Source organism: Oncorhynchus mykiss, chromosome 6, assembly GCF_057628025.1.
Source record: "Oncorhynchus mykiss isolate SJ-2025 chromosome 6, ASM5762802v1, whole genome shotgun sequence".
Lineage (NCBI taxonomy): Eukaryota > Metazoa > Chordata > Actinopteri > Salmoniformes > Salmonidae > Oncorhynchus > Oncorhynchus mykiss.
Genome location: NC_143027.1, coordinates 44,233,016 through 44,377,194, shown reverse-complemented (window position 1 = coordinate 44,377,194; position 144,179 = coordinate 44,233,016). Strand labels below are relative to the sequence as shown.

The 144,179-nt window shown below is 42.0% G+C and overlaps 1 protein-coding gene across 1 annotated transcript; it reads left to right on the top strand.

Annotated features, from left to right (window-relative positions):
• The first annotated feature begins 54,376 nt into the window (after positions 1 to 54,376).
• LOC110526006 (calcium-binding protein 7-like) lies at positions 54,377 to 102,673 on the top strand. Its single transcript, XM_036980163.2, has 5 exons — positions 54,377 to 55,510; positions 98,473 to 98,616; positions 98,769 to 98,881; positions 99,473 to 99,623; positions 99,937 to 102,673. The coding sequence occupies exons 1-5, from the start codon at positions 55,399 to 55,401 to the stop codon at positions 100,062 to 100,064; spliced, it is 648 nt and encodes a 215-aa protein (XP_036836058.1). The 5' UTR covers positions 54,377 to 55,398; the 3' UTR covers positions 100,065 to 102,673.
• Positions 102,674 to 144,179: the final 41,506 nt, after the last annotated feature.

The window sequence follows — 144,179 nt, the reverse complement described above, 5'->3', positions numbered from 1 at the left end:
GCCGTTGTAGCAGCAGCTGTATGACTCAGAGAGACTTCATTCAGACATGAGCTGCCAGAACCACCAGCTTCTAACAGCCTCCTGGGCTTCCACATATATTTCTAGGTCACTTTACATGCCAATGTAGCATTAAGACACAGAGAAAGCTAAGCAAACATGTACACACGCACACACCAGGCCTGCAGTGTCCAGTCTGGAGTGGGAAGTCACGAGCTCTGCTGGTTGGCTACTGCGTAGCAACCTATCCGTGCCAAAAGCCCTGGTCTGCCATAGAAAGCCTAGGTAAATTGCGATCGCCAGAACGGCCAGAATAATTTAGTTAGACGTCCGTTTTGAGCTCTAAAATGTATTTACTATTATCAAGTTCGATTCGCATGGTGAATTATTTTAATAAAGTTCGCTAAAAATTGAGATATATAATTAAATAGTAATCCATTCTGACAACTACATTTGTCGTCACACAGTCACACCACTTGCTGACACAGACCAATCCCGGGCCGGCAAGTTGTGGAAGCGCTCTCAGGAAGGATGAAAACTACTACATCAGCATGATCCTTTGCTAGTTAAGGCCACATTCACCATAATCCTTAGCGGTTTGTCTATAGCATTCAGTCACTTCAGCAATATGGCGCCTTTCAAATTCAAATACTTCCGGCTTCATGCGCCATCAGGAATTTTCCATAGGAATATGCTGGTGACACCAGAGCTATCACTATCTACTGGTTTTAATGTCTATTGCACACGCACACACACACAAATGTAGTTGTCAGAATACACAAGCACGCACACACACACACGCACACACGGAAGCTTTGAGCAAGCCATAAGCTTTGTATCCAGTTGGTGGTCCTATATGGCTGAGTGGAGAGCAGTCTGTAGACAGACTATTTAGACAGACTCTTTACTAACTTTAGCATGTGGCTTTCACACCTTTTACAGTGAGCTCCAAAAGAAAATGGGAAAGTGACAGATTTTTTGTTGTTTTGCCTCTGTACTCCAGCACTTTGGATTTGAAATGATACAATGACTACGAGGTTAAGCTTTAATTTGAGGCAGTGGAGGCTGCTGAGAACGGCTCATTATAATGGCCGGAACGGAGCAAAAGGAATTTCATCAAACACCTGAAAACCATTTGTTTGATGTATTTGAAACCATTCCACTGATTCCGCCCCAGTCATTACCACAAGCTCATTCTCCCCAATTAAGGTGCCACCAACCTCTTGTGATTTGAGGGTATTCTCCTCTATATCGGGTGAACCGTTTAGAAATCACACTTTGTGTACATAGTTCACACATTTCAAGGGACCAAAAGTATTGGATTAAAGTAGTCAGAAGTTTAGGATTTGATCATTTTCTGCCCAATGGAAATGAATGGTAAATAATGTATTGTCATTTTAGTGCCACTTTTAATGTAAATAAGAATACAATATGTTTGTAAACACCTCTACATTAATGTGGATGCTACCATGATTATGTGAATAATGATGAGTGAGAACGTTACAGACTCACAAATATCCCCCCCTTCCTCATGCTCATGATTAATTCAGGTTTATCCTTCACCTTTTTATTTTCACAACTGGCAGGAGATTAGGGGTGTGCAAATAGTTTAAAAGAAGAAGCATGAAAGCAAGCACCTAAATAGGAGAAATAGAGGATGGTGTAGTACAGATGGACATGCAAGGATGCATGCACAGACACACCCAAATGGAGGCAAACGCTTACACAAACGCACACAAGCATGCACACACACTCTCACACACACACACTTGTGCTCACACACACAAATGGATGTGCATACAGACAGACACATGCACACACACACTCATTCTAAGAAGTTGCCCCTCTGTGTATTGTGCATACTGTTATATGCACCCCTCCCTACAGAAGCTGTCCTTAAACAGTGGTGGGTCAGCTAGTCCTTTGCATTATTACACTTCTCTGTGAGAGAAACTTTGTGGGATTCTCATATCTGCTGTTCCAGACTTCTCAGAGAGACATATTTCCCCTGCGGAGTACAGTCATAGGAGACATGAGTGGAGGGGAGACTGGTAGGGGAGGCACTGGTGGAAGGCGTAGAAACAAATCGATCCAGTAGCCTCACTAAGCGTACAGTATGTTAAATCCACTCAGGGAACTGCCAGATCTCAAGATCTCAAGACAGCTGGGTATAATTGATTTCAGACAGGGGAAATGTGGATTTTCAGCTATTTCCATATATACTGAGTTTTCAAAACATTAGGAACATCTTCCTAATATTGAGTTGCACACCTTTTCGCCCTCAGAACATCCTCAATTTGTCTGGGTATGGACTCTACAAGGTGTCGAAAGCGTTCCACAGAGATGCTGGCACATAATGACTCAAATGCTTGCCAGCGGTTGGGTCAAGTTGGCTGGATGTCCTTTTGGTGGTGGACCATTCTTGTTACACATGGGAAACTGTTGATTGTGAAAAACCTAGCACTGTTGCAGTTCATGACACACTCAAACCGGCGCTCCTGGCATCTACTACCATACCCCATTCAAAGGGCACTTCAATATTTTGTCTTGCCCATTCACACACTAAAAATAAAAGTGTTCATATAACTCCTATAGAGTTGAATTCAACACTGTGTCAGATAATATTTGGTCCCAGTCTACATAATGTTAAAGGTACTCTCAGGTGGTGTCACATTTTCGGAGTTAATTTGACTCAAAATTGTGTTAAAATTCACACATTTTTTTTTTCATTCCACTGAATTGAGTTGAATTTACACTGCAGTAACTGCAAAATTTTACACTCTGATTTAATTTCGACACTAGTGCTCATTGACTCCTCATTATGTTGAAATACTCATCCTGGGTTAAAATGAGTCAACACTGTAATTTTTACACCCTTTTTTACTGTGCACCCTCTGAATGGCACAGATATACAATCCATGTCTAAATGGTCTCCTCCCCTCCATCTATACTAATTGAAATGTATTTAACAGGTGACATCAATCATAGCCTGGATTCACCTGGATTCACCTGGTCAGTCTATGTCATGGAAAGAGCAGGTGTTCCTAATGTTTTATACACTCAGTGTACAGTACAAGTACATAGTGAGGGCTTGACTCACCAATAATGTGTAAGAGACTGTGACACTTTGGAAAAGTTCTGGGAAGTTTATTTTACGTGAAGGGAATTTTTATATTGAAATGTTTATATTGACAGGGAAAGCAAGACAATGGAAAAGTGTTGAATTGTCTCAATGATGACTATTGCGGGCAAAGAGTGAATTTCAGTATAGTTGTGGCTTGATTTAAACTCACATCACGTCTTGCTAAACTTCGAGTTTTGCTGAACTTTTCAAAAGGGATAGTTTCCTCAATGATATCTCCTCACTGTTGCGTTTCTGGGCCTCACAGCCTGCAGACTCAGATGTTCTGATGTGTCATGGCTCCCCTCTAAAGGTGTGTGTAAACAAACTGTAGTTCACTGATGGAAGGGGAAAGATGACAGAGCCATCTTGCCCTGGTTCCCAGAACTTTGAAGTCAGACTGACAGAAACAATGCAAATTCTGGAAGGAGCCTTGCCGAGTATTCCTTTTTAAGATGCCTTGTGATACCAATTTTTGTGTTCTGTTTGTACTTTTCTATAAACCAGTTTCTGTTTTCATGCAAGTGACTGATTGAACGAATCGTCACTATCAGTATCTGCAATTTGGCAGTATGCCCAGAACCTTGTTTAGAGAAAGGGATATCTCGGTTTCAAGGTCTCAGAGAGAAGAAGCCTCATGAGGTATTGGTTGTCACATGAAAGAAGCAAACATGAATTATAAATAAGCTAAATCATGCAAATTCAACTTGTCAGTATATAAGGGAACTAACGGGACTGCCCCGTTAGAGCTCACTTCAGACCGGTACTTCATCTATATAAGTTTGACTGTGACCTCTCCAGCTTGCGGTCAATAAAGAATGATTCATATAAGATTGACTTGTGTAAGAATTTCCACAAAATGCCCAAAAACGCTGCAGAGATTAAGGGTAAATAAGCTCCATCAGGAAAAAACTTTTCTCTGGCCTCGAATCCTGAGGTCTATTTAGGTATTTGGAGTCTGTGTCTACCTACTGGGCACACATATCAGTTATCCACATTGATTCAACTTCATCACATTGATTTTTTTTAAATGATGTGGAAACAACATTGATTCAAACAGTTTTTGCCATGGCGAAAACATGCCATGCGATTGTTTGAGGACGGCGCCCCACATCAAAATATTTTTCCACCGGCACTGATTTCATACATTCACATATAACGATTAAATATTCACTTACTTTTTGAAAATCTTCCTCTGATTTGTCATCCAAGGGGTCACAGCTATAATATGTTGTTTTGTTAGATAAAATCCTTATTTATATCCCAAAAAGTCAGTTTAGTTGGTGGCATCGGTTTGAGTAATCCACTCGTTCAACTTGCAGAGAAAGAAATCTGAAAATCTACCCCGAAACTTTGTTTCAACAAGTCAAAATATGTTTTTATTTACTCCTCAGATACCCTAAAATGTAATCAAACTGTAAAATTTATTTCGGAAAGAAGTATGTTCAATAGGAAACCGATTTTAGCAGGTACATAATGTCTTCATGGCGCATGCAAACACGAATTCCGAAAACTGTGTCATTCTACTAAAACTGATATTTTGTATTCGTTTTTAAAGTTACAAGCCTGAATCCTTGAACATAGACTGCTGACACCCAGTGGAAACCATAGGAATTGCATCCAGGGAGCTAATTTTCAACATGACCTTTCTCTTGCATTTCTAAGAGGATGGTCTCTCTCAACAACAACATTTTGGTTGGTTTTTATTTGGATTTTCTCCTACCATATCTATTGTGTTATATTCTTATACATTATTTTAACATTTCTACAAACTTCAAAGTGTTTTCTTTCCAATGGTACCAATTATATGCATATCCTGGCTCCAGGGCCAGAGCTACAGGCAGTTTATTCAGACAGGAAGTGGAGAAAAAAGGGGCCTGTCCCTAAGAAGCTGAAGAAAGTCAAGACTATAGTAGGCTTTGAGGCGACTCCTAAGTTAGGTACACATATAGCTCATCTCTTGGCAGTAGTACTGTAGACTACTTTATCACTGACCTCAACCCAGAGTCTCTTAGAGCGTTCACAATCAGTCCACTGACACCCGTATCAGATCACAGCAAAATCACACTCTACTTGAACAGAGCTTTGCTCAATCATGAGGCATCAAAGGCCTGAAAAATATTAAGAAATGCAATAAACTACCGGTGTAGAGTATGCAAAGCTGTCATCAATGCAAAGGGTGGCTATTTGAAGAATCTCAAATATAAAATATATTTTGATTCGTTTAACACTCTTTTGGTTACTACATGATTCCATATGTGTTAGTTCATAGTTTTGAATGTCGTCACTATTATTCTACAATGTAGAAAATAGTAAAAATAAAGAAAAACCCTTGAATGAGTAGGTGTTATTACACTTTTGACTGGTATTGTAGAAGGAAGGAAAGTGGTGTGGAAATCTACCAAAAAAACAATTAAGCAACAACAAATTAAATCCCTTTCTAGACAATTTCCTGGACCAGATGTTTCACTGTAATAGTGAAGGTGTAAACTTGGCATTATAAATCCTAAACAGTATATTTGACCCCTCAGCTTCCCTAGCAAATCTAAAAATGTCAATCAGACAGCCTAAGAAAATGAAGAACAATGAAAAATGGTTTGATGAAGAATGCAAAAGTAGGAAATTGAGAAACCTATCCAACCAAAAAAATAGAGACCCAGAACACCTGAGCCTACACTTTCACTATGGTGAATCACAAAAATAATACAGAAATACACTACTGAAAAAGAAGGAACAGCACGTCAGAAATCAGTTCAATGTAATTGAGGAATCCATAGAATCTAACCACTTCTGGGAAAACTCTAAACAAACAACAACATGAAGTTAATGAATAGTGAATAGTTATCTATTCAAAACGGTTAAAATTGGCAAAAAAACACACATTTCTTTCCACAGTGCCGTGGGTGAGACAGGGATGCAGCTTAAGCCCCATCCTCTTCGGACAATTTATTTATTTATTTGTATTATTATATATATATATATATATATATATATATATATATATATATATTTTTTTTTTTGTTGTTGTTGTTGTTGTTCTTCTTCTTGGGCCTCTATAACAATATATATTGTTTTTATTTTTGTTGTTGTTGTGTGATTTGGATTGATTCCCTCTACCACACGGAACCCCACTAATCTACTGACGGAACGCAAGAGGTGGCTAATAACAGACCTCCATCCTATGCTAGCTTGCTACCGATGGCCTGGCTAGCTGTCTAAATCGTCGTGACCCCCAACCAACATCTCCACTCACCGGACCCTTTTGATCACTCGACTAAGCATGCCTCTCCTTAATGTCAATATGCCTTGTCCATTGCTGTTCTGGTTAATGTTTATTGGCTTATTTCACTGTAGAGCCTCTAGTCCTGCTCACTATACCTTATCCAACCTATTAGTTCCACCACCCACACATGCAATGACATCTCCTGGTTTCAATTATGTTTCTAGAGACAATATCTCTCTCTTCATCACTCAATACCTAGGTTTACCTCCACTGTATTCACATCCTACCATACCTTTGTCTGTACATTATACCTTCATGCTATTTTATCGCCCCCAGAAACCTCCTTTTACTCTCTGTTCCAGAAGTTCTAGACGACCAATTCTTATTGCTTTTAGCCACACCCTTATTCTACTCCTCCTCTGTTCCTCTGGCGATGTAGAGGTGAATCCAGGCCCTGCAGTGCCTAGCTCCACTCCTATTCCCCAGGCGCTCTCTTTTGACGACTTCTGTAACCGTAATAGCCTCGGTTTCATGCATGTTAACATTAGAAGCCTCCTCTCTAAGTTTGTTCTATTCACTGCTTTAGCACACTCTGCCAACCCGGATGTTCTAGCTGTGTCTGAACCCTGGCTTAGGAAGACCACCAAAAATTCTGAAATTTTAATTCCAAACTACAACATTTTCAGACAAGATAGAACTGCCAAAGGTGGCGGTGTTGCAATCTACTGCAAAGATAGCCTGCAGAGTTCTGTCCTACTATCCAGGTCTGTACCCAAACAATTTGAACTTCTACTTTTAAAAATCCACCTCTCTAAAAACAAGTCTCTCACTGTTGCCGCCTGCTATAGACCACCCTTCCCCCAGCTGTGCTCTGGACACCATATGTGAACTGATTGCCCCCCATCTATCTTCAGAGCTCGTGCTGCTAGGCGACCTAAACTGGAACATGCTTAACACCCCAGCCATTCTACAATCTAAACCTGATGCCCTCAATCTCACACAAATTATCAATGAACCTACCCGGTACCTCCCCAAAGCCTTAAACACGGGCACCCTCATAGATATCATCCTAACCAACTTGCCCTCTAAATACACCTCTGCTGTCTTCAACCAATATCGCAGCGATCACTGCCTCATTGCCTGCATCCGTAATGGGTCAGCGGTCAAACGACCTCCACTCATCACTGTAAAACGCTCCCTGAAACACTTCAGCGAGCAGGCCTTTCTAATAGACCTGGCCGGGGTATCCTGGAAGGATATTGATCTCATCCCGTCAGTAGAGGATGCCTGGATATTTTTTATAAATGCCTTCCTAACCATCTTAAATAAACATGCCTCATTCAAGAAATGTAGAACCAGGAACAGATATAGCCCTTGGTTCTCCCCAGACCTGACTGCCCTTAACCAACACAAAAACATCCTATGGCGTTCTGCATTAGCATCGAACAGCCCCTGTGATATGCAGCTGTTCAGGGAAGCTAGAAACCATTATACACAGGCAGTTAGAAAAGCCAAGGCTAGCTTTTTCAAGCAGAAATTTGCTTCCTGCAACACTAACTCAAAAAAGTTCTGGGACACTGTAAAGTCCATGGAGAATAAGAACACCTCCTCTCAGCTGCCCACTGCACTGAAGATAGGAAACACTGTCACCACTGATAAATCCACCATAATTGAGAATTTCAATAAGCATTTTTCTACAGCTGGCCATGCTTTCCACCTGGCTACTCCTACCCCGGTCAACAGCACTGCACCCCCCACAGCAACTCGCCCAAGCCTGCCCTATTTCTCCTTCTCCCAAATCCGTTCAGCTGATGTTCTGAATGAGTTGCAAAATCTGGACCCCTACAAATCAGCCGGGCTAGACAATCTGGACCCTTTCTTTCTAAAATTATCTGCCGAAATTGTTGCCACCCCTATTACTAGCCTGTTCAATCTCTCTTTCGTGTCGTCTGAGATTCCCAAAGATTGGAAAGCAGCTGCGGTCATCCCCCTCTTCAAGGGGGGGGGGACACTCTTGACCCAAACTGCTACAGACCTATATCTATTCTACCATGCCTTTCTAAGGTCTTCGAAAGCCAAGTCAACAAACAGATTACCGACCATTTCGAATCTCACCATACCTTCTCTGCTATGCAATCTGGTTTTAGAGCTGGTCATGGGTGCACCTCAGCCACGCTCAAGGTCCTAAACGATATCTTAACCGCCATCGATAAGAAACATTACTGTGCAGCCGTATTCATTGATCTGGCCAAGGCTTTCGACTCTGTCAATCACCACATCCTCATCGGCAGACTCAACAGCCTTGGTTTATCAAATGATTGCCTCGCCTGGTTCACCAACTACTTCTCTGATAGAGTTCAGTGTGTCAAATCGGAGGGTCTGCTGTGTGGACCTCTGGCAGTCTCTATGGGGGTGCCACAGGGTTCAATTCTTGGACCGACTCTCTTCTCTGTATACATCAATGAGGTCGCTCTTGCTGCTGGTGAGTCTCTGATCCACCTCTACGCAGACGACACCATTCTGTGTACTTCTGGCCCTTCTTTGGACACTGTGTTAACAACCCTCCAGGCAAGCTTCAATGCCATACAACTCTCCTTCCGTGGCCTCCAATTGCTCTTAAATACAAGTAAAACTATATGCATGCTCTTCAACCGATCGCTGCCTGCACCTGCCCGCCTGTCCAACATCACTACTCTGGACTCTACTCTGACTTAGAATACGTGGACAACTACAAATACTTAGGTGTCTGGTTAGACTGTAAACTCTCCTTCCAGACCCATATCAAACATCTCCAATCCAAAGATAAATCTAGAATTGGCTTCCTATTTCGCAACAAAGCATCCTTCACTCATGCTGCCAAACATACCCTTGTAAAACTGACCATCCTACCAATCCTCGACTTTGGCGATGTCATTTACAAAATAGCCTCCAATACCCTACTCAACAAATTGGATGCAGTCTATCACAGTGCCATCTGTTTTGTCACCAAAGCCCCATACACCACCCACCATTGCGACCTGTACGCTCTCGTTGGCTGGCCCTCGCTTCATACTCGTCGCCAAACCCACTGGCTCCATGTCATCTACAAGACCCTGCTAGGTAAAGTCCCCCCTTATCTCAGCTCGCTGGTCACCATAGCATCTCCCACCTGTAGCATACGCTCCAGCAGGTATATCTCTCTAGTCACCCCCAAAACCAATTATTTCTTTGGCCGCCTCTCCTTCCAGTTCTCTGCTGCCAATGATTGGAACGAACTACAAAAATCTCTGAAACTGGAAACACGTATCTCCCTCACTAGCTTTAAGCACCAACTGTCAGAGCAGCTCACAGATTACTGCACCTGTACATAGCCCACCTATAATTTAGCCCAAACAACTACCTCTTTCCCTACTGTATTTATTTTATTTAGCTCCTTTGCACCCCGTTATTTTTATTTCTACTTTGCACATTCTTCCATTGCAAATCTACCATTCCAGTGTTTTATTTGCTATATTGTATTTACTACTTTTTTTGCCTTCACCTCCCTTATCTCACCTCATTTGCTCACATCGTATATAGACTTGTTTATACTGTACTATTGACTGTATGTTTGTTTTATTCCATGTGTAACTCTGTGTCGTTGTATGTGTCGAACTGCTTTGCTTTATCTTGGCCAGGTCACAATTGTAAATGAGAACTTGTTCTCAACTTGCCTACCTGGTTAAATAAAGGTGAAATAAATAAAAATAAAATAAACATATATATCAATGAATTGGCTAGGGCACTAGAACAGTCTGCAGCACCCGGCCTCACTCTACTAGAATCTGAAGTCAAATGTCTACTGTTTGCTAATGATCTGGTGCTTCTGTCCCCAACAAAGGAGGGCCTAAAGCAGTACCTAGATCTTCTGCACAGATTCTGTCAGACCTGGGCCCTGACAATAAATCTCAGTAAGACAAATATTTTTTTTACTACTTCAGTACACATATAAGTGAATTTTGTCCCAATAACTTGGTCGCCTAAAATGAAGAGACCATGTACAAAAAGTGCTGGATTTATAAATGGTTCACCCGATATTTATGAAAATGTAAAAAATGTAAGCTGACAGTCTGCACTTTAACTTCATTGTCATTGTATTATTTCAGAGCCAAAACAACAACAAATGTGTCACTGTCCAACATCTGGAGGTGTGACTTTTTCAAACCAAAACCAACCACCATTGACCAGTCAAACAATACCAAGTTACAGTAAGTAACCTGATCACACAGGCCCAATCTTCATAGGATGTCATAGCATCTAAAGGTTTGTGTGGGGGATGAGACCAATGCAAATAATGGCAAATAAAAGAGGAAAAAAGTGATCCTTCCATACAGTGTCGTCAAAGTTCACTCTGTACAGATGAAAGTTACCACAGAGATTATACATTCATATAGATGGCATCAAAGTTCTCTTCTGAGAACAAGTCTCTGATACAGTGCATTCGGAAAGTATTCAGACACCTTGACTTTTCCACAATTTGTTACGTTACAGCCTTATTCTAAAGTGGATTAAATTGTTTGTTTCCTCATAACTTTTTTTTTTTTTACATTTTTGCAAATGTACTATACAATAAAAACCGGAAATATTACATTTACAAACGTTTTCAGGCTCTTTACTTAGTACTTTTACTTAGCACCTTTGGCAGCGATTACAGCCTTGGGTATGAGGCTACAAGCTTGGCACACCTGTATTTGGGAGTTTCTCCCATTCTTCTATGCAGATCCTCTCATTCTCTGTCAGGTTGGATGGGGAGCATCGCTGCATAGCTATTTTCAGGTCTCTCCTGAGATGTTCAATCAGGTTCAAGACTGAGCTCTGGCTGGACCACTCAAGGACATTGAGAGACTTGTTCCGAAGCCTCTCCTGCGTTGTTTTTGCTGTGTGCTTAGGGTTGCTGTCCTGTTGGAAGGTGAACCTTCACCCCAGCCTGAGGTCCTGAGCGCTCTGGGTCAGGGTTTCATTAAGGATCTCTCTGTACTTTGCTATGTTCATCTGTCCCTCGATCCTGTCTAGTCTCCCAGTTCCTGCAGCTGAAAAACATCCCCACAGCATGATGCTGCCACCACCGTGCTTCATCGTAGGGATGGTGCCAGGCTTCCTCCAGACGGGCATTCAAGCTAAAGAGTTCAATCTTAGTTTCATCAGACCAGAAAATCTTGTTTCTCATTTGGTCATCGACTCAATCCTGTCTCGGAGCGCTACGGATAATTCCTTTGACCTCATGTCTTGGATTTTGCTCTGACATGCACTGTCAACTGTGGGACCGTATATAGACAGGCGTGTGTCTTTCCAAACCATGTCCAAACAATTTACCACAGGTGTACTCCAATAAAGTTGTAGAAACATCTCAAGGATGATCAATGGAAACATCCTTGCACCTGAGCTCAATTTTGAGTCTCATAGCAAAGGTTTTGAATATTTATGTAAATAAGGTATTTCCTTTTTTTTAAATGTTATACATTTGCAAAAATGTCTAAAAACCTATTTTCGTTTTGTCATCATGTGGTATTGTGTATCGATTGATGAGGATTTGTAAAAATGTAATCTGTTTTAGAAGTCAAGGGGTCTGAATACTTTCCGAACCCACTGTAGATACCAGGCATGGATGCAACTGTGTTATTCTAACACATATTTAGGTAGTCAATTATCTGGATACCGTAATAGAGAGATACATTTTGGCCCCTCAAAGTGTGTGTGTGTGTGTGTGGGGGGGGGGGGGGGGGGGGTGTACTGGCCCTTAAATCATTGTCCTTTGCGTTTTGGGTCAATTCACCATGCAGCCCCAGGTGACAGAGAGCATGTAAGTTTGTGACAGGACCTACACCTGTATCCATTAAATTACCCCACTCAGACAATCAAAAGCAAACAAACACGTCTATGTCTTTGCAAATGCACACTACGCGGAGCTCTCTTCTACTTCCAGTATTGCCTTGAATATCTTCATAGTGTTTGAGAACTCCTGCAAGGCCTTGGTTTGTTTAGAGGCATCAGATCAAGAGTGTAGCACTTTTGATCTGTCACCAGGATTTTTCTTTTCTAAAAAGAAAAGGTTTGCTCAGCTCCTTTTCCACACATACCCCCAACCTCTACCCCTATTTTCTCCCCCCTTCCTCATCCAAGGCGGAAGCTTCCCAAGTAATGGAAGGGAACATCAAACAGGAGCTGGCGCGCCGTCCAAAAATCTTCAGCACCGTCCACCCATCTCAGGACTGCCCAGGGAGGCATAGGGAAGATGAGAGGAACAATTGGAGATAAGCACAAAGTCCCAGGAAGAGAATATGAAAGCCAGAGAAAAAAAAGAGTTCTCAATCTCAGAGTTGGAAACCATATCACCGAATGAACCCTTTCTGATTAATGTAGTATATGCTATTTCTGCTGCTGCAGCATTCAGAGAGAACAATTCAGCTCAGTTCTGCTCCTCTTTCCCTGGCAGCTCTCTTGTTTCTTTATAGACTTCAGAATGAACTGTAATTCAACCAAAACCCAGAACTGGCTACAGTGAGCATGCACACACAGTGGGTATGAGAGTTAAAGAGAATCGGAACCGGGGCTGGCTGTGCCACTCCTCACCAAATGAGAATGTTTGAAATTGTCATGTACTGTCATGTTGTCTTGTCTCTGTCCTTTCCCTTCACCCTGTCTCCCTCTGCTGGTCGTGTTTGGTTACCTTTTCTCCCCCGCTTTCCCCCAGCTGTCCCTTGTCTCCTCTAACTACCCATTCACCCCGTTCCCCACCTGTTCCCTTTTTTCCCTCTGATTAGGTCCCTATATCTCTCTCTGTTTCTGCTCCTGTCCTTGTCGGATTCTTGTTTGTTTGTGTCATTCATGCCTGAACCAGACTGTCGTCATGTTTGCTGTAACCTTGTCCTGTCCTGTCGGAATCTGCCGGTCCATCTGAGCCTACCTATGTTTGGTAATTAAAGAAGCTCTGTTTAAGTTGATTCGCTTTTGGGTCCTCATTCACTCACCCTAACAGAAGAATCCGACCAAGAATGGACCCAGCGACTTCGGATCCTCTCCACTCAGCCGTCGAGATCCAGGGAGCGATGCTAGGCAGACACAAGCAGGAATTGTCTGCTGCTCGACATGCCGTTGAGACCCTGGCCACCCAAGTCTCCAACCTCACAGAACAGGTTCACCATCTCCGCCTCGATCCACCGGCCACTTCCAGGGCTTTCGAATCTCCGGAGCCCAGAATCAATAACCCGCCGTGTTACTCTGGGGAGCCCACTGAATGCCGCTCGTTCCTCACCCAGTGTGATATTGTGTTTTCTCTCCAGCCCAACACTTACTCCAGGAGCACTGCTCGTGTCGCCTACGTCATATCTCTCCTTATTGGACGGGCTCGTGAGTGGGGCACGGCAATCTGGGAGGCAAGGGCTGAGTGTACTAACCAGTATCAAGACTTTAAGGAGGAGATGATACGGGTTTTTGATCGATCTGTTTTTGGGGAGGAGGCTTCCAGGGCCCTGTCTTCCCTATGTCAAGGCAATCGATCCATAACAGACTACTCTATTGAGTTTCGCACTCTTGCTGTCTCCAGTGGCTGGAACGAGCCGGCCTTGCTCGCTCGTCTTCTGGAGGGTTTCCGCGCAGAGGTAAAGGATGAGATTCTCTCCCGGGAGGTTCCTTCCAGCGTGGATTCCTTGATTGAACTCGCTATTCGCATTGAGCGACGGGTTGATCTTCGTCACCGAGCTCGTGGAAAGGAGCTCGCGCTCTCCGTCGCCTCCCTCTCCGCATCACTACCATCTTCCTCTGCCGGCTCGGGTGCTGAGCCCATGCAGCTGGGAGGTATCCGCATCTCGACTGAGGAGAGGGAACGGAGAATCACCAACCGCCTCTGTCTCTATTGCGGTTCCGCTGGTCATTTTGTCACTTCATGTCCAGTAAAAGGCCAGAGCTCGTCAGTAAGCGGAGGGCTACTGGTGAGCGCTACTACTCCTGTCTCTCCTTCAAGATCCTGCACTACCTTGTCGGTCCATCTACGCTGGACCGGTTCGTCAGCTTCCTGCAGTGCCTTAATAGACTCTGGGGCGGAGGGCTGTTTTATGGACGAGATCTGGGCTCGGGAACATGACATTCCTCTCAGACAGTTAAAGGAGCCCACGGCCTTGTTCGCCCTGGATGGTAGTCCTCTCCCCAGGATTCAGCGTGAGACGCTACCTTTAACCCTCACTGTTTCTGGTAATCATAGTGAAACCATTTCTTTTTTAATTTTTCGTTCACCTTTTACACCTGTTGTTTTGGGCCATCCCTGGCTAGTTTGTCATAATCCTTCCATTAATTGGTCTAGTAATTCTATCCTCTCCTGGAACGTCTCTTGTCATGTGAAATGTTTAATGTCTGCTATCCCTCCTGTTTCCTCTGTCTCTTCTTCACAGGAGGAGCCTGGTGATTTGACAGGGGTGCCGGAGGAATATCACGATCTGCGCACGGTGTTCAGTCGGTCCAGGGCCACCTCTCTTCCTCCACACCGGTCGTATGATTGTAGTATTGATCTCCTTCCGGGAACCACCCCCCCCCGGGGTAGACTATACTCTCTGTCGGCTCCCGAACGTAAGGCTCTCGAAGATTATTTGTCTGTAGCTCTTGACGCCGGTACCATAGTCCCCTCCTCCTCTCCCGCCGGAGCGGGGTTTTTTTTTGTCAAGAAGAAGGACGGGTCTCTGCGCCCCTGCATAGATTATCGAGGGCTGAATGACATAACAGTGAAGAATCGTTATCCGCTTCCTCTTATGTCTTCAGCCTTCGAGATCCTGCAGGGAGCCAGGTTTTTCACTAAGTTGGACCTTCGTAACGCTTACCATCTCGTGCGCATCAGGGAGGGGGACGAGTGGAAGACGGCGTTTAACACTCCGTTAGGGCACTTTGAATACCGGGTTCTTCCTTTCGGCCTCGCTAACGCTCCAGCTGTCTTTCAGGCATTAGTCAATGATGTCCTGAGAGACATGCTGAACATCTTTGTTTTCGTTTACCTTGACGATATCCTGATTTTTTCACCGTCACTCCAGATTCATGTTCAGCACGTTCGACGTGTCCTCCAGCGCCTTTTAGAGAATTGTCTTTTTGTGAAGGCTGAGAAGTGCACTTTTCATGCCTCCTCCGTCACATTTCTCGGTTCAGTTATTTCCGCTGAAGGCATTAAGATGGATCCCGCTAAGGTCCAAGCTGTCATTGATTGGCCCGTCCCTAAGTCACGCGTCGAGCTGCAGCGCTTTCTCGGCTTCGCGAACTTCTATCGTCGTTTCATCCGTAATTTCGGTCAGGTGGCAGCTCCTCTCACAGCCCTTACTTCTGTCAAGACGTGCTTTAAGTGGTCCGTTTCCGCCCAGGGAGCTTTTGATCTCCTCAAGAATCGTTTTACATCCGCTCCTATCCTTGTTACACCTGACGTCTCTAGACAGTTCGTTGTCGAGGTTGACGCGTCAGAGGTGGGAGTGGGAGCCATCCTTTCTCAGCGCTCCCTCTCTGACGACAAGGTCCACCCATGCGCGTATTTTTCTCATCGCCTGTCGCCGTCGGAACGTAACTATGATGTGGGTAACCGCGAACTGCTCGCCATCCGGTTAGCCCTAGGCGAATGGCGACAGTGGTTGGAGGGGGCGACCGTTCCTTTTGTCGTTTGGACTGACCATAGGAACCTTGAGTACATCCGTTCTGCCAAACGACTTAATGCGCGTCAGGCGCGTTGGGCGCTGTTTTTCGCTCGTTTCGAGTTCGTGATTTCTTATCGTCCGGGCTCTAAGAACACCAAGCCTGATGCTTTGTCTCGTCTCTTCAGTTCTTCAGTAGCCTCCACTGACCCCGAGGGGATTCTCCCTGAGGGGCGTGTTGTCGGGTTGACTGTCTGGGGAATTGAGAGGCAGGTAAAGCAAGCACTCACTCAAACTCCGTCGCCGCGCGCTTGTCCTAGGAACCTTCTTTTCGTTCCCGTTCCTACTCGTCTGGCCGTTCTTCAGTGGGCTCACTCTGCCAAGTTAGCCGGCCACCCTGGCGTTCGGGGTACGCTTGCTTCCATTCGCCAGCGTTTCTGGTGGCCCACCCGGGAGCATGACACGCGTCGTTTCGTGGCTGCTTGTTCGGTCTGCGCGCAGACTAAGTCCGGTAACTCTCCTCCTGCCGGCCGTCTCAGGCCGCTTCCTATTCCCTCTCGACCCTGGTCTCACATCGCCTTAGATTTTGTCACCGGACTGCCTTCGTCAGCGGGGAAGACTGTTATTCTTACGGTTGTCGATAGGTTCTCTAAGGCGGCTCATTTCATTCCCCTTGCTAAGCTTCCTTCTGCTAAAGAGACGGCACAAATCATCATCGAGAATGTTTTCAGAATTCATGGCCTTCCGTCAGACGTCGTTTCGGACAGAGGTCCGCAATTCACGTCTCAATTTTGGAGGGAGTTTTGCCGTTTGATTGGGGCTTCCGTCAGTCTCTCTTCCGGCTTTCACCCCCAGTCTAACGGTCAAGCAGAACGGGCCAATCAGACTATTGGTCGCATCTTACGCAGTCTTTCTTTTCGCAACCCTGCGTCTTGGTCAGAACAGCTCCCCTGGGCAGAATACGCCCACAACTCGCTTCCTTCGTCTGCGACCGGGCTATCTCCTTTTCAGAGTAGCCTCGGGTACCAGCCTCCGCTGTTCTCATCTCAGTTCGCCGAGTCCAGCGTCCCCTCCGCTCAGGCTTTTGTCCAACGTTGCGAGCGCACCTGGAAGAGGGTCAGGTCTGCACTTTGCCGTTATAGGGCGCAGACTGTGAGAGCTGCTAATAAGCGTAGAACTAAGAGCCCTAGATATTGTCGCGGTCAGAGAGTTTGGCTCTCCACTCAGAACCTTCCCCTTAAGACGGCTTCTCGCAAGTTGACCCCGCGGTTCATTGGTCCATTCCGTATCTCTCAGGTCATTAATCCTGTCGCAGTACGACTTCTTCTTCCGCGATATCTTCGTCGCGTCCACCCGGTCTTCCATGTCTCCTGTGTTAAGCCCGTTCTTCGCGCCCCCGCTCGTCTTCCCCCCCCCCCCCCCCCCATCCTTGTCGAGGGCGCACCTATCTACAGGGTCCGTAAAATCTTGGACATGCGTCCTCGGGGCCGTGGTCATCAGTACCTAGTTGACTGGGAGGGGTACGGTCCTGAGGAGAGGAGTTGGGTTCCCTCTCGGGACGTGCTGGACCGTGCGCTGATTGATGATTTCCTCCGTTGCCGCCAGGTTTCCTCCTCGAGTGCGCCAGGAGGCGCTCGGTGAGTGGGGGGGTACTGTCATGTACTGTCATGTTGTCTTGTCTCTGTCCTTTCCCTTCACCCTGTCTCCCTCTGCTGGTCGTGTTTGGTTACCTTTTCTCCCCCGCTTTCCCCCAGCTGTCCCTTGTCTCCTCTAACTACCCATTCACCCCGTTCCCCACCTGTTCCCTTTTTTCCCTCTGATTAGGTCCCTATATCTCTCTCTGTTTCTGCTCCTGTCCTTGTCGGATTCTTGTTTGTTTGTGTCATTCATGCCTGAACCAGACTGTCGTCATGTTTGCTGTAACCTTGTCCTGTCCTGTCGGAATCTGCCGGTCCATCTGAGCCTACCTATGTTTGGTAATTAAAGAAGCTCTGTTTAAGTTGATTCGCTTTTGGGTCCTCATTCACTCACCCTAACAGAAATGGGACATTCAATTGGAACAAAGCTCTGTCTGGGTCTGAGTCTGAGTGTGAGTACTGCATCACACAACATCAGTGCTTACACAAGCATACACCACTAAACAAAACTAGACTAATCCAATTTTCCCAAAGCAATGTGCTGAAGTGGCTAGCCGGTCATGAAGTTTGTGTGCTTCAGTCCCAAATACAGAGAAATCACCCGTTTTGCTTTTCCCTCTCCCACTTCCTTGTTTTTCAGCCCGCAGGTCCCTGTGGCTCCAGTCTGCAGTTTAAATGTCCTAAGTGGCACCCTATTCCCTATATATTAGGGAAAATCCGTCTGCAGCTGAATAGGATGCAATGTGGGCCGCTATTCACTCCATGTAGTTTCCTGCCTGCTCTGCAGCTCGCTCTGTATTGCCAGCAACACGGTCTGAATGGAGAGAATGATTGGTTCAGGGGCAGATATGACAGAAAGGGAAGGGTACTAGCCCCCCAGATTGACAGGCAGAAAAACAGATTTCCTCATCCCAAGATGGTGTCTGGGGGAGTGGATGGACATGGTAGTATAATCTGGAAATTTTTCAATAGAGGGTCCTGGAATGACACACACAATGTTCCACCAATTTTACTTTAGAATGTTTATGTCAGTCTGTCTGGTGGAGGGTTTGCTGCTGTATTAGTTTTTCTTTAAAAGCTCAATCTCCTCATTTAAATTTATGAAGAAAAAAATCTGTGTCACGCCTGCTCCAGCTCTTCCTCTCTGGCGCTCAAGGGCACCAGGCGGCCCATCATTAAGCACACCTGTCACCATCGTTACGCACATCAGCACTTCATGGTACTCACCTGGACTCTGTTACTTTATTGATTGTCTTCCCTATATCTGTCACTTCCTCAGTTTCTTCCACGTGTCTGCATTAATGTCTTAATGCCATTTTGTTCCCCCTGTCCAGACGGTGTTCTTGTTTTGTTAAATGTCCGTTTATCCATTAAATCTTCACTCCCTGTACTTGCTTCATGTCTCCCAGCATCTGTCCTCACAATCTGGTGACTGTACTTTGAAGGCTATGAGATGCAGCAATGTGCAGTCAGGGTAGGCAGTGCTTACCCTGTGATAATCTAATAAAATAAGCAGTTATGAAAAGCCTAGTAAAAATACAATTACATACAAATATTTATTTTCTTATCTAATGTTTTTTCTAATTGATTCTGGTGTTTTTTATGGTCAAGATCTCAACACTTGCTCAACAAATTGCATCAAAACCTCAGGAAAAGTGCCAGGATATGCATGCCTTTCTCCTCAATGTCCCCATCCATTCAATTAGTTGATGCCATTCCTGACTCCAAAGGCTGTTAATGGACAGAGTCAGCATAGGCCTCACTGCTTTTCCTAGCTGACATTTGTTTCATTGAGCGGATTAGATATTTTGTGAATGCGTATTGCCTAAAAATGTTGTGTGGGTGAGCTCTGCACATTTGGGAGTCTACATCATTTGGCGCACGCATCCCTTAAACTGAATGAAGCTAGCTAGCTAGCTAGCAAGCAAAAACAACCTGATAAAATGGACACTATACTGCGCCGCAAAAAAAATCCCAGTTGGACTGTAAAGGAAAACTTGGTATACAGTAATTCAGAGAGGGAGAAAAACACCTGCACTTCCTAAAGGAACAGAAAATCATCAGATTGTTTAAACAGGAGTGGTATGAATGAAAACAATGGCTGTGTGGTTGCGCTACCAGTAGACGTCTGTACTAGTTACGCTGCCTGCTCTTCTCAATCAGGGACAACGATTGCATAGCATGCGGCTTCTGCAACCTCAACAACCTGACCAATGCCCTCAACAAACATGACAAGTTGGCATCCCATATCCAACACCATATCACTCTAAAAACATTTGGGAACAGATGGATCAATCTGGCAATAAATTAGCAGAAAAAACAACCACAATAAAGGAAAACTGTAGGATTTCGAAGGACAATTAGAGCAACATCCTACCGAGGGTAACATGTGTTAGCATTACGCGGTAATAAGCTAGCTCATGTACTCGTGGCAACTATGTGAAGTTATTCTACACCTTTGCTGACAAAAATGTAAGGCTAGCTTGACACTTGGAGACTTCCACCGTGTTTCTGGGTACATCCAACAGAATACAGAATGATTTGATAGAAGCAGTCATTATGTATTGGGAGTGTTGGTGAAGTACAACTGTGCCATCCTTGGCCCTCATGTCAACTGGGACTGAGAAATGTTTAAAACTCAAAAGGAATAAAGAAGACTTCTACAATGGTGTCACTGAGAGGTTCATCCTGATGGACCTAATTTACAACATGGTTAGCCTTTTAAACTCTGAGTGGTTGATTGGGACCCGGTACCAGGCAAGGCGAGTTTTGGGGGTGCCCCACCAAAAAATATTGTTGACAGAAAATAGAAAGTGACAAATCATTTGAAAGCTACAGTCCTTGTCTTTTTGGAAATCAAACTCAAATCTTACTGCTGGTAATGTCATTACAATCCCCCCCCCCCCCCCACCAAAACTCTAACCTTAACCATAACCCTTACCTAACCCTAACCTTAACACTTACCTTAACCATTTGAAATTTCAACTTCAATACACGGGGTGGTTGTTTAGCAATTCAACCGACGTGTGCGCAACAATGGGCAAAATAGATAGGGTTGCCTTAGATTGACAACATGTAAACTAGGTTTCGTCTCCAATGTTTATTGAAAACATAAATAAAGTTGCACAATGAGCGCTTGTTGTCTCTCACATATATTGTTACTGTTGTTGGTTAGCTAGCTAGCAAATGTTTGACCATATTACCATATGCATGACAGCATTGGACGTCTACCGTGGATCGCTAAAATAATGATTAACGTGCACCTCCTAAATTTAAATATTATGTGGAAACCTATACATTTGGCAGCCAAGGACGAGATATCAGTGTAGACACATATTGTTGTCAATATATATATAAAAATATTTAAAAAAATAAAGAGTTCTTAACAGGGCGTGTTTTTTTTGATGTTGAAATATTTTCATGCCTAGAATAAAAACCTCCATGCTTCCGTCATGAGATTCAATTGGAAGAAAAATAAGGGTACGAGAGTGCGAGACGCTAGTTTTGATCAACTACAAATTTCCTCTGTTTCATCAACACTTTAAGTAAATTTATCATATTTTTTGTAATTTAGAAAAAGTGGTAGATATAAATCCAATAAAGTTAGATACATAATTTTATTTTATATACACATAGGGAAGCCTTAAAATAAATCATCCACTTGTTTAGAGAGGAAAATGTTGATGGTTTTGGAGTAGTAATATGCTAGGTTAGTACAGTGCCTTGCGAAAGTATTCGGCCCCCTTGAACTTTGCGACCTTTTGCCACATTTCAGGCTTCAAACATAAAGCTATAAAACTGTATTTTTTTGTGAAGAATCAACAACAAGTGGGACACAATCATGAAGTGGAACGACATTTATTGGATATTTCAAACGTTTTTTAACTGAAAAATTGGCCGTGCAAAATTATTCAGCTCCTTTACTTTCAGTGCAGCAAACTCTCTCCAGAAGTTCAGTGAGGATCTCTGAATGATCCAATGTTGACCTAAATGACTAATGATGATAAATACAATCCACCTGTGTGTAATCAAGTCTCCGTATAAATGCACCTGCACTGTGATAGTCTCAGAGGTCCGTTAAAAGCGCAGAGAGCATCATGAAGAACAAGGAACACACCAGGCAGGTCCGAGATACTGTTGTGAAGAAGTTTAAAGCCGGATTTGGATACAAAAATATTTCCCAAGCTTTAAACATCCCAAGGAGCACTGTGCAAGCGATAATATTGAAATGGAAGGAGTATCAGACCACTGCAAATCTACCAAGACCTGGCCGTCCCTCTAAACTTTCAGCTCATACAAGGAGAAGACTGATCAGAGATGCAGCCAAGAGGCCCATGATCACTCTGGATGAACTGCAGAGATCTACAGCTGAGGTGGGAGACTCTGTCCATAGGACAACAATCAGTCGTATATTGCACAAATCTGGCCTTTATGGAAGAGTGGCAAGAAGAAAGCCATTTCTTAAAGATATCCATAAAAAGTGTTGTTTAAAGTTTGCCACAAGCCACCTGGGAGACACACCAAACATGTGGAAGAAGGTGCTCTGGTCAGATGAAACCAAAATTGAACTTTTTGGCAACAATGCAAAACGTTATGTTTGGCGTAAAAGCAACACAGCTCATCACCCTAAACACACCATCCCCACTGTCAAACATGGTGGTGGCAGCATCATGGTTTGGGCCTGCTTTTCTTCAGCAGGGACAGGGAAGATGGTTAAAATTGATGGGAAGATGGATGGAGCCAAATACAGGACCATTCTGGAAGAAAACCTGATGGAGTCTGCAAAAGACCTGAGACTGGGACGGACATTTGTCTTCCAACAAGACAATGATCCAAAACATAAAGCAAAATCTACAATGGAATGGTTCAAAAATAAACATATCCAGGTGTTAGAATGGCCAAGTCAAAGTCCAGACCTGAATCCAATCGAGAATCTGTGGAAAGAACTGAAAACTGCTGTTCACAAATGCTCTCCATCCAACCTCACTGAGCTTGAGCTGTTTTGCAAGGAGGAATGGGAAAAAATGTCAGTCTCTCGATGTGCAAAACTGATAGAGACATACCCCAAGCGACTTACAGCTGTAATCGCAGCAAAAGGTGGCGCTACAAAGTATTAACTTAAGGGGGCTGAATAATTTTGCACGCCCAACTTTTCAGTTTTTGATTTGTTAAAAAAGTTTGAAATATCCAATAAATGTCGTTCCACTTCATGATTGTGTCCCACTTGTTGTTGATTCTTCACAAAAAAATAAAATACAGTTTTATATCTTTATGTTTGAAGCCTGAAATGTGGCAAAAGGTCGCAAAGTTCAAGGGGGCCGAATACTTTCGCAAGGCACTGTATATACACTGCTCAGAAAATAAAGGAAACACTAAAATAACACATACTAGATCTGAATGAATTAAATATTCTTATTAAATACTTTTTTCTTTAATGTGCTGACAACAAAATCATACAAAAATTATCAATGGAAATCAAATTTATCAACACATGGAGGTCTGGATTTGGAGTCACACTCAAAAATAAAGTGGAAAACCACACTACAGGCTGATCCAACTTTGATGTAATGTACTTAAAACAAGTCAAAATGAGGCTCAGTAGTGTGTGTGGCCTCCACGTGCCTGTATGACCTCCCTACAATGCCTGGGCATGCTCCTGATGAGGGGGGGGATGGTCTCCTGAGGGATCTCCTCCCAGACCTGGACTAAAGCATCCGCCAACTCCTGGACAGTCTGTGGTGCAACGTGGTGTTGGTGGATGGAGCGAGACATGATGTCCCAGATGTGCTCAATTGGATTCAGGTCTGGGGAACGGGCGGGCCAGTCCATAGCATCGATGCCTTCCTCTTGCAGGAACTGCTGACACACTCCAGCCACTTGAGGTCTAGCATTGTCTTGCATTAGGAGGAACCCAGGGCCAACCGCACCAGCATATGGTCTAACAAGGGGTCTGAGGATCTCATCTCGGTACCTAATGGCAGGCAGGCTACCTCTGGCGAGCACCCCACACCATGACTGACCCACCGCCAAACCGGTCATGCTGGAGGATGTTGCAGGCAGCAGAACGTTCTCCACAGCGTCTCCAGACTGTCACATCTGTCACATGTGCTCCGTGTGAACCTGCTTTCATCTGTGAAGAGCACATGGCGCCAGTGGCGAATTTGCCAATCTTGGTGTTCTCTGGCAAATGCCAAACGTCCTGCACGGTGTTCGGCTCTAAGCACAACCCCCACCTGTGGACGTCGTGCCCTCATACCATCCTCATGGAGTCTGTTCCTGATCGTTTGAGGAGACACATGCACATTTGTGGACTGCTGGAGGTCATTTTCTAGGGCTCTGGCAGTGCTCCTCCTGCTCCTCCTTGCACAAAGGCGGAGGTAGCGGTCCTGCTGCTGGGATGTTGCACTCCTACGGCCTCCTCCACGTCTCCTGATGTACTGGCCTGTCTCCTGGTAGCGCCTCCATGCTCTGGACACTAGTTACATTGTGTTGTTTAAGTGTTCCCTTTATTTTTGTGAGCAGTGTATATATATATATACTGTATATATATATATATATATATATATATATATATATATATGTATATATGTATATATACAGTGCCTTGCGAAAGTATTCGGCCCCCTTGAACTTTGCGACCTTTTGCCACATTTCAGGCTTCAAACATAAAGATATAAAACTGTATTTTTTTGTGAAGAATCAACAACAAGTGGGACACAATCATGAAGTGGAACGACATTTATTGGATATTTCAAACTTTTTTAACAAATCAAAAACTGAAAAGTTGGGCGTGCAAAATTATTCAGCCCCCTTAAGTTAATAATTTGTAGCGCCACCTTTTGCTGCGATTACAGCTGTAAGTCGCTTGGGGTATGTCTCTATCAGTTTTGCACATCGAGAGACTGACATTTTTTCCCATTCCTCCTTGCAAAACAGCTCGAGCTCAGTGAGGTTGGATGGAGAGCATTTGTGAACAGCAGTTTTCAGTTCTTTCCACAGATTCTCGATTGGATTCAGGTCTGGACTTTGACTTGGCCATTCTAACACCTGGATATGTTTATTTTTGAACCATTCCATTGTAGATTTTGCTTTATGTTTTGGATCATTGTCTTGTTGGAAGACAAATCTCCGTCCCAGTCTCAGGTCTTTTGCAGACTCCATCAGGTTTTCTTCCAGAATGGTCCTGTATTTGGCTCCATCCATCTTCCCATCAATTTTAACCATCTTCCCTGTCCCTGCTGAAGAAAAGCAGGCTCAAACCATGATGCTGCCACCACCATGTTTGACAGTGGGGATGGTGTGTTCAGCTTTGTTGCTTTTACGCCAAATATAACGTTTTGCATTGTTGCCAAAAAGTTCAATTTTGGTTTCATCTGACCAGAGCACCTTCTTCCACATGTTTGGTGTGTCTCCCAGGTGGCTTGTGGCAAACTTTAAACAACACTTTTTATGGATATCTTTAAGAAATGGCTTTCTTCTTGCCACTCTTCCATAAAGGCCAGATTTGTGCAATATACGACTGATTGTTGTCCTATGGACAGAGTCTCCCACCTCAGCTGTAGATCTCTGCAGTTCATCCAGAGTGATCATGGGCCTCTTGGCTGCATCTCTGATCAGTCTTCTCCTTGTATGAGCTGAAAGTTTAGAGGGACGGCCAGGTCTTGGTAGATTTGCAGTGGTCTGATACTCCTTCCATTTCAATATTATCGCTTGCACAGTGCTCCTTGGGATGTTTAAAGCTTGGGAAATATTTTTGTATCCAAATCCGGCTTTAAACTTCTTCACAACAGTATCTCGGACCTGCCTGGTGTGTTCCTTGTTCTTCATGATGCTCTCTGCGCTTTTAACGGACCTCTGAGACTATCACAGTGCAGGTGCATTTATACGGAGACTTGATTACACACAGGTGGATTGTATTTATCATCATTAGTCATTTAGGTCAACATTGGATCATTCAGAGATCCTCACTGAACTTCTGGAGAGAGTTTGCTGCACTGAAAGTAAAGGGGCTGAATAATTTTGCACGCCCAATTTTTCAGTTTTTGATTTGTTAAAAAAGTTTGAAATATCCAATAAATGTCGTTCCACTTCATGATTGTGTCCCACTTGTTGTTGATTCTTCACAAAAAAATACAGTTGTATATCTTTATGTTTGAAGCCTGAAATGTGGCAAAAGGTCGCAAAGTTCAAGGGGGCCGAATACTTTTGCATGGCACTGTATATATATATATATAGTACAGTACAGTAGGTTTGCTATTGTAAACAAGTATAATCTCGCATAATTAGCCCTTATCACCACTGCTCTCCCGCTGGGCACAGATGTCAGTTAAACATCTAGTTTTGATTGATGAGCTGTCAACTGACGTGAATTCATTGTGAAATCAACAAAAATGGTCAGCATGTCATTGAATTTAGATTTAAAGTTGGGTGAAAAAAAGATAATGTCCTTTTTGCAAATTCAATACATTTTTCATGTTGATTCAACATCATAATATAGATTTTTTGTTGTTGAAATGACGTGGAAACAACATTGATTCAACCAGTTTTTGCCCAGTGGGCTGTGTGTCACTCCTCTGTTGACGACTTGGGAGGGCAGTGTTGGGGTCACTTCCATCTCCCCTAATTTATATGTAATTACAGTCCATCAGAGACATAATGAATATAATTTTGAGAGTGAACACAACCACACACACACACGCACGCATGCACGCACGCACGCACGCACACACACACACACACACACACACACACACACACACACACACACACACACACACACACACACACACACACACACACACAGTGCCTTCAGAAAGTATTCATACCCCTTGACGTATTTCACATTTTGTTGTGTTACAGCCTGAATTCAAAATGTATTAAACATATGTTTTTTTTCAAATGTATTGAACATTAAATACAGATATTTCATTACATACATATTCACACCCCTGAGTCAATACTTTGTAGAAGCACTTTTGGCAGCAATTACATACCTGTTAATTGCCAAACACCATTTTCAGGTCTTGCCATAGATTTTCAAATAGATTTAAGTCAAAACTGTAACTTGGCCACTCAGCAAAATTCAATGTCTTCTTGGTAAGTAAGCAACTCTAATGTAGATTTGGCTTGCTGAAAGGTGAATTCATCTCCCAGTTTCTGGTGGATAGCAGACTGAATCAGGTTTTCCTCTAGGATGTTGCCTGTGTTTAGCTCCATTCCGTTTGTTTTTTTATCCTGAAAAACTCCCCAATCCTCAATGATTACAAGCATACTCATAACATGATGCGCCACCACAATGCTGGTACTCAGTAATGTGTTATATTGGATTTGCCCCAAACATAACACTTTGTATTCAGGAGGAAAAGTTATTTTGCTTTGCCAAATGTTTTGCAGTATTACTTTGGTGCCTTGTTGCAAACAGGATGCATGTTTTGGAATATTTGTATCCTGTATAGGTTTCCTTATTTTTACTCTGTTAGTTACGTTCGTATTGTGGAGTAACTACAATGTTGTTGATCCATCCTCAGTTTTCTTCTATCACAGCCATTAAACTTTGTAACTGTTTTAAGAAGGTAGAACAGCACTTTATTATGGACAGACTTCTCCCCATTTTAGCCACTGTTTTATCAATATGTTTTGACCATGACAGTTTATAATCCAGGGTTACTCCAAGCAGTTTAGTCACCTCAAATTGCTTATTTTCCACATGATTTATTACAAGATTTAGTTGAGGTTTAGGGTATAGTGAATGATTTGTTCCAAATACAATGCTTTTAGTTTCAGAAATATTTACGACTAACTTGTTCCTTTCCATCCACTCTGAAACTAACTGCAGCACTTTGTAAATGTTGCAGTCATTTCACTTGCTGTAGTAGCTGACGTGTATAAAGTTGATGCCACTGGCTTTACTTAAAGCCAGTGGCATGTCGTTAGTAACGATTGAAAAAATGAAGGGGATTATGTTGGAGAGACTTCCATTAAAGAACACCCTCTGTGTTCTGTTAGACAGGTAACTCTTTATCCACAATAGAGCAGGGGGTGTAATGCCATAACACATTCATTTTTCCAGCAGCAAACTATGATCGATAATGTCAAAAGCTGCACTAAAGTCTAACAAAACAGCCCCCACACTTTTTAATCATTAATTTATCTTAGCCAATCATCAGTCATTTGTGTAAGTGCTGTGCTTGTTGAATGTAATTCCCTATAAGCATGCTGAATGTCTGTTATCAATTTGTGTACTGTAAACTAGCATTGTATCTGGTCAAACTGTAAGGACCGATGCTGGGAGGGTGTGAGGGTGTGAACATTTCAACAAAGTAATGGAATCCTGATGAGTCCAAAGATGCACTGGTGCGCGTAACGATGGTGACAGGTGTGCATAATGATAGGCAGCCTGGCACCCTTGAGCACCAGGGAGCGGGATCAGGCATGACAGTACCCCCCCCCCCTCTCTAGGGGCGACACCCAATGTCCCACCTGGGCGAGCCTGACGGCCCGGCCGAGACAGATGAGCCAGCAGAGGCATGGGAGCCCGACAAGCAGGCTGAGACATGGGAGTCCGACGAGGCGGCTGAGGCTTGAGAGTCTGACAATCCCTCTGAGGAGTGGGAGAATGACGAGCTGGCTGAGGCCTGGAAGCCTGGTGAGCTGGCTGAGGCGTGGGAGCCTGACGAGCCGGGTGAGGTGTGAAAGCCTAGCGAGCTGGCTGAGTCGTGGGAGCCGGATAAGGCGGCTGAGGCGTGGAAGCCTGGCGAGATGGCTGAGTCGTGGGAGCCTGACGAGTCGGCTGAGGTGTGGGAGCCTGACGAGTCAGCTGAGGCACGACGTGGTGTGGGAGCATGGTCAAGAACTACAGGAAACGTATGATCTCTGTAATTGCAAACAAAGGTTTCTGTACCAAATATGAAGTTCTGCTTTTCTGATGTATCAAATACTTATGTCATGCAATAAAATGCAAATTAATTACTTAAAGATCATACAATGTGATTTTTGGGATTTTTGTTTTAGATTCCGTCGCTCACAGTTGAAGTGTACCTATGATAAAAATTACAGACCTCTACATGCTTTGTAAGTAGGAAAACCTGCAAAATCGGCAGTGTCTCAAATGGTTGTTCTCCCCACTGTATGTGTTGGTAATCCTGTCAAGCACAGCTTTTTTTAATGTATTGTGTAGTGGAGCTGCATAAGTGTTGCTCTCCACTTTCTGGAGGATCAAGTTTTGAAATCAGTGGAATTAGAGTATGATAGCTAAAGAGATGGAGAAAACACCTGTCTCCGGATTACATCTTCAAACTAGGGCAACCGTGGTATGGCATTCCTGACAGGGAGACATCATAATCATGCATGATGATGTATACAGGTACGATAGTCTAGCGTTAGCAGCTACATTTTCAGGTATTACACGTTTCTAATTTGGACAGAAAGTGTTTTCATTTCAAGCTAAAGGGTACTGTTAGCTAGCTAGCTAACGTTTGCTGGCTGGCTCCCTAGTTGACGTTATTATTTGTTTCCTAGAGCCGTTTGCTTTTCTAATTAGAGCCTAATGTTAGCTAGCTAACATTGGCCCTGGTTGATTAGCTCCCAGCACTGTGGTATTGTTGGCACGTTGTTCATTGTTGTTTAACTAGCTAACGTTAGCTGGCTGGCTCATTAGCTAACGTTACATGACGTGTATGATCTAAAATGTTGTTTACCTAGCCAGGTTCATTGTTTACCTAGTTAGCTAGCTGTATGTCTTAAGCTAAAGTGTATTGTTAGCTAGCTAATGTTAGTTGGCTGGCTCCCTAGCGGACGTTATTATTTGTTTCCCAGAGCTGTTTGTTTTCTAGGCCTAATGTTTGTTTTCTAGGCCTAATGTTAGGCATTGTTGGTACCTTGTTCATTGTTGCTTAACTAGCTAATGTTAGCTGGCTGGCTTGTTAGCTAATGTTCAGTGACATGTGTACAACACCCGTTGAATATTGTCGTTGTCAGTAAACGTCTGCAAAAAGCGTAATGAAATTGTTGCCAGCAGAGCTGGTTAGGCTGTTTTCATGTTGTCCAGAGGTAAACAAATCACCGGCCAGAGCATCAAGTGTGTATTCAGAGAGCGAAACGAGATGGGTGGGGATAAACTTAAAAGAGTGTGAACGATGCTGAATGGGTGTAGACAAAGAAGAACTTTTCACTTGATACCAAAACATTCAAAGGTGATTTTCTCAAAAGTGAGTTTACAAGTTTATCAACTTTCAAAGCAGAATTACTTTCCCATTGTTCATCAAATGCAGTGTATGATGAGTGCAGTGTATGAGTCTCTACTTTTATCCAATGTAAAAAACACAATTTCACATTTTGCTACGTAACACTGAATCCAGGTGGTGAGCCACATATGGCAAATAGGAGTGGCAATGTTGTCTGGTATTATCCTTAGTCATTTTCCATCCAAATTGTCAGACCACGGTGGCTTGTCATTGTTAGTAGACAACAATAATGTTTTCACCTCTTCCGCACTCACTTTACGGAATTGAAAATGTCAATGCTTGTCTTCCATAATTAGGTCAGATATACTTGGATGTGTAGTGTCAGCGTTTGTTGCTGACATGTCATGCCTATGTTTGCTAATCTTGCCAATGAAAAAATCATTGAAGTAATTGGCAATATCATTCGGTTTTATGATGATCTGATTCATAGAATGGTGGAGCTGAGTACTGGATACTGCTTTCAAGAACATTTCTGCGGCATTAGTAAAGATGGGATCAATACATGTTGATGATTTAAATCCTGTGCTGTTTGTAACTAGCCTGGTAGGTTGACTGATAACCTGAACCAGGTTGCAGGCACTGGTTACATTTTAAAGATTTTTCTTGAGTGGGTAGCTTGATGAAAGCCAGTAAATATTTAAATCACCCAGAAAATGTAACTCTGTTGATATCAAATACATTATCAAGCATTTCACACATGTTATCCAGATACTTACTGTTAGCACTTGGTGGTTTGTAGCAGTTTCCCACAAAAATGGGCATTAGGTGAGTCATATGAACCTGTAGCCATATTACTTCAACAGTATTTAACATGAGATCAAGCTTAACAAGAATCTGGTTCTGAATATAAACAGCAACACCTCCACCATTGGCATTTCTGTCTTTTCTGTAAATGTTCTAAACTTGTGTTGCTACCACTGTATCGTCAAAGGCATTATCTAAGTGAGTTTCAGAGATAGTCAGAATATGAATGTCATCTGTTACTAGCAATTTATTGATTTCATGAACCTTGTTCCTTAAGCTACATATGTTAACGTGGCCTATTTTAAGCATGTTTCTTCTGGAATGCTTACTTGTTTTCATTGCTTTACTGGGAAGTTTAGCAGAAGTAAATATGCTCATGTTATTTACAGTGGACTTCCTACTAGGGCACACTGCCTCAGTGCTAACAGTATAAATCTGGTTCATAGGCACATGATTACTGCATACAATAGCTATAGGATCAGCAGAGGCATTCAGGGCATTTATAGGGACATACATGAGGTTACTTACATTGTGTCTACCAACTCCCCTGGTACAATGTACATTTGCTGAAGCGTTATGGCAACTCAGCATCAGAATGGTAGGGATTAACTGAGCTGGGCTTGGGTCATTGATTAGTCAATGTCTCAATTCAGCCTTATAATGCTGTGAAATGATCCAGGAACCCAAATGATTTTGGTGGATCCCATCCTCCTTAAAAAACGTGTTACGTTTCCAAAAGTTATCGAAATTCTAAACAAGAGTTGCACACATTGAGCTTCAATAGTCACGTAGCCAGTTGTGAGGTGAAATAATCCAGCCAAAACTTTCAATGCCATGATTTAGAGAGAGCACAGGGCCAGATATGATGGGTTTTTTATTACTTTCTAGCAGAGTGTCAATCAGCTCTTTAAAATCCAGTTTCAACTGTTTAGAGGTGCCCTTTATAATGTCATTAAAACCCACATGGACTGCGATATAATCGATTTCCATGTCCTGAAGTAGTAAATTCAGGAGCAGCTTAGTAATGTGATATTCTCGAACTCCAGGATAGGACATTATTTTTGCACCAGGAACGGTCACATTTCTTACCATGGAGCTGCCCGAAATCATGGCTGGTGAGAAAGACGAGGAAATCCACCCATTCCCACACGTCACAGGATTCGGAAAACAGTTTATGGATGGGTGAGGCCCCCGACAGAGCGAGAAGCCCGGCTCGATCCAGAGCAGGGATGGAAGGTTGCCAACGTCGACTTCAAAATCGTAGGAGTAGACACTGCGGCCGGCAGGCACAGGTACAACCAGCGACGAAGGTGCAGGAAGATCAGGCTCCAGGATGACGAAACTATTTGTTGTTTGTATCCGCTTATTTCAAATCAAATCAAATTTTATTTGTCACATACACATGGTTAGCAGATGTTAATGCGAGTGTAGCGAAATGCTTGTGCTTCTAGTTCCGACAATGCAGTAATAACCAACAAGTAATCTAACTAACAATTCCAAAACGACTGTCTTGTACACAGAGTAAGGGGATAAAGAATATGTACATAAGGATATATGAATGAGTGATGGTACAGAGCAGCATAGGCAAGATACAGTAGATGGTATCGAGTACAGTATATACATATGAGATGAGTATGTAAACAAAGTGGCATAGTTAAAGTGGCTAGTGATACATGTATTACATAAGGATACAGTCGATGGTATAGAGTACAGTATATACGTATGCATATGAGATGAGTAATGTAAGGTAAGTAATATTATATAAGGTAGCATTGTTTAAAGTGGCTAGTGATATATTTACATCATTTCCCATCAATTCCCATTATTCAAGTGGCTGGAGTTGAGTCAGTGTCAGTGTGTTGGCAGCAGCCACTCAATGTTAGTGGTGGCTGTTTAACAGTCTGATGGCCTTGAGATAGAAGCTGTTTTTCAGTCTCTCGGTCCCAGCTTTGATGCACCTGTACTGACCTCGCCTTCTGGATGATAGCGGGGTGAACAGGCAGTGGCTCGGGTGGTTGATGTCCTTGATGATCTTTATGGCCTTCCTGTGACATCGGGTTGTGTAGGTGTCCTGGAGGGCAGGTAGTTTGCCCCCGGTGATGCGTTGTGCAGACCTCACTACCCTCTGGAGAGCCTTACGGTTGAGGGCGGAGCAGTTGCCGTACCAGGCGGTGATACAGCCCGCCAGGATGCTCTCGATTGTGCATCTGTAGAAGTTTGTGAGTGCTTTTGGTGACAAGCCGAATTTCTTCAGCCTCCTGAGGTTGAAGAGGCGCTGCTGCGCCTTCTTCACAATGCTGTCTGTGTGAGTGGACCAATTCAGTTTGTCTGTGATGTGTATGCCGAGGAACTTAAAACGTACTACCCTCTCCACTACTGTTCCATCGATGTGGATAGGGGGGTGTTCCCTCTGCTGTTTCCTGAAGTCCACAATCATCTCCTTAGTTTTGTTGACGTTGAGTGTGAGGTTATTTTCCTGACACCACACTCCGAGGGCCCTCACCTCCTCCCTGTAGGCCGTCTCGTCGTTGTTGGTAATCAAGCCTACCACTGTTGTGTCGTCCGCAAACTTGATGATTGAGTTGGAGGCGTGCGTGGCCACGCAGTCGTGGGTGAACAGGGAGTACAGGAGAGGGCTCAGAACGCACCCTTGTGGGGCCCCAGTGTTGAGGATCAGCGGGGAGGAGATGTTGTTGCCTACCCTCACCACCTGGGGGCGGCCCGTCAGGAAGTCCAGTACCCAGTTGCACAGGGCGGGGTCGAGACCCAGGGTCTCGAGCTTGATGACGAGCTTGGAGGGTACTATGGTGTTGAATGCCGAGCTGTAGTCAATGAACAGCATTCTCACATAGGTATTCCTCTTGTCCAAATGGGTTAGGGCAGTGTGCAGTGTGGTTGAGATTGCATCGTCTGTGGACCTATTTGGGCGGTAAGCAAATTGGAGTGGGTCTAGGGTGTCAGGTAGGGTGGAGGTGATATGGTCCTTGACTAGTCTCTCAAAGCACTTCATGATGACGGAAGTGAGTGCTACGGGGCGGTAGTCGTTTAGCTCAGTTACCTTAGCTTTCTTGGGAACAGGAACAATGGTGGCCCTCTTGAAGCATGTGGGAACAGCAGACTGGTATAGGGATTGATTGAATATGTCCGTAAACACACCGGCCAGCTGGTCTGCGCATGCTCTGAGGGCGCGGCTGGGGATGCCGTCTGGGCCTGCAGCCTTGCGAGGGTTAACACGTTTAAATGTCTTACTCACCTCGGCTGCAGTGAAGGAGAGACCGCATGTTTTCGTTGCAGGCCGTGTCAGTGGCACTGTATTTAGTCTGCCTGGGAGCAGGACATCCTGGTCCGCGACTGGGCTGGATTTCTTCCTGTAGTCCGTGATTGACTGTAGACCCTGCCACATGCCTCTTGTGTCTGAGCCGTTGAATTGAGATTCTACTTTGTCTCTGCACTGACGCTTAGCATGTTTGATAGCCTTGCGGAGGGAATAGCTGCACTGTTTGTATTCGGTCATGTTACCAGACACCTTGCCCTGATTAAAAGCAGTGGTTTGCGCTTTCAGTTTCACGCGAATGCTGCCATCAATCCACGGTTTCTGGTTAGGGAATGTTTTAATCGTTGCTATGGGAACGACATCTTCAACGCACGTTCTAATGAACTCGCACACCGAATCAGCGTATTCGTCAATGTTGTTGTCTGACGCAATACGAAACATGTCCCAGTCCACGTGATGGAAGCAGTCTTGGAGTGTGGAGTCAGCTTGGTCGGACCAGCGTTGGACAGACCTCAGCGTGGAAGCCTCTTGTTTTAGTTTCTGTCTGTAGGCAGGGATCAACAAAATGGAGTCGTGGTCAGCTTTTCCGAAAGGGGGGCGGGGCAGGGCCTTATATGCGTCACGGAAGTTAGAGTAACAATGATCCAAGGTCTTTCCACCCCTGGTTGCGCAATCGATATGCTGATAAAATTTAGGGAGTCTTGTTTTCAGATTAGCCTTGTTAAAATCCCCAGCTACAATGAATGCAGCCTCCGGATAAATGGTTTCCAGTTTGCAAAGAGTCAAATAAAGTTTATATTATAATTGAAGAGAATTCTCTTGGTAGATAATGCGGTCTACATTTGATTGTGAGGAATTCTAAATCAGGTGAACAGAAGGATTTGAGTTCCTGTATGTTTCTTTCATCACACCATGTCACGTTAGCCAAAAGGCATACGCCCCCGCCCCTCTTCTTACCAGAAAGATGTTTGTTTCTGTCTGCGCGATGCGTGGAGAAACCCGTTGGCTGCACCGCCTCGGATAGCGTCTCTCCAGTGAGCCACGTTTCCGTGAAGCAAAGAACGTTGCAGTCTCTGATGTCCCTCTGGAATGCTACCCTTGCTCGGATTTCATCAATCTTGTTGTCAAGAGACTGGACATTGGCAAGAAGAATGCTAGGGAGTGGTGCACGGTGTGCCCATCTCCGGAGTCTGACCAGAAGACCGCCTCGTTTCCCTCTTTTTCTGAGTCGTTTTTTTGGGTCGCTGCATGGGATCCGCTCCGTTGTCCTGTTTGTAAGGCTGATTTGTACTGATGGTGAGTTGACGCTGATCTTATATTCAGTAGTTCTTCTCGACTGTATGTAATGAAACCTAAGATGACCTGGGGTACTAATGTAAGAAATACACGTAAAAAAACAAAAAACTGCATAGTTTCCTAGGAACGCGAAGCGAGGCGGCCATCTCTGTCGGCGCCCCAGTATCTTATGTAGGCTCGCGACCTGCGTGATTAAGGAAGCCACCTCAAGCCTATAATCCTCGGCAAGCAAGCTATGGACAAGGTATGACAGCAATCCATGCTTTGGTTTTATTTCCCTGACACTGTTTCCAAATGCTAACATTTTAGCATTTGTGGCACAAATCTCCTTCTAGCCACGGTATTGATATTAGCATTTTTCACACATCATGTCCAAATGGTTAGTGGCGACAAATTTGGAAACAGGGCCATGAGAACTAAACCAAATCCTGTATTGCTGTCCCTAGACAACTTATAGGGTAAGGAAACCAACATTGTATTTTGGAATTTGGGTGAACTATCCCTTTTTTAGAACTTCATGAAAGACACTTGTGACTTCACTTACTTTAACTGCAAATGCCTGCCCTATAATGCCCTATCATTACAAATGTATGTGGACTCCCCTTCAGATTAGTGGATTCAGCTATTTCAGCCAAACCTGTTGCTGACAGGTGTATAAAATCAAGCACACAGCCATGCAATCTCCATAGACAAATATTGGCAGTAGAATGGCCTGTACTGAAGAGCTAGTAACTTTCAACATGGCACCATCATAGGATGCCACCTTTCCAACAAGTCAGTTCATAACATTTCTGCCCTGCTAGAGCTGACCCGGTCAACTGTAAGTGTTGTTATTGGAAACCTTTAGGAGCAACAACGGCTCAGCCACAAAGTGGTAGGCCACACAAGCTCACAAAGTGGACCACCAAGTGCTGAAGCACGTAATGCATATAAATCGTCTGTCCTCAGTTGCAACACTCGCTACTGGGTTTCAAACTGCCTCTGGAAGTAACATCAGCACAATAACTGTTCGTCTGGAGTGTCATGAAATGGGTTTCCATGGCCGACCAGCTGCACACAAGCCTAAGATCACCATGCGCAATGCCAAACGTCAGCAGGAGTGATGTAAAGCTCACCGTCATTGCACTATGTAGCAGTGGAAACGAATTCTCTGGAGTGATAAATCTGGGTTCGGCAGATGCCAGGGGAGGGCTACCCGCGAGAATGATCTGTGACCTTTGCATGCTATCTTGAACATGCACATTTTCGATGAATACATCAGAATACATTCATAGTTACGATAGGCTAACCTCAAAATGTGGCCATGGATGTGTTACTAATATTAAGGTTGAATAACTACTGTTGCATTAGTTTGTACAATAGCCTTAACTTTAGGCTATTTACTTTATTGCAAAAATATTATTGAATTGTGTTTAGTTCACAGCGTAACCAAATATCAACATTTAAAGGATATCTAAAGCTTAGAAAGTTTCATCTGAGCCACTGGTGCACTAAGTTTAACAATATAACGAAATCTAATCTCTCAAATTTTCTCCCGAGTGGGGCAGCAGTCTAACGCACTGCATCTCAGTGCTAGAGGCATCACTACAGACCCTGGTTCGATTCCAGGCTGCATTACAACCGGCTGTGATTGGGAGTCCCATAGGGAGGCATACAATTGGCCCAGCTTTGCCAGGGTAGGCCGTCATTGTAAATAAGATAATATTTTTTTCTTAACTGACTTGCCTAGTTAAATAACGGTAAAATAAAATAATAATACACCTAATCAAACTTTAAATGCACTTCAAATAAAGTTTGATTGGATTTAGTCCTAATCTTTAACTAAGATTTTTGGTAGAGACGGAAACGAGAATAAAACGTATTAAGGAATAACTTGAAGAGTATATATGAAATGAAACCAAAGCATGAAACCCTACGCCCATATGTATTGTCTATTCTTTGTTGAACCCTGGGTTGAATTGAAAAGATATTTGTTGATGACTTCTCAAATACTATATAAGCTTAAATAGTGTCATTGATGATATATGACTCATAAAGTATGGCTACATTTAATTTGCTCTGTTAAAACTATCCTTTGGAATGACTTAGATATCAACAGTCCATCATCACTTTAAGACATGAAGGTCAGTCAATTTGAAACATTTCAAGATCTGAAAGTTTCTTCAAGTGCAGTCACAAAAACCATCAAGCGTTATGATGAAACTGGCACCTCATGAGGACCGCCACAGGAGTACAAGACCCAAAGTTACCGTTTGCATAGGATACATTCATCAGAGTTACCAGTCTCAGAAATTGCAGCCCAAATAACTGCTTCACAGAGTTCAAGTAACAGACACATCTCAACATCAACTGTTCAGAAGAGACTGCGTGAATCAGGCCTTCATGGTCGAATTGCTTCAAAGAAACCACTATTAAAGGACAACAACAAGAAGAAGAGACTTGCTTGGGCCAAGAAACACAAGCAATGGACATTCAACCGGTGGAAATATGTCCTTTGGTCTGGAGTCCAAATTTGAGATTTTTGGTTCCAACCGCCGTGTCTTTCTGAGATGTGGTGTGGGTGAACGGATGATCTCCTCATGTCTATTTCCCACCGTAAAGCATGGAGGAAGAGATGTTATGGTGTGGAGGTGCTTTGCAGGTGACACTGTCTGTGATATATTTAGAATCCAAGGCACACTTAACCAGCATGGCTTCCACAGCATTCTGCAGCAATACAGCATCCCATCTGGTTTGGGCTTAGCGGTACTATCACTTGTTTTTCAACAGGACAATGACCGAACACACCTCCAGGCTATGTAAGGGTTATTTGACCAAGAAGGGGAGTGATGGAGTGTTGCATCAGATGACCTGTGCTCATTGTATGTGGGAACTCCTTCAAGACTGTTGTAAAAGCATTCCAGGTGAAGCTGGTTGAGAGAATGCCAAGAGTGTGCAAAGCTGTCATCAAGGTAAAGGGCCGCTACTTTGAAGAATCTCAAATCTAAAATATATTTTGATTTGTTTAACACTGTTTTGGTTACTACAACTAGGGGGATTTAATGTTATTTAATAGTTTTAACGTGTTATTTAACGTGTTATTTAATAGTTTTGATGTCTTCACTATTATTCTACAATGTAGAAATAAAATAAAAATGAAGAAAAACCCTTGAATGAGTAGGTGTTCTAAAACCTTTAACCGGTAGTGTACCCCTCTCTCTTTCCCTCTTTATTAATCTTTCAAATTTTTTCATCTCTAACAATGCAATAAGGTTCTTCCCCAAAACCTGTCTCTCTCCTTCACATCCTGGTTGCAGACTGAAGAAGAGATTTGGAAATAGAAAAAAAGAGTCTGAAGAAGAGGAAGAGCCTCCTGTGAGCCACCTTCTTGTCTTTGGTGAATAACTGGAGCTGGGCTCGGTGTGATGAGGTTTAAATCTGTGGCGCCAAACTGTCATCAGAAACCTGATGGGAATCCCCCTATCTCAGCTACCCACCCCTGTTCCCCTAGTCCCCCTAGTTCAGCCCAGCCCAGTTCCATGCCACCATGGTATGGCATATGCTAGCTCGTAGCACACAATTGCCCATGAGTGGCATTGAGTGGGAAGGAGTTATACCTAAGCACTGACACAGGGTCAGCTCATTTTTGGTTATGAGAAATGCTACTGGACAACATACAATGAATTCCGAATTGATCCTCTACCACCTACTGTAACCCTGTCTAACATCTACGCAACTTCCTTGCGGGTACAAAATCTAGTTCCCGATTTGGAATTCAGACAGATGAGAGGGCTTATGCAGTGAGGGTTGTGTGGGCAGTGAGGGTAGGAGCACTGCCATCTTGTGCTAGCCCTGAGACCGACAGACTCACCACACCACTGACATAGAGTTGAGCCAGAAAACAACAGTAGGAGACACTAACACACAGGCTCCAGCACGGGTGAGGGAAATCATTAGATGCCTGAGGTAACAAAGGAAGGCACTGACTGGGGCCTAAACGTCAGGCTAATTGAGAGTCTATTGGAAGAACAAAGCAGTCTGACCTCCTCCATGCCTCTTCAATGAGTGCACTCTATACTGTAGGTTTGCTGCTTTGTGAACATAAAAGGGTGGGACTCCAGGTTTATGTTGGAGAAGATGGAGGAGGTGGTATAGTCACAGAGAACTTCAAGCTTTTTGTTTACAGCCCAGTCGTCAAGGGGAGCTGGTTGCATCGGGATCGATGAACAGTTGAAAAGTAACTTGGAAGAAAATCCCTGGATTTGAGAGAAGCTTTGAATGCTTCTTCTAGGAGAGGATTGTGACTCAATGGCCTGGGTTGGTTGGTGCAGGCAATGATGTGGAGAGGCGTTTTTACCGGGCCTTCAGATTTAACACAGGGATGGGATGGAGGGAAGAAGAAAGGCAAGCAGGCAGAGAGAGAACGAGAGAGCCAGAGAGAGAGAAATATATATATATAGAGATAGAGAGTGTCATCAATGTAGAGGCGGGATTAAGAAAATTGAGGTGTACAGGATATCAGATGTGTCTCACACGTAAAGTGCTTTCAGAGTAGTCACACCCCTTGACTTTTTCCACATTTTGTTGTGTTACAGCCTAAATGTTTAATTAATTCAATGTTAAAGAATTGCAACTGGCCTGCCGTACACACAATACCCCATAATGTCAAAGTGGAATGAATTTTGTATTCATTTATACAAATTAATTACAAATTAAAAGCTTATATGTCTTTATTCAATAAGTATTCAACCCCTTTGTTATGGCAAGCATAAATAAGTTCAGGAGTAAAAAATATGCTTAACAAGTCACATAATAAGTTGTATGGACTCAGTCTTTGTGCAATAATAATTCGTGCAATAATTGAATGACTACCTCATCTCTGTACCCTACACATACAAATATCTGTAAGATCCCTCAGTCGATCAGTGAATTTGAAGCACAGATTAAACTACAAAGAGCAGGGAGGTTTTCCAGTGTCTCACAAAGTGTGGCACCTATTGGTAGATGGGTAAAACAAATAAAAATCAGACATTGAATTTCCCTTTGAGCATGGTGAAGTTATCAATTACACTTTGTATGGTGTATCAATACACCCAGTCACTACAAATATACAGAAATCCTTCCTAACTCAGTTGCTGGAAAGGAAGGAAACCGCTCAGGGATTTCACTATGAGACCAATGGTGACTTTAAAACAGTTACAAAGTTTATTGGCTGTGGTAGAAGAAAACTGAGGATGGATGAACAACATTGTAGTTACTCCACAATACGAACGTAACTAACAGAGTAAAAATAAGGAAACCTATACAGAATACAAAATATTCCAAAACATGCATCCTGTTTGCAACAAGGCACTAAAGTAATATTGCAAAACATTTGGCAAAGCAAATAACTTTTCCTCCTGAATACAAAGTGTTATGTTTGGGGCAAATCCAATATAACACATTACTGAGTACCAGCATTGTGGTGGCGCATCATGTTATGAGTATGCTTGTAATCATTGAGGATTGGGGAGTTTTTCAGTGTAAAAAATAAACGGAATGGAGCTAAGCACAGGCAACATCCTAGAGGAAAACCTCATTCAATCTGCTTTCCACCAGAAATTGGGAGATTAATTCACCTTTCAGCAAGACAATAACCTAAAACACAAGGCCAAATCTACATTAGAGTTGCTTACTAACCAAGAAGACATTGAATTTTGCTGAGTGGCCAAGTTACAGTTTTCACTTAAATCTACACTTTGAATTCAGGCTGTAACACAACAAAACGTGAAATACGTCAAGGGGTATGAATATTTTCTGAAGGCACTGTAAATGTGTGTGTGTGTGTGTGTGTGTGTGTGTGTGTGTGTGTGTGTGTGTGTGTGTGTGTGTGTGTGGCTGTGTTTACTCTCAACACTATATTCATGATGTCTCTGATGGACTGTAATTACATATAAATTAGGGGAGATGGAAGTGACCCCAACACTGCCCTCCCAAGTCGTCAACAGAGGAGTGACACACACACATCCCACTGGGCAAAAACTGGTTGAATCAACGTTGTTTCCACGTCATTTCAACAACAAAAAATCTATGTGATGATGTTGAATCAACATGAAAAATTTATTGAATTTGCAAAATGGACATGTAGTCTTTTTTTCACGCAACTTTAAATCTAAATCCAATGACATGCTGACCATTTTTGTTGAATTCACAATGAATTCACGTCAGTTGACAGCTCATCAATCAAAACTAGATGTTTAACTGACATCTGTACCCAGCGGGAGAGCAGGGGTGATAAGGGCTAATGATGCGAGATTATAATTGTTTCCAATAGCAAACCTACTGTACTGTACCATATATATACGTATATATCACCATTGCATCTCCCACCTGTAGCACACGCTCCAGCAGGTATATCTCTCTAGTCACCCCCAAAACCAATTCTTTCTTTGGCCGCCTCTCCTTCCCGTTCTCTGCTGCCAATGACTGGAACGAACTACAAAAATCTCTGAAACTGGAAACACTTATCTCCCTCACTAGCTTTAAGCACCAACTGTCAGAGCAGCTCACAGATTACTGCACCTGTACATAGCCCACCTATAATTTAGCCCAAACAACTACCTCTTTCCCTACTGTATTTTATTTATTTATTTATTTTGCTCCTTTGCACCCCCATTATTTTTATTTATACTTTGCACATTCTCCCATTGCAAATCTACCATTCCAGTGTTTTACTTGCTATATTGTATCTACTTTGCCACCATGGCCTTTTTGCCTTTACCTCCCTTATCTCACCTAATTTGCTCACATCGTATATAGACTTGTTTATACTGTATTATTGACTGTATGTTTGTTTTTACTCCATGTGTAACTCTGTGTCGTTGTATGTGTCGAACTGCTTTGCTTTATCTTGGCCAGGTCGCAATTGTAAATGAGAACTTGTTCTCAACTTGCCTACCTGGTTAAATAAAGGTGAAATAAAAAAATAAAATAAAAAATATGTATATACGCCCTTGTCCATTGTTACACAAATACCTCAGTCTCAGAAGCAACACTTGGGAACGAAGGCTATGTGACTTGAATTATCTTTTAAAACACTCAATAGTTTATTAATCACAGAACAAAAATACATTTAAGAGCCACTGTCCCGAAAATCCAGAAGCATTTTTCATACTTAAAGTTGCAATATGCAGAAAACGCTCTGCCATTTCCTGTTTGCGAAAATTATAATGGTTCACCTAATTACAGTTTATCTAACAAAACAAGCAGTATTTAGTTTTAAGAATCGCTGTGAAATATTTTTAATATCAACAAATACTTTATTTTCAGCTGTTTGAAGTTAGTGTACCAAACCGAAAGTAAAAGACACAAAAACAAAATTTAAGAGTGGGAAGCATAAAAATAGTGCAAATAGAATAGATCTACTGCTTTTAGACTTGCATTCAATGAGAATGACAGATCTATACTCTGAACTCTGAAATTCATATGTCTATGTGAATTTGGTGACTTTGACCGAAAAGTTACATAAAAGGATAGTTAACCCAAATTCTAAAACTAAACATTGGTTTACTTACTCTATATTTGTATTTATTATGGATCCCCATTAGCTGCTACCAAGGCAGCAGCTACTCTTCCTGGGTTCCAGCAAAATTAAGACAGTTATACAATTTTGAAAAGATTACAATACATTCACAGATTTCACAACACACTGTGTGCCCTCAGGTCCCTACCCCACCACTACCACATATCTACAATACAAATTCCATGTGAACACGTGTGTATAGTGTGTATGTTATCGTGTGTGTGTATGCATGTGTCTGTGCACCTCAACTTAGTCACCTCAACTTGCCTATTTTCCACATGATTTATTACAAGATTTAGTTGAGGTTAAGGGTATAGTGAATGATTTGTTCAAAATACAATGCTTTTAGTTTCAGACATATTTAGGACTAACTTATTCCTTGCCATCCACTCTGAAACTAACTGCAGCACTTTGTAAATGTTGCAGTCATTTCACTTGCTGTAGTAGCCGACGAGGCGGCTGAGGCGTGGGAGCCCGACGAGGCGGCTGAGGCGTGGGAGCCCGATGAGCCGGCTGAGGCGTGGGAACCCGATGAGCCGGCCGAGGCGTGGGAGCCCGACGAACCGGCTGAGGCATTGGAGCCCGATGAGCCGGCTGAGGCGTGAGAGCCTGGCAATTCCGCTGAGGCGTGGGAGCCTGACGAGCTGGCTGAGGCGCGGGAGCCGGATGAGGCGGCTAAGGCATGGAAGCCTGGCGAGATGGCTGAGTCGTGGGAGCCTGATGAGTCGGCTGATCGGTGGGAGCCTGTGGGCCAACTGAGGCAAGGAAACCTCTCGAGCCAGCTAAGGCGTGGAATCCCGACGAGCCAGCTGAGGCACCCCCGGTTCCTTTCGGGCAGCTGCAACCGGACCCGATGTCACCAAAAAAAACAAAACACTCACTGATGCTTCAAAATGTGTGTCAGCATTCTGTAAGGACAGACACTGGGAGACGAGAAGCAAGTACAGGGAGTGACCATTTAATAAATAACCGACATGAAACAGACAAGGACAGCGTCTGGACAGGGGAAACATAACGACAATAATGCTGACACGGGGATCAAACTGAGGAACAGAGGAGGAGCAATCAACAAAGTAATTGTGTCCAGGTGACTCCAAACAAGGGCTGGTTCACATAACGATGGAGACAACTGTGCGTCATGATGGGCAGCCTGGCACCCTCGAGAGCTAGGGAGGGGGAGCGGGAGCAGGCGTGACACAAACACAATTTTTTCCAAAAGTTTACTAAGGGTTGGTAACAGGCTGATTGGTCGGCTATTTGAGCCAGAAAATATGTTACCCGATTCAGGAAACTAGAAGTATGTCGCAAGTCACAAAATGTATTTTTATCAAAATGCGTTTTTGGGCCTTCTCAAACATGTGAACTTCCATGTGCCTTAATAACCAACTTGTATGCCATCTGTAAATATGAATACAATTGTTAATTCAATTACGAGCCTTGTGGGTAAAGCCACAGAAAAAGCGAGCAACCTTCCCACCAGTCATGATTGGCTGCAATAATGAGTGGGCTGGACATGCCGAGAGATGTATTCTGATTGGTCTGCATTATTCAAGGCTTCTGTCTATTTGAGCTTGTCGGTATGTGTTGGTAATCCTGTCAAGCACGGCTTTTTTTAATGTAGTGTAGTGTAATTTAATGTAGTGGAGCTGCATAAGTGTTTCTCTCCACTTTCTGGAGGATCAAGGTTTGAAATCAGTGGAATTAGAGTATGATAGCTAAAGAGATGGAGAAAACACCTGTCTCCTGATTACATCTTCAAACTAAGGGCAACCGTGGTATGGCATTCCTGACAAGGAGACATCATCATCATGCATGATGATGTATACAGGTACGATAGTCTAGCGTTAGCAGCTACATTTTCAGGTATTACACGTTTCTAATTTGGACAGAAATTGTTTTTATTTCAAGCTAAAGGGTACTGTTAGCTAGCTAGCTAACGCTTGCTGGCTAGCGCCCTAGCTGACGTTATTATTTGTTTCCTAGAGCCGTTTGCTTTTCTAATTAGAGCCTAATGTTAGCTAGCTAACATATTGGACCTGGTTGGTTAGCTCCCAGCACTCTGGCATTGTTGGCATGTTGTTCAATGTTGTTTAACTAGTTAACATTAGCTGGCTGGCTCATTAGCTAACTTAAAGTGTGTACTTTAAGTGTTCATATCAAAACAACTAAAAACACGCAGAGGTGAAGAAAATATGTTAGGAGAACATTTTTGGGACAAAACGCTGGCGATCTAAAATGTTGTTTACCTAGCCAGGTTAATTGTTTACCTAGTTAGCTAGCTGTATGTCTTAAGCTAAAGTGTACTGTTAGCTAGCTAGCTAACGTTAGTTGGCTGGCTCCCTAGCGGACGTTATTATTTGTTTCCCAGTGCTGTTTGTTTTCTAGTTAGAGCCTAATGTTAGGCATTGTTGGTACTTTGTTCATTGTTGTTTAATAACTAGCTAATGTTAGCTGGCTGGCTTGTTAGCTAATTTTAAGTGACGTGTGTACAACACCCGTTGAATATGGTCGTTGTCAGTAAACGTCTGCAAAAAGCGTAATGAAATTGTTGCCAGCAGAGCTGGTTAGGCTGTTTTAATGTTGTCCAGAGGTAAACAAATCACCGGCCAGAGCATCAAGTGTGTATTCAGAGAGCGAAACGAGATGGGTGGATGGGTGTAGACAAAGAAGAGCTTTTCACTTGATACCAAAACATTCAAAGGTGATTTTCTCAAAAGTGAGTTTACAAGTTGATCAACTTTCAAAGCAGAATTACTTTCCCATTGTTCATCAAATGCAGTGTATGATGAGTGGTGTATGAGTCTCTACTTTTATCCAATGTAAAAAAAAACAATTTCACATTTTGCTACATAAGCCGAATCCAGGTGTTGATCCACATATGGCAAATAGGAGTGGCAATGTCGTCTGGTATTATCCTTAGTCATTTTCCATCCAAGTTGTCTGACCCCGGTGGCTTGTCATTGTTAGTAGACAATCATTTTTTCACCTCTTCCGCACTCACTTTACAGATTTGAAAATGTAAATGCTTGTCTTCCATAATTACTTCAGATATACTTGGATGTGTAGTGTCAGCGTTTGTTGCTGACATGTCATGCCTATGTTTGATAATCTTTCCAAGGAAAAAGTAATTCAAGTATTTGGCAATATCATTCGGTTTTATGATGAACGAGCCATCTGATTCAAAGAATGGTGGAGCTGAGTACTGGATACTGCTTTCAAGAACATTTCTGCGGCATTAGTAAAGATGTGTGTAACGGCTTTCATATAGTGAAGGAGAGTCGGACCAAACTGCAGCGTGTCGATTGCGATCCGTGTTTATTTAAACAAACGTAAACACGACTACTACAAAACAATAAACGAAACGAAAACCGAAAACAGCCTATACTTGTGTCAACTAACATCAAACAAGGACATCAAGACACTCAGGACAATCACCCACGACCAACCATAATATGGCTGCCTAAATATGGTTCCCAATCAGAGACAACGATAAACACCTGCCTCTGATTGAGAACCACTCCAGACAGCCATAGACTTTGCTAGATAACCCCACTAGCTACAATCCCAATACATACACACCAAAATCCTAGGACAAACACACCACAATACAAAAAACCCGATGCCACACCCTGGCCTGACCCAATACATGAAGAAAAACACAAAATACTTAGACCAGGGCGTGACAGAACCCCCCCCCCCCCCCCCCCCAAGGTGCGGAATCCCGAACGCACCTCAAAACAATAGGGAGGGTCCGGGTGGGCGTCTGTCCATGGTGGCGGCTCCGGCGCAGGACGTGGAACCCACTCAGTCAATGTCTTAGTCCCCTCTCCTCGCGTCCCTGGATAGTCCACCCTCGCCGCCGACCATGGCCTAGTAGTCCTCACCCAGAAACCCACTGGACTGAGGAGCAGATCGGGACTGAAGGACAGCTCGGGACTGAGGCAGCTCGGGACTGAGGGGAAGCTCGGGAGTGAGAGAAAGCTCGGGAGTGAGAGAAAGCTCGGGAGTGAGAGAAAGCTCGGGAGTGAGAGAAAGCTCGGGAGTGAGAGAAAGCTCGGGAGTGAGAGAAAGCTCGGGAGTGAAAGAAAGCTCGGGAGTGAGAGAAAGCTCGGGAGTGAGAGAAAGCTCGGGAGTGAGAGAAAGCTCGGGAGTGAGAGAAAGCTCAGGCAGGTAGGTAGATCTACCAGATCCTGGCTGGCTGGTGGTTTTAGCAGATCCTGGCTGACTGGCAGATCTGGAAAAGTCTGATTGACTGGCAGATCCGGAAGAGTCTGGCTGACTGGCGGATCCGGAAGAGTCTGGCTGACTGGCGGATCCGGAAGAGTCTGGCTGACTGGCGGATCCGGAAGAGTCTGGCTGACTGGCGGATCCGGAAGAGTCTGGCTGACTGGCGGATCCGGAAGAGTCTGGCTGACTGGCGGATCCGGAAGAGTCTGGCTGACTGGCGGATCCGGAAGAGTCTGGCTGACTGGCGGATCCGGAAGCGTCTGGCTGACTGGCGGATCCGGAAGAGTCTGGCTGACTGGCGGATCTGGAAGAGTCTGGCTGACTGGCGGATCTGGAAGAGTCTGGCTGACTGGCGGATCTGGAAGAGTCTGGCTGACTGGCGGATCTGGAAGAGTCTGGCTGACTGGCGGATCTGGAAGAGTCTGGCTAACTGGCGGATCTGGAAGAGTCTGGCTGACTGGCGGATCTGGAAGAGTCTGGCTGACTGGCGGATCTGGAAGAGTCTGGCTGACTGGCGGATCTGGAAGAGTCTGGCTGACTGGCGGATCCTCGCAGACTGAAAGATCTGGCTGCTCCATACTGTCTGGCGGCTCTGGCTGCTCCATGCTGACTGGTGGCTCTGGCTGCTCCATGTAGGCTGACAGCTCTGGCGGCTTCTTACAGACTGGCAGCTCTGGCGGCTCCGTGCAGAATGGCAGCTCCTTGCAGACTGGCAGCTCCTTACAGACTGGCAGCTCTTTGCAGACTGGCAGCTCATTGAAGACTGGCAGCTCGGGCTGCTTCATGCAGACTGACAGCTCCTTGCAGACTGGCAGCTCCTTGCAGACTGGCAGCTCCTTGCAGACTGGCAGCTCCATGCAGACTGGCAGCTCCATGCAGACTGGCAGCTCTGGCTTCTCCATGCAAGCTGGCAGCTCTGGCTTCTCCATGCAGGCTGGCAGCTCTGGCTTCTCCATGCAGGCTGGCAGCTCTTGCTTCTCCATGCAGGCTGGCAGCTCTGGCTGCTCTATGCAGGCTGGCAGCTCTGGCTCCGGCAGCGCAGGAGAGGAGAAAGGCTCTGGCTGCGCTAAACAAGCGGGAGACTCCGGCAGCCCAGGAGACGAGAAAGGCTCTGGCTGCGCTAAACAGGCGGGAGACTCCAGCAGCGCAGGAGAGGAGAAAAGCTCTGGCTGCGCTAAACAGGCGGGAGGCTCCGGCAGCGCTGTAGAGGAGAAAGGCTCTGGCTGCGGTAAACAGGCGAGGCGCACTGAAGGTCTGGTGCGTGGTGCTGGAACTGGTGGTACTGGATCGAGGACACGCACAGGAAGCCTGGTGCGGGGAGCTGCTTCCGGAGGACTGGAGTGTGGAGGTGGCACAGGATGGGCTAGACCGTGAAGGCGTACTGGAGATCTTGAGAGCAGTGTTGGCACAGGACGTGCAAGGCTAGGGATGTGCACAGGAGGCCTGGTGCGTGAGGCTGGCACCGACTTCACCAGCCGACTAACACGCACTTCAGGACGAGTATGGAGCGCTAACCCAGGTGCCATCAAATCCCCAACACGTTCCGTCGGGCGAATTCCATGCAAAAAGCACCAACACAGCAACTCCCTCATTTCTCTCTCCTCCAATTTCCCCATTAACTCCTTCACAGTCTCTGTTTCGCTCACCTCCAACACCGGCTCTGGTTCTGGTCTCCTCCTTGGCTCCTCACGATAAACAGGGAGAGTTGGCTCAGGTGTGACTCCTGACTCTGCCACACTCTCCCTGAGCCCCCCCCCAATACATTTTTGGGGCTGATTCTCAGGCTTCCATCCACTACACCGTGCTGCCTCCTCATATCTGCGCCTCTCAGCTTTCGCCGCCTCCAGTTCTTCCTTGGGGCGGCGATATTCTCCAGGCTGAGCCCAGGGTCCTTTACCGTCCAGTTCTTCCTCCCATGTCCATTTCTCCTGGTGGTGCAGCCTCTCCCACTGCAGCTGCTGCTGCTCCTGCTGCTGCCTCTGTTGCCTCTCCTGTGGCTCCTGCCTGTTAACACGCTGCTTGGTCCGTTGGTGGTGGGTGATTCTGTAACGGCTTTCATATAGTGAAGGAGAGTCGGACCAAACTGCAGCGTGTCGATTGCGATCCATGTTTATTTAAACAAACACAAACACTACAAAACAATAAACAAAACGAAAACAGCCTATACTTGTGTCAACTAACATCAAACAAGGACATCAAGACACTCAGGACAATCACCCACGACCAACTCAAAGAATATGGCTGCCTAAATATGGTTCCCAATCAGAGACAACGATAAACACCTGCCTCTGATTGAGAACCACTCCAGACAGCCATAGACTTTGCTAGATAACCCCACTAGCTACAATCCCAATACATACACACCAAAACCCCAGGACAAAACACACCACAATACAAAAAACCCGATGCCACACCCAATAAATGAAGAAAAACACAAAATACTTAGACCAGGGCGTGACAATGTGATCAATACATGTTGATGATTTAATTCCTGTGCTGTTTGTAACTAGCCTGGTAGGTTGACTGATATTTTCTGGGTGATTTAAATATTTACTGGCTTTCATCAAGCTACCCACTCAAGAAAAAACTTCAAACTGTAACCAGTGCCTGCAACCTGTTGATATCAAATACATTATCAAGCATTTCACACATGTTATTCAGATACTTACTGTTAGCACTTGGTGGTTTTTGGCAGTTTCCCAGAAAAAAATGGGCTTTACGTGAGTCAGATGAACCTGTAGCCATATTACTTCAACAGTATTTAACATGAGATCATCTCGAAGCTTAACAAGAATGTGGTTCTGAATATAAACAGCAACACCTCCACCATTGGCATTTCTATCTTTTCTGTAAATGTTCTAAACTTGTGTTGCTACCACTGTATCATCAAAGGCATTATCTAAGTGAGTTTCAGAGATAGAAATTAATGTCATCTGTTACTAGGAATTTATTTATTTCATGAACCTTGTTCCTTAAGCTACATATGTTAATGTGGCCTATTTTAAGCATGTTTCTTCTGGGATGCTTACTTGTTTTCATTGCTTTACTGGGAAGTTTAGCAGAATTAAATATGCTCATGTTATTTACAGTGGACTTCCTACTAGGGCACACTGCCTCAGTGCTAACAGTATGAATCTGGTTCATAGGCACATGATTACTGCATACAATAGCTATAGGATCAGCAGAGGCATTTAGGGCAGTTATAGGGGCATACAGGGCCTTGCGAAAGTATTCGGCCCCCTTGAACTTTGAGGCCTTTTGCCACATTTCAGGCTTCAAACATAAAGATATAAAACTGTATTTTTTTGTGAAGAATCAACAACAAGTGGGACACAATCATGAAGTGGAACGACATTTATTGGATATTTCAAACTTTTTTAACAAATCAAATACTGAAAAATTGGGCGTGCAAAATTATTCAGCCCCTTTACTTTCAGTGCAGCAAACTCTCTCCAGAAGTTCAGTGAGGATCACTGAATGATCCAATGTTGACCTAAATGACTAATGATGATAAATACAATCCACCTGTGTGTAATCAAGTCTCCGTATAAATGCACCTGCACTGTGATAGTCTCAGAGGTCCGTTAAAAGCGCAGAGAGCATCATGAAGAACAAGGAACACACCAGGCAGGTCCGAGATACTGTTGTGAAGAAGTTTAAAGCCGGATTTGGATACAAAAAGATTTCCCAAGCTTTAAACATCCCAAGGAGCACTGTGCAAGCGATAATATTGAAATGGAAGGAGTATCAGACCACTGCAAATCTACCAAGACCTGGCCGTCCCTCTAAACTTTCAGCTCATACAAGGAGAAGACTGATCAGAGATGCAGCCAAGAGGCCCATGATCACTCTGGATGAACTGCAGAGATCTACAGCTGAGGTGGGAGACTCTGTCCATAGGACAACAATCAGTCGTATATTGCACAAATCTGGCCTTTATGGAAGAGTGGCAAGAAGAAAGCCATTTCTTAAAGATATCCATAAAAAGTGTTGTTTAAAGTTTGCCACAAGCCACCTGGGAGACACACCAAACATGTGGAAGAAGGTGCTCTGGTCAGATTAAACCAAAATGGAACTTTTTGGCAACAATACAAAACGTTATGTTTGGTGTAAAAGCAACACAGCTCACACCATGAACACACCATCCCCGCTGTCAAACATGGTGGTGGCAGCATCATGGTTTGGGCCTGCTTTTCTTCAGCAGGGACAGGGAAGATGGTTAAAATTGATGGGAAGATGGATGGAGCCAAATACAGGACCATTCTGGAAGAAAACCTGATGGAGTCTGCAAAAGACCTGAGACTGGGATGGAGATTTGTCTTCCAACAAGACAATGATCCAAAACATAAAGCAAAATCTACAATGGAATGGTTCAAAAATAAACATATCCAGGTGTTAGAATGGCCAAGTCAAAGTCCAGACCTGAATCCAATCGAGAATCTGTGGAAAGAACTGAAAACTGCTGTTCACAAATGCTCTCCATCCAACCTCACTGAGCTCGAGCTGTTTTGCAAGGAGGAATGGGAAAAAATGACAGTCTCTCGATGTGCAAAACTGATAGAGACATACCGCAAGCGAGTTACAGCTGTAATCGCAGCAAAAGGTGGCGCTACAAAGTATTAACTTAAGGGGGCTGAATAATTTTGCACGCCCAATTTTTCAGTTTTTGATTTGTTAAAAAAGTTTGAAATATCCAATAAATGTCGTTCCACTTCATGATTGTGTCCCACTTGTTGTTGATTCTTCACAAAAAATACAGTTTTATATCTTTATGTTTGAAGCCTGAAATGTGGCAAAAGGTCGCAAAGTTCAAGGGGGCCGAATACTTTTGCAAGGCACTGTAAATGAGGTTACTTACATTGTGTCTACCAACTCCCATGGTACAATGTACATTTGCTGAAGCGTTATGGCAACTCAGCATCAGAAAGGTAGGGATTAACTGAGCTGGGCTTGGGTCATTGATAAGTCAATGCCTCAACTCAGCCTTATAATGCTGTGAAATGATCCAGGAACCCAAATGATTTTGGTGGATCCCATCCTCCTTATAAAACGTGTTACGTTTCCAAAAGTTATCGAAATTCTAAACAAGAGTTGCACACATTGAGCTTCAATGGTGAAAGAATCCAGCCAAAACTTTCAATGCCATGATTTAGAGAGAGCACAGGGCCAGATATGATGGGTTTTTTATTACTTTCTAGCAGAGTGTCAATCAGCTCTTTAAAATCCAGTTTCAACTGTTTAGAGCTGCCCTTTATAATGTCATTAAAACCCACATGGACTACGATATAATCGATTTCCATGTCCTGAAGTAGTAAATTCAGGAGCAGCTTAGTAATGTGATATTCTCGAACTCCAGGATAGGACATTGTTTTTGCACCAGGAACGGTCACATTTCTTACCATGGAGCTGCCCGAAATCACGGCTGGCGAGAAAGACGAGGAAATCCACCCACTCCCACACGTCACAGGATTCGTAGAACCGCTTATGGATGGGTGAGGCCTCCAACAGAGCGAGAAGCCCGGCTCGATCCAGAGCAGGGATGGAAGGTTGCCAACGTCAACTTCAAAATCGTAGGAGTAGACACTGCGGCCGGCAGGCACAGGTACAACCAGCGACGAAGGTGCAGGAAGATCAGGCTCCAGGACGACGAAACTATTTGTTGTTTGTATCCGCTTATTTCCCCAGTTTCTTACGTAGGCTGGTGACCTGCGTGATCAAGGAAGCCACCTCAAGCCTATAATCCTCGGCAAGCAAGCTATGGACAAGGTATGACAGCAATCCATGCTTTGGTTTTATTTCCCTGACACTGTTTCCAAATGCTAACATTTTAGCATTTGTGGCACAAATCTCCTTCTAGCCACGGTATTGATATTAGCATTTTTCACACATCATGTCCAAATGGTTAGTGCCGATAAATTTGGAAACAGGGCCAAATCCTGTATTGCTGTCCCTAGACTGCTTATAGGGTAAGGAAACCAACATTTTATTTTGGAATTTGGGTGAACTATCCCTTTTTTAGAACTTCATGAAAGACACTTGTGACTTCACTTACTTTAACTGCAAATGCCTGCCTGCCCTATTATTACAAATTTATGTGGACTCCCCTTCAAATTAGTGGATTTGTCTATTTCAGCCACACCTGTTACTGACAGTTGTATAAAATCAAGCACACAGCCATGCAATCTCCATAGACAAACATTGGCAGTAGAATGGCCTGTACTGAAGAGCTAGTGATTTTCAACATGGCACCATCATAGGATGCCACCTTTCCAACAAGTCAGTTCGTAAAATTTCTGCCATGCTAGAGCTGACCCGGTCAACTGTAAGTGTTGTTATTGGAAACCTTTAGGAGCAACAACGGCTCAGCCACAAAGTGGTAGGCCACACAAGCACACAAAATGGGACCACCAAGTGCTGAAGCACGTAATGCATATAAATCGTCTGTCCTCAGTTGCAACACTCGCTACCGAGTTCCAATCTGCTTCTGGAAGTAACGTCAGCACAATAACTGTTCGTCTGGAGTGTCATGAAATGGGTTTCCATGGCTGACCAGCTGCACACAAGCCTAAGATCACCATGCGCCATGCCAAACGTCAGCAGGAGTGGTGTAAAGCTCACCGTCATTGCACTCTGTAGCAGTGGAAACGCATTGTCTGGAGTGATGAATCACGCTTCACCATCTGGCTGTCTGACAGACAAATCTGAGTTTGGCAGATGCCAGGAGAGGGCTACCCGCGAGAATGCATTGTGCCAACTGTAAAGTTGGTGCAGGAGGAATAATGGTCTGGGGCTGCTTTTCATGGTTCGGGTTAGGCCCAGTCATGAGAAATCTTAATGCTACAGCATACAATTATGTCCTAGACATTATGTGCTTCCAACTTTGTGGAAACAGTTTGGGGAAGGACCTTTCCTGCTTCAGCATGACAATGTCCATGTGCACAAAGCGAGGTTCATACAGAAACGGTTTGTTGAGATCGTTGTGGAAGAACTTGACTGGCCTGCAGAGAGTGCTAACCTCAACCCCCATCGAACACCTTTAGGATGAACTGGAACTCCGACTACGAGCCTTGTGGCTGCTCTTGTCCCTGTAGCAATGTTCCAATATCTATTGGAAAGCCTTCCCAGAAGAGTGCAGGATGTTCAAGCAGCGAAGGGTGGACCAACTCCATATTCATATTCATGGTTTTGGAATGAGATGTTCGACAACCAGGTGTTCACATACTTTTGGTCCTGTTGGCATCACATTCAGTGGTTTCTGGTCAACAACCTCAATGGCACACATGGCTGTTCAGTGTTTAACATTTGGTGTGCAATTTAAGGTTTCAGATATAAAATATAAAATGTATTAATTTGAGAGGAGAGGCGCCAGGGGATAAATCATCGGTATGCTATTGTGCCTCGTTGTCATTAATCACAGCTCTCGTTGTTTATGTGATACCAGTGGAGCACGTGTGACGCTACGGGATTTAGTTGCGCACTGTCTGGAATTCAGGTTGAACGCGTAAAGAAAGATGCACACACAGTTGAGTCGGGGTACGGAGTGTGTGTGGACGGGTGTGTGAGAGAGCTGACTATACACAGGGTCCAGGGCTGCCGTTCACAAGAGTCCCTTACCTGTGCGGAACAAATAGTGAATTGGAGATGAAAAGGCGCCCCCGTGCCAATGACCAAAATAAGGGCGAGCGAGTGCTTAGGCTGAACGCATAGGCTATTTTAGTGAATGTTCTAACGATTCCTGAGACCGTTTTGAGTGAAGGTAAATTTGGACTCTTAATTCCTACTCTGTCAGTCTTTAATTTGTATTTTTCACCTGGATTTGTATCACTGTGTGATTTTTATCACTGAGTGCTCAATGGAAGAAGAAAATAACTTGCATTCAAGAGATCCAACAAGTGGCTGAATTAATATTATTTATTTGCATGAACGACTGGACAAAAACAACGGATTAAGCATCGTTGAATTGTCTCATTTTCTTTGTCTGCCTCTTTTCTACCGCAGTGAGATAAACCGCTTTTCTTTTTTATTTGCATGTTGCGCTGAAAGCTCACTGGCAGTGTGTCTCAGCAGATGGAGTCGCCGTGATGTGTTTAGTTTTGTTCAGCTAATAGCAATTATACGTGTGGCAATATAGGCATGTTTCAAAAGTTGCCAATTAATTCCCTCAACCTAGGCTTGATCCATCTCGCAATGTCTGTAAACATAACTGTCAACTATCCAGATAAATACAAACGATATACTGTGACAACGTCACGTCTATAAAAAATAATAATCTATTAGGCTTCTTAGTGTTCATTTACCAAAGAACGGGGGAGGAATTCACGGATCTTCTCCTGCCTCTCGATCCTGTGGCCAGAGCGGTTCCTTCCTATCCATGGATTTGACCCCCGCACCCTCTTTGAAAGTAAAGTTGTGAACGACTCTCTGAAGAACCACTCATATGAAGACCAGGTCACAGGTGGCAGCCCCAGACCTTCACCGCAGCCATGCCTATCATGCATCCAATCACCTCCAATTTGATGTACCGGGGCATCTGCACTATCCCGGACATGCTCGCCTACCGAGCCCCGGTCAACCTGCCCGAGGACGAGGTTGAAGGTGAGGATGAGACTTTACCTGTTATATAATCAGCTCTGTTTCGGTTACCAGCTCTGATGGTATTCTGTTGCCTAGTCAATATATAATCATGGCTCTTTCAATGTGTGAAAAAATGTCAGGTTAAGGCAGTTGTATTCACTATAGACTAATTGGTGTGGCTCTCAGCGAGCGGTTTGAGTTCATTCAGACGAAGTTGCTGTCAACGTTATCAGATTAAGCACCATGGACAGCGCCACTCAAAGCGTCTGCATTTCAAGCAGTCCCTCGCCTCACCGTGATAACAATGTGTGACTCCGTTTAGACCACCCAACCACTGTAGATTGTCATTCACAGATGTTTCGTTGCTTTTCTACCTTAACTTTATAATTTAATAAATTATGAAGCTATCAATTAATAAATTAATTTAATCATCAATAAGTGGGATACTTGTGTGTGGTTCGAGCTTCACCTGTTTGCAGGTGAAAGGGGAATTGTGAGAGGAGTGGGAATTGTGAGAGTAGGGAGATGTCCACATATTCAAAAGACAGTGCTACAAGCCTGTCCACTGAGTCCACATATTTTGTTTATTGGTGTTTAATAGTGCCTTATTGTGGACTTGCTTATCAGTGACTGACCAGTACTTGTTCTGGTAAGAAGGCAGTACTAGCATTGATACTGTCTCTCGAACAAAAAGGTTAGAGATGTGTGTTAATGTATGTTTTGCTGCACCCCGGCACACGTTGCCCAATAGCAATAATGTATGTATCCATATAAATAGCACTTGAAATGTAAACCCCTGGCAGACACATAATCTGTATTACACAGAAACCCTGTAGAGGAATCCTCTCAATGAGACAGAACACTCATGCGTACATTGTGACTGAAATCTCACACTGTCGTGGTGGAAATCACCTATTGTATGAAGTTTCAATTTTTTTATGTCAAGTGTACAAGTACAGGGAAATAGTACAGTCATTGTTTATTTCAAGGTACAGTATGTATTTCGTTTTGCTCTCTGATCTTTATTAGCCGATAGAACTTGCAGGATATCATGGTAGCCAATGTTTGTGGTAGCCATTATGCCTGAATTTACTGTTACTGTTGCTAGTAACGTTAGTAACGTTAGCACTCAGGTTAGCATGTGGCTAGCTATAGCTAACATTTCCCAACGAGAGCATTTTAGCCAGTTTTCTTATATTTACATTTAATGAATATCATGATGGTAAAGGTTTATCTTGACTTTGTGTAACAGTATGAGAAATGCTGATGTGCTGAACTGTTAATAAGTGATTTAATTCAAGGTTGCTAGTGGTTAGTTAGTAGGGGCAAGCCAGTAGGGGTGTAAAAGTGTCTATGTTAAAAGTCTGCGCGTTGTATAAGTGATACAGTTGAAGTAGGGAAGTTTACATACACCTTATCCAAATACATTTAAACTCAGTTTTTCACAATTCCTGACATTTAATCCAAATAAAAAATTCCCTGTTTTAGGTCAGTTAGGATCACTACTTTATTTTAAGAATGTGAAATATCAGAATAATAGAAAAGAGAATGATTTATTTCAGCTTTTATTTCTTTCATTACATTCTCAATGGGTCAGACGTTTTCAAACACTCAATTAGTATTGGATAGCATTGCCTTTAAATTGCTTAACTTGAGTCAAACATTTCGGGTAGCCTTCCACAAGCTTCCCACTGTCACGATCGTCGTCCTCCTCGTCTGAGGAGGAGTAGTTTGAAGGCTCGGAGGACCAAAATGAGCGTGGTATGTGCTCATCGTGAATTTAATGAACAGAGAACACTTGAACAAACTATACAAAACAATAAACGAGTAACGCCCGTGAAGCTATAATAAGAACTGTGCTCACACAAGCAACTAATATAGACAAATCACCCACAACCCACAATGATAAAACAGGCTACCTAAATATGGTTCCCAATCAGAGACAACGACTAACACCTGCCTCTGATTGAGAACCATATCAGGCCAAACACAGAAACAGACAAACATCCAACATAGAATGCCCACTCAGATCACACCCTGACCAAACAAAACATACAAACATACAAAGCAAACTATGGTCAGAGCGTGACACCCTCAATAAGTTGGGCGAATTTTGGCCCATTCCTCCTGACAGAGCTGGTGTAACTGAGTCAGGTTTGTAGGCCTCCTTGCTTGGACACACTTTTTCAGTTCTGCCCACAAATTTTCTATAGGATTGAGGTCAGGGCTTTGTGATGGCCACTCCAATACCTTGACCTCGTTGTCCTTAAGCCATTTTGCCACAACTTTGGAAGTATGCTTGGGGTCATTGTCCATTTGGAAGACCCTTTTGCGAACAAGCTTTAACTTGAGCTTTAACTGATGTCTTGAGATGTTGCTTCAATATATCCACATAATTTTCCTGCCCCATGACGCCATCTATTTTGTGAAGTGCACCAGACAACATGATGCTACCACCCCCAGGCTTCACGGTTGGGATGGTGTTCTTCGGCTTGCAAGCCTCCCCCTTTTTCCTCCAAACATAACAATGGTCATTATTGCCAAACAGTTCTATTTTTGCTTCATCAAACCAGAGGACATTTCTCCAAAAAGTACGATCTTTGTCCCCATATGCAGTTGCAAACCGTAGTCTGGCTTTTTTATGGCAGTTTTGGAGCAGTGGCTTCTTCCTTGCTGAGCAGACTTTCAGGTTAAGTCGATTTAGGACTCATTTTACTGTGGATATAAATATTTTGTACCTGTTTCCTCCAGCATCTTCACAAGGTCCTTTGCTGTTATTCTGGAATTGATTTGCACTTCACACCAAATTACGTTAATCTCTAGGAGATAGAACGCATCTCCTTCCTGAGCGGTATGACGGCTGCGTGGTCCCATGGTGTTTATACTTGCATACTGTTGTTTGTACAGATGAACGTGGTACCTTCAGACATTTGGAAGTTGCTCCCTAGGATGAACCAGACTTGTGGAGGTCTACAATATTTTTCTGAGGTCTTGGCTGATTTATTTAGATTTCCCCATGATGTTAAGCAAAGGCACTGAGTTTGAAGGTAGGCCTTGAAATGCATCCACAGGTACACCTCCAATTGACTCAAATGATGTCAATTAGCCTATCAGAAGCTTCTAAATCCATTACATAATTTTATGGAATTTTCCAAGCTGTTTAAAGGCACAGTCAACGTAGTGTATGTAAACTTCTGACCCATTGTAACTGTGATACAGTGAATTATAAGTGAAATTATCTGTTTGTATACAATTGTTAGAAAAGCTACTTGTGTCATGCACAAAGTAGATGTCCTACCCGATGTCACGCCCTGGTCTTAGTATTTTGTGTTTTCATTATTATTATTTTTGTTCAGGCCAGGGTGTGACATGGGTTATTTATGTGGTGTGTTTTGTCTTGGGTTTTTTTGTATGTTATGGGATTGTGGTATAGTAGAGTTGTCTAGGTAAGTCTATGGTTGCCTGGAGTGGTTCTCAATCAGAGGCAGGTGTTTATCGTTGTCTCTGATTGGGAACCATATTTAGGCAGCCATATTCTTTGAGTGTTTCGTGGGTGATTGTTCCTGTCTCTGTGTTTGTTTGCACCAGATAGGGCTGTTTCGGTTTTTCATGTTACGTTTTTGTATTGTTCGTTATATTCTTTATTAAAGATGTATGAAGATAACCACGCTGCATTTTGGTCCCCTTCTCCTTCGACGGAAGAAAACCGTAATACCCAACTTGTCAAAACTATAGTTTGTTAATTTAATTATTTAGAGTTTTAATTTAACTCTTTAATAATAACTAAAAATGTTACACTGAAAAATCTGCACTAATTAACACTGGTGAATGTATGTATGTTAATGTTATGTTGCCTATTGTTTTTGTCTATGTATGTTTGTTTATTGCGAGAAAAAACTTAAAATTAAAATTAAAACAAGTCATGACGGAAAACCATTCAAAAAAGTGACTTCAAGAGACGGACACACGAGTGAAAACACAGCTGGAGTGAAGCCGCTGTCCACAAAATATAGTAAAGAACCATAGCATACCATAGCAAGTCCTCATTGCTTTTGGAAAAAAATGTGGCACTCTGAATGAAGTCAACTTATCATCTGACCATATCATTTGATTGAATTGTTCTGTATCAGCAAAAAAAAAAATATAGACAGTTGAAGTCATAAGTTTACATACATTTAGGTTGGAGTCATTAAAACTTGTTTTTCAACCACTCCACAAATTTCTTGTTAACACTCAGTGTGGTAAAATAACCCCACTGTTGGATTCCAATATGAATTTCACATCACTTTGCAAGCCAGCATAATATGACTTGCAGGCCTGATGTGGCCTGTAGACTGAGTTTCAGGGAACTGTATTAGGGTAAAACTAGGCACTCAAAAGATCTTATGAAAAATGTATTGTATTATCTTAATTTTAATGACAACATATTTACTTAGGATCTCTATTGGTGAAGACCACAGGACTTAAAATGAATAAATGCAACAATCGTGACTTTGTCACTAGCAAACAGTCATGGGTGGTAAACTCAAAAATTAACTTGATAGGCACCTTGGGAAATGTGCAAATAATGCTTAAAACCCTACAGCAAACCCTTAAAACCCTTAAATTCCGGTCCTGGAGGTCCAACACACATCTGGTTTTGTATTTATGTATTGTTCTTCAGAGAACCTAAAATGTTTCCCCTATGGTATCGCTCTCAATAACCTTATTTGGTTCCAACTTGGACCTTTTATTTGTAAGGGTGTATAGAAACCCAGTGGATTAATAATCTCAAAGATAGAGAGATGCTCACATTGTGACAGAAATCTCCTATTGTGGCGCTTCACTCAGTGTTGTGTTGTCTGGCTGGCTTACCCTTGTCACCTGATTGAGGTTTATGGATCAGCTACAGTATATTTATAGCTTGTATTTAAAGGGAACACAATTATACTGTAGTGTTGAGTTCAGATAGAGAGAGGAAGAAAGGCTCAAGGCACTCAACCCACTCTCAAGTCCCAGTTTGAGACAGACAGCATTTGGCTGCATGGTTGAGCTTTGACAGATTGACTGAAACTGTTGGTATATGGTGTTGCTTTTCGGTGTGAATAGATGTATATCAGTGTACAAACAATTCACAATTCACATATTCACAAGCCTCATCTGGCTTATCTGACCATGACAGAATGCATGCATAAGTGTGAATGACAGCATCTGATTATGTCTTGCAGGTCAGGTCTTGTGAGAGACCTCACTGTGTGGTTACCAATGAGGAAATTCCCTGGGACTAAAACCAGATGAATAGCTAATTGAACCTGGAGTCACATATGCATGCACAAACACGCACAGGGTCACACGTGCACACACGCACTCACTCACACTCGCTCTCACTCACACTGTAAAGATGGCACCGGAGAAGAAGGCTGAAGTTTTACGTGTCCCTAACCAATTGTGTTTTTTTTATTCGTTTCTTTGCGTTGTTTGTAACTTATTTTTTCACTTATTTTGTACATAATGTTGCCGCTAACGTCTCTTATGACCGAAAATAACTTCTGGACATCAGGACTGCGATTACTCACCACGGACTGGCAGAATCCTTTTTTCCCTTTAACAAGTGTGACGAGCCCAACGTGAATGATATACTGCTCTCCAGGGAACAGGCTCAGATCCCCGTGATTTGCGTGAAGAGAAGGAGGAGGCCAAAGGGCGGGCTGCCTTCTGAGAATTCGTAGGCGATCGAATAAACCCCCACTTCCTTCCATTCTGCTAGCAAACGACCAATCTTTGGAAAATAAAATAGATGACCTACACGGAAGATTATACTACCAACGGGACATTCAAAACTGTAATATCTTATGCTTCACGGAGTCGTGGCTGAACAGCGACACAATCAACATACAGCTGGCTGGTTATACGCTGTACCGGCAGGATAGAACAACGGCATCTGGCAAGACAAGGGGCGGTGGACTATGTATTTTTGTAAATATCAGCTGGTGCACAATTTCTAAGGAAGTCTCGAGCTATTGCTCGCCTGAGGTAGAGTATCTGATGATAAGCTGTAGACCACACTATCCACCTAGAGAGTTTTCATCTATATTTTTCATAGCTGTTTTACATACCACCACAGACTGAGGCTGGCACTAAGACCACAATGAATGAGCTGTATTCCGCCATAAGCAAACAAGAAAATGATCACCCAGAGGCGGCGCTCCTATTAGCCGGGGACTTTAATTCAGGGAAACTTAAATCCATTTTACCAAATTTATATCAGCATGCCAAATGTGCAACCAGAGGGAAAAAACTCTGGACCACCTTTACTTCACACACAGAGACGCATACTCTCACGTCTGCTCCCTCTCTGGCCTCTAGGTCCCCAGGCTCCTCGTTATGGCGCACACCTATCACCATCGTCATGAGCACCTGCGCGTCATCAGACTCACCTGGATTCCATCACTTCCCTGATTACCTTCCCTAAATATGTCACTCCCTTTGGTTCCTTCCCCAGAGGTTTTTTGTTTCTGTTCCAATGTTAAGTTTGTGCGTTGTTCGTGTTTGTTTTGTTTTATGTTGCGATTATTTATTAAAACACTCACTCCCTGAACTTGCTTCCTGACTCTCAGCACACATCATTACAGAATAACGCCTCACCTAAGGGAAGCATCAGGGAGTGTTTTTTGTTTTTTTGTTTCGGTGGAAATGATGTCGGGTCCGGAAGCCGCTCCAGGCTCTCATGCCTCAGCCGGATCGCCAGGCTCCCCTGTTACAGCCGGCTTGTCAGTCTTTCATGCCTTCACGGATTGCCAGGCTCCCATGCTTCCACTGGCTCATCAGGCTCTCATGCCTCAGTCGGTCTGTCAGGTTCCCGCGCCCCAGCCGGCAACAGATTCCCGTGCATCAGCAGGGGTGATCGGTCCACTCCTGATCCCCGGGATCGTCCCTTTGGTTGGTGTCCTGCGGTTGGAGCCGAACGCACTGGTGAGGGGGAACCGTCACGTATGCTCTTTCCGGTGCTCTAGGTCGCCATGCTCCCGTGTCTCAGCTGCACGGACAGGTTTCCCGTGTCTCAGCAAAGACTGGTCCGCTCCTGATCCCAGGGATCATCATTTCGGTCAGCTTCCTGCGGCTGGAGCCGTGCGTCGGGGAGGGGGCACTGTCACGTGTGCTCCCTCTCTGGCCCCTAGGTCACCAGACTGCTCGTTATATCGCACACCTGTCACCATTGTTACACGCACCTGCGTGTTATCAGACTCACCTGGACTCCATCACTTCCCTGATTACCTTCCCTATATATATGTCACTCCCTTTGGTTCCTTCCCCAGGCCTTAATTGTTTCTGTTCCTGTGTTAAGTCTGTGGGTTGTTCGTGTTTCTTGTTTTGTTTTATGTTAAGTTAATTTTTAAAACACTCAATCCCTGAACTTGCTTCCTGACTCTCAGCGCACATCGTTACACATACAAAGCTCTCCCTCACCCTCCATTTGGCAAATCTGACCATAATTCTATCCTCCTGATTCCTGCTTACAGGCAAAAATTTAAGCAGGAAGCACCAGTGACTCGATCAATAAAAAAGTGGTCAGATGAAGCAGATGCTAAGCTACAGGACTGTTTTGCTACCACAGACTGGAATATGTTCCGGGATTCCTTCAATGGTATTGAGGAGTACACCACATCAGTCATTGGCTTCATCAATAAGTGTATTGATGACATCAGCCCCACAGTGACCGTACGTACATACCCCAACCAGAAGCCATAGATTACAGCCAACGAGAGCATACAGGTTGCAGTGGTGGGTAGTATATGGGGCTTTGGTGACAAAACGTATGGCACTGTGATAGACTACATCCAGTTGGCTGAGTAGAGCGTTGGAGGCTATTTTGTAAATTACATCGCCAAAGTCAAGGATTGGTAGGATAGTCAGTTTTACTAGGGTATGTTTGGCAGTATGAGTGAAGAAGGCTTTGTTGCGAAATAGGAAGCCGATTCCAGATTTAATTTTAGATTGGAGATGCTTCATGTGAGTCTGGAAGGAGATTTTAGTCTAACCAGACACCTTGGTATTTGTAGTTGTCCACATATTCTAAGTCAGAACTGTTTTCCAAATAGTGATGCTTGTCAGGCGGACAGGTGCGGGCAGCAATCGGTTGAAGAGCACGCATTTAGTTTTACTAGCATTGAAAAGCAGTTGGAGGTCACGGAAGGAGTGTTGTATGGCATTGAAGCTCGTTTGGAGGTTTGTTAACACATTGCTGCAGGAGGTGCAGAGCAGTTGGCTGGGGTAGAGGTAACCAGGAGGAAAGCATGGCCAGCCATAGAAAAATGCTTATTGAAATTATCGATTAGCGTAGATCTATCAGTGGTAACAGTGTTTCCTAGCCTCAGTGCAGTGGGCAGCAGGAAGGAGGTTCTCTTATTCTCCATGAACTTTAGAGTGTCACAATTTTGGTGGGAATTAATTAGTGCTACAGGATGCAAATTTCTGTTTGAAAAAGCTAGCCTTAGCTTTCCTAACTGACTTCTCTGAAAAGTTGCATATCGCGGGGGCTATTTGATGCTAATGCAGAACACCACAATATGTTTTTGTGCTGGTCAAGGGCAGTCAAGTCTGGGGTGAACCAAGGGCTTTATCTGTTCTTAGTTTTAAAAAAATGGAATGGGGCATGCTTATTTAAGATGGTGAGGAAAGCACTTTTAAAGAGCAACCAGGCATCCTCTACTGACGGGATGAGGTCAATATCCTTCCAGGATACCCGGGCCAGATCGATTAGAAAGGCCTGCTCGCTGAAGTGTTTTAAGGAGCATTTGACAGTGATGAGTGGAGGTCGTTTGACCGCGGACCCATTACGGACGCAGGCAATGAGGCAGTGATCGCTGAGACCCTGGTTGAAGACAGCAGAGGTGTATTTAGAGGGCATGTTGGTCAGGATGATATCTAAGAGGGTACCCATGGTTACAGGTTAGGGTTGCACCTGGTAGGTCTCTTGATAATTTGTGTGAGATTGAGGGCATCTATCTTAGATTGTAGGACTGCCAGGGTGTTAAGCATAACCCAAGATAGATTGGTGGCAATCAATTCACATATGGTATCCAGGGCACAGCTGGGGGCTGAGGGGGGTCTGTAACAAGCGGCAATGGTGAGAGACTTGTTTCTGGAAAGGCGGATGATTAAAAAGTTCAAATTGTTTGGGCACAGACCAGGATAGTATGACAGAACTCTGCTGGCTATGTCTGCAGTAGATTGCAACTCCGCCCCATTTGGCAGTTCTATCTTGTTTGAAAATGTTGTAGTTGGGGATGAACATTTCAGGATTTTTGGTGGCCTTCCTAAGCCAGGATTCAGACACGGCTTGGACATCAGGGTTGGCGGAGTGTGCTAAAGCAGTGAATAAAGCAAACTTAGGGAGGAGGCTTCTGATGTTAACATGCATGAAACCAAGGCTTTTACGGTTACAGAAGTCAACAAATGAGATCACCTGGGGAATGGGAGTGGTGCTGGGGGCTGCAGGGCCTGGATTAACCGCTACATTTCCAGAGGAACAGAGTAGTATAAGGGTATGGCTAAAGGCTATAAGAACTGGTCGTCTATTGCATTCGGAACAGAGAGTAAAAAGAGCAGATTTCTGGGCATGGAAGAATAGATTCAAGACCTAATGTACAGACAAGGGTATGGTAGGATGTGAGTACAGTGGCGGTAAACTTAGGCATTGAGTGACGATGAGAGAGGTTTTGTCTCTGGAGGCACCAGTTAAGCCAGGTGAGGTCACAGCATGTGTGGGGGGTGGACAAAAGGTCTATCTAAGGCATATTGGGCAGGGCTGGGGGCTCTACAGTGAAATTAGACAGTTATCACTAACCAAAACAGCAAAATACAAGAGATATTGACATTAGGGAGAGGCATGTGTAGCCGAGTGATCATAGGGTCCAATGAGTAGCAATAGGTGAGTGAGGGGGCCGATTCAGTAGTCGCTACTACGCTAGGCGAGCTGGAGACACGGCGATTCAGACAGCTAGCGTGCCGGGGCTAACAGATAGGCCTTCGGCAACGTCGCAACGGAAGAGCCTGTTGAGACCAACTCAGACGATTACGTCAGCTGACCAGTCGTGATAGATCGGCGGGGCTCCGTGTTGGCAGTAAAGGGTGCAGGCCAATTGGCAAAAGAGGTATTGTAGCCCAAGAAATTAGCTGGTGGACCTCTTCGGCTAGCTGGGAGATGGGCCTAGCTCAAAGCTAGCTTAAGGCTAACTGGTGCTTGCTTCAGGACAGAGACATTAGCCAGGAGTAGCCACTCGGATTGCAGCTAGCTAGCAGCGATGCTCCGGTGTAAAGGTTCAGAGCTTGCAGTAGGCATCGGGAGATGTGGTAGAGAAAAAGCAATCCTATATGCTCAGGGTTGATATCGCGCTGTGTAGACTGGCGGGTATTGAGCTGAGGCTGGCTGATGTCCGAGTTATTGATGAAGACCGCTAGCAGTGGCTAACTGACTACTAGCCAGTAGCTAGTTAGCTGGCTAGCCTTTGATGGGGGTTCGGGTTCTAAAGTATAAAAATAGCAGATCCTTACCACATTGGGTGAGGCAGGTTGCAGGAGAGTATATTCAGTCCGTAGATGTAGTCAGATTAAAATATATACGAAATATATACAAAAACATTTTAGGAAAACAATATTTACATGGGACAGGACAAGACAAAACACACGTCTGACTGCTACGCCATCTTGGAAAATTTCTGGTCCAAGCACACCAAGACAGTCGTGAAGAGGGCACGACAAAACCTATTCCCCCTCAGGAGACTGCAAAGATTTGGCATGGGTCCTCAGATCCTCAAACAGTTCTACAGCTTCACCATCGAGAGCATCCTGACGGGTTGCATCACTGCCTGGTATGGCAACTGCTCGGACTCCGACTGCAAGGCACTACAGAGGGGAGTGCAAACAGCCCAGTACATCACCGGGGCCAAGCTTCCTGCCATCCAGGAACTCTATACCAGGCTGTGTCAGAGGAAGGCCCTGAATATTGTCAGACTCCAGTCACTCAAGTCATAGATTGTTCTCTCCGCTACTGCACGGCAAGAGGTACCAGAGCGCCAAGTCTAGGACCAAGAGGCTTCAAATCAGCTTCTACCCCTAAGCCATAAGACTCCTGAACATCTAATCAAATGGCTATCCAGACTATTTGCATTGCCCCCCCACACCTCCCTCTCTTTTACACTGCTGCTACTCTCTGTTGTTATCATCTATGCATAGTCACTTTAAAACCTCTACCTACGTATTACCTCAACTAACCGTTGCCCCCACACATTGACTCTGTACCGGTACCACCCTGTATATAGTCTCGCTATTGTTATTTTACTGCTGCTCTTTAATAACTTGTTACTTTTATTTCTTAGCCGTATTTTTTAAACTGCATTGTTGGTTAGGGGCTCGTAAGTAAGCATTTCACTGTAAGGTAACCTTCACTGTAACCTGTTGTATTCGGCGCATGTGACTAATACAATTTGATTTGATTTGACATGCACACAGGCACTCACACGCACACACAGACTCACATACGCACTCACAAACACAAACTCACACGTGCATGCATACACACACACAAGATGCGAGCAAGTACATGCACGCACACGCACACACACACACACACACACACACACACTTTGGACTCGGCACAGCACAGTAAACCCATTATGTGCTGTGACTGGTTACAATTAGAAAAGCTGGCTGAAAAACGTGAATAACAAAATTATTACATTTTGTATGGATGATGAGTTTCAACTCTCTGTAGACTGAGCATGTGATAAATCAACACTCCTCAGACAGTGAGTAGTTTCAGAATATGTATTTCTCGCTCTCTCTCTCTCTCGCTTTACTAGCAAACATAGAGAAAAATATAAGATGAAATACACTACCTCAAATCAAATCAAATTTATTTATATAGCCCTTCCTACATCAGCTGATATCTCAAAGTGCTGTACAGAAACCCAGCCTAAAACCCCAAACAGCAAGCAATGCAGGTGTAGAAGCACGGTGGCTAGGAAAAACTCCCTAGAAAGGCCAAAACCTAGGAAGAAACCTAGAGAGGAACCAGGCTATGTGGGGTGGCCAGTCCTCTTCTGGCTGTGCCGGGTGGAGATTATAACAGAACATGGCCAAGATGTTCAAATGTTCATAAATGACCAGCATGGTCGAATAATAATAAGGCAGAACAGTTGAAACTGGAGCAGCAGCACGGCCAGGTTTACTGGGGACAGCAAGGAGTCATCATGTCAGGTAGTCCTGGGGCATGGTCCTAGGGCTCAGGTCCTCCGAGAGAGAGAAAGAAAGAGAGAAGGAGAGAATTAGAGAACGCGCACTTAGATTCACACAGGACACCGATTAGGACAGGAGAAGTACTCCAGATATAACAAACTGGTCCTAGCCCCCCGACACATAAACTACTGCAGCATAAATACTGGAGGCTGAGATAGGAGGGGTCAGGAGACACTGTGGCCCCATCCGAGGACACCCCCGGACAGGGCCAAACAGGAAGGATATAACCCCACCCACTTTGCCAAAGCACAGCCCCCACACCACTAGAGGGATATCTTCAACCACCATCCTGAGACAAGGCTGAGTATAGCCCACAAAGATCTCCCCCATGGCACAACCCAAGGGGGGGCGCCAACCCAGACAGGATGACCACATCAGTGAATCAACCCACTCAGGTGACGCACCCCTTCCAGGGACGGCATGAGAGAGCCCCAGTAAGCCAGTGACTAAGCCCCTGTAATAGGGTTAGAGGCAGAGAATCCCAGTGGAAAGAGGGGAACCGGCCAGGCAGAGACAGCAAGGGCGGTTCGTTGCTCCAGAGCCTTTCCGTTCACCTTCCCACTCCTGGGCCAGACTACACTCAATCATATGACCCACTGAAGAGATGAGTCTTCAGTAAAGACTTAAAGGTTGAGACCGAGTTTGCGTCTCTGACATAGGTAGGCAGACCGTTCCATATAAATGGAGCTCTATAGGAGAAAGCCCTGCCTCCAGCTGTTTGCTTAGAAATTCTAGGGACAATTTGGAGGCCTGCGTCTTGTGACCGTAGCGTACGTGTAGGTATGTATGGCAGGACCAAATCAGAGAGATAGGTAGGAGCAAGCCCATGTAATGCTTTGTAGGTTAGCAGTAAAACCTTGAAATCAGCCCTTGCTTTGACCGGTAGCCAGTGTAGGGAGGCTAGCACTGGAGTAATATGATCAAATTTTGGGGTTCTAGTCAGGATTCTAGCAGCCGTATTTAGCACTAACTGAAGTTTATTTAGTGCTTTATCCGGGTAGCCGGAAAGTAGAGCATTGCAGTAGTCTAACCTAGAAGTGACAAAAGCATGGCTAAATTTTTCTGCATCATTTTTGGACAGAAAGTTTCTGATTTTTGCAATGTTACGTAGCTGGAAAAAAGCTGTCCTTGAAATGGTCTTGATATGTTCTTCAAAAGAGAGATCCAGAGTAACGCCGAGGTCCTTCACAGTTTTATTTGAGACGACTGTACAACCATTAAGATTAATTGTCAGATTCAACAGAAGATCTCTTTGTTTCTTGGGACCTAGAACAAGCATCTCTGTTTTGTCCGAGTTTAAAAGTAGAAAGTTTGCAGCCATCCATTTCCTTATGTCTGAAACACATGCTTCTAGCAAGGGCAATTTTGGGGCTTCACCATGTTTCATTGAAATTTACAGCTGTGTGTCATCCGCATAGCAGTGAAAGTTAACATTATGTTTTCGAATAACATCCCCAAGAGGTAAAATATATAGTGAAAGCAATAGTGGTCCTAAAACGGAACTAGCTTTAGCCAGCACCATCTTCAGATTAGCCTTAACGTCGGTAGGGCTGCCCCCTGGTAAAAAGTGTATGATCGCTGGATGATTCGTTTTAAGTCTAATGCTGCGGGTAATGGAGTCGCCAATGACTAGAGTTTTCAATTTGTCAGAACTAATGGTGGGAAGCTTCGGCGTCTCGGGCGGGGACTGTGCCAGGGGATTTATACTACTATCTGTACTTACTGGTGGCACAGACGCTGTTTCATCCTTTCCTACACTGAAATTACCCTTGCCTAACGATTGCGTCTGAAGCTGGGCTTGTAGCACAGCTATCCTCGCCGTAAGGCGATCGTTCTCCTGTATATTATGAGTACAGCGACTGCAATTAGAAGGCATCATGTTAATGTTACTACTTAGCTTCGGCTGTTGGAGGTCCTGACGAACCGTGTCCAGATAAAGCGTCCGGAGTGAAAAAGATGACGGAAAAAAACAAAAATATAAACGGTAATTAAAAAGTAAAGTTGTCAGGTAGCAAAATAGGTTGGCAACAAAACGCACTGCAAGTTGTGACAGGAAATGACGTCAGAACTCCATAGTCCTTACCTAGTTGCTTATTTTGTCAGACTTATTGATACTGAGACCAACGTATATTTAAGGGATGAGCCCTGAATTACGGAAATGACAGAAAATACACACATCAAAATATAAATAAACAGAAAGAAAAACACGGTCATAAAAAACAAACACATTCATCAGTAATAAGTTCCTCAACAGCTTTCTGAATTGCCCTAGAGGCACCAGAACAACCAAACAGACGTTTGGTACAGGTGGAGTTTTTGTAAAAGGGCGCTATGTAATGAAAACATAACAATGTATCAACCTATGTGACATCAAAGAGGGCAAACCAACTTTCTGGTAGAGAATTCAGTGATGAATGTACTAAAACTGCGCCCGTAATAAAGCATAAACTGCATTTAATGATAAACTGCATGTAACGGCTTTAATGAAGTAGAAGTCTAGGACCAATAGGAACGTCGACTGAATAATCTGCTTTCTACTATTTAGTGAGAGGATGACCTATTTCTAGAGAACAAGGCCATTTTTTGTTATCAGCTTCTAACTCATCAATATGCTATTAAATGACATATTTTCATCTTTCCAAATGCCAAGATATTTGTAAGCAGGGACATGATCAATATGGACACCATCCAAAGGAGATACAGTATGCTTAAATCATTATTTTATTTTTATTAGTTATTTTTATGCACTCTAGAGAACAACATGTACTTACTTTTCCCTGCATTCAGTACTACACTGAACAAAAATATAAACACAGCATGTAAAGTGTTGGTCCCATGTTTCATGAGCTGAAATAAAAGATCTCAGAAATGTTCCATATGCAAAAAAACGTATTTCTCTCAAATTATGTCCACAAATTTGTTTACATCCCTGTTAGTGAGCATTTCTTCTTTGCCAAGATAATCCATCCATCTGACAGTTGTGGCATATCGACAAGCTAATTAAACAACATGATCATTACACAGGTGCACCTTGTGCAGGGGACAATATAGGCCACTCTAAAATGTGCAGTTTTGTCACACAACACAATGCCACAGAGTTTTGAGGGAGCGTGCAATTGGCATGCTGACTGCAGCAATTTCCACCAGAGCTATTGCCAGATAATTGAATATGAATTTGTCTACCATAAGCTGCCTCCAATGTAGTTTTAAAGAATTTGGAAGCTTTTAACCTGCGGGATCGTCTGAGAACAGCCAACCAGACAGCTGATAAAACTGTGGGTTTGCACAACCGAAGAATTTCTGCTGAAACCATCTAAGCCTAAGGGATGCTTATCTGTGTGCTCGTCGTCCTCACCAGGGTCTTGAACTGACTGGAGTTCAGCATTGTAACCAACTTTAGTGGGCAAATGCTCACCTTCGATGCCCACTGGCACGCCGGAGAAGTGTGCTCTTCATGGATGAATCCCGGTTTCAACTGTACTGGCAGATGGCAGACAGAAAGTATGGCGTCGTGTGGGCAAGCGGTTTGTTGATGTCAACGTGGTGAACAGAGAGCCCCGTGTTGGCGGTGGGGGTATGGGCAGGCATACGCTATGGACAACAAACACAATTGTGTAACTCTGTGTTGTCTGTTCACACTGCTATGCCTTATCTTGGCCAGGTCGCAGTTGCAAATGAGAACTTGTTCTCAACTAGCCTACCTGGTTAAATAAAGGTGAAATAAAAAAAAAATAAAAAATAAATAAATTGCATTTTATCTATGGCAATTTGAATGCACAGAGATACCGTGATGTGATCCCGAGGCCCATTGTCGTGACATTCATCCGCCGTCATCACCTCATGTTTAAGCATGATAACGCACGTCACAAGGATCTGTACACAATTCCTGGAAGCTGAAAATGTCTCAGTTCTTCCATGGCCTGCATATTCACCAGACATGTCACCCATTGAGCATGAATAGGATGCTCAAGCTTGATGTGTGGTCCAGTTTCTGCCAATATCCCGCAACTTCACATAGCCATACAACATTCCACAGGCCACAATCAACAGCCTGATTAACTCTATTCGAAGGAGATGTGTTGTGCTGCATGAGGCAAATGGGGGTCACACCAGATACTGACTGGTTTTCTGTTCCACGTCCCTACTTTTTTTAAAGGTATCTGTGACCAACAGATGCATATCTGTATTCCCAGTTCTGTGAAATCCAATTTACTTATTTCAATTGACTGATTTTCCCATGTGAGCTGTAACTAAGTAAATTCATGGACATTTTGGCTTGTTGCATTTTGCATTTTTGTTCAGTGTAATTTCAGGTCAATATAGTTTTTCTCTAATACAATGAAGGCAGACTGTAGTTCAGATAGAGCCTGGTCAACCATGGGTGTAATAGCATAAACAACAGTATCATCTGCATTTAAGTGCAGGTTACAAATTGTCAATATTTGTATGTAAACAGTAAAAGGTACAGGACCCAGAATTGACCCCTGTAGGACACCTTTTGTTATGTCCAGAAAACTGTATTTTACACCATCAGTAGATACACATTGAGTTCTATCTGTTAAGTAACTCCTGAACCAGTTACATGCAGCCAAGTCTAGGCCAATTGAGGAAAGCCTCTGAATTAGCAATGAGTGATCAACAGCATCGAAGGCCTTTGCCAGGTCATTGAAGAGGGCAGCACAATTTTGCTTTTTATCCATACAATTAAGCAAATCATTTATAAATAGGGATGCAGCAAAGCAAGTGCGATGACCTGGTATTAAACCTGACTGATGTACATTTAGAATACATTAAAAAAATTAAGAAAGATCTTAGCTGAGAATTAATTAGGGATTCTAATATTTTAGCTAGGCAAGAAAGTTTTGAAATAGGGTGATTAATCATTTAGGTTACAAGGGTCACCAACTTTGGGAAGGGGGAGTGCATGGGTTGCCTTCCAAACCTTGGGTGTAGTACCAGATATAATAGTCAGGTAAAAAATATGGGTTAATATTTCAGCAATCAGGAGGGCAGAGTTGAAGAAAAAATTGATCAAGCATATCAAATCAAATCAAATTATGGGTTGGATGCGGGTTGGATGCGCGCTGTGTTAAGAAGCAGTGTGGCTGGTTGGGTTGTATATCGGAACCCCTGGGGTTCATACTTAGGCAGTCTTTTTTCCACCTTTAGTTGTGGGATCTTGTTTGTGTGTAGTTGCGTTCTGCACTACTTCACATTCGGTTGTAGTTTGTTATTTTTGTTCCGTGTTCATCTAATAAATGATGTACGCTTACCACGCTGCACCTTGGTCCAATCCATCTCTAAACGATCGTGACACATATCTAGAATGATAGAGATAAACTTTTCCATTTTGATGTCACTCACCATTATTGAAATGACCTTGCTTCTCAACAAATCAATTAGTTAATTCTGTATTTGGTGGCCAAGGTAGTGTGACTCGAGGTACCTTTTTGGATGGGTTAAGGTGCTCTTTCGTGACTGGATCAAATTGTGCCATCAGTTCAACCTCTTTGAGAAAATTCACATTTGATGGAGAGTACAGTGTTTCTGTGTGTCCCCTTAGTGCCAGATTTCTAATTGCCAGAGACTGCACAATAGCTGTCAGACGTGTCAACACCTCTCTCCATCTTATCCTCCCAGCCTCCATAAGTGCCATCTCTGCTTATCAATTGTTTCCCATTTTTTGATCCTCATTACCAGTTCTTTCCATGTTTTCATGCAGTTTTGGTGTTCAGGGGCCTAATTTATAAATCTATAAATAGGCTTGCATATTTCCAGTCTGTCAGTCCTGAGTTTGCTAAATTAATTTTCTTCTTATAAAAGAGTTTGCTGCAGAAGCAGAAGAGGCTGGTGTTTCTTACAGAATACACCAATCAACTTCTAGACTTCGGTGGGAGTCGTGACATGTATTTGGTTAAGGTGTATTTAAACTTCCGACTTCAAATGTAGCTGCATACCTTTATCTTTAGCGTGTTTCTCCTCTTCTACTTTTCTATTTTCCTAAACTGGGCGCCCAATCCGACAAGGTTAATTGACATGAGTCAATTAAAGTCCCACACGTTGACATGATATCATTGACGTGCCGTGCAAATGATCAATAGCAAACGGATTGCCCATACCTAAATCCGCTGCTGCTTGCCGGAACCAAGTCGATCAATCTCTCCAAATAAAACTATCTTCCTTAACCTCTAGATGTGCAGAACATTGCAATGCACTAAAATAATTAAACTCTTCACATATAATACAAATAATTTGACAAAAAATGTAAAGGAGGAGCACTTCTTAAAAGCTGCTGTTCATGGAATTGGTTGCTAGGAGATGTCGTAAGAGCAGCATGTTAGTGGTAACATTGTTCTTTGCAGTGTCATTTGCATGATTATATCATTCGCTCCTTTAGTCTACCCTGTCACTCCCACATCAGCGACATTAGACAGTGTCAAATTTCTTCAGAGCAAACATGACTTTCAGAGAAAAAACATAGCATATCACATAGAATTGTGTTCGCGCACCAATTGCATGTTGTGGTTTTTGAGAGAAGACTGAATCAAACATTTTTAGTGGTACAAAGTGTTAGTGAGTGAGGAGTTTTTGAGTTCAAATGGATCTCAATCTCTAGCTGTCTAGCAGCCATAAATCTCCATTTGACAGGGGAATAGAATCTCGCTTTGTGCAACAGGTAGTGGCAATTTAATGCAAGATTCACAATAAAAAAGTATTAATGTATTATTCTGGTGTGTTATGCTTCACCCAATTCAGTTTTCCACCACAAAACATCAGCAAATGGCAAAAAGAGTAGAACCAGCTCTTCTTTTATACTATGATTTGTCTGTTAAATGTTCAATGTTTGATAATTTTTTTATTTATTTAAGGAATAGTTTCACCATATTAAAACAGGGTTGACCTTAAAATGAAGGAATAATCACTAATCACATTAAATAAATAATAGTCTTCAGAAATGACTGGCAAAGCAACAAAAATAACTAGCCTTTATAATGATGATGAATACTTGGAGATATGTTGGGATTAAGTGGGTTAAAATCCCCCTGGAAGTCACAGAGTCACAAATGCAGAATTCCTTTAGCAAGTCTTTATTCATATTAACAATCAGATTGATTGAATTCTCCCTGTGGTCTATATTAAATGGCACTTCATTTATTCTAACAGGCTTTGAAAATGCAATTTTGGTGCACAATCTTTACTTAAAATATCAAAAAGATATAAAAGGCACTCATTTCATGAGACAACCCTTTTATTTGTAGTCTACAATAGCCTCAGGCTCTTTGAACAGACACCGTTTCATTTTGAATTTGTCTAATGATATGAGACTAAATGAAAGGTACTGGCTCACTGCAATCAGCCTCTTTCAAAATGAGCTAAGCCGCTAAGGCTTAACACACAAATCTGTGCCAGACGGCTAGGCCATGGTGGGTAGTGTTTCAGACAGACACAATTATAAAAACTGTTTTATAGAAAGACACATCCTTTTAAGCAGCTGTGTGAATCACAATAATCACAAGTGTGCTTATTTTGAACAATTTGAATACTCACCATTCAAGGTTTTAATCAAAATGTAGGAGCAAAGTTGGGGTGGGAGAAGATTGCACAGAATTTACGTCCAATAGTACATAAACTCTTTAATGTACAATCCCTATTTGGCTTCTGAGTCTGTTGGGGGGAGGGGGAGAATTGTCTCTGGTTGTCAGAGATGTTAAATGATTCAGCATCAGCCAGGCGATTGAGGAGGCAGGGAGGGGTCAAATTGGTGTGTGAGAGGGTATGGCCGACTAATGACACACACAGCCCAAAACTAGATTTTCAATTACCAGCTTGAACACTCAGGAGGATGAGGCAACCAGCATCGCTCTCCCAACGCCTGAGAGGGGTTGTCAAAAGCTATAATTGGAACAGAATAGAATGCAATTTTTTGTTGCTCTGGAGGCTTAAGTGTATGTGGGATAACATATTGCAAATGTACATGAAGACTAGGATTAAGGTGATGTGATCTCAACATTTCCTCCTACACTACTGAGGAGGAATGAGGGTTGATCCTATTCAAAACAGATTCCCATCATCCTCAAATATGATGAGAGCCAGATGTATGGGAGGGAGACAGTACACAGAGATTACCGGGATAGCATCTATGTAAATCATCCTCAATGATGTCTGAGGTGAATATGATTGCAACCTAGCACCTAGCACCAGTTGTCCGATAAATGCTTGCTAGCTCGCCTAAAACCACTGATTTAGGTTTCCCACCTTTTAAAACTCTCCCAAGCAAACACTCCACACTCCTTGAGTCATGTTCATAGGTAGGCATGCCGCAAGCTCTCATGATCACTGTCAGGTTAACTAACAAATGCAACTGTTTATATAGCGAGTGCGCTAGCGTACCCCTTTGGGATAAACTGTTTTACAGACTCATGAACTGTTTTACAGACTCATAAACTGTTTTACTGACTCATCCAAAGTAAAGTGTCTGGAATCATCTGAATCAACCAAATGAACAGTCACATCTCTCCATCACTGTGCCTCAGGAACTGTGATGGGCTTCCACCTTGATTCATTAGGAAAACCAAATGGCTGTCATCTAGGATTGAGATACTATTGGCTGTCGTCCTCCAGAGACAGAGACAGGAAACTTCAATAATAGAACACAAATAATAAGAAGTCTATCTCATGTGCTTCTCTGAGACACATAGTAATACTACTCAGCCTGTATTGTAAGATTGTCTTTCAGTTTATCTTAGTAGCTGTAGGAAAGACATTGTTTTCTTATTTTCTACCAGGTTGTGTTTTTTACTGCAGCAGAAGCGCAACAACTGTTAAATGCAGAAAAGTGCATGTCTATGAATGTACAATGTATTTGCTTTCATGCACTGTCTATTGTTTTGATTGACAAACTCACTTTGGATCTCAAAACCATTTCACAATGACAGCAGTGTATTCCTAATGACACTGACAGCCTGCAAGGCTATGTTGATATTTATGTTGCTCCCCTTGTAAGTGCAGAGGAAACACTGACAATAGCTGATAACCTCAAGGTGAAGGTTTTCTTTCCATTTCTGTGGAAATACTTGAGTGAATGCAAATGGGGATATTTAAAGACTCTGGCATATGCTCATTAGGCTTAGGCAGAAATGATGAACATAATGTATGCCTGTGCAGAATTTGTGGGTGTTGTGGGGGTGTATTTTCAAGGGGTCAAACATCACCCGTCCTTTGAAAACATATGCTGCCGTGGTGTTAAGGACAACAACACATACTGTAACAGTGACCAATCTTCATTGCAAAGATGTGTTGGCTGGTTATCAGGTTCTCTGGGTGCAGGAGGACCAAATACACATACTGTACCTTACACTAAAAGAGCAACTTGTTACTCCTGATCGTTGAGAATCTATAATCTATTTAGTCCACCCCAAGGCTTTACTTGTTTCCCAAGGGTAATGAATAACAAATTATTACTTTTGATATTGCCGGTAGACTTACGGTATGTTAATAGTTTATGGAGTTATAAGGAATCAGGGTTAAGGATTTCATACAAAACCATGAAGGACCCTCCACCTCCAAATCGAGCCTGCTCCAGAGTACAGGTCTCGGTGTAACGCTCATGCCTTCGACGATGAACACGAATCCGACCATCACCCCTGGTGAGACAAAACCGCAACTCATCAGTGAAGAGCACTTTTTGCCAGTCCCATCTGGTCCAACGGTGGTGGGTTTGTGCCCATAGGCGATGCCGGTGATGTCTGGTGAGGACCTGCCTTACAACAGGCCAGAAGCCCTCAGTTCAGCATATTGCGGACAATCTGAGCACTGATGGAGGGATTGTGCGTTCCTGGTGAAACTTGGGCAGTTGTTGTTGCCATCCTGTACCTGTCCCGCAGGTGTGATGTTCGGATGTACCGATCCTGTGCAGGTGTTGTTACACGTGGTCTCCCACTGCGAGGACGATCAGCTGTCCGTCCTGTCTCCTTGAAGCGCTGTCTTAGGCATCTCACAGTACGGACATTGCAATTTATTGCCCTGGCCACAGGACTGCACTCATGCCTCCTTGCAGCATGCCTAAGGCATGTTCATGCAGATGAGCAGGGACCCTGGACGTCTGTCTTTTGGTGTTTTTCAGAGTCAGTAGAAAGGCCTCTTTAGTGTCCTAAGTTTTCATAACTGTGACCTTAATTGCCTACCGTCTGTAAGCTGTTAGTGTCTTATTAACGACCATTCCACAGGTGCATGTTCATTAATTGTTCATGGTTCATTGAACAAGCATGGGAAAGAGTTTAGACTCTTTACAATGAAGATCTGTGAAGTTATTTGGATTTTTATGAATTGTGTTTGAAAGACAGGGTACTGAAAAAGGGACATTTATTTTTTTGCTGAGTTTAGTATATTTGCTGAGTGTACAAAAAATAGGAACACCTGCTCTTTTCATGACATAGACTGACCAGGTGAATCCAGGTGAAAGCTACCCTTATTGATGTAACTTGTTAAATACACTTAAACCAGTGTAGATGAAGGGGAGTAGACACGTTAAAGAAGGATTTTTAAACCTTGAGAAAATTGAGACATGGATTGTGTGTGTGACATTCAGAGGGTGAATGAGCAAGACAAAATATTTAAATGCCTTTGAACTGGGTATGGTAGTAGCTGCCAGCCATATCGGTTAGAGTATGTCAAGAACTGCAATGCTGCTAGGTTTTTCACGCTCAACAGTTTTCTGTGTGTATCAAGAATGATCCACCACCCAAAGGAAATCCAACCAACTTGACACAACTCTGGGAAGCATTGAAGTCAATATGGCCCACCATCCCTCTGGAATGCTTCCGACACCTTGTACAACCCATGGCCCCGGGAATTTATGCTGTTCTGTAATCATGGCCTATTACTGCCCGGGCACGCAGGGCACATGCCCAGGGGCCCTGACCTCTAGGCCCGCCCCACTGATTTTGTTATTTACTCTCACTCAGATATCATATCATATGGCATAAATAAATAATGGCAAAATGTGTATAATTTCAAGAAAATAGCTGTAAAACGGCAAACAATTTAAAATATATTTAAAGCAAACACCGTTGTTTACCTTTTGTTAACAGGAATTTAAGGTTTCTGCCATTATCAGATATGTCTATCTCCTGGGACATCTTCTTCCTCGTGGACGGGACACCGATCACCGAAGAATTTATCAAAATACTTTTTCTGCTAACAGATCCCTCTGTACGTATTAAATTATTGTTTCTAATCCCGGTGCTGAGTTCAACCTAAACTAACTAGAGCAACAAGAGTATGGACAAGTAAGAGATGGATTTCATGCATTCTTTATTGTGAAAAAGAGAGAATGGAAAGAAAGGAGACACTGGAGGACGTGCACGCCATCATAAATCTACTGTACACATAGCTTTACTAGGCAGACCAGCCATCACAAAGCTTTAGCTAGTTGTTAGACCTGACAGCATTGATCATTCTACAGACACTGAAAGAAAGCTATCCAAAGCTGTACAGCGGCCTTGACATATAACATCAAGCTAAAACCCAGTGCAGAACCCTACTCACTCCACACTCCACAACTGATTGCTCTGACATTGCTGCCAAGAGTGAAGAAAGCGCTAGAGGTCATACAAGAGTTCAAGGTTGTCGTCATAGTGGAGGAGCACAAGGACTGGAGTGTCAGGATGGTGGTTGTTCCAAAGAAGAATGAGGACGTGCGGATATATGTCGATTTCACTCGTCTCAACGAGTCAGTATGTAGAGAAAAATACAAACTTTCCACTGTTAAACAGACCCATGGCTCACTTGCCGGGCAAAGATCTTCAGCAAGCTTGACGCAAACATGGGTTTCTGGCATATCCCGCAAGCTGAGGAGTCAGTTAAGCTAACAACCATCATTACATCTTTCGGACGTTACTACTTTAACAGCCTGCCTTTCGGTGTCTCCTCTGCACCTGAACACTTAAAGAACAGAATGGTGACAGAGGTCACCGAAGGCCAGAAACCAGATCCGAGTCCAAAAACAGTGCAAGGGGATAAGCAGGCGGGTAGTCAGAACAGGCAGAGTGGTCAGGCAGGTGGCCTCGGAGTCAGGACAGGCAAGGGTTGAAACCAGGAGGACTAGAAACAAACAGAGACTGGGAAAAATAGAAGCAAGGAAAAACGTTGGTTGACTTGGCAAACAAGACGAACTGGCACAGAGAGACAGGAAACACAGGGATATATACACCGGGGATAATAAGCGACACCTGGAGGGGTTGGAGACAATCACAGGTGAACCAGATCAGGGTGTGACACATTGTCGTTTTCCAAATTAATCGGATGGATTACAGTGTGGGCCAGATAACATCTGTGAATTTATTGGAGCTAGGGTAGGGTAAAATCATTTACTTTCCTTTTGATTGATTGCAGAGAATCACTGGCTATAGCAATACTTTATTACCTGTGAAATTAACTGTGATTAGTTTGTGGGTGAATCGCTTATTTGTTTTTCAATCAAAGAAACCACCGTGACGGTATTCCAGGATGATATTGTGTCTTCGTTTAATGAAAAGTAATTAATTGGATATAGAATAAGATACTGTACACATATTTTATGTTATCAAAATATAATTGTGCAGTTACCAATATTCCAACTTTGTTGATATGCAAGATCAGTTGGATACACACTTAGAAAACAGGGTTCCAAAAGGGTTCTTTGACTATCCCAATAAGATAACCCTTTTTGATTCTATGGAAAGGGTTCAACATGGAACCCAAAATAGTTATACCTGGAAGAAAAATCTTTGTACCTTGAACCAAAAAGGGTTCTTCAAAGGGGACAGCCAAATAACCCTATTAGCTTTTAGAAAGCAAATGTTTTTCTATCGAGTGCATTGATTGTGGACATTTTCTGTAAATAGCTTGGATACATTTAGGATAAATTTTGTACAGATTTGTTTCTATGTGTAGTATTTATTATTTGCATTTGACCTTTTTGGGTGTTCTCATGGTTCTAGCGTGAAGGCTCAGGTTTATCCCACAGAAACAGAATGAACACCAACTTAGAGATCCATCGCAGCTCTATGTAACATCCTATATCCATGGGTCAAATTGGAATTTGTAAAGTGGCAGAGCTGCCCATTTTACCCCTATATTTAACACATTGGGTGAGTAATATAATCAGGTCAGAACTTACTGGCACCCTTAATAAAGATGAGCAAAAAAATACTGTATAAAATAAATAATTCAAATATTGAGCTTTGTTGTATGCAAAAAAAAGGAGAAAATATACTAATACAATTGCTCAGAGAAAGGGGTTTTGTTTAACAAGTAATATATTGTCTCTGGAAAAAGATAAGGGTCAAAGTTTTTGGCACCCATGTCTTCAATATCTTTCAATACCTCACCCTGCAAGGATAACTACAATGAACCTTTAACAAATATATATATGAGATTGGAGAACACATTGGGAGAATTTTTAGACCATTCCTCCATATATAATATTTAAAAGGTATTGAAAAGAGGGGTGCCAATTATTAGGACCCTATCTTTTTGAGAAAAAAATATTTTTTGTTAAACAAAATCTCTACCATTTTTTTAAAATCTATTTTTGTTAGCTCAGAATTTGTATTGTTTATTTTATACAATCTTTTTGTACGATAACCTCAGGGACTATGTGGGCCAGATGTTTGACAAGTTTGGCATTGGAAGTCATGGAACGTTCGGCACACTTCGACAAAGCATTGGGACAATTAGCTTTACTCAAGATTCTGTTAAATACCGCAGAACTTTTGCGGATCACATGAATCACTCCCTTACCAAACAATCTCATTACTATCGTTCCCATCGTCCGCCTCATAACGCCAGCCAGGCCCGATCTATGAGGCACAAATAAATCCATTATCCACTGTTTACTAAAAAAGTATATTACTTTGAAATGCACCTTTGTGTGTGTGTGGGTGTGTGTGTTCGATCATGGTTGATCTCCAGAGAGTGTTGGACTGGGAAGAAAGAGTAGGTGTGGAGGCCTGGGGGCCTGAAAAGTGTTATAGGTTACCAGGTGCACAGAGCTGAAGTGGTAGGCCCAGGGAGGGACAGGCAGGCGGGCAAGCTGGGCAGAGAGAGTAGGCCTAGAGGCCTGGAGGTATGGACTTAGGCTGTGGAGAGGAAAAAAGATCCATGGCTGGGGAGTGATCTGAAGTGATAGGCCCAGAGAGAGTAGGCCTAGAGGCCCCATCACCCCCTGGTAATCTGTTTGGAGAGCGAGAAGTGCAATGAGCGAGAAGTGGGACCCAGCAGAGCTCCTTCATTGATTATTATTGGGTAAATAATTGCCTAAAACGACCAGTGGAGCACCCCTGTGGCCGATCCCAGGTGGGGGGGTGTTGGCCCCCCCTAGAGGGTCTCACCTAACCCAGCCATGGACCCCCTGCCCACCCCCGAGGGCCCCTGGAGCCCCCCCTTCCCGCACCCCATGACAAGGTGCACGGCTGGACTTGTTGTCCATTTGGGACCTGGGATTCTTGGTTTGCAGGTCCTGGATAAAAAAAAATTGGCCTTCGTGGACAATTAGGCTAATGCTCTACATGTTGACCCAGTGAGCCATTTTGAAAGTGGAGGGCACCGAGGTCCGCTACAATTCCAGATTTAGTTTAAATGTTACTGATAATAAATTATCTTTTTTTTTTTTCTGACTGTAATATATGCCACTTAGCAGATGCCTTTATCCACATTGACTTACTGTACAGTGAGCGCATACATATTTAGCAGGTTTGAGATCCCTGCAGGAATTTAACCCACAACAGAGTAGCTAGTGCCATGCTCTGAGCAACAGAGAACCACAATCCTGTGAGTATGTTGCACATTAAGCAGGGTAATGTACTACTTCAAACCTCATAACATATCTGCTACCACTAGAGAGGGTTTTCATTCAAAGCTGGGAGTTTACCAAAAACACAGACAGCATCCCCTTTAGAATACTCCAGAGCCGTGTTAGGACCCTGTTACAGCAATATTGAAAAAATGTTAGATGTGCAAGTAGGCCCCTTTCCAGCAGAAGATGGGTTAGCGGTTTAAAAAGAGCCTGCAGAGCCACACATCACACACACACACAGTTAAAAGATCGTAAGCATATATTTTTAAGGGCCTTACATGAAGAGCTGCTGCAATTACTGATGTGAGGGAGTCGTCCTGGCAGATGGGAGCTTGACTGGAGGAGTACAACACACACACACACAGGGTCTGACTGGAGGAGGGAGTACTTCTCTGGATCTGAAGCATGGAGAGAAACCCAGGATTATAGGAGTGTGTGTTCATGCGTTTGTTTGTTTGTTTGTGTGTGTGTGTGTGTGTGTGTGTGTGTTTGTTTGTTTGTTTGGTTGATTGGATCCCAGGATGGTAGGAGTGGGTATTTCCTCTCCTCATGCCACTTCACAGCTCTCAAAGCCATCACTGCAGCTAGTAATTAGGAAATTCTAACAGCAGATAAAAACTAAACTCAAGGCAATAATTTTACTGGTGGCAATGGATGCCTCAAAATCCTCAATAGATACAGTGGGGCAAAAAAGTATTTAGTCTGCCACCAATTGTGCAAGTTCTCCCACTTAAAAAGATAGGTACACTTCAACTATGAAAGACAAAATGAGAAAAAAAATCCAGAAAATCACATTGTAGGAGTTTTAATGAATTATGGTGGAAAATAAGTATTTGGTCACCTACAAAAAAGCAAGATTTCTGGCTCTCACAGACCTGTAACTTCTTCTTTAAGAGGCTCCTCTGTCCTCCACTCATTACCTGTATTAATGGCACCTGTTTGAACTTGTTATCAGTATAAAAGACACCTGTCCACAACTTCAAACAGTCACACTCCAAACTCCACTATGGCCAAGACCAAAGAGCTGTCAAAGGACACCAGAAACAAAATTGTAGACCTGCACCAGGCTGGGAAGACTGAATCTGCAATAGGTAAGCAGCTTGGTTTGAAGAAATCAACTGTGGGAGCAATTATTAGGAAATGGAAGACATACAAGACCACTGATAATCTCCCTCAATCTGGGGCTCCATGCAAGATCTCACCCCGTGGGGTCAAAATGATCACAAGAACGGTGAGCAAAAATCCCAGAACCACACGGGGGGACCTAGTGAATGACCTGCAGAGAGCTGGGACCAAAGTAACAAAGCCTACCATCAGTAACACTTTCTTTTTTAGTCCAATCCTGCTGATTGTTTTGTACAACTCTGTTACATGTTTTGTTGACTGTGCCCACATGTTCTCTCAGCCTATGTTGCTCAATCAACAAAACTCCTCCATAATTCTACTCCCACTTTAGCATTGTCTGAATTCTGAGCCAAAATCACCTCAAAGTAAGATCAACCCAAGTCCTTCAGACAAGTTTCAGATAGGAAGTCTCCTTTGAGTTTCCTGTGAATATTGCTGCTATCCCAACATAACTTACATGTTGAACTGATATCTGTCTGGCTCCCAAGTAGTTTCTGTCTGATCAGATACTAACTTAGTTGTGAGCTTCAGCGAGATACTGTTAGTGGCTTTGTGCTTTATTGATTTACAGTACTCTGTGGGGAAAAAGACTAGGACACCTTTCTCTTGTGGGGTTAAACTTTAAATGGTTTTGTAAAACTCAGTGATCTCCAGATCTTCCCTAGTGTGTTTTATCCTCCATCAAGCCCCTAGGGGAGTGAACGTAATGGCGTTCTATCTTTGAAGTCCAACAAGCACCTTTTTACATCAAAGCAAATGCCACTCAGTACAAATAAAATAGTGGCAAACACTCCCAGAGAGAGGAGGATGCGGCTCTGAAGCTCACCGAAGCAAACAGGAACAAAGAAAAAGAAAGGGAACAAACACAGATCTGTTTAAAGAAGGTCAAAATCAGTTACAGGAAATCTGCGGCAGCAAGGAAACATTATCTGAGATAGGGCCAGGGTCAGGAAGTAATGCTTGCTTACTTGATCTGTTTTTAGGTGAATATTTTCTACAGCATGTCAATCTTTTCCATCCCCTATGGGCTATACTATACCTTACGTTTTGTCCATGACCATATACTGTCCATCGCCCTAGGTTGTATCTTGTAGAGATAGACAACTTTAGTACATGGTGAACTGATATTTGAACAGGTAATGTTTGAAACAGTCACATTTACATTCAGGGCTATAGTTTAAGTTGAGGATTCAGAAAGTGGTGGAAACGTCCCCATAATTGGTATGATTCCCCGTTATAATTTTGAATACAAATCTTTCAAATAATTTTTTTCTGATGTTCCCCTCCTCATTTAATTGTTGATCATATTCATAGGAGATTCATAAGAGATTGACAGTCTTTAATATGACTAATAAATTGTGAATATTACTGTTACAATTCTCTGCCCATATGTCTGAAAATGTGATTGCATCTCACTAGTAGAAAAAATGGATAAAAAGCAGAGCATTTTATGTCTCTTGGGGACAATTAAGACATGACATTATCTCTTTGTGGATTTAGCTGTGTGTCATGTGGCCCCAAAGAGAAACAGAATCTGCAGTATTATGCTGAATCAAGCTCCATTTGAAGAATAATTGGAGTGCACGCTATACAATTTTTTTTACATCTTTGGGCTTTGTGATTCTTTTCAGATAAATATAGTTAGGGGTCTGTCTTCATTGCAAAAACAGTAGTTTGAGGTATTTTGATTCATGCACTGTAAAACTGGATAAGTTAGCAGAAGTCAATACATTTGTGGCAACTGATTGCTTCAGTTTTTTGTAGTTATGAAACTTAAAAGTATTGATGTATACAATACTTTATAATTTCTGTTAATTAATATACACATTTGATTACATGTAACTTAAAGTAATTACAATTACTAACTTTATTACACTGATCTATAGTGACTTAAAATATATATCGATTTAACCAATTTTGTTTATGTAAACATAACACACACCTTTCAGGTAGTTTTACTACAAACTTCATGTTGAATGAACGTAATATTTTTTGTTATGCTTACTTCCTAGCCATTAGCCTGTACTCAATTACAATTAAAGTTGCGACAACTAATACGCAAATTAAAAACTATAACTTACTTAAATCAAAAGGTAGTTGTACATCTAATCAAAACCTTTGTGGCAATAGCAACATGCTTAAAAATAGTAATCTCAATGCATTTGAGCAAGGAAATAATAAGTTAAGGAAAATGGTAGATCTAAGAAACACCATGACCTACAATTATTAGCCTACACACTGCAAAGGTTCACTTTTAAAGAGAACACTTTACAGTAGCACTTCCACCATGGTCGGTGTCATCTGCATCTGCATTTGGAATAGACAGACAACAAAGGACAGTGTTTAGAAGTTATCACAAGTTTGGAACACAGAATCATAATTTTACTTAGTATAACTAATATATTAAAGCAGGTCAAATTAGTGTAAAAACAGTATTGCAATTTTACCTGCGACTCCATGCCCAGAGCACGCCAGAGATCATGGATCTCCTTTACAGGTAGAGTGTCGGTGACTATAACCTGGCGCAGCAGGGCGAATGTGGTCTCCATCTTCCTATTCATCAGGGGTAAGTTCCTTTCCATCTTCTGAACTTCTTAGACCATTTCCTGCCTCAGCGTTTCAAGACTCCACGAGTCCTCTCCAAGGGGGAAGTTTGGCAGAAAGTTATCTTCAGCCCACTTAGTGCAGTGGTTCATTCTCTGGATTGTTCTGCTTATTTTTCCTGCATTTACAGACCTCCTGACATCCTGCTCTCCTCAACTTGGTTCTGTAGTTACCCATCTTGAATTTGATGCTGTTCTTCCACCCATTCCACCCAGTGTCAGATCCTGCCTCTTTCAGAGAGGTGTTTCGTAACAAGAGCTGCCTTTCCTATCTCTCAATCATTTGGGTAAGCCTTGAAACTGTACACAGTAGTAGAAATGTCATATGTTTGGTCTCTAGACAACTGAAGATATATTTCATTCCTTTCAAAGGCAGAATTTTCTTCTCTAAGATTCAACTCTACCTCCAATGCAAAAGTAGGCATGTGAAAAACGTCTGGTGGCCACCTACTGAGGCGCTCTGGGGAAGACACATCTGAAAGTATTTCTGTCAGCTGTAGAACTTGTATCTCAATTGGATAGACAGGTTAACTTGTGTAGATGATAGTTCATAGGAACAAAGATGTTCTACATACCATGACTCAAAGTGACTGCAGAGAAGATAAAATGGTTATTCACAAGATATATCTGAGCAATTTTGCAGAGCTGAGGAAGCCCCCCATTGACTAGAACTGACACAAACATGCCAGGGGCATAGTCTGTGCCATCAACGGTGACCTTCGATGTAGTGTAGATTGTGCTGCTAGTTGTCTGTCCCCAAATGTATACTTCAGCTAATTCTGGTAGTGTTAAAACTAGGAGATAGTTAACATTAGATGTTTGGGTCTGTGGTGTGACAAATGATGGAGCACTGAGATGATACGCCATCATGTACTGGTGTCTGGTTGCCAATGTCTTAAAGTTCTGTGTGTCTTGTACAACCCTTTCGAAGAAACAATGTTTGCCCTCAAACCGCATAGTCATAGTCTAAATGTGCACCAAGGGCCCAAAACACTTAATAAGGTTGGGATAGTGCTCGACATAGTGATGTTTAGGGCAAAGTCTATACTCAGGGAAGATCTCTAAGAATCGGTCTGTGATCACTAATTTGACACTGCAAATACTTAATGGTCTCATCTGTAAACGCTGGACACAATGCCAATTCTATAATTTATTTCAAGTCCATCAAAACTAGCCATGAACCATCACCCTCTGGGACTTCACGGCCCACCAACAATGGAAGTAATCTGCAGAGAGTGGCATTCTCATGTCCATTCCCCCCTGTTGTCCTTTTAGAAGTGAATGTCTTGGGAATGGGCTGTGGTCTATCAACTTTGTCTGTGTGCTGATATGGAAACAGTGCTATCTTCCTGTTTAAGTAATTGAATGTGACGTACTTAAGGCGAATCATATATTTTAAGGCAAAGAGAGTTTAACAGGCAAAATACCTTCCAAAAGAACTTGAAGTGTATCTGGTGGAAAACCTGTGATGGGGTGGAAATACCGCAGGGACTCACACAGGACACAATCCACTTTCACACCAAACTGACTGCTCAGAGTATCACTTTGCACAACATTTTGTACATGAATGTCATGGTTGGCTTTAGATCTCAGGCTAAACTCTCCTTCATTGGACTGAAACTGTTTGTTGGTGGCCATACAGAATCTACAAACCTACTCTGCTCTGAAAGACTAGAAACTCCCCCCAATCCATGGGCAGCAAGATTGTGAGCCAAAACACAAAAGATGGTTCCCTTGACATTCTGACCAATGGATTCAATGAAAACGGCATCCTGATCAAGAGAACGAATGTCATGTAATAATGGTACAAGTACAGCCACAAAACCATACTTTTGGAGGTCTGTCACTTTACACAGTACGACAAGCTGTACAGTGTGTAAGGCTGATCAATATTTATTGGGTAGATTGGCAAGGACCCAGTATACTGCTGATCGTTTGTGATTTTTTTGGGATGTGCCAAGTGGGTTAGCAATTTCGAAATCATCAATATGCAGTTGGAGTGACAGTTTAAGTTCTCCTGTTGAGAATAAGTAATTTTCTTGAAAATTTGAACCATCTTTGTGGGACATGTAGTGACTTGGCTCAATATTTGGTTCTGAGATCTTGTTTATAATATCAGTGTTTTTAAACAGTTCTTGAATCATCTGAAGTATTGGAACATAGACCAATGTGTGTCCAGGCTGCTCGAAGTCTAAAACATAATGTACCGGATGGCGTTTTCTCCTCTCGGAAGATGACATCTGCGCACCTTCAGAAGCAGCACTTGCAAGAATATTACTGTCCATGACCGCATCGACAACTTCTTTAAGCATAGTATCACTAATAGTGTGGTCATGCTTCTGCAATACCTCGGTAAAGGAGAATATCTACTTTAATATGTGGTCAACTATTTATTGTGTAGCTGTGTCTGACACGATATACAGCACTTTTTAAATAAAGAAGCTACATTTTGTTTCAGCTGATTCCTCAATTCACCAGTGGCATCATCTGTTTCTGTGCTCTGGCTGGGACATTCTTCACATAAGTCATCTGATCTAGTGGCAGGGGGGTTATGAGTTTGCTGACAGACAATGTCATGACAAAAATGTGACCTAACACTCACTTCGTGTGTCCTACTCTTGTGTGAATTAAATGACAGGTACACATTTAACTACTAGCCTTCTGTCTAGAGCACCAACATCCTTCAGTCAGGCCTGTAGAGAGAAAGTATCAATAAAGAATTAGTATTACATTTTGTAGTGGTAACAGTCTTAGGGTTGGAAACTAGTATGTAGGCCTACTACTGTTCATTCAGAGAATTACAGAAAATGATATTCATAACTTTAGATATGTGTTTCACACTCAAGCCAAATATCAACGTCAGAAAATAAGCATATGTTATTTGAATAGTACATCACTAATTCAGAATTCATGTTAACTTTCAAAACTCTGAGTACTGCATTGTAATTAGGAAGCATGCCATTGAATCAAGCTTAGGCTGCACCATTTTTTAGCACCTGTCACATTATACTCAGCAATTACAGACTTCCTATCAGATATCAAGGTAAGACCAAGATGCAGACCGTGTCGAGGTAACAATGTTTATTATAGCAACAGGGGAAAAGCTACAGGATGGCAGGCAGGCTTAGGGTCAGGTCAGGCAGAGGTCGGTAATCCAGAGGTGGGGCAAAGGTACAGGATGGCAGGCAGGCAGGGTCAGGGGCAGGTAGAGTGGACAGGCACATGGGTACAGGATCAGGACAGGCAAGGGTCAAAAACCAGGAGGACGAGAAAGGAGAGACTGGGGGAAAGTTATGGAAACCTATTGCATGAATGTTGAGCGTATAAGTGATGAATGTTAGCTCTGTATGTATGTTGTCATGACATCAGATTAATCCACCACACTGGTAAGTATTGAAGACATATCTTAATTAGCCCTATCAGATTACAGTAAAGCATATTATAGATTTTTAGTAAATATCGTAGTAAAAGGTTATAGTAAAAAGTCCACTCACAACTCTTGAGAATTCTCTTCTGCATAACACATGTAACACTGTTATAACACTGTAATACTTCATGGTCTCATTAGAATGTCAAAATAGTGGCATTTAGCCATTGTAACGAGAGCTGTCACAGAAGTCCCTGACACCAATCTCGGTGCCCATGTACCAGCCACCGAAGGGGTGGTTCTAAATGTTTAGAAATGCTTACAAATACTTTATAAAATGATCATAATACCTCCGAGATGTTGTAGCGAGAGCTGTCACAGAAGTCCCTGACTACCAGCTCTGTGCCCATGTACCAGCCACTGAAGAGACAGGTGGTAAATTCCAGCCCCCACACCTCTAGCAGCATGCTAGATACAGCAGGCAGGCTGTCCCACTTCAGATTCAAGTCCATGAACCAATCATACTTGTGTGCCGAAGCATAGAAGGACAAAGAGATGCACTCTAATGAATAACAGTCAAGGTTTGGAGGAGAGATGGTGAATGTGACATAACTTGACTAATTAATTCAAATAAATCGGCTAGCACCTGGTCAGTCTGTCATGGAAAGAGTTCCTAATATGTTGTACACTCAGTGTATAGACTGTATATATACTGAACAGAATAAAAATGTAAAGTGTTGGTCCCATTTTCTTGACCTGAAATAAAATATCCCAGAAATGTTCCGTACTCACAAAAAGCTTATTTCTCGCAAATTCTGTTCACAAATTTGTTTACATCCCTGTTAGTGAGCATTTTTCCACTCAGTGTATATCGTCTTAAGTTGTATGTAACCAGGACAAAGAGCATATTTCTCTACGCAAGCCTGGGCAAACACTGGATCATATATTTATTTTGATACAGGTTAAAAACAATGGCACATTTAATCTACGGCAAAGTTTATTTGTAACGTGGTATTCAACCTTTTTAGATGTTTTATTCATCTCTGTCTTTAATCAATCAGTAAGTTAAGCCAATTAAGAGATATAGCACCTTCTAAATGGTTTTGCCACCTTCTCTAAAGGTCTTGCCCCTCCTGAGAGGCAGCATCTGAACTTTTCAATAGAATAGATGTCTGCTCTGCTGCAGAGCTAACTGTTTAAACAGCTAACACCAGCAAACAGATGGAGCCAGGGACCTCAGGTGGATGTATAAGCAATGGGATCGGGAGCAGCCGGGCTAGCCATGAGGTGAAAAATGTATCTGGAGGCTTTCAATAACTCAACCCCATACTTGCAATAATACATTGGATAGACGTGAATATACTCCACCTTATAAATTGTTTGTCACATTGTAATCTGTTGTAATCCATGATAGCCAAGTACCCCTGTCCCAGTAGCGGATGGGTTTCCATTTTGTTTGCGCCATAATTTAAAAAAAAAAATATTCCCAAAGCCTTGGCAACATCTTATGTACACAATACCAACACATTATGTCATCATTCATCCTCACATTTTGTTTTTGTTTTCCTCATACAAAATATTTTTCAAAAGGAGTCAGGGGTTTATTTTGTCCAGACTTGCCTATACATCCCTATTCTGAAACCCCACTACATCAATGCAACAGCAAATCACATTCACTACACTGCATATCATTAACAATGAGTTTTAAGAGTGAACACAGAATTACAAAAGCTTGAGCATTTGTAATAGATTAGAAAAAAGTTGCAACTAACATTTCCCTTGTGCATTCAATTCTAGATTTATTCATAGTCAAATCGGGTTTTGTATCTTTTCAATTCCCACTTGCAAATGTTATCTATGATGTAATCACACAGAGCTATATTTCATTTACCAGCTTACACTGACTTAACACAAATATAATATTATACATGATTATTTTAAATATGTGCTGTTGAATCTTGGCTCCTGTGAAAGAAAGAGTAGCAACCAGAGAAGATTTATCCTACAGTAGATCTAGCTATCATCTACTGTATCTACAGAGATATATTCCCTAAACTACATATTTTATGATCAGTCATTTCACATTATCACTTGACAAGTGTCATTCTTTATGTGACTGGACGATGATCTACAACACATATGAATGATGGGATTCAGTCACTAATAAGGAAATGGGCTTTGAAGCTTGTTCCAGATGTGGGGGAAGTATTTTAAAGCTGGACCTGCTCAGTATGCTTTAGATTTGTTTAAAGTAGAATGGAAAAGCAAACATTTCCTCTCAAGTGGGCTCCCAAGTGGCACAGCGGTCTAGGGCACTGCATCTCAGTGCTAGAGGCATCATTACAGACCCTGGTTCAATTCCAGGCTGTAGCACAACCGGCTGTGACTGGGAGTCCCATAGGGTGGCACACAATGGCCCAGCATCGTCCGGGTTAGAGTTTGGCCGAGGTAGGCCGTCATTGTAAATAAGAATTTGTTCTTAACTGACTTGCCTAGTTAAATAAATTAAATAATGTGTCTGTCAGATATTTTTGTCCCGAAGCAACCTCTTATATACGGCCTAACTAAAGCCATGCTTTTTGGACTTATTTGAGGCACTTACCGGTATTTCCAGCATTCCAGCATTATGCACAAGGTTTACTGCATGTAGAGAATCCTAAGATCTAAAGGTTTTTCAGTATCAGGGACTGGGAGACTAGTCCGAATCGAGGGAACGATGAACAGAGCAAAGTACAGAGAGATCCTTGATGAAAACCTGCTCTAGAGCGCTCAGGACCTCAGACTGAGACGAAGGTTCACATTCCAACAGGACAACGACATTAAGCACACAGCCAAAACAACACAGGAGTGGCTTCTGGGCAAGTCTCTGAATGTCCTTGAGATGCCCAGCCAGAGCCCGGACTTGAACCCGATCTAACATCTCTGGAAATAAGTTAAAATAGTTGTGCAGCAACGCTCCCCATCCAACCTGACGGAGCTTGAGAGGATCTGCAGAGAAGAATGGGAGAACCTCCCCAAATACAGGTGTGCCAAGCTTGTGGTGTCATACCCAAGAAGACTCTGTAATCACTGCCAAAGGTGCTTCAACAAAGTACTGAGTCTGAATACCTATGTAAATGTTTTTGCTTTGTCATTTTGGGGTATTGCGTGTAGACTGATGAGAAAAAAAAGTTTTAATCCATTTTAGAATAAGGCTATAGTGTCACAAAATGTGGAAGTGGGTCTGAATACTTTCCGAATGCACTGTACTTCCATGGTTTCATTGACTCTCCCCTTCAAAGAGCCGTTGAACTCACCAATTCTGCTGATCAAAATGAGATTTGAGTCTTGGGGTTGTGGGTTGATGTGGGTGTGATTTGTTTGCTTTATCATACCCTGGCAATTACTGTTGTTTGTCCCTCTTGAGTCACAGTAGAAACAACTTAGCCACTACCACTTTCTCAAAATAGTCAGAGTTAATAAAAAAAGAAATAAAGAAATCTGTAACTACTTTTGATGTTTTTGAAAAAGAGGTTAATGTCTCAATTAATAAAATTTGCATAAGAAAGTCAGTGCATTGCAGACAGTATTGAGTCAGCTGCTGCTGGCTGTGCTCAGGACTGATTTCTAAGAATGTCTACAACTTCATCAGGAAGCTGTCAAACTATCCTAAATAAAGCACAAGCTGCTACACGCTGTTTATCAGTGCCTAAGATCACTAGCTAGCTAGCTGTTCCAGCTCAGAGTTTGTCAATCAGTTATGGAAAAAATACCCAATTGTCATCCTTGAGAAAAAGTAAAGCTACCAAAATAGAAAAGGACTCAAGTAAAAGTGAAAGTCACCTAGTAATTTTTTTAAAGTGTACTTGGTTTTAAATATACTAAATGTATAAAGTAAATGTAATTGCTAAAATATACAGTATCATAAGTATAATTCCTTATATTAATTTTAAGCAAACCAGACGGCACATTATATATACAGTGGGGAGAACAAGTATTTGATACTCTGCCGATTTTTCAGGTTTTCCTACTTACAAAGCATGTAGAGGTCTGTAATTTTCGTTATAGGTACACTTCAACTGTGAAAGACGGAATCTAAAACAAAAATCCAGAAAATCACATTGTATGATTTTAAGTAATTAATTAGCATTTTATTGCATGACATAAGTATTTGATACATCAGAAAAGCAGGACTTAATATTTGGTACAGAAACCTTTGTTTGCAATTACAGAGATCATACGTTTCCTGTAGTTCTTGACCAGGTTTGCACACACTGCAGCAGGGATTTGGGCCCACTCCTCCATACAGACCTTCTCCAGATCCTTCAGGTTTCGGCGCTGTCGCTGGGCAATACGGACTTTCAGCTCCCTCCAAATATTTTCTATTGGGTTCAGGTCTGGAGACTGACTAGGCCACTCCAAGACCTTGAGATGCTTCTTACGGAGACACTCCTTAGTTGCCCTGGCTGTGTGTTTCGGGTCGTTGTCATGCTGGAAGACCCAGCCACGACCCATCTTCAATGCTCTTACTGAGGGAAGGAGGTTGTTGGCCAAGATCTCGCGATACATGGCCTCATCCATCCTCCCCTTAATACGGTGCAGTCGTCCTGTCCCCTTTGCAGAAAAGCATCCCCAAAGAATGATGTTTCCACCTCCATGCTTCACGGTTGGGATGGTGTTCTTGGGGTTGTACTCATCCTTCTTCCTCCAAACACGGCGAGTGGAGTTTAGACCAAAAAAGCTCTATTTTTGTCCCATCAGACCACATGACCTTCTCCCATTCCTCCTCTGGATCATCCAGATGGTCATTGGCAAACTTCAGACGGGCCTGGACATGCCCTGGCTTGAGCAGTGGGACCTTGCGTGCGCTGCAGGATTTTAATCCATGACGGCATAGAGTGTTACTAATGGTTTTCTTTGAGACTGTGGTCCCGGCTCTCTTCAGGTCATTGACCAGGTCCTGCCGTGTAGTTCTGGGCTGATCCCTCACCTTCCTCATGATCATTGATGCCCCAGGAGGTGAGATCTTGCATGGAGCCCCAGATTGAGAGTGATTGACCATCAGCTTGAACTTCTTCCATTTTCTAATAATTGCACCAACAGTTGTTGCCTTCTCACCAAGCTGCTTGCCTATTATCCTGTAGCCCATCCCAGCCTTATGCAGGTCTACAATTGTATCCCTGATGTCTTTACACTGCTCTCTGGTCTTGGCCATTGTGAAGAGGTTGGCGTCTGTTTGATTGAGTGTGTGGACAGCTGTCTTTTATACAGGTAACGAGTTCAAACAGGTGCAGTTAATACAATAAATTAGTGGAGAACAGGAGGGCTTCTTAAAGAAAAACGAACAGGTCTGTGAGAGACGGAATTCTTACTGGTTGGTAGGTGTTCAAATACTTATGTCATGCAATAAAATGCTAATGAATTACTTTAAAATCATACAATGTGATTTTCTGGATTTTTGTTTTAGATTCCGTCTCTCACAGTTGAAGTGTACCTATGATAAAAATGACAGACCTCTACATGCTTTGTAAGTAGGAAAACCTGCAAAATCAGCAGTGTATCAAATACTTGTTCTCCCCACTGTATATATCAGTATTTATTTTACTGATAACCAAGGGCACACTACAACACAGCATTTACAAATTATTTAATGTTTAATGTGTGTTTAATGAATCCACTAGATTAGAGGCAGTACGGATGACCAGAGATGCTCTCTTGATAAGTGTGTGAATTGGACAATTTTCCTGTCCTGTTAATAAGCATTCAAAATGTAACGAGTACTTTTGGGTGTCAGGGAAAATGTGTGGAATAAAAATACTGTTAAGTTCCAAGAAATGTTCCATACCAACAAAAAGCTGATATCTCAATAGTGTGCACAAATTTGTGTACATCCCTGTTAGTGAGCATTTCTTATCCACCTGACAGGTGTGGCTCATCAAAAAGCTAAACAGCATGATCATTACACAGGTGCACTGTGTGCTGGGGACAGTAAAAGGCCACTGTGCAGTTTTGTCACACAACAAAATGCTACAGATGTCTGCAGTTTTGAGAAAGTTTGCAATTGGCAGGCTGACTGCAGCAATATCCACAATATCCTCTGTTGCCAGAAAATTTAATGTCCATTTCTCTACCATAAGCTGCCTCCATTGTCGTTTTAGAGAATTTGGCAGTACGTCCAGCCTCACAACCGCAGACCATGTGTAACCACGTCAGCCTATGAAGCAGCTGAATAATCTCTGTACAAACTTCCAGAAACTGTATCAGGGAAGCTCATCTGCATGCTTGTCGTCCTCACCGGGGTCTTGACCTGACTGCAGTTTAGCGTCATAACTGACTTCAGTGGACAAATGCTCACCTTCGATGGCCACTGGCATGCTGGAGAAGTGTACTCTTCAGGAATGAATGCTGGTTTCAACTGTACAAGGCAGATGGCAGATAGTGTGTATGGTGTCGTATGGGCAGGAATAAGCTACGGACAATGAACACAATTTTATCAATGTAGGGATACCGTGTCGAGATCCTGTGGCCCATTGTCGTGCCATGCAGCCACCGGCATCCCATCATGTTTCAGCATGATAATGCACGGCTCAATGTCGCAAGGATCTGTACACAACTGCAGAGGCTAAAAATGTCCCAGTTCTTCCATTGCCTGCATACTCACCAGACATGTCACACATTGAGCACACATTGGCCACAATCAACAGCCTGGTCAACTCTATGCAAATGAGATGTGTTGCAATACATGAGGCAAATGGTGGTCACACCAGATACTGACTGGTTTTCTGATCCACATCTCAACATTATTTTTAAGGTATCTGAATTTCCAGTCGTGAAATCCATGGATTAGGGCTGTAAACTGTAACTCAGTAAAATCTTTAAAATTGTTTCCTGTTGCGTTTCTATGTTAGTTCCGTGTACATTATTTTCTTTAGGAATGTAGTGAAGTTAAAATTATCAATGAAATATAAATTGTAAAGTACAGATACCCCAAAAAACAACTAAAGTAGTACTTTACAGTATTTATACGTAAGTACTCTCCACCACTGTTGTCAATGAAGCTAGCTGGTAGTAGCTCGCAGGCACAATGAACAGACAGGCCATATTAGCTAAATCAGCTTTCAAGTTACTGGAGAGTGGCGATGTGTGTGTTTTGGTGATGTTTCGCATTTACAGCTTTCTCACTATCTCTTACCAGTGTGCATCTGTTAGGCAGTGTTTTATATGGAATCATATCACAAAACAAGTTGTGGAGGGACACAAAATGCTCTGTGTCGGTTTTGAATTATTTTGGAATATTGACAAGTGGCAGTGTAAATGCAAGCGTGCATCGTCTCAATTGTCAATATGACCAAAACAGTGGCAGACTTGAGTAATCACTGTCAAACACATCAATTGCGTTGTCTTATGTAAACATGTCCGAGGCCCGAGGTGCTGTGTAATGGTTAGGTCTGTCTCACTGTTTGAAGGGTGTTATGATTGGATAGAACTTAATTAGCACAGCTTCATGAAGGGTTTCCCTAGGTGATACAATCCCGTGTTAGTGGGTAAGTGACATGATTGTAATCCAAACCCAACCCTCATGTAAGTCGTGAGTTACACAAATCTCACAAAACTGTTTTGAAATATACTGACTTTGGCTCAATCCCAACAGTTTGCAGTTTGAAATGTAACAGTCAAATTTCCTTCACATGTTTCCTGCAATTTCTATGGGATTAATGATTAACAAGTGGCAGCAATAAAAAAAATGAAAACCCCTATTCTGAACTAATATTTATACCAAATGTTTTAAGGTCTATGCACAGATCAGCTACAAAGCAACCCATCCATAGGAATACGGGTATTTTTTTATCCTCTACGACACAATAAGCAATAAAATAGTTACTTCAGCTGCATTGCAAGACAAATATCTTCAATCTCTAACGTTAACGTTACTTCAATAACGAACTATGACAATTCTGACCTTTTTGAAGGAGCAAGTAAAGTTTACAAAATTGTTCATTCAATTTCCAGTAACATTAAATGCTTTAGCTGAATTCTTTACTTCCACTGGGTTTCACAAGATGATAGCCTTGCTTTCTGGTTTGCGCAGGAGTTCTTAAACATTAAACAAGACAAATTACAATTCGTATAACTGTGAACCGCACACATAGAAAGCTAAATGCATAGCTAGCTGGCCAATGTTAGACAGATTTTTGTCAATTAACTTCATGACAAAAAAAATGGCATTATAATTTGTCTCTACAGCTAACATATTCCTGTTAACTGTAAATGTTTTGCATGATTTGTTATAAAGTTATAATTCCTTACATTTGCTTCAATCCTAGTATTTTTCTCATCCATTACTCTTCAAGCAACTCTCCAGGGTTGGGTTACAGAACATCATTCTCAATTAGCTTTGTTTCGAGGGCCAACTAGACGGCTGTAAAGGCACTACGCCTCACTCAAAGTTGAATTGGATATCATTACGACTTGATGACCAAAATTATCCTACTTAAAAAAATATATACATTTGAGCACTGGAATAAATGTTCCTGACTAATATCGATGCGATATAGGCCGTTTACAACCCCAAAAATTGCTGCAACTTACAATTCCTTTGGATAGAATCAACTTGAGCAAAGTGATGTGTAGAATCAATAAAAGTACTATTCCCGGCCAAATAATAGGCCTTGTGCAATTAAGCTCCACCCACCAAACACACACGCACAACCAGACATTAATTGATTGATTGATTTCTTAGGCGCACAGAACAGGTAGGCTGGTTTCATATACTCCTTCGTATGTGTCTTCTCTGCAGAGATCCGCGAGGCGTTCAAGGTGTTTGACCGTGATGGGAATGGCTTTATTTCCAAGCAGGAGCTAGGCATGGCCATGAGATCCCTGGGATACATGCCCAACGAGGTGGAGCTGGAGGTCATCATACAGAGACTGGACATGGACGGTGAGACACGCACACACACACACCGACGAAAATACTCAGGGCACGCACACAGGCACACACACAAGCACCCACATGGGTATGCATACACACATTCATGTGTGCTCGCAAACCCACTAGCATAACAGATGTCTTCGCCCCACTGTCATCAACAGGTGATGGTCAGGTGGATTTCGAGGAGTTTGTCACTCTCCTCGGACCCAAGCTGACAGCAGCCGGAATGCCTGACAAGTTCCACGGAACCGACTTTGACTCCGTGTTCTGGAAGGTAAGTAATAATTACCCGCATCTCTCCTGCTGATTACCACTGACAAGCTGAAGCAAAGTCTTCTGGGTGATCAGGATGCTTCGCTATAGCTGTCATAAATTATTTATTATTTATCGCGTTTATCTGAGTCTTTGTGACTTGGAACAAAGACAAATGTAATTGCCAGATTTGGTTGGATGGTTAATAGGACAGTGCCATCCCTTTCCTACGCTTGTCTTATTATCAAATGAAGTGAAATCTATGTAGATGTAATCAGGCATTGATTCTGTGACAGTTTCCCAGATAATTACCCTCCCATATTGAGAGTAATAGGAGTCACCAAGTATTTAGAGACTGATTCAGGCTTCCCTTGACAATGTCTATGCCTAAGCAGTGTTGTGTTCAATCTAAAACAAACACACACGTTGTAATGTGTGTATGGAAGTGTATGTTCCCAAGTCAAGACAGTCATTCAATATGTCACAGGCATCAATGGGCAGTGTTGTGCTTTTCACTCCATTGGGGTGAAAAACATAAAATCATCCTTGAAACAGTATCTCCACCATAGTGACAACAGCTTGTGATTGTCTGTGCGTGTGTGCTTGTGTCCAGACTGACATGCAGAAGCTGACGGTGGAGGAGCTGAAGAGGCTGCTGTACGATACGTTCTGCGACCACCTGACCATGAAGGACATCGAGAACATCATCAAGACCGAGGAGAGTCATATAGAGAACGCAGGGGCCTGCCAGGTGGATATAGACAGTAAGGGATCTTATAGTACACACTTTGTAGTAGACACTTTATAGTTCACACTTTATAGTTCACTCAGAGCATGCGTCTCAGGTGGATATAGATCATAAGAGACTTCTTGTACACACTATAATACACTGTGTATAATTGTTTTTTTTTTGAGACAGGCATATAGATTAACTGAGAGGGAGTAACAGGTGAGAGATATGGAAAGTTGACGTGGTGGGAAAATGCATAGCCCGGAGGTAGCTGCGTTATATGTACAGTAGCTCTTTTCCTCTAAAATACCTTCCTTGTCCTCTTGCCTCCCTTCCCTGTCAAGCAGCTAGTCCAACGCAGCAAGTCAAGCAGACGTGTGTACGCAAGAGCCTGATATGTGCTTTCGCCATTGCTTTCATCATCAGTGTCATGCTTATCGCAGCCAATCAGGTGCTGCGGAGCGGCATGAAGTAGACGGGGACACCTATGGCCTCCTGACCCTCTGAAAGAGACTAATGTAAGACACCTGGACAAATGACTGAGGAAAAACTTCTAAACAACAACCAAAACCCAACCATGACCAGAACAACAACAATGACAAAAACAACAACAGACGATCAAACCAACATTAAAATAAACTGAAAGGAAAAGAATACATGGCTCTCATCCAATTGACTTCATGGGCATATTTCCCAACTTGCTTCTTAAACTCCTTTCTGAATGGAACCCATTGCGCCCCTACTATGTGGGCCTGGAGGATGATCATCATCTGTGCATGAAGTGCATGGATTTAACCAGTCGTCTCTTGAAACATTTGTAGAAGTTATTATAAGTGTATATCCATAGAACTGTGTAACAAACATAGGTGTGTTTTAAATCACGTATGGTCAACTGTGAATTTCACTTTTGTTAATGGGGTTGGGGTCGGAGGTCAAGGTGTCAGGTTAAGGACCAAAGTTCAGTGGTCAGGGGAGGGAATGGAGAATTTGTTTTTCTGTACTGTGTACCAAATTTTATTTAATGATAGGAATACTTCACAGTTCTGCATGAACATAAGGGCTGTTTAGTAGACTACATGCTCGTATTGTAAAAGTAGTTTGTTGGGGAACTGTTCTTATCGACGTACTGTGGACTATTAACTTCACTGAGCACCCCATGACGATCATCATAGTATATCTTACTGCCAATGAAAAACAGCTCAGACGTGATGGATTGTATTAGCATATCACTGAGAAATCCTAAAGTATGTTATTGATATTTGTTATATGTGCATAACCTAGTGCAGGTAGCTAAGTGGTTAGAGCTTTTTGCCAGTAACCGAACGGTTGCTGGATCAAATCCCCGAGCCAACAACGTACAAATCTGTCATTCTGCCCCTGAACAAGGCAGTTAACCCTTCTGTTCTCCGGTAGGCTGTCATTGTAAATAAGAATTTGCTCTTAACACATTTGTTTTTTATTAACATACAAAGAAGAGGGTTGTATAAGATGAAGATGGAATATATTTTGTGCTCCTTGGTCAGTCCTATTTACATGGCTATATTGAGCAATAAATCATGAGTATATACATATCACATGTGATATCACCGGCCAGACATGATCTATATAGTCCTTTAGGCTCATCTATAGGGCAGCCCTGCACTGGAGAATCAAAGCAGGAGCAATTACTGCTTCTGTCCCATGGTAGGTTCTTGTTGTCCTTGGGATGCAAAGCCCGGACGTCTATGAGATAAAAGAAACAAACAAAAATAACTCATCTTTAAAGGACCTAAACAGTTATTCTGAAACTACCAGGAAGTTTAACAAGACAGGCTAAGTGGGTGGGGAGCTTATATTCATGAGCTCACCATGACTGACAGCTTTTTGAAAGCTCTATGTCAAGCAACTTGGATGTTTTGAGAAGTGTTGCAGTAAAATCATCTCAAGCACATTTGGTGATACACAAAGTAACTCAAACAACGTTAAAATTGCATCAATTCTATATATATTTTTTATACATCTCCTGTTTGGAATGTCTCTTGTGGTGAGGTTTACAGCAGCACTGACAAATTTGTTGGCTTTTGTTCCATGCTGGCTGAATACCTAGCTAACCAGTAATGAACACCAGACACGGATGAATGGGGTAACATATACAGTAAGTAGCTTTGCCATAGATGAAGAGGGTAAACTTTTAATTATATTTACTATCACCCTACAGTCAAAATTTAGCACCAGTAGAGTAGCTATATGCACCACGCCTCTCTGCAAACACATCTTTTATATTGGTTACAGGGCAGAACGTATGTAGGTAAGATAACATCATGTTACAATTGGTGTAATAAAATGAGAGTTAAAGGGATGTCACCTTGTACCCTTAATAATGATTCCAAGTGTTTAACATGGGGGAGGGGACCAGTAACTTTATGATAAAACTTTGTCAATGTAGAAGCAACAGTCATTTTTCATGGTCATCATAGTTTGATGACCAAAGTTTCCTTCAGATATTTCATGAAAAACTTGATTAAGGCACTACTGAAACATCAGGTTTCTATCCTCTTTCATTCTGGAGCTATACCGCAGCTATACTGAACATCAAATGGCCCGTGAAGCTCTGCAATAAAGCACTACTCCATGCCTGTGTAACATTTACGCTATCCCAGTGGTCTTTAAAGTGTTCTGCATGTTTGCCAATGTTGCCATTGAATGACGTCCATGAATACTGAGAGAATCTGTATACATCTGTAAGATACAAATGTCAACCAAAGCTATGAAAGTAAATCACTGTATGTAGTTAAAGGTCTCTTACAAAACACAAGATAATGAACATTTAATAGCGCATCATTAGGGCCTAGATTCAATCAGTTCCAACGCTAACCAGCGATATCTGACAACTGCATTGCAGTTTCATTGTTTTGTTGAGGTGATGTCACCTTAGGTGATGTAACTGTGCTGGAGCTATCAAATTGGTGAGCCGCTGCTCTTGTCGTCATTGTCACGTTTGACGTTTTACTGCACTGTTGGGAGCTAGCAACAAAAGCATTTCGCTGTACCCACCATAACATCTGCTAAACTGTGAACGTGACCAATAAACTTTGATTTGATACCACACCCGTCCTTAAACTCCCACCTGTGTTATAAGTTCAGAACGAGAAAATGTAGCCAAAATAGAAAAAATGACACTCAAATTGAAAATCATTGAAGTAAATAATGAGGATTTATACAAAAATATATACATTACCGCTCAAAAGTTGGGGGTCATTTAGAAATGTCCTTGTTTTTGAAAGAAAAGCAGATTTTTTGTCCATTAAAATAACATCAAATTGATCAGAAATACAGTGTAGACATTGTTAATGTTGTAAATGACTATTGTAGCTGGAAATGGCAGATATTTTATGGAATATCTACATAGGCGTGCAGAGGCCCATTATCAGCAACCATCACTCCTGTGTTCCAATGGCGCGTTGTGTTAGCTAATAAAACATCATTTTAAAAGGCTAATTGTGCCCCGGGGCCTCCCACTCCTCTTTCTATTCTGGTTAGAGCCAGTTTGCGCTGTTCTCTGAAGGGAGTAGAACACTGCGTTGTATGAGATCTTCAGTTTCTCTGCAATTTCTCGCATGGAATAGCCTTCGTTTCTCAGAACAAGAATAGACTGATGAGTTTCAGGAGAAAGGTCTTTGTTTCTGGCTATTTTTAGCCTGTAATCAAACCCACAAATGCTGATGCTCCAGATACACAACTAGTCTAAAGAAGGTCAGTTTTATTGCTTCTTTAATAAGCACCACAGTTTTCAGCTGTGCTAACATAATCGCAAAAGGGTTTTCTAATGATCAATTAGCCTTTTATAATGATACATTTGGATTAGCTAACACAACGCGCCATTGGAACATAGGAGTGATGGTTGCTGATAATGGGCCTCTGTACGCCTATGTAGATATTCCATAACAAAAAATCTGACGTTTCCAGCTACAATAGTTACAACATTAACAATGTCTACACTATATTTCTGATCAATTTTATGTTATTTTAATGGACAAAAAAATGGTTTTTCTTTCAAAACAAAGGACATTTCTAATTGACCCCAAACTTTTGAACCGTAGTGTATATAAACGCAACATGCAACAATTTCATTGATTTTACTGAGTTACAGTTCATATGAGGAAATCAGTCAATTGAAATAAATTCATTAGGATCTTTCACATGACTGGGAATAAAGAGGAATCTGGGAATCTGTTGGTCACAAATACCTCAAAGAAATGGGCCTCAGGATCTCGTCACGGTTTTTTTTGTGCATTCAAATTGCCATCGATAAAATGCAAAATTCCTGCCCCAACCATAACTCCACCGTCACCAATGCGGCACTGTGTTCACAACGTAGGCATCAGCAAACCGCTCGCCCACAAGACGTCATACATTTTTTTAAAGAAATACACGTGGTCTGCAGTTGTGAGGCCGGTTGGATGTACTGCCAAATTCTCTAAAACAATGTTGGAGGCAGTTTATGGTAGATACATGAACATTAAATTCTCTGGCAACAGCTCTGGTGGACATTCCTGCAAATTGCACTCTCCAAATTACATTCCTGCCAATTGCATGCCTCTTTAAAACTTGAGACATCTGTAGAATTGTATTGTGGATGACAAAACTGCACATTTTAGAGTGGCCTTTTATTGTGCACCTGTGTAATGATCATGTTGTTTAATCAGCTTCTTGATATGCCACACCTGTCATGTGGATGGATTATCTTGGCAAAGGAGAAATGATCACTAACTGGGATGTAAACCAATTTGTGCACAATTTTTTTTATTTTATTTAGCTTTTTGTGCACATGGAACATTTCTGGGATATTTTATTTCAGTTCATGAAACACGGGACCAACACTTTACATGTTGCGTTTATATTTTTGTACAGTTTACATCAGCCAAATCAAGGTGTAGATTACAACATACATACAAGTGTTTGAACTTGTTACAAGGCTGCATGGGATTATTACTGCCAGCCGCATTCCACACTGAATACCACTGCTGGCTTGCTACTGAAGCTAAGCAGGGTAGGTCCTGGTCAGTTCCTGGATGGGAGACCAGATGCTGCTGGAAGTGATTTTGGAGGGCCAATAGGAGGCACTCTTCCCTCTGGTCTAAAAAAAAAATCCCAATGCCCCAGGACACTGCCCTGTGTAGGGTGCTGTCTTTCGGATGGGACGTTAAACGGGTGTCCTGACTCTCTGAGGTCATTAAAGATCCCATGGCACTTATTGTAAGAGTAGGGGTGTTAACCCTGGTGTCCTGGCTAAATTCCCAATCTGGCCCTCAAACTATCCCGGTCACCTAATAATCCCCAGTTTACAGTTGGCTCATTCATCCCCCTCCTCTCCCCTGTAAGGTCGTTGCTGCAAATGAGAACGTGTTCTCAGTCGACTTACCTGGTAAAATAACGGATAAATAAATTACTAATGCAATAGCTTTAACGCAGGAAGACGCTTGCTGATTTGACAGCTCCAATGCAGTTACATCTCTGACATCGCCTAAATAAAAACAATTAAACAAACTGCTATGCAGTTGTCAGTTATCACGGGTTAAGGCAGAATGGGATTGAATCTAGCCCTGGGTTCTGTTGTTGGATCTCTGAATGTGGGCATGATGACATGGATTATATTGGTTGGAGATTTGACTATTCAGCTGTGAAGTGTATGAATCAGAGATGAGATCTCAATGTAACGAAAATAATAGGACAAAGCATTGGAGAGATACTGTGGAGCATGAACAAAATAACAAAAATAAAATGCCCTTCTCTATAATACTGAAATATGTATTGGAGGCTGAGGATATTTAATTTGTATTGAATATAACTTTTTTGTGTTTGACATGATTGTCAGAACCAGTATTTGTGTATTATGAACAAGCATACCACCGAGGTGATGGAATAATGATTACTGTCCTGTCTAAAAACAGTCAGGACAACAATTATCTCACGTGCATGAGCATTTTGTTAAATGCATCAAGGTTGCAAGAGGACATAATACAATTGCACATGGTCAATTTAGTTGTACTTTAAACAAATGTATTGAAAACAAATGTAGCACTTTGTAGTACTGCGCAAAACATACTTGTCTATGTTTTGAATAGTTACTGTTTTGTACATTTTCCTTATATCATCAAAAGAATGCAATGATGAAGAAGAGTAGATGACCCCGCCTAATTTGTTGTTACATTTAACTGGTAAATCTGTTGTTGGTACGTTCAGTTTGTGCGACAGTTGACTACACTGCTTAATTAAATGTCTTTATTTTTTACATATTCTAATGAGACGACAATATGTTGCCCTTTGAAACCGAGGGTCTGGAGAAGGTTGTTTGACGACCTGTTACATTGCCTTATCCTCTGAGACACTTTGGCATTGTACGTTTAAATAAAGTGTCAACGAAACATAGTTTATTGTCAAAGCAAAGCTGTACAGAAATAGAAACCAGTCAAATATTTATTTTCTTTTACAGGTGAAACAAAATGTGTTGTAATGTATAAATGTTGAGTCTACTGAATGTTCTAGTTCCATTCATTGTATTGTAATTTGATACTGTTTCTGGATCTTGCAAAAACATGTTACTGTATATTTTCCGCCCCCTGTGACATATGTTCATTGATCACACCAGATGTCTGTCTGTCGTGGGATGGTATTTCACATAAATAAAGTATATTAATGCGCAACTATTGATGAGTGAAAATTACATAAGACCTACAATCATAACACTGTCTTTGAATGATGACCAGCTCTATGAACAAGCGCTATTTGACATGATGACATTTCAGATAGTAACTCAACTTAAAAACTGACGTGTTTTCTTGGGTTCAGTAGATTTATGGATTGCTATTATATTCCATCTCAAGTCGCCTCTTGGCTTTCCAGAGTCTCTAGGTCCCAGGTGTGCAATCTGTCACATGTGGTTTAAGACTTTAGATAGTATGTCCCTTTGATGATGCTTACATTGCAGTATCACTAGTGGGCACACACATTTGATAGTCAGTCCATGTTGTATCTGTGGATCCCAGCTGATCACTATGATGCCTGTTGCCATCGTTCCTCCTTTGAGATGTTTTGGATTCTAGCCTAGTATCATCACCAATCCCCCAGGCTTCATATCACCTTCATCTGTCTCTTTGAAGGTTCTGATGGAAGTCAGGCTGCTGTAAGACAAAGTAGAACATCCCCTCATACATAACCAACATGGGAATAGACTGAGAGGTGTAACTCTACAGTATGGGGCATGTGCTATGCTCTTGATACAATTTGTCAAAATGTTGAAGGATATCGAACCTCGGCATCCAGCTGTTTTGATGTCGTTGGCTATTTGGGAGATATGGCTGAAGGGACTTGGTGACGTAGTTAAAGCTTGTGTATGCAGGTCCATCCCTTACAAAAATGCAGTATTGCATTCGACTTTGATATTTTGTACACAGTAATTGCAGAATAAATGCAGTTTTACTGTACTCTAACTGCAGTTGCAAAAGCAAAAACATTTCGTAGGGGACTGATCTGGGGGTGAATGGTTATGTGTCCCCGTTAAAGAGGCTTATTTTCAGGGTCTATGGTCCACATTCCCATCCAAGGGTTTAGACCCAACTTATCAAAGGAAGTGAAATCCATGTAGATGTTATCAGGTGTTAATTCTGAGACAGTTTGCCAGATAATTACCCTCCCATTTTGACAGTAATAGGATTTACCAAATATTTAGGGACCGATTCAGGCTTACCTTGGCAATGTCTATGCCTAAGCAGTGTTTTTGTGTTCAATCTAGAACAAACACACATGTTGTAATGTGTGTATGGAAGTGTATGTTCCCAAGTCAAGACAGTCATTCAATATGTCACACGCATCAATGGGCAGTGTTGTGCTGTTCTCTCAGGCTAGAAAGTCCAGGATCAACTTACCATTCCTAAATCTTAACCATATCCATTGGGGTGAAAAACATAAATCAACAGTTCCTGTTTGTCTGTGCGTGCGTGCGTACGTTCTGCGACCACCTGACCATGAAGGACATCGAGAACATCATCAAGATCGAGGAGAGCCATATAGAGAACCCAGGGGCCTGCCAGGTGGATATAGACAGTAAGGGATCTTATAGTACACACTTTGTAGTAGACACTTTATAGTTCACACTGTATGATACACACTTTAACATGCGTCTCTGGTGGATATAGATCGTAAGAGACTTCTTGTACACACTATAACACACTGTGTATATATATTTTTTTTGAGACAGGCATATAGATTAACTGAGAGGGACAAACAGGTGAGAGATATGGAAAGTTGACGTGGTGGGAAAACGCATAGCCCGGAGTTATATATACAGTAGCTCTTTTCCTCTAAAATACCTTCCTTATCCTCTTGCCTCCCTTCCCTGTCAAGCAGCTAGTCCACCGCAGCAAGTCAAGCAGACGTGTGTACGCAAGAGCCTGATATGTGCTTTCGCCATTGCTTTCACCATCAGTGTCATGCTTATCGCAGCCAATCAGGTGCTGCGGAGCGGCATGAAGTAGACGGGGACATCTATGGCCTCCTGACCCTAGACAAATGACTGAGGAAAAAACAACAACAACAACAACAACCACAACTAAACCCCTATCCAAGGGTTTAGACCCCGCTTCTCCATCTCATTCTTAGGGAAGACAACATCTTAACACCAAAGAATGTATGCATTTCTCACCATTCATGTGGCATGGATTCCACCTCAGAACCTCTAAATTGGTGCCACAAAGTGTTTAGTCTGCCAGAAAGCTAAACCAACAAGAAGAAATTTAGCTAGCTAGCTTTAGCTACTAGGGGTAGCTAAGGGTTGAGTGTTGTGTTGTTGGGGTTCATTGAGACAGGACTGCTATGAAGGTCTGGCTGCATTTCACTTTAGGTAACATGAATGTGGTATTAGTCTAACTAATCTGCTACCAAGCAAGCTAGCTATCAATCTCACTGTGTTCCACTCACTGTCTGAAGGCCTAGCAAAAACTGTCTAGTCTTTTAAAAGCTGTCTGTCTATGCCACCCAAAAAGCTAACTTTTTGCAACAGGAAAATACATCTGATTGTGGGTTGCTGTAACATCAGTAGCTAACTAGCTAGCTCTCGACTCTAACTAGCTAATGTTAGCTAGCTAACTTGAATAGCTAATTCTGTGAAACACAATAATAGCTACATCCATGTATTGTTGTTAAGCTACCATAGCTGCTCTCTGTGCAAGCAATTGTGATACAGCTATAGCTTTATACCCCCAAAGCTGATGGGGTGGCTTGCCCAGTTAACCTGAACTTAGCTAGCTAGCTAACTAACTAAAGTAGCTAGAGTATTTGATTACCTTATTTTCTATTGTTAGGCAAGCTAGCTAACTGGCTAGATATCTATCCAAATTCTAGCCCATAATCATAATCCTAGTGTGTCTACTACAAAAAAATTATATTGATGAGAAAGAGTAACTAAGAGGAAGATTTGGCATTAGACAATTCATTATCCTATGTGAGCGATAGCGCATGGTTAATACTCATCTTGGGGGTCTGTGGGTTATAATCAACATGAAAGGTGTCCCATCAACATTGCGCTGATATATTTCAACAAATGTGCAGGGGAGTCTAATGTGTTGTTCTTTTTTTCAGAAAATAATGCTTGATGGTAGACATATATTTCCTGGTGTTGTTACGTGTACTCCTGCTCTCCCTCTCCGGTGCTAGACGTCACCGATCTACTAACCACCGGTCCTAGCAATCCATCTTTATGCACACCTGTACCCTATCATCAGTCACACCTGGACTTCATTATTACCTTCATTACTTAACATTTATCTAGCACTCTGTTTTGTCAGTCATCAGGTAGTATTGTTTGTGTTTCCATGTTTTGTATCATTGTATCATGTTCATTATCATTAAACTCACTAACTGCACCTGCTTCCTGACTCCTTGCGTCTACAGGAGTGGAGTACATGGGGAGCCAGCTGGTGTTGTCAGGGCTGTCTATCCCTCTCTAGATGGACAGAATGCTGGATAAAGACATAAATGACGCTAAATAGGAATTTAATACAACTTTATAATCCATTGGTTAGAATGGAAAATATGTCTTCACTCTTTCCCATCGCCAACAAATACACAAGTTGACACAGGGTCAGCAGCAGTGCAGAGGCCCTGTATGGAGAGCAATTGTGGGGGGTTAGGTGGCTTGATCATGATCAAGGGCACAATGGCAGAAGATGGTACATGGGATCAATGAGCAACAGCCTTCCAGCTGCCAGTTCAATTCCACTCCCATTTTTTCTTGCCCGGACCGGGGCACATTTCTGGTTCAGGGGCAAATTCTTATATTTGTCCGATCAATACACAGCTGATTCCTATGATCAACGTATCAAGCTTTGATGGTTTGAATCAGATGTGTAGTGCTAAGGCAAAAACAAAAATGTGCACCACTTTGATTCCTTACGATCAGGATCAGGAAACTAGGGTGCTCTAGGGCTAGGCAACTACAGGAGCAATGAATGAGTGTGGTGCAATGACTACAATGGTCCAAGCCAAGGATGACACAAAAATGGGTATGTATTTGAACTGGCAGCTGGAAGGCTCCCATGTACCATTTCCTGCCATTTTACCCTTGAGCAAGGCACCCCTACACTCTCTACTCAGGGGTGCTGCACTGCAGGGTGTTGGGAAAAACAGAGGACAGATTTCCGTTCTAACCAATGGACAATAAAGTATCTATTCTCTCCTTGTTCTTTGCACATCTCTACACCCACACCGCTGTTGCCTCTATTGCACCACTGTACAAGTAGTCCTTGTATTGTACTACACTGCCATTACTGTATGTATGGCTACTAGTATGTATGGCTACTATTTAATTGTGCTGTTAACTATTCCGTATCTTCAGAACAAATACACTTTGAATTATTACTATGGCTCTACATTTGGAAGTGGCCTACTTAAATATTTGACACTTTGAAATACTAATTTCTCTATTACTATGACTACTTTGAGTATTATTGTGAATGACTTGTTTATTGTGAAAAATTGTGATCTTGTGAGAAACTAATATATCGTATTATAAAATGTTTACTTTGCCAACAAATGTGAGAGCCGGAATTAGACAGCTGAAATTATACTTTTGAATTTGAGATTGAAATACAAACTGAAATCTTGACACTGACAGGCCTATAACATCTCACCTGTAGCCTAATATGAAATGAACTCATGCAGAATTATGTATTTCTTGCAGTACAATGATACACCAAATGTTATTTTTGTCTCAGGAAAAGGAGTGGAGCAATATGGTAAGATTTCTTTCAGTAATTTGAGCAAATGCGAATATGGGTATTTTTAATCAGTGATTGGTCCTTTTACAGCTGTCAGTATTTCAACCACGTAAAATATGCATCAGAAACAGGATTTAGATTTCAGTGGTTTTAATCTGAAATTGTTTGCCAGGGAAGAATATTTAGGCTACGCTGTTTAGAGATAATGCATATTCTCCCCGGGCCCATCAAGAGAAGCAACATTGAAAGAGAAAGCTTTACAGATGTCAGCTAGATGATTGCTGCATTCATTCTTTAATTTAAGACATTTACTCTTGTCTGTACCAATGTATTTGTTGTGTACAGCAGGGGCCTCTATTTTTTTTAGCTTTGAAATAGGCATATTCTTCTCTTCTCCTATCCCCTGCAACTCTTCCCCAGGTCCTTAGAGTACAAGAGATACTTGTACGTTCTGTATGGTCATGTTCTGACCTTAGTTCCTTTATTATGTCTTTGTGTTAGTTTGGTCAGGGCGTGAGTTGGGGTGGGTAGTCTGTTCTTTTTCTATGTAGTATTTATGTGTTTGGCCTGGTATGGTTCTCAATCAGAGGCAGGTGTCGTTTGTTGTCTCTGATTGAGAATCATACTTAGGTAGCCTGTTTTCCCCATTTTAGTTGTGGGTGATTGTTTTCTGTCACTGTGTCTTCACCAGACAGAACTGTTTAGTTTTCGTTCGTTCTCCTTGTTATTTTGTTTTTGGTGTTCAATGTTAATAAATTATCAACATGGATCACGTACCACGCTGCGCATTGGTCCTCCTCTCTTTCTCCAGACAACAACCGTTACAAGTGCATGTTTTCTGTCAATATGCACTACCGTTCACAAGTTTGGGGTCACTTAGAAATGTCCTTGTTTTTGAAAGAAAATCACATTTTTGAACAAATTGATCAGAAACAGTGTGTAGACATTGTTAATGTTGTAAATGACTATTGTAGCTGGAAACGGCTGATTTTTTATGGAATATCTACATAGGCGTACAGAGGCCCATTATCAGCAACCATCACTCCTGTGTTCCAATGGCACGTTGTGTTAGCTAATCCAAGTTCATAATTATGAAAGGCTAATTGATCATTAGAAAACCCCTTTGCAATTATGTTAGCACAGCTGAAAACGGTTGTTCTGATTAAAGAAGCAATATAACTGGCCTTCTTTAGACTAGTTGAGTATCTGGAGCATCAGCATTTGTGGGTTCGATTACAGGCTCAAAATGTCCAGAAACAAATAACTTTTTTCTTAAACTCGTCAGTTTATTCTTAAAGGCTATTTCATGTGAGAAATTGCCAAGACACTGAAGATCTCATACAACACTCTCTACTTCTCCCTTCACAGTACAGCGCAAACTTGCTCAAATACCAGTCCCCACAGCCAACAGTGATGAGGCGACATTTATAAGTGACCCCAAACCTTTGAACGGTAGCGTACTTGGTCAAATAATGGTTAACAAAGAACTCTAAGGGGGGCCCAATAAAATCTGTGATTTTTTCCCTCAAATTCTGTTTTATATTTTCCCAAATTATGTTCTGATTTATTTTTCCTTGTTTTAGATTTTCTTTGTTTTTCACTCTTAAAATTACAATTGTTCATTGAATAACAACGGAATTGGATGTTCTGAGTCCATGTCAGTGCTTACATCACATCAGAAAACACTTTTTGTGGTTCTGGAAGAACACATTCTTTTTGAGGGAGAACTACAAAAAAAAATGAAAGACCCTCACCAGGATAGGGAAGAGAATAATTATCTCTGGCCCCCTTCCGTGCTACCGAAGGGGTTCGTAACGTTTCAGCCGACTCAGCCGACAGATTACACGAGTAATCTGAAGAAACTTTGCAACGACAGGAATTTCTCTTTTTGTGACAACTTTGATTTGCTGTGGGAGCAACCAGCACTTTTTTTTAAAGAAACGGGATTCACCCTAACCGCAGGGGTTCCAATATTATTTCCAGCAACATCACAAACTGTGTTAGAGACTGACAGGCAGGTTCTGGTAGTGCTTCAGTTCTCCCTGTCAGAATAAGCAACAGAGGACTTGGAAATCAAATCAACTCCTATAGAAATGGCACTATAGTTATTGTGAGTAACCTAATTTATGTTCCTTTAACTCCACCTTCTAGTGAGTTTAAGCAAATGGTCATCTTCTACCATTCTGATAGATTGGAGAATGTGAGAAACAAGATGTGTGCAAACCTGGTGGCCAACTACAAGAAACATCTGATCTCTGTGATTGTGAACAAGGGTTTTGCCACCAAGTACTAAGTCATGTTTTGCAAAGGGTGTCAAATACTTATTTCCCTCATTAAAATGCAAATCACTTTATAACATTTTGACATGCATTTTTTCTGGATATTGTTGTTGTTATTCTGTCTCTCACTGTTCAAATAAACATGTCATTAAAATTATAGACTGATAATTTCTTTGTCAGTGGGCAAACGTACAAAATCAGCAGGGGATCAAATACTTTTTTCCTCACTGTAGAATTAATTGTAATATTATTCTATTGGTTTTTAAATCAATCCACGATTGTGCACCCCAATACATGTCAGACATGCTTTTAAGTGATGTACCCAGTATGTCCCTCAGGCCTTCTGGCACTGTCTTTTTAACTACGGAGAGGCATCCTTTAGTTACTTTGCCCCCAACCTCTGGAATAGCCTGAGGGGGGCTGAAACTCTGGACATTTTTTTTAAAAGAGATCTTAAAACACAACTTTTTTGCTTTGCTTTTTCTTAGGGTGCTTTTTAGACATTCAGGTTTTACTGTTATAGTTTTTTTTATTCTCTTATATTTGTTATGTAGTAATTATTTTCGTTTTTATTTTCATTGTTTTTATTTTTTCCTGTGAAGAAAATTGTGTTGCATTCCATGTGTGAAAAGTGCTGTATAAATAAACTTGATGATTTGATTTAATTTGAGTGTAATTCCCCTTTTCTGCTTCTGGCCCTTTAATTGTGCATCTAGGGAGTGAGGGATGTGCCATCTAATGTGCTGGTCTTATGATGGTTCTGTACTGCTTCTGCTCATTTCATGGCAAAGTTTGCAAATTACAAATAATACAAACAAATGATATACTTACTCATGATATACTTCTGCCAGGTAAGCCAAACTTTTCAGCAAACATTTAATTGAGAAGGTTTTGTGGAAAGTACTGTATTTCTGTCAACCCCCAAGATGGTTATCACATCAACTGGATGCAGCAGAGTGATAAACAATCGTGCTCACCACATAGACAGACGGGCAATATTGCTGGAAATTAATTGTCAGATAGTGTCAGGTTTGCCTTTTATTAAGCCAATACTGGCTTACCAGGCGTGGGATAATTTCTATTTTGCGTTGATTAGATAGTAGCTGGGAGCTTGCGGTGTCTGATACGCTACTTCTGAGATTTGTTTCCGACAGTTTGGGGTGAAAGCTGCATGTACTTTCATGATGAGCTACTCATAGGTGGGCTGCAATTGACCTGTTGGAGACCCCTGATGTTTGGACGGAAGAGAACCTGCAGGCCTAGCGTTATTTGACTAGACAAGTCTAAGCCTATGAAATTACACTACCGGTCAAAAGTTTTAGAACACTTACTCCTTCAAGGGTTTTTCTTTATTTTTACTATTTTCTACATTGTAAAATAACAGTGAAGTCATCAACACTATGAAATAACACATATGGAATCATGTAGTAACCAAAAAAGTGTTAAACAAATCAAAATATTTTATATTGAAGATTATTCAAAAGTAGCCACCCTTTGCCTTGATGACAGCTTTGCACATGCTTGGCATTCTCTCATCCAGCTTCATGAGGTAGTCACTTGCAATACATTTCAATTAACAGGTGTGCCTTCTTAAAAGATAATTGGTGGAATTTCTTTCCTTCTTAATGTGTTTGAGCCACTCAGTTGTGTTGTGACAAGGTATACAGAAGATAGTTTATTCAAGTGCAGTCGCAAAAACCATCAAGCGCCACAAGAATGGAAGACCCAGAGTTACTTCTGCTGCAAAGGATAAGTCCATCAGAGTTACCAGCCTCAGAAATTGCAGCCCAAATAAATGCTTCACAGAGTTCAAGTAGCAGAAGAGAAGAGACTTGCTTGGGCCAAGAAACACGAGCAATGGACATTAGAACGGTGAAAATCTGTGCTTTGGTCTGGTGTCCAAATTTGAGATTTTTGGTTCCAACCGCTGTGTCTTTGTGAGATACGGTGTGGGTGAACGGATGATCCCCGCATGTATATTTCCCACTGTAAAGCATGGAGGAGGTGTTATGGTGTGGGAGTGCTACACTGTGATTTATTTAGAATTCAAGCACACTTAACAAGCATGGCTCCCACAGCATTCTGCAGCGATTTGCCATCCCATCTGGTTTGGGCTAAGGGGGACTATCATTTGTTTTTCAACAGGACAATGACCCAAAACACACCCCCAGGCTGTGTAAGGGCTATTTGACCAAGGAGAGCGATGGAGTGCTGCATCAGATGACCTGGCCTCCACAATCCCCCGACCTCAACCAAATGTAGATGATTTGAGATGAGTTGGACTGCAGAGTGAAGGAAAAGCAGCCAACAAGTGCTCATTATATGTTGGTACTCCTTCAAGACTGTTGGAAAAGCATTCCAGGTGAAGCTGGTTGAGAGAATGCCAAGAGTGTGCAAAGCTGTCATCAAGGCAAGGAAGAATCTCAAATATAAAATATATTTTGATTTGTTGAACACTTTTTTGGTGTTAATTTACAGTTTTGATGTCTTCACTATTATTATACAATGTAGAAAACAGTAAAAATAAAGAAAAACCCTTGAGTGAGTAGGTGTTCTAAAACTTTTAACTGGTACTCTATATATATATTTTTTACATATATTTAACCCCTTTTTTTGCATTTATTGTGTTATGCACAAAACTACCTTCATACATCCATTCGTTCATCCGGTTATCTTCAGACGAGTTCAGTGACACTTGTGGGAGTCAGAGAAAAACGAAGCACACCATCATGTTCATGAGAGTCTCATCTTTCCATATTAGTTCATGGGCTAAACTGTTCAGACACTAGAGACGTCTTTGTGAAAATACAGATTTTCGGGATGTCTCATCATGGTCTGACAAACATCGCTCTTGCACTGCCACCTTTCACTGCAGTTGCGGAAGTGTGACACTGGCGGGTGAGGTGGATCTCCTGGAACTCCCTCTCTCTATTCATCCGTGAGTGTGTGTGCGTGTGCGTGTGCCTGCCTGCCTGTGTGTATGGAGGGGACTATTAGTACCATGTTGGTAAAAAGCCCTGTTGAGCCTGTTCACACCAACACATATAAATGGATATGTTTCACCTCTACGTTAATGATGACTATTTCTCCTGTGCTCCTCCGTTGAAATCAGAGGCTGTGTCTCTTCCGAGTGGCGCAGCAGTCTAAGGCACTGCATTGATCCCGGGCTGTATCACAACCGGTCCCATAGGGCACCGCACAATTGGCCCAGCTTCGTCCAGGTTAGGGTTTGGCCGGGGGGCTTTACTTGGCTCATCGTGCTCTAGCAACTCCTTGTGTCGGGCCGGGAGCCTGCAGGCTGACCTCGGTTGTCAGGTGAACAGTGTTTCCTCCAACACATTGTTGTGGCTTGCTTCCAGGTTAAGCGGGCGGATGTTAAGAAGCACAGTTTGGTGGGTCATGACTCTACCTTCGCCTCCCGAGCTGGTTGGGGAGTTGCAGCAATGAGACAAGATCGAAATTGTGGAGAAAAAGGGGGTTAAAAATGTTAAATAAGAAGTTAGACTCTTCATAATTTTACTACAGAAGTCCTTTCTCCCCAGAGTGTGGTTTGATTACTTTGTTAAAATACAGTTCACATATGCTTTGCAAATGGTCATAATCAAACGCAAACAACTAGAGATGAAGCTGATGTAGTTCTCTATACCTTAGATGTACTGTTATTGACTAGGATTAAGTGGCCGGAACTGTCAATGTCAACTCCACCTGCATTGGACATACAGCCATTATCAACGAGCTGCCACACAACCAGAAAAATATCCTTCCTTCACCGGCTAACAAGCCCGAAGTTCACATATTTCACAGTATTGTTAGCACGCTATTTAGGTTGCTATTGTAAGATATGGTCTGGTGCAACATATCTGGCTACCCAGCTCCACCCAGATATGCTACCACCAAATCTGAATCATTAAATCTCTAACTCAACCTTTAACTTTCCTCACTGCCCCTGAGCCCTCTATTTCACAGGTCAATGACTGTGGAGAAATCAACCAACTGCAAGGAAACCAAGCAATGTTACGTTTCCAGCCAGGAGGAAATGTCACTACTGTAACGGCCGTCGTCGGTGGAAGAAGGTGAGGACCACGGTGCAGCGCGGTAAGTGTTCATGATTTTTTATATAATCAAACTGAACACTAAACAAAATAACAACTAGGATGACCGAAGAAACGAAACAGTCCTGTCTAGTGATGACACACAAAACAGAAAATAAACACCCACGAAACACAGGTGGAAAACGGTTACCTAAGTATGATTCTCAATCAGAGACAACTAACGACACCTGCCTCTGATTGAGAACCATACCAGGCCAAACTCAAAAACCAACCTAGAAAAATAAACATAGACTGCCCACCCCAACTCACACCCTGACCATACTAAAACAAAGACAAAACAAAGGAACTAAGGTCAGAACGTGACAACTACTTTTGACCCATTAGTCAACACTGGGTTGTTTCTGTTAAGGGGATAATATTTGATTTCGTCAGCAGAACGAAAAAGGTGTTTGGAGAAAGAAGTATAGGTCCAGTGAGAGTTGGTTTTATAGTTCATTCTTAAAAGTGTAAGCCGTTTTGAGGTGGGAGGGGGAGTTCTAAGCTGACATATGGAATTGTTTTAAGGTGGTCATACTATGGATCATTTAGCTATTTGATTTAGAATTTTAGGACCCCTTTAGGTATCAATCATTTTTTACAAATTATTTGATCAAATATTGCATTTGGCCTTTACTACTATAGCCCAGAGAAATGCATTGAATAGCACAGTCATTTGATTTGATTCATTAGGATCCCCAATAGCCAACGCCAATGGCGACAGAAGGTCTTATTGGGGTTCGAAGTACAACAAAAAAGACATTACAGACAAAATACTTTACAATTTACATACATTTAAAAACATGAACATGTTTGTGTGTGTGTGTGTGTGTGTATATGCATCAGTTCAAATCAAATTGCATTGGTCACATAAACATGGTTAGCAGATGTTAATGCGAGTGTAGCGAAATGCTTGTGCTTCCAGTTCTGATCGTGCAGTAATATCTAACAAGTAATCTAACAATTTCACAACAACTACCTTATACACACAAGAGTAAAGGGATGAATAAGAATATGTCCATATAAATATATGGATGAGCGATGGCCGTGCGGCATAGGCAAGATGCAGTAGATGGTATAGAGTACAGTATATACATATGAGATGAGTAATGTAGGGTATGTAATCATTATATAAAGTGACTAGTGATACATTTATTACATCCAATTATTAATTAAAAAAGTGCTAGAGATGTGAGTCAGTATGTTGGCAGCAGCTACTCAATGTTAGTGATGGCTGTTTAACAGTCTGATTGATGGCCTTGAGATAGAAGCTGTTTTTCAGTCTCTTGGTCCCAGCTTTGATGCACCTGTACTGGGCCCCACCCCCGTCCCAAAGCACTCACAGATGGCCCAGTCCTCGCAAATCAGTCCCTCCCAGCTGCAGTCAGAGCAGTAGATGTTCACCCCTCGTGTCCAGTCTGCAAATGAATCGCGCATGCGGGAAGCCGCCGCTGGCTGATCCCGCCCTGGCTTACATTCAGGGAAGATGTAAATGTAAAATGTTCTTTGTCTGAAATAAATCACTGCACAAAAATAAATCACTACATTTAACTCACTTACTCAGTCACTTACTCACATTGTCCACTGTGTGTGTGCCTCTCAGTGACTTTATAAGCTAAACATCTAGCTGGCTAGCTCATCATGTCTCAGTCTAAACTGTACAATCAAAAATACAGAAAGAAGTGGGAATCAAACCCTAAATTCAAAGACTGGTTGAAGCCGTTTAATGGAGATGATACACGGGCATACTGCCTGTATTGTAAGGCTGATTTCTACGCCAAACTTAGTGATTGATGTAAAAAAAACACATGACAACTCAAAAACATACTCAAAAGACAAAAGCCTTATAACAGTTCCACCCAAAACAAGCTGCCATTTGTGGCAAAAAAAAAATTAGGCCACCGTGGCATTAGCTATCGCTGAACACTGTTCGATGCTGGCATGTGATCACATTGGAAAAGCATGTAGCGCTGCTTTCTCTGCTGCTACCCACTTCAAAATGGACAAAGTGCACAGAAATGATCAATGGTGTTCTAGCACCATACTTTCTGAAAAGTTGGTCGCAGTTGTGGGTGACCAGCATTTCAGCCTCCTCCTCAATGTGTCCACAGATGTAAGTGTTTCTATGTACCAGGGGCTTGTGATAAGGTACTTTAGTGACACCAAGCAGACAATTGTATCAACATTTCTGGGGCTTGTTGAGTTGGAGGGAGGAGATGCCAAATCTATAGCCCATGCTGTTGTGGCTTTCCTCGAGAAGTGTTGTCTTAAAAAGAGAAACTCCTGGGGATAGGGACTGACAATGCCTCTGTTATGATGGGGATTAACAATGGGGTCCATAAAGTGCTGAAGGAGGAGTATGACCTCAAATATCTGGTTCTTATTTGCTATGTGTGCCACTCTCTGCATCTTGCTCATTTGTAGTTCTAAACATATTTAGGGTGTTTTTTACTCACTTTTTGTCTCTCCCACAACGTTATTCCTCTCTCCTACTGCGTCCATCACAATTACATGCACATGGCCAAATATGCAAATTAAGGGGATGACGTCATTTAGCACAGCCAATAGCTACTTTCCTCACTGAGGAGTTGGCAACACTGGAGCCCACAGGTTTTGGTAGCGGGCCATGTCAGTGGAACTGTATTGTCCGCAAAGCGAGCAAAGAAGTTGTTTAATTTGTCTGGGAACAAGACGTCGGTGTCTGCGACGAGCTGGTTTTATTTTTGTAATCCGTGTTTGACTGTAGAACCTGCCACATACGTCTCGTGTTTGAGCCGTTGAATTGCGACTCTACGTTGTGTCTCTATACTGACGCTTAGCTTGTTTGATTGCCTTGCTGAGGGAATAACTACACTGTATTCTTTCATATTCCCAGTCTTCTTGCCTTGGTTAAAAGTGGTGGTTCGCGCTTTCAGTTTTGCGCGAACGTTCACATCTATCCATGGTTTCTGGTTAGGGTAGGTTTAGCAATGGTCGAGGGTTTTAGCAGCGCGAGTACAACATTCAATATGTTGACAGAATTTTGGGGTTTTTCCCTCAAATTTGCTTTGTTAACTTCTTCGATATAGGGGGCGCTCTTTTACTTTTTGGATGAAAAACGTTCCCGTTTTAAACAAGATATTTTGTCACGAAAAGATGCTCGACTATGCGTATAATTTGGAAAGAAAACACTCTGACGTTTCCAAAACTGCAAAGATATTGTCTGTGAGTGCCACAGAACTGATGTTACAGAAAAAACCCAGATAAAAATACAATCAGGAAGTGCCGCATTTTTTTAAACAGCCTCATGGCAATGACTCCTTATATGGCTGTGGAGGAGCTAGGAGTCAGCTTACCTTTTCCACGTTTTCCCCAAGGTGTCTGCAGCATTGTGACGTATTTGTAGGCATATCATTGGAAGATTGACCATAAGAGACTACATTTACCAGGTGATAGCTTGGTGTCCTCCGTCGCAATTATTGCGTAATCTCCAGCTGCAGTATTTTTCCGTTTGGCTCTGATGAGAAACCGACTGCCAGGAATGATTTTTCATCTAATAGAATTGTGAAAAACACCTTGAGGATTGATTCTAAACAACGTTTGCCATGTTTCTGTCGATATTATGGAGCTAATTTGGAAAAAAGTTTGGCGTTGTAGGTGACTGCATTTTCTTTTTTTTTTCTTGTGATGAACAAAACGGAGCTATTTCTCTTACACAAATAATATTTTTGGAAAAAATGAACATTTGCTATCTGACTGAGAGTCTCATCATTGAAAACATCCAAATTATTTTATTTGAATGCTTTTCTTGTTTTTGTGAAAATGTTGCCTGCTGAATGCTAGGCTTAATGCTAAGCTATCAATACTCTTACACAAATGCTTGTGTAGCTTTGGTTAAAGCATATTTTGAAAATCTGAGATGACAGTGCTGTTAACAAAAGGCTAAGCTTGTGTTTCAATATATTTATTTCATTTCATTTGCGATTTTCATGAATAGGAAACGTTGCGTTATGGTAATGAGCTTGAGGCTATGATTACGCTCCCGGATACGGGATTGCTCGACGCTAGAGGTTAAAATCCCCAGCTACAGTAAATGCAGCCTCAGGATACGTGGTTTCCAGTTTGCATAAAGTCCAGTAAAGTTATTTGAGCACTGTCGTGATATCCGCTTGGGCAGAATATAGACCGCTGTGGCTATTATTGACTAAAATTATCCCGGGAGACAGTACGGTCAGCATTTGATTGTGAGATATTCTAGGTCAGGTGAACAGAAGGACTAGAGTCCCTGTATGTTATCACAGTTGCACCATAAATCGTTAATCATAAAACATATACCTCCACCTTTCTGCTTCCGGAGAGATGTTTGTTCCTGTCGGCGCAATATACTGAGAAAACAACTGACTTTACAGAGTCAGACAGTATATCTTGAGAGAGCCATGTTTCTGTGAATCAGAGTATGTTACAATACCTGGTGTCTCTCTGAAAAGCAACTTTTGCCTTCAGCTCATCATTTTTATTATCCAGAGATTGGACATTAGCGAGTAAAATACTCGTGAGTGGTGGGGGGTGTGCACACTTCCTAAGTCGGACCAGAAGACCTCCTCGAGTACCTCTTCTCCGTTGGCGTTGTTTTGGGTCAGCCTCTGGAATAAGTTAAATTGCTCTGGGGAGAGCAAACAAAGGATCTGCTCCAGGGAAGTCGCAATCCTGCTCGTAATGCTGGAAGTTCTGGTGAGGTACTTCCGCTCTAATATCCAATAGTTCTTCCCGGTTGTATGTAATGACACAAAACAATTCCTGAGCTAATAACTTAAAATATAGTACCTAAAACAAACAATATACTGCAGAGTTGCTTAGAAGCTAGTCGCGATGCTGCCATCTCAGTCGGCGCCATCATACAGACAGAGAGGAGTGCCTGGAATGGCAACTGATCAGCCTCTGACCGCAAGGCACTAAAGAGGTAGTGCGAATGACCCAGTACGTCACTGGGGCCAAGCTTCCTACCATCCAGGAACTCTATACCAGGCGGTGTCAGAGGAAGGCTCTAAAAATTGTCAGACTCCAGCCACCCCAGTCATAGTCTGTTCTCTGCTGCCTGTGACTGGAACAAATTGCAAAAATCGCTGAAGTTGGAGACTTTTATCTCCCTCACCAACTTCAAACATCTGCTATCTGAGCAGCTAACCGAGCGCTGCAGCTGTACATAGTCTATCGGTAAACAGCCCACCCATTTTTACCTACCTCATCCCCATACTGTTTTTATTTATTTACTTTTCTGCTCTTTTGCACACCAATATCTCTACCTGTACATGACCATCTGATCATTATCACTCCAGTGTTGTTAATCTGCAAAATTGTAATTATTCGCCTACTGTAATTATTTGCCTATTCGCATGCCTTTTGCACACAATGTATATAGACTCCCCTTTTTTTTCTACTGTGTTACTGACTTGTTAATTGTTTACTCCATGTGTAACTCTGTGTTGTCTGTTCACACTGCTATGCTTTATCTTGGCCAGGTCGCAGTTGCAAATGAGAACTTGTTCTCAACTAGCCTACCTGGTTAAATAAAGGTGAAATAAAAAAATAAAATAAAAACTTTTATTTCTTATTCTTATCCATGTTTTTGTTAAACTGCATTGTCAGTTAGGGGCTTGTAAGTAAGCATTTCACTGTCAACACCTGTTCTATTCGGTGCATGTGACTAATACGATTTGATTTGATTTGAGTGGCTGCATCAACGACCCTCCGACCCAACCCTTCTTAAGTCAGGAGTTGCACATGTATGTCACGGCAACAGCAACACAGCTACGTCTACACTCTAGTTAACCATCATATACTAAAATCTCCACATAAGACACTAGCCAGCCAGCCGCATATCATGAGTTAGAAGATTATGAATATTATTAAGTTATTATTTGATACAAGCATTGAAGATAAATCACCGTCAGTAAAACAAATTGCCCTCGCTACCTAGAAGATTTACATCAATCATCAACAATCAGCTGATAGCCCACCCTCTTTTCCCTCATGTCAATCATATGTTTAGGAGGCAGTGTAACTAGTGTGCTTACAATTTATGATGTGGGAGTGGGTTGTTGCTGAAATAATTAGGCCTATTTTCACTACAGAGGCTTTTAGTATGTTATGAATTTCAAGGTATGATTTATGAAAGTCACCCCAAAAATGTAAGGGTGAGTAATATACATTTTCATTAAGGCTGAAAGACTACCATGTTCCCGATGTCTGATGTCCTGTCTGTCAGGTGTTGGTTGAGAAGTGAGTATATTCTTATGCAGGGCACAGTTATGGACCATTGTCAAGATGGGAAATTCATCAGAAGTCACCTAACATCCTAATCTAATTCAATCAACACTACTATTCTATTTTTGTATATTATGTAATTTTATTTGTTGTTTCCTGTTTGGACCCCCAGGAAGAGTAGGAGATCCTAACAAAATTCTACTAAATATTTAGTACAACTAATATCCCAGGGGGATGTTGTCCCTTGGGTTGGAAATACTAATTTGAGAATTTGATTGTGATGGAATTATAATTGAGGATTGATGTGTTTCTTTAATGTGAAGCTAAGAAAATATGAAGAAATGAAATGTCTGTAATAACCTTATCACTAGCCCTAACCCTAACAGCAGCCAGTAACCATAACCCTAAGTCCACATCAAGGTTCATCCTTTACCTCAACTATAACCATAACCTTAACCGTAGCCCTAAACTGAACCATTTTCGACCCCTATGCCAAATACTATGTTTTAAATATGCTGGTTGAATAAACTTCCTAAACTATCATTTTTTTTCCAGCCCAGCCACGCTGTTAGGTAATTTCCTGTCCCAAGCTACTGTATAGGTGTGGTCACTCACAGAAGCTCATCAATCATAGACTGAATACATGTCCATAGGTCCTGTCAAGCATTCATTTGTATCATTCCACCATTGGGGTGCCAGGACAAAGAAGAGCTTTGACTGGGCTCAGCGGGAGCTGACCCCCATAGGGGTGGGATGGCCAAGAGGTGGCAGAACGGAGTGCTAGGTATGGAGGGGAAGTTCCCCTTGCTGCTCCGTAGACATGTGCCAGGGTCTTGAAGTGGATGCAAGCTACGGCTGGAAGCCAGTGGAATGTGACATGGGAGATCAGCGGGGTGACATGGGAGAACGTGGGAAAGTTGAACACTAGGTGGGCTGCTGCTTTCTGGATAAGTTGCAGGGGTTTGATGACACAAGTGCGGAGCCCAACCAGAGAGTTGCAGTAGTCTAAACGGGAGATGACAAATGCCTGCATTAGGACCTGCACCACTTTCAGTGTGAGGGAAGGTTTTACTCTATGGATGTTGTAGAGCAGGGGTATTCCCTATGAGGTCCGGAGCTTGCTGGTTATCAGTTGTACCTGATACTTATTTGCACCCACCTGGTGTCCCAGGTCTAAATCAGTTTGTGATTTAAAAAAGCAGTTGAACTGGCTTTGAGGTCCAGAGTTTAATCTGAGGGTTGTAGAGCACGAACCAGCAGGAGCTGCTTTGTTTGTAGAGAACGACAGGTTGTTTTGTGCAGGGCCACGCCAAGGTTATTTGCACTCTGGGAGGGGGACACTGAAGTTGTCAACCGTAATGGAGAGGACTTGGAGCAGGTAAGATTCTGGAAGGAAGAGCACCTCCACCGTGTCAAGATTGAGCTTGAGGTGGTGGGCAGACGTCCAAGCTGAGACGTTTTCCAGGCATGCAGAGATTAGTGTAACCAGTAGCTGAGTGTCATTTGCATAGCAATGATAGGAGAGACCATTTGAGGATATGACGGAGCTGAGTGACTTTGTATAGAAAAAGAGGACAGGGTGTGGAGAGGCTGAGTCGCCCAGCCCTGAGAAGGTGGAGAGGAGGAGAAGAGCATCTGATGATTCACATTCTCAAACGCAGAGAATATATCTAGGAGGATGATAACAGAGGAGAGAGTCAGCTTTGACAGAGCAAAGAGCCTCGGCGACACAGAAGAGAGGGTTAGGGTCAAGAAGATCATTCTGACAAAGATAACAAGAGAGTTGGTCATAGACAGCTCACTCAAGTGTATTGGAAATAATAGAAAGAAGTGATACCGGACTGTTTGGCATCAGAGGGGTCAAGTGTTGGTCTCGAGGAAGGGAGTGACTCTGGCCATCTTGAAGTCAGAGGGCACTCAGTCAGTGGTCAGGGATGAGTTGAGGGAGATGAGGATTGGGAGAAGGTCTCCAGAGATTGTCTGGAGAAGTGAGGAGAGGGTGGGGTCGAACGGGCAGGTTTGACAAGCAGCTGGACATCACCTGGAAAGAAAGAGATCAGAGTGTAGGGTAGTTCTGCGTGAGTGGGACTAGTGGACTCAAATGTAAATGTATACATTTTAGCAGACACTCTTATCCAGAGCGACTTACAGTTAGTGCATTAATCTTAAAATAGATAGGTGGGACAACCACATCTCACAGTAATAGGAAGTACATTTTTCCTCAATAAAGCAGCTTTCAGCAACAGAGCTAGTAAAGGGGGAAAATATTGCAAGTGTTACTTCACAAAAGGGTGAGTAGAGGGTGCGAGATTATTTAAGATACTCTTTGAAGAGGTAGGGTTTCAGATGTTTTCAGAAGATGGACTTTGCTGTCCAAGCTTCAGGGAGAAGCTGGTTCTACCATTGTGGTGCCAGGACAGAGAATATGTGAATGAGGAACAGATGTCATCAACCTTATTTTCAAAGTGGTTGACAAAGTCGTCCGAAGAGAGGGAGGACGATCAAGGAGGGAAGTGGAAAATAATTTCTCAGGGTTAGAGACAGAAGCTTGAAATTTAGAGTGATAGAAAGCGGCTTTAGCAGCAGATACAGAGGAAGGTCCTCCGGAAGTTTTGTTTTACTCCATTTTCGCTCAGATACCGAAAGCCCTGTTCTGTGAGCTCGTATTGAGTCACACAGCCATGGAGCTGGAAGGCCGAAGGCAGGCGTCGAGAGGTTGAAGTTGCCTAGTATGATGTGTGGTAAGGCATCGTCAGGAAATGAGCTTATCAAGGTGTCAAGCTCATTGAGGCACCTGGTGGGCGATAGATTACATCATGAAATTCAAATGAGGAGATGGACAGGTGAGAGAGAGGGGGAAAAGATACATTCTCTAATAAAAATAAATGAGTAGCCCTGTGCCACCACCGCGGTGACCAAATTCTCTCAGACTATGAGAGAACACATATTCAGCTGACCAGAGATTAGCTTGAGTGTCAGTGTTCTCTGGGGTAATCCATGTCTCCGTCAGGCAAACATGATCGGTAGTTCCAAACGCTGCTGGAGACCAGAAATTCCACACAGGTTGTGTGCTCAGGGTACACTACGAAGGTTTGCAGCAAAGGGGTGGGGAGCACACAAAGTTGACAAACCTACAAAAGAGCAAAATGAGAATCTGAAAATAACTAGGTGAGATACTCAAGTGAGAGAGTAGTGTGGAGCTTTCCTCTCTTTCTCAAATATCGCTGAACTGTGTTTGTTTCGGCAATGACACTGCCGCTGTAAAAACAGGGGAGACTAAAGTACTAACGCTTGTTGCCTAGCAGAGGTGAAGGACACGCCTCCCATTAATAATTGCTGATTGCCTGGCAGAGGTTAAGAAAACACCTCCTACAACACGCCCACAAATTAGCAAGATTACAACACAAATTGGCCTGAAGCTAAGTCAATGTATCAGCAGTCATAAGCTCTGAGCAATTAAACATTTCAAACAATAATGATTACATATGCTACTAGGGATGCATTTAGACAGGCAACACGATTATTATATTTTTTCACTAATTGGTCTTTTGACCAATCATATCAGCTCTGAAAAATATCTTGATGTGAAAAGATCTGATGTGATTGGGAGAAATACCAATTAGTGGAAAAAATATCACAATTGGGCTGCCTGTGTGAATGCAGCCTAGATAGAGAGACAGCACTTAACTTAAATTTACTTAGCAAGACAATATCACAAACAATTGATTTAATGAAAATGTACAAACCTTGTACAACTTGATATATTATTGGCTTAAGTTAGAGCATTTTCCAACTGTATTTAACATGTACCTCAACACGACAGTCAAGTGTGACTATCAAGTACTGTATCAACCCCAACACATCCTCCTCAATCATATGGATAGATGTGGTTCCTGTCACACTGAGTAGGACATTTGCATGGCATGTGGTTTTTGGGTGTAGTTACAGAGGTTGGCAATGTGATATGCCACACAGGTGCGTAGGCAGGTCATCAGTCATCCAGTTCAGGATTGGATGACACCTCACGTTCTCTGATATTAGCTGTGTCACTGAGTGAAATGTGTTTGTTAAAATTCAGTAACACTTTATTTTACTTTCACTGTAAGTCTCTTATTCTGAATGGTGATCTTCAGTAGTGGTTTCAGACCATGAAGGCCTTATTCACAAGACCCTATGTCTCACTGGTCACCCCCAAAGCCAATTCCTAATTTGGTCGTCTTTCCTTCCAGTTCTCTGATGCCCATGATTGGAATGAATTGCAAAAATCTCTGAAGCTGTAGAATCACATCTCCCTCACTAGCTTTAAGCACCAGCTGTCAGAGAAGTTTACAGATCACTGCACCTGTACATAGCCTATCTGTAAACAGCCAATCTATCTACCTACCTCATCCCCATACTGGTATTTATTTATTTTGCTCCTTTGCACCCCAGTATCTCTACCTGCACATTCATCTTCTGCCGATCTACCATTCCAGTGTTTAATTGCTATATTTTAATTACTTTACCACCATTGCCTATTTATTTCCTTAACTTACCTCATTTGCACTCACTGTATATAGACTTTTTGTTTTCTTTTGTTCTACTGTATTATTGACTGTATGTTTTGTTTATTCCATGTGTAACTCTGTGTTGTTGTATGTGTCGAATTGCTACGCTTTATATTGGCCAGGTCGCAGTTGCAAATGAGAACTTGTTCTCAACTAGCCTACCTGGTTAAATAAAGGTGAAATAAAAAAAATAAACTCAGTCTCCTCTGAACAGATGATGTTGAGATGTGTCTGCATTTATTTGGGCTGCAATCTGAGGCTGATAACTGTAATGAACTTATCTTCTGCAGCAGGGGTAACTCTGGGTCTTCCTTTCCTGTGGCGGTCATCATGAGCCAGTTTCATCATATCGCTTGATGGTTTTTGCGATTGCACTTGAACTTTCAAAGTTCTTGAAATGTTCTGTATTGACTGACCTTTGTGTCTTAAAGTAATGATGGACTGCCATTTATCTTTGCTTATTTGAGCTGTTCTTGCCGTAATATGGACTTGGTCTTTTACCAAATATGGCTATCTTCTGTATACCACCCCTACCTTGTCACAACACAATTGATTGGCTCAAACGCATTCAGAAGGAAAGACATTACATATAATTAACTTTTAACAAGGCACACCTGTTTATTGAAATGCATTCCAGGTGACTACTGACTGCAGCAACAGTTCTAACAAAGTACATTGTAACATTACGTCTCAAGTCGTCCATTCAAGTATGCAAGATCATAATAGGGACTCTCCATATCATTTGTCAGTGTGCATTGGTGCTTTAACTTCTAGTGACACCCCATCCCGTGAACAGGACCGTTGTCATCATCTAATCACACTAATTAGCATAACGCAACGGACATAAATCTTCCTAGAAAATATTCCTATTCGTGAAAATCACAACTGAAATATATTGGAACACAGCTTAGCCTTTTGTTAATCACCCTGTCATCTCAGATTTTCAAATTACGCTTTACAGCCAAAGCTAGACAAGCATTTGTGTAAGTTTATCGATAGCCTAGCATGGCATTATGCCTTGCTAGCAGCAGGCAACCTTGTCACAAAAATCAGAAAAGCAATCAAATTAAATCGTTTACCTTTGATGAATTTCGGATGTTTTCACTCACGAGACTCCCAGGTAGATAGCCAAAGTAAATTTTTTCCCAAAAGATAATTTTTTGTAGGCGAAATTGCTCCGTTTGTTCTTCACGTTTGGCTGAGAATTCGACCGGAAATTGCGGTCACGACGACACCGAAAAATATTCCAAATTAGCTCCATAATATCGACAGAAACATGGCAAACGTTGTTTATAATCAATCCTCAAGGTGTTTTTAAAATATATATTCGATAATATATCAACCGGGACAATTGGTTTCTCAGTAGAAGTGATTGGAATAATGGCTACCTCTGTATTTTATGCGAGAATTTCTCTGGGAGCATCATGTGACCACTTGCGCAATGAAGCCGCCTATGGGTATTCTTCAACATAAATGCGTAAAACTACGTCACAATGCTATAGACACCTTGGGGAATACGTAGAAAGCTTAATCTGGTTGATAGGGCATTCACAGCTCAATAGGGATGCATCAGAACGCAGGGCTTTCAAAAGATGAGTCACTTCCGGATTGGATTTTTCTCAGCCTTTCGCCTGAAACATCAGTTCTGTTATACTCACAGACAATATTTTTACGGTTTTGGAAACTTTTTTTTTTTAAGGTGAGTTGAATATTCGAGGTGATGTTTGTATGTAGAAATATATTATTTAAGAATGATATGTATTACAAATGACGGCTATTTATCCATTGAGCAGTAGCCATTGTTTTTATTCATACTGTTTGTAGACAATAGCTTCTGCCCTCCTAGATTATATTTGACCCTTTTTATTATATCAAAACCTCTCAGACTAGAAAGTATGATTAGAAAGTATGATTAGAAACTTTGGCCAACTATGTTCAAACTATGATTAGAAATGCTAATTAGAAACTATGATCAAACTATGATAATAAACTATGAACAACTATAAAGCCATGTCTGTGTGAGTGATGGTCTATTATTTTATTGTGTAATATTACTCTCTCTCTCAATGTATAACATTTCACTCAATGTGTAACAAAGTAACAAATATCTAACAACGTTTAATTGTTTTGTATTGTAACAGTTATGAAAGACAATGACATCACATATTTAGGGAATTATTCATATAATGAGTTACATATTGTGCATCTATGATAACTTTATGTAATAGATCCTCTCTCTCGCTGCCCCTCTCTCACTGTCTCTCTCTCTCTCTCTCTCTCTCTCTGCCTCTCTCTCTCTGCCTCTCTCTCTGCGCCACTCTCTCTCTGCCTCTCTCAGGCTATTAAAAAGACATGACATTGACTCCTGAGTGTTGAACCTTTGCCCACTCTATAGCCACCCTGGTTATTATATGACCATGAGGGTCATCTACGAACATTGGAACATCTTGAATAACGATAAGGGACACTTGTACTCTTAAATGTCCACTCAGCACAGCCCTCTGAGCATGGTTCCTCTCTAATTTTAATCGTGGGTTTATGACTTCTAGGGAGTGTTTCTTAGATGCTGTGGTTCGGTATATGCATTGATGGGTCTTACATTTTTGGACTGGGTATCTCTAAAAGACAACTTCTGATGCAAAAAAGGGTTTTAAGAAATACATTTGGTTGATTGAAAATGTTGTATTATTATACAAATAATATAACAATATTATTATTATTATCATAATCATTATTATTATTATGTTACAGGTGAGACATACCCAGAAATGTCAACGTTATGTCAAGTGTTCAAATTCAACTCCAACTTACAAGAATGAGTTTACAAGGCAGTGATAAAAACCGTTTATATGAGAAATAATTCAAACATACAATGATACATATATATTTGATACAATTACTCATTCAAATCTGTTGTTACAAAATCACTTCCCATTGTGTTAATTTCAAGGTTTCACAAACAGAAAACAACTATCTAGGTAATGTTTCTCTGACTAACACACTGTAGAGTTTCCTATTTACTAACGAACAATCAGTAAGACAAAACACAAAAAGTTGTAATGTAATCTGTATACATGTCATTATATACTGAAAACAGGTACATTCTGAAAGATGTTGATGTTGTTGATGTGATAACAATTTAGGATAATACTGTTTATTTGTATTTTACTTAAGGTATTATATGTCATGTATTGTCATGTTGTGTCTTGTTTCTGTCCTTTCCCTTCACCCTGTCTCCCTCTGCTGGTCGTTATTAGGTTACCTTTTCTCCCCCTCTTTCCCCCAGCTGTTCCTTGTCTCCTCCTAACTACCTCGTCACCCCTTTTCCCACCTGTTCCCTTTTTCCCTCTGATTAGTCCTCTATATCTCTCTCTGTTTTTGCTCCTGTCTTTGTCGGATTCTTGTTTGTGTTATTCATGCCTGAACCAGACTATCGTCATGTTTGCTGCAACCTTGTCCTGTCCTGTCGGGATCTGCCGGTCCATCTGAGCCTACCTATGTTTTGTCATTAAAGAAGCTCTGTTTACGTTAATTCGCTTTTGGGTCCTCATTCACGCACCATAACAATTATATATGTCTCATACCATGCGAATACACTACCAAACAATGCAAGCAGATGTGGAATTAACCCCAAAACATTTGTGTGTCTTTCACACCAATAGGCTTGATCAGATCTTCTTTCCTATTCAGGCAAAACTCCACCAAAAATAACATTGAAAACCTTAACATGGCTACTGGCAATGTCTTTATTTCGTCACCATCCATCAATGATTGAAGTGGTTATTTTTCTTTGTACATGCACCGAGCTTCCAATGGCTGGAGCCAATCAAAGGGGTACATGAAAAAGACCCAAATAAAACATGTGTGAAAGGATGTGGTCAAAGTATGAAGCTATGCTGTTTTTGTTGTTGTTGTGTTTTGTTTGTTACAACAACCAGGTCTTCCTAACATTTTGCCTTAACTTGTAATCCTTACATCCTGAATGTATATGTACTATAAAATCAGCACCTGGGCACACATTGGGAGGGGTGGGACCACATGCCCTTCTAAGTAATTGAAGCGAGAACATAATTGCTATATTCTAATTAAAATCATTGACCTATAAGAGAACACATGAGCAAAGCAAAGCATGACACATATATAATTACAACAACATTATTCTTAATGAGAAATATAATCTAATAAACAAATGTTTGCATCACGAAAGACATGACAACCGTCTCCAACGTTGTATTTAGCTCTGTATAAAACGTTCATATTGTCAGTAAGGCCATTGAGAATAACAGTAGACAATAGTTATTGTGGGTAGTTTTGGGATAAATATAGTGAAGCATCATGAATGTTAAAGATTTGTTCAAAGTGTGGATTTTGAAAGAGGGGGATTAGAACCCCAAAGCAATAGTGGTCAGAAAGATCATACAGGTCATTTCAGATTCAGGTTTAGGGGTGCTAATAACTTTATGGAAACCACTATTCACACTATGTGGATTATAAACATGTACAGACACAGAGAACCATCACATCAAGAAGGTGTAACAGTGATGAATGGCTAATCAATGAACAATGGTAGTCTTCTGTAACAAGCAATACTTATTTAATATGTTTACATACATGCATGACTGAATGGTTTCACAAACTCCTTTAAAGGTTCTGTAAGTAAGTTGCAACAGGCCTCATTTAGCAGTCTGAATTAACCCTCCAGTTGTGTTCCGGTCGAATTGGACCGATTGACAAGTTTTCCCTCTGAAAAATGTAGTTAATTTAATCTGATTGTCGTAAGGTTCCATGACTTTGTCCACACAGGGCATCTGAACACACAAAATACATTTGGATGATTTTCATTCCATTTTGGGTGTTTTATTTAACTTTTGTACACCTGTGGTGTTCCCGGTCAAAAATGACCGGGCATTAGAAATGAATGGGTGAGACTACAATTAGTGTATAAAATTGAGTTCAGGCACATGCCCATTCATCAGATGGACACACCACCTCTCCCATACCCCAACATGCATGTGTGTTTGAGCACACACACACACACACACACACACACACACACACACACACACACACACACACACACACACACACACAGACACACACACACACACACACACCTCAGTCCCCTTCTTGGCTTCCATGGCAACCCCCAGGGGACCTTTCCCCAATAGAATCTTCCCCCACCGGAACCACATCTGTTGGCATTCTCACAAACAATTGCAACATTGTTTCAATAATATATGGAACTTTTCTCGCACCTCTGGTATATAAAGCTTTTTTGAGGCCTTGCTTACAATTCATTCTGTGGCAGCACAATGACCGAACGATATACTGTATGTGAGGCTCTTGATCATATCTTTGATCATAACACTGGTAAGGAGTAGAGAGGCCAGGAAACTGACAGTGAAGATGCATTAGAGGATAACGTAGTCTGTGATAAATAGCACAATGTGTTTCATCTGAGTATTTGTTATTGTCAAAATAATCCATACATTATGCTTTTTTTTAACTCAAAAACTAGTTGTATGAGCTCAGGTCAATGAGGCCTATAGGCCATTAATAGCAAATATAATTTCAAAACCTGTAATGTTCACAAGAACTTAAGTTTATAAAAGATCCAACACAACATTAGGCGATAATATATGTATGTATTATGGATTTATTATAAGCTATAATTGGGCGGTCATTTTGAAACGAACACACAGGCTGGTTAACCTAGACACACCAAAACATTAATGTTTAGAGAAGCTTGGGGATTATTCCACATTAAGGGGTAAAGAGCTGATTTACCTAACTCTGTACAGACCAAAGGAATTTCCAGAGCTAGCTATCCCTGAGACTGTGTATGATAACTCCGACTCGTACGTCCTAATGGTATATGTTGTAGATGTTAGCTACAGAGGGAGTTTACAGTATGTCAAAGAGCTATATAAAGGCAAAGAGAGCAATTAATTGACCCACGTGACCTCAAAGAGGGTCAGTCTACTTCATGATAGAGAATGCAGGGATGTGTACTGAACCTGTATCCATAAAAAACTAAGTGATCTATGGTCAAATGCATCTAAAGGCTTTAAAAAAGTGGCATCTGCATTCATATAGATGATTTCGCCACAGTCTAGGACCAGTAAGAACATCACTTGAATTATCTGCTTTGTACTATTAAGCATGAGGCCTGACCTGTTTCTTTATAAGAAGCCCCTTTTTATATTCATCTTTTTAATTAACTAACTCATCAATATGTTTTTTTTTTTACATGACAGCTTAACTATACATATACAACATACTAGGTACATACACTTCAGTCATTAGAATCATTTTTGCACACTCTAGAAAACAACATATACTTAATTTTACACGTATACAATAGTAATTTAAGGTCAATAAAGGTTTTCTGCAAAATAACAAAAGCATAATGTAGTTCAGATAGAGCATGATCAGCAGGGCGGGCGATAGAGTACACAAACGTATCGTCTGCATACAGGTGCAGGTAAAATGTTATTATTATTATATGTACATTTTCCTGACAAAACAATATTATTGATGTATACAATATAGTTGTTTGTTAGACATTCTAACATATAACACAATATCTAGGCGCTAAAAAATGTGTATGCAACATTTGAACATCAATTTCATCAATTGCCAAGAAACTTAAGATCTTGTACAACACTGTGTACTACTCCCTTCACAGAACAGCGCAAACTGGCTCTAACCAGAATAGAAAGAGGAGTGAGAGGCCCTGGTGCACAACTGAGCAAGAGGGCAATTACATTAGAGTGTCTAGTTTGAGAAACAGACTCAGTGCTCAACTGGCAGCTTCATTAAATAGTACTTGCAAAACACCAGTCTCAACGTCAACAGTGAAGAGGCGACTCCGGGATGCTGGCCTTCTAGGCAGAGTTCCTCTGTCCAGTGTCTGTGTTCTTTTGCCCATCTTAATATTTTCTTTTCATTGGCCAGTCTCAGATATGGCTTTTTATTTGCAACTCTGCCTAGAAGGCCAGCATCCCGGAGTCGCCTCTTCATTGTTGGGTTAAGGGGCCAACAAACCATTCACGTTAACTATTTAATATATTGGGTATTGATGATTAAAGGTTAGACAGTTTTTAAAAAAAAACATTGGTTTAAAGACACATACAGACACGTTCAGAGTCAAAGGTCATGAGATCCTCGGATGCCCCAGGACACAACCGTTTTCAGACAGGTGTTTTTAAAGACACACTCACACAAACACATACATCTTACAGGAAGCCCTGGCTCTTGTGTAGAGAAACAGAGAAACAGATCGGGGAAGACATACAGAGAGAGGGAGAGAGATATTTAATTCATTAAAGGTCATTTACATGTTCCTTTTAAATACAATATTTTCTTCAAAAATGTTAATTCCCAAAATGCCTACTGTACATATAAAAATTATTAAAAAGTTTACTATGCAGTATTAAACTATAACTCTGTTTTTTTTACTAAACCTTTATATAAATCCTAAATATTATTATCACACAACACTACATATTAATACCCATTAAATGTTTATATGTATAATTATTTTGTTGTAGGAAAGACTGAATGTAACCTGGCACCCTGTCTCACACACACCCACATACACACACTCTCCTTTGACGGAGAGACATAGGTCCAGAGGAAGAGAGACAGAGAGAGCCTGAGATTTCATTAAAGGTAAATTACATTTTAAAACCCTTTGTTTCTTCAAAAATGTTACTACCAACATTAAACATATCACTATTATTAAAAGATCACTATGCAATATTAAACTATACCTCTAAAATGTTTGTTTTTTACAAAACCTTTATATATATATATATATATATATATATATATATATATATATATATATATATATATCATACATATTATTATCACACATTACTACAAAATATATATTTAAAATGTATAATTATTTTTAATTGTCCGAAAAACAGTTAAACATTTTTTAAACTATTATTATTTTCTTAGAAAAGAAGGCATCGGGAAGGGTTCTCGCTCTCTCTCTCTCTGCTTGTAACCCCACAGCTTGTAACCTGACACCACCCATGCAACCAGGCCTCACACTCACCCCAAGGGGGAGAGAGACATAGAGAGAGGCAGGGATTTCATTCATTGAAGGTAAATCACAATACACTTAGAATTGGTCTAGGAGGCATGTTTTCTGTAGTTTTCTGTGGTTTATCTGCTTTAGACATTGTATTTGGTATTTTATTAGGATCCCCATTAGCTGTTGCAAAAGCAGTAGCTACTCTTCCTGGGGTCCACACAAAACATGAAACATAATACAGAATGTCATAATACAGAATAGACAAGAACAGCTCAAGGACAGATCTACATACATTTTTTTTAAATTCACACGTAGCCTACATATCAATGCATACACAAAAAAAAACTCTCTATGTCAAATAGGGGAGAGGCATTGTGCAGCGAGGTGTTGCTTTATCTGTTTTTTGAAACCAGGTTTGCTGTTTATTTGAGCAATGTGAGATGGAAGGAAGTTCCATTTAATAAGGGCTCTATATAATACTGTGCGCTTTCTTGAATTTGTTCTGGATTTGCGGACTGTGAAAAGACCCTTTGTAGCATGTCTGGTGGGATGTGTGTGTCAGAGCTGTGGATTTTTAACACATTAATGTTTCTCATAAAAAAAAGAAGTGATGCAGTCAGTCTCTCCTCAACTATTAGCCAAGAGAGACTGGCATGCATATTATTTATATCAGCCCTCTGATTACAATTAAGAGCAAAACGTGCCGCTCTGTTCTGGGCCAGCTGCAGCTTAACTAGGTCTTTCCTTGCAGCACTGGACCACACGACTGAACAATAATCAAGATTAGACAAAACTATAGCCTGCAGAACTGGTGTCAAAAAAACAGAGCAACTCTTTATTACGGCTAGACCTCTCCCCATCTTTACAACCATTGAATCTACATGTTTTGACCATGACAGTTTACAATCTACTTGTTCAACAGCCACACCATTAATTACCAGATTCAGCTGAGGTCTAGAACTTAAGGAATGATTTGTACCAAATACAATGCTCTTAGTTTTAGAGATGTTCAGGACCAGTTTATTACTGGCCACCCATTCCAAAACAGACTGCATCTCTTTAAGGGTTTCAGTGACTTCATTAGTTGTGGTTGCTGATGCATATTTGTTTGAATCATCAGCATACATGGACACACATGCTTTGTTTAATGCCAGTGGCAGGTCATTGGTAAAAATAGAAAAGAGTAGAAGGCCTAGAAATCTGCCCTGCGGTACACCACACTTTACATGTTTGACATGAGAGAATCACATATGTTTTTTCAACAACAGGTTATGGTCAATAATATCAAAGGCTGCACTGAAATCTAACAGTACAGCTCCCACAATCTTCTTATTATCAATTTCTTTCAAACAATCATCAGTCATCTGTGTCAGTGCAGTACATGTTGAGTGCCCTTCTCTATAAGCATGCTGAAAGTCTGTTGGTAATTTGTTTACAGATAAATGGCATTGTATTTGGTCAAACACAATTTTTTCCAACAGTTTGCTAAGAGCTGGCAGCAAGCTTATACTGTAGGTCTGTTGTTTGAACCAATAAAGGCAACTTTACCACTCTTGGCTGGCGGAATTACTTTGGCTTCCCTCCAGGCATGAGGACAAATACTTTCCTCTAGGCTCAGATTAAAAATATGACAGATAGGAGTGGCAATAGAGTCAGCTACCATCCTGAGTAGCTTTCCATCTAAGTTGCCAGGAGGTGTGTCATTATTGATCAATAACAATCATTTTTCCACCTCTCCCATATTAACTTTACAAAATTCAAACTTGCACTGCCTTTCTTTCGTTATTTGTTTTTTTAGGCATGAATACAATTGCTCACTGTTCATTGTGGGCATTTCCTGCCTAGGTTTGCCCACTCTGCCAATGAAATAATCATTAAAGTAATTGGCAACATCAAGTGGTTTTGTGATGAATAAGCCATCTGATTTGATTTGTCTTTCTGCCCATAATTTCAATGAAACTTTTTTTCTATTATTCTTTATGTCATTGATTTCTGCTTCATAATAAAGTTTCTTCTTCTATTTATTGAGTTTAGTCACATAATTTCTCAATTTGCAGTAAGCAGGCCAGTCAGATGTGCAGCCAGACTTATTAGCCACTCCTTTTGCCCCATCTCTTTCAACCATATAGTTTTTCAATTCCTCATCAATCCATGGAGCCTTAACAGTTCTAACAGTCAGTTTCTTAACATGTGCATGTTTATCAATAATTTGAAGAAGCAATTTCATGAATTCATCAAGTGCAGCATCTGGATGCTCCTCATTAATCACATCAGACCAACAAATATATTTAACATCATCCACATAGACTCGCATGTATGATCTCTTATGTACTATTTTAGGCCCAGTTGTTGGAACTTTGGCTTTCCTTGATATAGCCACTATATTGTGATCACTGCATCCAGTGGGTACAGATATAGCTTTAGAACAAAGTTTCTACAGCATAAGTAAAAATATGATCGATACATGTGGACGATCTTGTTACTGTATTGTTTGTAAACACCCTGGTAGATTAACCTGAAACAGATTACAGTCCTCTTGAGCGGACAGCTTGATGAAAAACAAATTAATATTCAGGTAGGTCCCCAATAAAGTAGCACTCTCTGTTTAGATCACATACACTATCAAGCATTTCACCCATATTATTTAGATACTGACTGTTAGCACTTGGTGGCCTATAGTAATACCCCAAAAGAAAAGGCATTAGATGTGCCAAGTGAACCTGCAACCACAATAACACTTGACATAAGATCTTCGCTAAGCATTGCAGGGATATGGCTCTGAATATATACAGCAACACCTCCCCCATAAGCATTTATGTTTCTTCTATAAATGTTATATCCTTGTATTGCTACTGATGTATCATCAAATTAATTATCTAAGTGAGTCTCAGTGGTTATAACTATATGTTTGGATCAGAATCACCGTTATCTAAGTGTCTAATATATGAATGTTATCTGATGTTAGCAAGTTATTGATTTCATGAACCTTATTTCTAAGGCTACATATATTAATATGATCTATTTTCAGCCCTTTCCTGTGTAGCTTATCAGAGATAGACATAATACTGAAAAGAGCAGATGAAGAAAGAGAAAAATACATAGAAAATATATGCAGTTACATCCAAAACCATGTTGTTCCGTCTTGATTGTCCCTTGAGATAGTCTGATTTATATGTCATTGTTATCATGGATTTACACACAGAACTGATGTCCTCTCTCAATGACTTGCAGATTGTTGTCATCTTGCCGTTATCCTGTTTCAACTCATCGAGCTGACCATGGGAGAACTGCACACTGTTCTTCAGGTCCTGGACCTCTCTAGTCAGGTCGTCCATTCCTTTATTAGTAGAATCTACAAGCATTTGGACAAAACACTTTAATATATTTCCTTGTTGTTGTAACAACTGCTTGTAGGTCTATTTTTGTTCATTTAAAAGACCCTTCACGTGTGATAGAGAGACACCACTGTCCTCAACGGTACTCCCGCCGGCTTTGGTCTTTGTCATGGTAGCTAGCAACGTAGGTTACTTTGTTTCTCCTTGCAGTTCCAGACAGGGAAAGTCACTGGGAAAATTGAAAACAACAAACAGCCACAAACCCTGGACAATCCGCAGTCCCAGCCACAATGGCTAACCATGTCGCGGGCTGCATTCAGAACACCTCACTAGCTTTATATGCAACTAACTAGCAGCTAGGCTAGCTGCAACGCCAAATATCTCCTCAGACCAGTCCTTGGTCAGTAGGATCACTGGAAAGAGACAAGCAGTCCCAGCAACTTATGCCAACTGCGTCACAGGATCCAAATTAAGAAGCTAGGTAGCTAGCAATAACTTTCCAATACACTATCAAACAACAAACTTTCCAAAGAAGCAAAACCAAGCTCTTCCTCGTTCCGCGTTCAACTTGTCATAGGACACGTCTAACACTTACTTATACTCAGGCAGACATACCCAGCAAATACCTTTCCATTTCACAAGATCCCTAAACAGCAGATCCATAAGTTCACTTCATAAATTCCCAACTTTTTCAAATTGTCAAACTCAGGCCTTCCCCATTCACTACATACATTTCCAACTGTTTCAAATGTTCAAACACATTCAACAGTTCACCAAGTTCACTACACATCAATCACCAGGACATTTTTATTGAAAACATATGCTTTAATTCAATGGAACAGCTGCACTATCATGTTACCTAAGCAGTCACTTCATAGTGTGAGAATATCCGGACAGGATGTCCATAAAAGGGCATAAACATATGACACTAAAAATAGATCATCAATCACTTTTTGACACATGTCGTCTATTATATTCTCTCTTGTCTATATTGCCTAAATCTGCAAGAACTCACTTACTCATTAGGGAAATACGAAAAGCTAACTTAAATCACTGGCAAATACCAACAGCAAACACTTAAATAAATGTCAGGTTCCCAGTTAGCTCATAGCAACACATTAAGATCCACCTGCCTCACTGAGCCCAAGCAATGTAATACGGTCCTTCTCATGCAGAACCCTGAGTGGCCATTTAAACCCCTGACTGAGGGAAGTGAATTACCCTGGACCCTGGCATCCCCCTTAACACTGACAATCACACTCAGATTGCAAGGTTCCGGCGCCAATCTTCACCTGATTCCAAATATGAGCCACTAAGGATGGTGTCAAAATCGCTCTATTTTCTCTGGGCCCAGCATTAGAGATTACAATATGAAGGAAACAATGTGGTGGATGAAGAAAAGTGTTATGTTTGGTATTATCTATACTGCGATTAGGCCTGTGATATTCTACGTGTTGTAAAAATAGTGGCCTATATGTTGTATGTTTGTCTACGATTACTGAGGATTTTTATCACTTAAGAATGATGAGGTATCTCTCTCTAGCACTCTGTACCTACATGAGTAGCCTATGCTCAACCATCACCAAAAAAGTTAAATCCATGGTGAACAGTCAGGTTTCCCACCTACCTATATGTTGTGGTCGGAAAACCTTATTTGTGCTCCCATCTACAGCTGTATTCCTTTCACTCACCAACAACAAGCCAACAGGCCCTACTCTACACATCATCAGAGAGAGAGAGAGAGAGAGGGTGAGGGTGCAAAGAGAAAAGGAAGAGAAGGAGAGAGAGAAGAGAGAGACATCTCCGGGGGATGACAAGCGTACATGTTTTCATAGTGCCATAGAGTCATCACAGTCACAGATAATAAGTCTAAGCATACACACACATTTTTGGTACCTGTCCAAGGAGGACCCCCACACACACATGTGCACGCACGCATGCACGCACACACGCACACACACACACACACACACACACACACACACACACACACACACACACACACACACACACACACACACACACACACAGATCCAGAAGGCAGTCGTTTCTCATCGCCCCTCACACAGCTCTCACAGCACCACCACCACACGTCTCAGAGATCACATTCGTGATTACCTTGAAGCTGCACCCAATTATAATTAAGGAGAAGATGGGGCCTACCGCATCAGGAGAGAGAGAGGGAAAGTGTGTGAGAGAGAGGGATGACAGTACTCTGCAACACAGGGGGATGAAGACAAAAAATATTAAAAAAATATACAAAAGAATCCTGGGGTACAGACAGAGAGAGACACTCAGAACTCACAGTCACATTTCAAAGGGAAATCACAAGGGAAACAATATGTTTGGTGAGATAGGGAGTATTATGTCCCCTGCCTCTCGCAGGCTATTATTCACCACATTCAGCTAAAAGGAAGTCAATTTGATGAGAAGCCAGAGAAATCGCAGCAGTGAGGAGAGCTGCTTCAGATGTGCCCGACACCTCCAGGGGGATTTTCTCTCTCTTTTTTTCTTACCGCTATTTCTATTCCTTATTCCTCTTCAACGGCAAATGGAATTCAATCTTATTAAATGTGATTTCGGACGAGGCCGGGGAGGGCTGGGTCGTCTGGTAAATGGGGGATGAGGGAAACGCTATTAACACAGGACTACATTTCATCTTAACTGACTTGCCAGTTAAATAAAGGTAAAATCAAATAAATGAGCATGGATTGAATTGCACAGTAGGCTATATCAGTCAGAGAGATTATCTTGACTGGAAAAGCATTCAAGCTGTTATTATTATTTAGTGATACAATCATAGTGTTCTTTATAAGATTACCTTTAGTACCTCTGCTTGAGTACTCGGTTACTTGTAAGCTGGTTATTAAATGTTTTTAGTTGTGAAATTGAAATATTCTACTGAAAGAAAATGTACTGTTACCAATCGTTCTTCCTCTTATCTCAACCAAATATCTTGGCATATAGGATTGGAATTTAAATAATATCCTTTGGAGATTTTGTGCTGTCAAATTTTGTGCTGTTATGGTTCTGTCTCCCTATCTATCCACAAAAGCTACAAGCTACGCTTGGATCATCAGACAAGATCTCTCACCAGGATCTGAGCACCATGATCATTTACTATTGGGACTTTACCACACTCTTCACAGTTTACTATCCCTCTTATGGTCATTTAGTGCACTCCTGTGGTTATAACTACCACTACCATTATCAATCATCAAAGTAACTGAACTGAAAGGCCGTTTTGAAACGCACATGATTTATGGAAATAAACAGCACAATTATAAAACAGTGCATCAACTCGTAATTTCATAACAAAATTACAATTTTATAACAGATCACAATATCCAGCAATTGTCAAAGAGTCCAGCCAACCTAGTCATAGACTGTTCTCTCTGCTACTGCAAGTCTAGGTCCAAAAGGCTCCTTAACAGCTTCTAACCCCAAGCCATAAGACTGCTGAACAGTTAATCGAATGGCTACCCGGACTATTTCAGGTCTTTCTTGGAAAATAGATTTTATCTCAATGAGAAAAACCTGTATAAATAAAGGTTACATAAAAATTATTATAATTTTTTTTGCATTGACCCCCTTTTTTTAAGCTGCTGCTACTCACTGTTTATTATCAATGCATAGTCACTTTACCCCTACCATATGCATATTACCTCAATTACCCCGACTAAACTGTACCCCCGCACATTGACTCGGTACCGGTACCCCCTGTAATATAGCCTCATTATTATTGTTTTTACTTTAGTTTATTTAGTATATATTTTCTTAACTGTTATTTTTTCTTAAAACTGCATTGTTGGTTAAGGGCTTGTAAGTAAGCATTTTCAGGGTAAGGTTGTATTTGGCGCATGTGACAAATGCAATTTGGTTTGATTTAATTATATATTTGGGCACAATTTAACACTTTAGTAGCTTCCTCCTTTGAAAAAGCATTTCAAAGTTGTATTTTAATCACGTCTCTTTCACATGTGGTTGGATCAGAATCACCATTATAATCACTGGCCGGTACGGAGAATTAAGTAAAACCACATGTCCAAATCTCTGTGTCCATCCATGGCTAATTTAGGAAAAGGCCAACTTTATCTAGCTAACGATAGATAACCTACACATATAGAGGGGCGCTATTTCGCTCGCTCGGATGCTTTCTCTGGGGGAGATACTTTTTAAATATGGTATATGTGGACACCCTTTCAAATGAGTGGATTCGGCTATTTCAGCCACACTCGTTGCTGACAGGTTTATAAAATCGAGCACACCACCATCCAATCTCCGTAGACAAACATTGGCAGTAGAATGGCCCTACTGAAAAGCTCAGCGACTTTCAACGTGGCACCATCATAGGATGCCACCTTTCCAACAAGTCACTTCATCAAATATCTGCCCTGCTAGAACTGCCAAGTCCAAACGTAAGTGCTGTTATTGAGAAGTGGAAACGTCTAGGAGCAACAACGGCCCCGAAGTAATATGCCACACAAGCTCACAGAACGGGATCGCCGAGTGCTGAAAAAAAATTGTCTGTCCTCGGTTGCAACACAACTGAGTTCCATACTGCTTCTGGAAGCAACATCAGCACAAGAACTGTTCGTCGGGAGCTTCATGAAATGTGTTTCCTTGGCCTAAAAGCCTAAGATCACCATGTGCAATGCCAAGCGTCAGCTGGAGGGGTGTACAGCTCGCCGCCATTTGACTCTAAAGCAGTGGAAACGCATTAATCTGGCTGTCCGACGGATGAATCTGGATTTGACAGATGCCAGCAGAACGCTACCTGCCCCCAAAGCATAGTG

Excerpts from the sequence above, each read along its gene's own strand:
- LOC110526006 (XM_036980163.2), top strand. The coding sequence starts at position 55,399 with ATGCCTATCATGCATCCAATCACCTCCAATTTGATGTACCGGGGCATC. Across the intron at positions 98,882-99,472 it reads TTGACTCCGTGTTCTGGAAG|ACTGACATGCAGAAGCTGAC; the intron begins GTAAGTAATAAT and ends GCTTGTGTCCAG. Across the intron at positions 99,624-99,936 it reads CTGCCAGGTGGATATAGACA|CTAGTCCAACGCAGCAAGTC; the intron begins GTAAGGGATCTT and ends CCTGTCAAGCAG.